This window comes from Pangasianodon hypophthalmus, chromosome 19, assembly GCF_027358585.1.
Source record: "Pangasianodon hypophthalmus isolate fPanHyp1 chromosome 19, fPanHyp1.pri, whole genome shotgun sequence".
NCBI lineage: Eukaryota > Metazoa > Chordata > Actinopteri > Siluriformes > Pangasiidae > Pangasianodon > Pangasianodon hypophthalmus.
This window is the reverse complement of record NC_069728.1, coordinates 14,102,724-14,246,902: the sequence shown is the minus strand read 5'-3', so window position 1 is coordinate 14,246,902 and position 144,179 is coordinate 14,102,724. Positions and strand designations below refer to the sequence as shown.

General features: G+C 38.1%; 5 protein-coding genes across 6 annotated transcripts; 2 read left to right on the top strand and 3 right to left on the bottom strand.

Moving 5' to 3' along the window:
* Window positions 1-24,826: 24,826 nt before the first annotated feature.
* On the bottom strand, window positions 24,827-30,056 carry insm1a (insulinoma-associated 1a). Its single transcript, XM_026922736.3, has one exon. The coding sequence runs from the start codon at window positions 29,858-29,860 to the stop codon at window positions 28,556-28,558; it is 1,305 nt and encodes a 434-aa protein (XP_026778537.2). The 5' UTR covers window positions 29,861-30,056; the 3' UTR covers window positions 24,827-28,555.
* Window positions 30,057-31,086: 1,030 nt separating this feature from the next.
* On the bottom strand, window positions 31,087-74,541 carry cfap61 (cilia and flagella associated protein 61). The gene is made up of 24 exons (XM_026923405.3): window positions 74,393-74,541; window positions 72,242-72,392; window positions 72,059-72,135; window positions 71,658-71,725; window positions 70,699-70,816; window positions 69,567-69,696; window positions 67,064-67,273; window positions 65,297-65,409; window positions 63,634-63,673; window positions 62,908-63,041; window positions 60,814-60,925; window positions 60,650-60,718; window positions 59,607-59,813; window positions 59,053-59,181; window positions 52,203-52,330; window positions 45,611-45,703; window positions 44,750-44,918; window positions 44,149-44,323; window positions 41,851-42,143; window positions 40,843-41,170; window positions 37,744-37,832; window positions 35,856-36,061; window positions 33,407-33,494; window positions 31,087-32,187 (listed from the first exon to the last, which is right to left on the bottom strand). The coding sequence occupies exons 1-24, from the start codon at window positions 74,533-74,535 to the stop codon at window positions 32,005-32,007; spliced, it is 3,453 nt and encodes a 1,150-aa protein (XP_026779206.3). The 5' UTR covers window positions 74,536-74,541; the 3' UTR covers window positions 31,087-32,004.
* A 425-nt stretch (window positions 74,542-74,966) lies between these two features.
* On the top strand, window positions 74,967-82,382 carry crnkl1 (crooked neck pre-mRNA splicing factor 1). The gene is made up of 14 exons (XM_026923343.3): window positions 74,967-75,191; window positions 75,986-76,138; window positions 76,224-76,315; window positions 76,406-76,564; window positions 76,664-76,830; window positions 77,998-78,176; window positions 78,414-78,584; window positions 79,038-79,229; window positions 79,336-79,395; window positions 79,753-79,833; window positions 79,916-80,155; window positions 80,245-80,346; window positions 81,335-81,583; window positions 81,897-82,382. Exons 1-14 carry the CDS (start codon window positions 75,144-75,146, stop codon window positions 82,260-82,262), a joined length of 2,259 nt encoding a protein of 752 aa, XP_026779144.1. The 5' UTR covers window positions 74,967-75,143; the 3' UTR covers window positions 82,263-82,382.
* Window positions 82,383-83,088: 706 nt separating this feature from the next.
* naa20 (N-alpha-acetyltransferase 20, NatB catalytic subunit) lies at window positions 83,089-86,240 on the bottom strand. Its single transcript, XM_026923344.3, has 6 exons — window positions 86,089-86,240; window positions 85,403-85,427; window positions 85,210-85,300; window positions 84,418-84,553; window positions 83,516-83,661; window positions 83,089-83,386 (listed from the first exon to the last, which is right to left on the bottom strand). Exons 1-6 carry the CDS (start codon window positions 86,139-86,141, stop codon window positions 83,301-83,303), a joined length of 537 nt encoding a protein of 178 aa, XP_026779145.1. The 5' UTR covers window positions 86,142-86,240; the 3' UTR covers window positions 83,089-83,300.
* A 733-nt stretch (window positions 86,241-86,973) lies between these two features.
* cd109 (CD109 molecule) lies at window positions 86,974-133,043 on the top strand. 2 transcript variants are annotated; one of them, XM_026923386.3, is made up of 33 exons: window positions 86,974-87,112; window positions 87,347-87,519; window positions 87,709-87,737; window positions 88,893-89,129; window positions 89,228-89,353; window positions 90,384-90,423; window positions 90,523-90,604; window positions 91,197-91,290; window positions 92,084-92,228; window positions 92,529-92,638; window positions 93,765-94,049; window positions 94,494-94,592; window positions 95,880-95,942; window positions 96,077-96,253; window positions 97,448-97,600; window positions 98,556-98,639; window positions 98,727-98,796; window positions 100,350-100,455; window positions 101,106-101,220; window positions 102,153-102,266; window positions 103,740-103,958; window positions 104,637-104,778; window positions 106,930-107,106; window positions 108,245-108,326; window positions 108,910-109,138; window positions 109,574-109,745; window positions 112,374-112,564; window positions 115,538-115,690; window positions 115,772-115,837; window positions 117,358-117,491; window positions 120,073-120,229; window positions 121,954-122,056; window positions 122,170-133,043. In XM_026923386.3, the coding sequence occupies exons 1-33, from the start codon at window positions 87,042-87,044 to the stop codon at window positions 122,364-122,366; spliced, it is 4,395 nt and encodes a 1,464-aa protein (XP_026779187.3). In that variant the 5' UTR covers window positions 86,974-87,041; the 3' UTR covers window positions 122,367-133,043. The 2 variants fall into 2 exon arrangements, with proteins under 2 accessions (XP_026779187.3, XP_026779186.3); XM_026923385.3 differs by having other exon boundaries at window positions 100,347-100,455.
* The last annotated feature ends 11,136 nt before the right edge of the window (window positions 133,044-144,179 follow it).

Genomic DNA, 144,179 nt, shown 5'->3' with positions numbered 1-144,179 from the left:
CCAGAAATTGTTTGATCCTTCTTCCATGGTTTCATCAAGGGTTTCAGAGTAATATTACTAATATAAACCTTTAATCTGGCTGCAACCTGCTATTGCTCAAATGCAGTGCTATAAAGAGCAAAGAAATATGGAAAGTGCTGATGAGCAGCGAGATAAGGGAGAAACAGGAGTGTCGAGAGCACCACTCGACAAAATGCAGCTCACACATAAATATATTTTATTTATCGCGCCCACTACTTTTTCTCTTCTATTCATACTTCAGTGAAATGCAAGACCTTCAGTCACCCTAGTGCACACATTCAGCATGCAAGAATGATGTCAGACACCTATGTGTCTACCCGTGCATGATGCCCTTACGTGCTTACAAATACACAAACGCAGGAAAAACTGTTTTAATAACGTTCAAAAACAGAATTCTTGAACTTTGAACATCTTTCAGTCTTGACTATATCTTGGGCTGAAAATCTATTTGTGCCACGGGGTTTCAGAAGTTCGTAATCGTGATGGAAACTGGCACATAGAAGTGTATATACTGTACATGGATGTATGAGGGCCAATCAGATTCAACATTCTGAAGCTTGTGGCCAGAAAAGTGTGCAAAAGATATAAGCGAGAGTACAATGTGTGTGTAAAAGAGAGAGAGAGAGAGAGAGAGAGAGAGAGAGAGAGAGATGATCAGTGTTTGACATCTTTTACATTGCAAACATGATTTTTTTGAACACTTGGTGTTTTTTTTTTAAATGTTTTATTACAGTTTTAAAAATTAACTACTAACTAAAATACATACTATATAATATATATCCTGTAAAGTAGAGCAGCACAATTAATCAAATATTAATTAACATTTAATATAGTTAAGATTATTGCAATTTGCTAATCATGAATTCATGATTAAAGCAAATATCCTGATTATCATGCTCATGTAAATAACAGTTAATGTTCACAAATTGCATTGAATGCTGTGTTGAGTGTGTATGGTGTGTCTGTATGTAGAATCGCGTCTCAGCCTGTTATTAACTATGAAAATCTCAAATCCTTATGTGACTGTGTGTTTTATTAAAGGCAGGAACACTTTTAGGATAAACCAGTAAAGTGCATAGAGCCACTAAACGAATGTAGCTAAGAAATAAATAAAGCTTATTGACTCCAATTTAGCATCAATTAAACTGCATGTCTAAACATCAGACACTCGCCTCAAGTGGTTCTGTGTCTCAAACTCATTTAATTATGATACATTATTAAAAAAATCTTAAAGTATCATACGTTGCTCAACAAGCTGCACTGTTGTGCTGATTAAACATTAGCTCAACTAATAATAACTTGTTCAGTCAACACTACCTCAGAACCGTCTTATTGGCATAAATAAGAAATATACTTTTGTCAGATGTCTAAACTGCTTGTTCAGTTGATGAATATAATTATATTGTGCAAACTCAAAAGGTCTATAGTAATCAGATACTGGAGAAATTTTAATCCCAAGAGAAAAATGTCCCATTTTTAACAAAAGGGCAATGGGTTTAACAGAAAGGGGCTTTTATTCCTTTACTAAAGCTTAGGAAACATAGCAAAATAATTTCTTTACCCAACAATAGTGTAGTGATATAACAATTAGACTGTTGTTTATATAGAGAACCTATATAAAAAAAAAAAGACCAAAGTGCAACTTCAACAACAATTTGTTAAAAAGATACTAACAAAATCTGTTTTGTTTTTTTTTTCTGTAAAAGTTCACAAAAATATGAATGTGTAAATAAAGTATGTTAAAATAAACCCACAACTCAATTACACAGGTAAACAGGTGAAGAATCTAAAATGGACGAGAGAAATATGAGAATGTTAACATGTAAAACAATTAACTTAAAAGGCAACCATTCGAATATTCTGACTGGCTATTTCTGAAGAAAAAGAATTAAATAAAATTGTAATTCTATATAAGATTCCATCAGGACAGTTTTTTCCCAAATGCTATCAGGACTATAAATTCACAAATGCACTAAACGTAAAATGTCAATGTACAATACTACCTCTGATCACTGTGTCCAACTCCAGTGACTTATTTCAACAATCTCTACTTTTGTCTACACTTGCTGTTTATATCATATGTAGAATGTCAATGTGCAATACTGCACACTTTATCAGGCCTCTAACTCTCATTGCACTAAATGTAGAATGTAAATGTCGCTTACCCAACTACGGTCACTTATTCCATTTCAATCTGTACTCTGTGTGTTTATACTAAACTGTTTACACCAATGCAGAGGGTAATGTGCAATACTATCACTGGTCACTTTTCAGAATGTTCTGAATGTTCAATGTGCAATATTATGACTTAGTCACCTGCTGTATATACTTATACTGTATACTTGTTGTACATACATACCTACTTTTATACTATATGGTATACTCACTTTATAGTCTATTTATTGTCTAATGTTATATGTTTGTTTTTTATAACACCAGTCAGAAGCAGTGCTCCTAAGTTCGTTGTATACAGAGATATACAATGACAATAAAGGCTTTCATTTCATTTCATTTCATCTGATTTACCAGCATTCAAGCGTGAGGTACGTCTAGTGCACATGGGAACTATGTGCCGATTTGGTGGCTGTTCTCTAGTTAGCCTGCTCTAGCTGGGTTGAACTAGCTGGTGTTAGAAAAGATGTGTTTAAACTCTGTTAATTTCTCTGTTTCTTTACAAGAATGAGTAATAAAATCATTTTAGGCAGTAAACTGACATAATTAATCAAACTGAATTCGCTGGCTTGTGAAGGCTGGCTGATTCTATAGGGTACAGTTGTGTTTCCAAAACATGGACACAACACTCTATCCTCACAACAGACTAATCTTTATTCATAGAATTGAAAATGTCACATTTAATTATAAAAGTAATCAAGAATTAACACCAGTTCCACCCCATGTTTGTACCAAAATGTGTCAGAAAATTTTGGTATAAACATAATGTAAAACAGATATATTTACACTTGCCAAACTATTGCTTAGTTGTATTTTTTTTTACGGTGTATCTATAAAACTGGACAAGAGGACATCAGAGAACTCAAAACAGTAGCCATAATCATTTTCTTCCCCACGCATAGTTTGGTGTTAATCCTCTCAGACTCAGGTGTGGCCCAAAGTTTGGAATGACAGCTTAGCAATGCAATATGGTTCCAATTTGACTTGTATGCTAAATTTTTTAAAATAAAGACTCATTTTACTATTTTAAAAAACATGCATGTTTGGTGTTCAGTGGTGTTAGTGAGTCAGACCTAATAATCTTATAACCTTTCTTTACTGATCAACTACATTTTAGATTAGGGATAAATTGGGTATATATAATAGTTGTCTACATATAGTGTCGTGTGTGTGTGTGTGTGTGTGTGTGTGTGTGTATATATATATATATATACACACATTTTGCACACACATATATAAAATAAATGCAAAATGTTGTTGTTGTTGTTGTTTTATATATTTAACTCATTTTTAAATTATAATTTTATTTGTGATGCCAGTAAAACAAACACAAGTGAGAGAGTGTGAGACGAGTGAGAGGTGTGAGTGTGAGCAGCAGAGAGGGAGCTGTTTTCAGCACCAGAGCTCGCTCATGATTCTTCACTACATCTCACACACACACACACACACACACACACGCAGTACACTGGAACTCTTATTTATTTTCCACTGTGTATGCAGTGTTGGTATGTGTGTGTCAGAATCGTTAGTTAGGGCTTAGAAGCAGTCTACCAACTGCAAAATCTCCAGCTGACAGCGACCAGTTGTCGAGGATGATTATTGTACAGTGTGGATGGAAAAAGATGAGCTATAGTGTGTATCACCTACACCTACATTATTGCATAATAAAAATATTTAATATTAAAGGTGCAGACAACTATTATATTTGCCCAATTTATCCCTAATCTAAAATGTAGTTGATTAGTAAAGAAAGGCACATTTACGTTTTCTACAATATACACAGTGTAGCTTCATGTCAGCTTGTGGATGTTCACTGTTCATATAGTCAGTTATTGTTTCACTGTGTACATACTGCATCAGCACATACTGAACTGTATACAGTACACAATAGCACATTACACTGTATACAATAGCAGTATATATATATATATATATAATTTATTTATATGAAATAGTCATGAAAAAATACATAGATAAAGAACACAGCTTTGTTATTCTATTAATCTCTTTCATTTACATGGCCAATATAATAAAGTATAAAGTCTAAATATAATGAAATCAATCTTATCAAAAATCATATCTCATATATGTTAACAGTTCCAAATCCAGTTGCAATCTTTTCCATTTATTAGAGGATCAGACTGAATTTGTTTGTATTTGCTCTGATATGCGATTTTTAATGACATAAAACAGCTAATACCTGCACACAGTGTGACGTTCAGTGTGACTTTATTATTATTAGATGTTTGCTTTATATATAGATGATTTATTGCATTAAAATCATGTATAGTGTGTGTTATTTGAAATTGTTCTGGTGGTTAAGTGGTTGTCTGTAAATGTTTGCAGAGTGTGTGTATGTAGTGGTTGCTTTCCGCTTGTCTCATGCAGTCAGTGTCTGCTAGTTGCATTAGAGGACCATCTGTAGCTTTAGTGTGTGTGTGTGTGTTTGTGTGTGTGTGTGTGTGTGTGTGTGTGTGTGTGTGTGTGTGTGTGTGTGTGTGTGTGAGGGCCAGGGCAGGCTCAGTGCAGTAATGTTCCAGGAGGCTGTCTGGACCCAGTCAAGGCTTTATGCAAGAACGATTGCACCCCTACCCCCACCCAACCCCCCTTCTTGCTCTCTTTCTCTGCTGCCTTCACACACTCTGCCAGAACACACCCGATAAAACAGAGCTCCTCCTGGCCACCGGAGACACCGTTAAACTCTACAGAGGCATGAGTCATCCTCCCTTCTGCTACCGCGGCTCCTAATAACACACTCCTAATGTTTCCGCGCGGCCTGCTTAATTTGTCCGCCATTTTGCTTAACGCATCTGATCCCATAGCGAGAATGCAAGTTGAAAAAAAGCCCTTTGTCGGTGTGCTAATGTGAATATGGCTTGGATGGAGGGAGGTAGCAAGTGAGGGGGAGGGAGGGAGTAAGGGAATAAGGGAGAGCCCCATATGGTCCACAGGCACAGCTCGATCTGTGCTGTTTGTTGTTGTTATTTATTTACCAGAGTGACAGAACGAATGGAGTGCCAGCAGAGCAGGCAGAGCGGGCCGACACTCTGGCACTGACAAACGCTAACGTCCAACAACCAGACACCCCCACCCATTCTGTGCGTGTGTGTATACCATCTGTGAGACAGCCTTGCTGGTGCTTATCTGTTGCCTCGCTGTGACCCCACGGGCATCGGGCCATGCTCCCTGGGGGCATCTACTGACATCACCGGGTAACTGTCATGACACAGACGTGCCACTCCAGCAGGGGCTCCATCACGGCTGCTCTAGCCTGGAAGTCAAGCCTGTTACAATTATCTCTGCGTTCCTCCCTTCCCATCGCATACCATCTCTCCTGACTAACATTTGGTAACAGATGTGGTCTTCCCCTTCTTCGCCTTTTTAAACATATGGGGTTGTTTTTTCATCTCTATGTCTCACCTGAACACTGTCTTTCCATTCTTCTCTTTCCCTCTTTCTCTTATCTTTTTTTTAATGGTTTTTCTTCAGATGATTTAGCACTTTTGGCACAAGTTCTCAAAACATTAAAAGCAAGTATCACAGCCATTTACACTGTGAATAAAACTCTGTCTTACATGCAAAAGGCGATATCTCATTCGAAAACCTTCACTTATTTTTTTTTCTAAATTAAATAAATTCATGAATGCATCTCTCTCACCAAAACACTTATCCTTTGAGTCATTGCATTACCCAAGACAGTCAAAAGCTTTAAAAAAATGGTCAAAGACAGCAAATATGAATTTGTGTGTCTTTATTTCATTTCTCCTCTCAAACCTTTACAATGAGGTCTAATATTCTCTGTAGACAACAAAATGGGATTTTTCAAAAATCATCATCCAATTTTACAGTAACAAAGTATTTATCTACACTTTTCTTCAGCATGTTCCCTTATATGTACTGTATCTGCATTATATGCATGGAAGGTACAGCAGCCATAATGTCCAAAAATACAAAAAGATATAGAAAATTACTGAAATGTAAATCAGGGACTCAGCCGGAGAAAGAAGGAGGCAAAAAAAGGAATATGATCTCACTGAGTATCCAAACACATCTGTCTTTCTGGTCATAGCATTATGTTTTCCTGAACTCTACATAGAACTCTTTCTCCTCTAAAGTCATGTAAATGTGCATGACATCTGATAGGTGATGAGCTGTAACCAGTAAACTAGTAAACTGGACACTATCTCTTATCGGTTGCAATACAGTGTGAGAATGACAAAATGACTAATTGGTTTTACAGTAAATAACACATTGTTTTGAGATATATTATTGTCATTTGACTATTGTGCCAAAGCAACTGAGAAAAACTGTCACAGTCTTTCCGTTCTCAATTGCGTACATATCATACTTTGTATGAAAGTGTCTTTGCTTTTGAAGAACCTTAGAACTATACAGACATTTTGCAAAACATTTTTACATACTGCGAGCTCCAAACCCAAGAGTCTTATTAAAATGTACTATTTACATGAAAATACCACATACCACAAAAATACCAAGTACAATCACTGAAACTTAATGACTTACAGGGAAGCCAGAGTGCTCCCATACACCAAAACGTCACGATATAAGGGAATCTTCCAGGTCCAGCTAGCTGTTGACCAAAGCCATTGCTGTTTTTCTCAAGCTAATACACTAGTACACTAGTAAGATTTAGATATATATTTTAAACTCTCTTAGCCTCACTACTTTTTCAGAGGAAGGAGTGTGGGCTTGTTTCCATCTGATTGGTATCAGTTATATGAATGAGAATTATATATGAATGAGAATATGACTGACTGCAGAACTGTTTATTATTATTACTATTTATTATAGCAGACAAAACCAATAAAATTAGTTTGTCTCATTAGTTAGTTTGTCTACCCTCTATCTCTTCTTGTGCCACCTTTCTTTCTATCCCTGTGCGTTTTTTTTTTTTTTTTTTTAATCTCCAGCATTCTCTATTGGACAACAGTTAGCAACTTTACTGTTTTTATTCATGTGTGTACTGATGTTCAGGTGTAGTGAGTATAACAGTGTAGTGAGTATAACAGTGTCATATCATTTGATCCAAGGATCTTGATTCGATGCCTGCATATCAAACAGCACATTTAACAGACTGTTTAATAAAGTAGGCTATTCGGAATAAAATACTGCTTATATCACTCCCTCTGCTGAAAAACTAACCTCTTCTTTATTTTTAAACGGAAGAAGCATAGCATATATTAAAGTGTATTAGCTTGAGAAAAATACATTTTTATAGGGAGTTTGAAAATGGAAACCTAAGGCACATATTTAGGCAATGTTTATTTTTAGTGTATTGAAAATGTATCATAATGAGATGTATCATAACGAATTAGTAATTTTGTATACCACTACACCCCATTACATGTCCTTTTCCCATTTTCTCCTCTTTTTTTTAAACTGTTTTACAGCTTGTCCTGTAAGTGTGATATCTCTTTTTTTTCCCCTCTCTTTTTCTTCTCTGTAACATGGGGTTTGATCTCTTCTCCTTTTCTCTTATAAATGTAGTCTTTTGCACTCTTCCTTTCTTTCTGAAAAGGTCATTGTGTTCTTCTCTTCTTTTGATGTGGTATTTGTGGTGTTCTACTTATTTTTAACACACTCTTTGTGCCCCTTTCCTTCATTTCTCAACAACACAGTCTTTGCACTCTTCTATTTGTGACATGACCCTTGTGTTCCTCTTGTCTTTTTCTTATCTAAACATGATCTTTGCCTTTTTCTCCTCTTCATTTGCTTTATGTTCTTCTGTTCGTCTTGTCTAAACTTGAAATGTATGTTCTTTTCTTTTTACCTTTTATTATTTGTGCCAAACACTTCTTCTTTCCTCCCTCTGAAATTAGTTATTTCACTACTCTCTTTCTGTTTGCATTCTGCTCCTTTTAATGTGCTCTTTTCATTTTTCTACTCTGTGGTCTTTCACATGTCCTTTTCATTTTTTCCTCCTTAAAAAGTGGTATTTGCCTCTTTGTCATCTTTAGAGCTCTTCTCGTTTTTCTTAAAAAGTTGTCTTTTTACTTCCGTCCTTTTTTCTGTTTTAAACAAGTACCTGCCATTCTTTTCCTCTTTTCACGACAGCCATGCTTTTTTTTTTTTTTTTTTTTTTTTGGAGCCTTTCAGGATAGGCTCTGGATCCACTGCAACCTTGACCATGATAAAGCAGTTACTGAGGATGAATGAATGTGATTCTCCTTTTCTTGCTCATTTCAGGGCTTTAAATATGACATAGACATGACACTCCTCGAGTAGCTGACATCATCATTTCAGAGTCGATGCTTTGAGTAGTAGTAGACACACGGTGCTTCATCATGGTTCCAGGAAGTGAAATAAGTCCTTACTGTAAGCGAATACCCCATAGGCTCAATTAGCCCTTTGCCGCGGGACCTCTCCCTGTGTTAATTGGATGAGCATTGAGGCTGTTGCTGTGAGACTGGGGACATCGCTGCCGCTGTTTTCTCCAAACCGGTAATGATGACCTGGCTGTTTTCTGCTTTCTCTGAATATTTGTCAGTGATGCGGCTTGATCTTGAGCTCTGTAAACACGGACCTATCAAATTGGACTCATCTGGGCTGTAGGATGTGGAGAGGAATGATGTTAATGAAACAGAGTGGGTGTATCTCTGGAGTGCCTGGATAGAGAGGAAGTGCCTGATGCTTACACGCCATTGAGAAACAAAGCAGATACTCAGAGACAAGCTTATTAAGGAGAAGGATGTTATAATGGACTTGAAGACATCATTCAATACAATTTCATATATTAAAAATTCTTTGCAATACTAAATATCTATAACTTTCATAGATATACAAGCAAATCTATAAATTTAAGTATAATCAGATATTAAAACTACAAATTTAGCTTATCAGAAGTGTGGATATGACAGAATATATAATGATTGGCAGTAGAGAAAATGGTGGAAAACTGGGTAATATTTTCATTATTTTACTTTGAAAACTTTGTCATTTTTCTTCATATGAATTTTATTCATGTGAATATAAACATGACAATTCCTAATGCCAACTATAATGCATATAGTCACACACACATTAATTCATAAAGAATAAAACAGGCAGAAAACTATTTCATAATTCTCTCCACTGAAAAGTTCTAAATAGTAAATTAATCACAGAAACTACAGCTAATAGTAAGAAGGTAATTATGAAAATACATTGGCAGAGGATTCAATCTTTTCCTACACTGCAGACACAATATATTGTCAGTTGGAATCCTCCTGTTAGTCAGAAGACGCTCTGACTGACTGAGCTGATAAAATACCCCTGCAGTTTTCACACTTCTCTGTAAAGCATTCTTATTAGCTTGTGGTCCAACCTATTAGAGACAAAATATTCAAATACATGTCTAAATCATCACTTTGTGCATCACATACAAAGATGGTGGATGGAAATTGATCTATACACAATCCATACAGTGAACTACAAACTATTCATAATATTGCTAATGAAATGTATGAGCAAATATTTAGTCCAGACTATTACTACAGGAAGATGTGTGGATTTTCCGTCGATCTTTTTTGCCTGAAATTCCATTCCCAATCTGCTCATACTGTAGATGTGAAAACAACGTTTGCTTTGTGGTAATAGTATGTATAGTTTGTAGCCAGGTTTATATGTAATGTTGTTTTTTATGGATGTGGAAAAGATTACAGTTGTAGTAATATGCAAGATATTAAACTTAATATGGACTTAAAAAAAGAAATATATTTAGGGGTGAGATCAAGGTGGACTTGACCTCAGACCTTTTCCCCAAAGCATGATTGTCATTTACACACCACTAAATGCTTCAAACAATTTTTCAATAACGTAAAAAAAAAAAAAAAAAAAGAGATTCCCGTGAACTTTTCTCTGTCCAGTTACTATATCTTGCTCCAAAAGGCTCTTTCTGATGCAATGTCAGAGTTTAATTTCTGCACAGAAGTGTATGGGCAGGGAGAGCTAATCAGATTACAACCTTCAAGATTCTGAAATTTGTGGCCAGAAAAGTGTACAACACATACCAGATAGATAGATAGATAGATAGATAGATAGATAGATAGATAGATAGATAGATAGATATTTTCTTTATTGATCCCAAGGGAAATTGCAGATGCTCTGTATCCTATTTCTGATGACAGCACCATTATGTTTGGTTGGTGGATGGTTTCTCAACCCAGCAGTGGAACTGACATGGTTAAACTCTCAGTAAGATGGCTGTACCTGCTGTACACTTGTACTGACCATGTTCAGGTCAGTTGTACCTTCTGTTCCATTGATGGATGGGGTAGCGGAGCCCTGACCCAATGCACATAGCAACAAATGGGCTACAGTCAGTAATTATATACCTACAAAGTGACCTATATGTTAGGAGGACCTCACAAAAAATAGCTAATAAATTTCATAAAATAGTCCTCCAAATGAATGAATATGATCAGTGAAATGCTGGATTTGGATGGAGGATTTGATCCAAACGTTATGAAATATACTCATTGTAAAGGCTTCACTTATGGGCTGAGTTTAACGGGTCCTTTCTAGTCTGGAGTATTTACATGTTGTTAGTTCAGAACACAGAGTGTTCAGTTCTAATATAATCACCTCTAATCGAAGTGCTTGTGAGTAAGCATACTTTATTGGTATTTGTACTACGCAGAAGCTTCATCTTGCTGATGTGCTGTGGATTCTGTCCAGCAGAATCATTTGCACCGTAATCAAGCGGCATCAGGGCGATAACAGCGCTCTCATTTACAAGGTCCTGAGATGCATCTGAAAATTTAATCAGGCCACTTATTTTCAGTAATGGAGCTGGAATTGGATTATGCTTTCTGTCTGATCCCGGGTGCCACGAGAAGCCTGACGCACTTCTCCTCATGCTTTTAGCTCCTCGTTAAGACGCAGGAGCTGATGAGGTTAATTGGATGTTTTAGCTGCAGTGTAATGACTCGGAAGAATGAGTTTTCTGCTGCAGGCATGCGCCGTTTGACTGCGAGCAGCTGCTGTCCGTCCTGGCCTCGTGATGAAGCAATTACGATCATGAGCTGAACTTGTCCTGGTCACTGATCTCAGAGGGAGGGCAGCTCGATCTGCGGAGGTTAATTACCTGACCTCAGATGACAGGAAGCTACTGTACTACTGAGGCCTGCCATGCTCAAATATCCAAAAAACCTGCTGTTAACCGCTGTCGTGATCTGCAGTGAACACACATGTGGAGCCGGTCAGTCAGAGTCTGTTTATTCAGGCATCTGTCACGTTTCAGGATTCCCATAAAGCATACCACTGGGGCCATTACTAATACTAATGTCTGGAACAAACAACATCACAGTGTGTAAGGGGAAAATGAGTGGTTAAAGGAATAGCTCAGCCATAAATTTACACAAATTTACACTATATCCCATTATACCTAATGCAGGCATTCAGAAAAGGTATGACTGATCTTTCTATTTGTTTCCTTACATTGTATTGGAGCTATATGGATAATGTAACTAACAAGTAAAGGAAGTTTCTCACCAAAATCTTTTTTGTAATGCTGTATTCGAGTCAAACTTTTAATTTGCCACTTACCAGTAAAAACTGGAAATTTCATCTCGTCAACTTGGGGTAGTCTTCTCAACAGCCAGTTCTCTCCTTGTTTACAGAGTGACATCAAATCAACATAGCCACGCACACTGTGAACAGTGTAAAGTCCTCTTTCTATATTTTAAATTAGTTTATAGCAGTATTGGTTTTAGATCAGTTAATATACACACACTTGATTAAATCTATAACACTGACCATACTAATTACTGTTTTGGGAAGGCAATCATCAACATTAGAGTAATCACTAGCAATAGGTGGCTAGCTTGTTAACACTGCACACTATTGTCCACTGGCTAGCTTGTTGTTAACACTGCACACTATTATCCACTGGCTAGCTTGTTGTTAACACTGCACACTATTATCCACTGGCTAGCTTGTTGTTAACACTGCACACTATTGTCCACTGGCTAGCTTGTTGTTAACACTGCACACTATTATCCACTGGCTAGCTTGTTGTTAACACTGCACACTATTGTCCACTGGCTAGCTTGTTGTTAACACTGCACACTATTATTCACTGGCTAGCTTGTTGTTAACACTGCACACTATTGTCCACTGGCTAGCTTGTTGTTAACACTGCACACTATTATTCACTGGCTAGCTTGTTGTTAACACTGCACACTATTGTCTGCTGGCTAGCTTGTTGTTAACACTGCACACTATTGTCCACTAACTAGCTTGTTGTTAACACTGCACACTATTGTCCACTGGCTAGCTTGTTGTTAACACCTCACACTATTGTCTGCTGGCTAGCTTGTTGCCATTGCTGCTTGCTATGGTTCGCTGGCTAGCTTGTTGCTAATGCTAATGCTGCAATTTCAGTCCAAAATATTGCATGAATGTTTGAAGTTCACTACAGTATAACAGAACCATTAGCCCCTCAGGCCTATAACTGTAAAAGTGATGTCAAAGTAGTAGTAGTTTTTTATGAGCTTTACGTGCTCTAACAGAGCAAACAAAAGACAAGCTTTCATGGACGCATTCATTTTTTTTTTTTTCACTTCACACATCGAACATGTCGAGATCGAAGATGACGTTATTACAACTTGCAAATTACAACTTACAAGGCAGCATGAACACAGAATCAGTATGTGGCAGCCCGCCACACGTTCATATTTTGACATTTTCTACTATGTACTGTAGTTCTGAAAACTGAAGACTTTCCTGAACTGAAATATGTTTCTCTTTCTCAATCACAAAGTTCTAGCATTTTAAAATCTCCCAAAAGTGAAAATGGAGAAATTTAAAGAATTAATTCCTATTCCACTGCAAGATGCTCCGCCTACCTCTCATAACCTTATCTTCTGACAATGAGTGTTAAATTAAATTAAGTTTAATTAAAGAATTATAAGTTTACAATGAGTTCTCATTTGAATTATCAACATCAGCCACATCAGTCTCTGTCTCATCACCTGAGTCTCATTGTCTTTTCTTCACACGACTGATCTCTGTTCACACTAACATCGGTAGGGAAATAATAACTTTATCTACTGTCATTTGTACAAATATTGTTCCTTTTATTTATTCATTTATTTATTTATTTTTACAGACCGTAACCTTATGGTTCAAGTGTGAGAGTGACTGGAAGGTTCCCATGACCGTTAGAGATCCACAGTAGGGCCCATGAGGATTGATAGATAAGGGATAGATGTTTTATTGATCTGTGTTTAATACTCCTAGAGGAAAGCGATCAATTACAGCCATAATGGGAGGCAATTCCCAAAACAGAGATAATGTTCATCACATTGATTATTCCACACATAACAGTAAGCACATAGCTGGACAGTTATATGACAAATGACTATACATATGTGTTACATTCCTCTCACATATCTACATCAGTGTTCTTTTGTAGCATGACACTGCAGCCTGCAAAAATGTAGCTCCCGAAATCAAGCAAATAAATTAACAAATGAAATACTAATTGGCTTCTTTGTGAGGCTGAGAGCCTTTTCATTCGAGCACAAAGCGCAATTTGGGATGAATACAGCAGTATTGAGGAAGTGACCCGTGCTGTGAAACGCTGTGTTGCTATGGCAGCTCACGCGGTGGCCCTCTCGCTCTTAGCCGTAATGGCGTACGGCGAGCTTTTAATGGAGTTACTTCAGGTAGGAGGTCCGTCCTCCACCTCTGCTTTGTATGAATGTGTTTGGTGAATGTGCGGATATTCTGCTGCACTTAAAAACTCTCTCCAAATGTACAAACAGTCCAGCTGTGTGTGGGCGAGGGGTTTGCATGTCTGTTGTTGTGAGTGTCAAAGTCTGACCTTTGACCTTTACTCAGGTAGGTTTGAGTACCTAGTAAGCGCAGGACGTTTGTTAAAAGTTTAATGAAGGTAAATGCGTAGAGATGCTCCTAGGACTTATTTGAATAAATGAACATTCTATTATTCTACACAGTTTATTTCTAATGGTTTCAGTCTTAGGTCCAGGGGTACTTTAAAATGTCAGATTAATTATGTTTGACTATTTAAATAAATTTTCAAAGAAACTCTGAACTTCCTTCCACTGATGAGGGACAAAATAGCAAAAGTTGAGCCTATATGCTGGAAACCCTAGAGTTATACAATCACATTAGCTCACACCATATTCATTAAGATATTAACCACAACAGGGGCATGCTACTATAGATAAATAATCCATATCCTATATACTATAGCAATTTGCAATGCTAACACACACACACACACACACACACACATATATATATATATATATATATATATATTTAACAAAGAATGACACATAATGCTTTTTGTCCTCTTATAGTTACATTTAATGTTATGGAATTAACATTTGTGAAACAAGTTCCTGTTCTCACTTATGTATATGCAATTGTTTCCTACTGTGGTAACAAAAATTATTATTGCTTATTATTTAGATTGTGTGACACGTTCACTAAAAAAGTCCTTGTGAATGAGTTGTTAATGAAAAACAATAATATATTAGAATGAGTGCATTCATATAAACCTGGTAATGAATAATAGAGGCCGGTCCACTAAAGCTTACAGTGATGTAGAGCCATTCTGTTCTTCACAACATGAACGATGATCCTAAGAGTTATAAAGTATAGGACCCTCGTGTCTATATAATACTAGCGCAAACCAATCTGGCCATTTTCCTCTAACCTCTCTTATCAACAAGCCGTTCCCACCCACAGAACTGTCACTCACTCAGCGTTTTCTTGTTTTTCGCTACATTCTGTGTAAACTCTAGAATGTTGTGTGTGAAAATCTCAGGACATCAGCAGTTTCTGAAATACTCAAACCAGCCCATCTGGTACCATTATCCATGCCACGACCCAAGTCAGAGATTCCCCATTCTGATGTCTGATGTGAACAGTAACTAAAGCTCTTCACCTGTATCTGTATGATTTCATGCATTGTGCTGCTGTCAAATGATTGGCTGATTAGATGACGCCATGAAAGTGCAGGTGTACACGTGTTCCTAATAAAGTGGACGGTGAGTGTGTATCATCCTCATGAGGATTTGGCTAGTTGGTATGTAGTCTTATATAGACACAACACAAAGGCAGAATGACAGCAAACAAGACTAAATTACTGGGAACATCAACATTAACCTCAAATGTGTCAGTACGAGTAAAATTATACGGTGGTTCCGCAAAGAACGCTAAACCAAATTCGAAGGGTTCTGCTGTGCTGAGACATCACTGTGTAAAAAATGTGTGAATTTAAAGCTGACAGATTATTTCAGAAGCAGTAAATTGCACAAAAGTTTGCCTTTTAAGTGGAATCTTCGTAGTACACGCATCATGTTTGTGTGTAGCATGTTGTATGTGAAGGACTGGGGATGGGTCGTCTTTTTATATCTTGGTGAGGATCAAATGTTTCCTCAAGAATAGAAATATCTATTTATTGTGTGTGTGTGTGTGTGTGTGTGTGTGTGCGTGAGTACTCTCGGCAGGCTCAGCTGTGAGCTGTTGCTTTGCTCAGATGGACTCTTTCACTGATTGGTCACGCCTCTGCCGCTCCTGATGCCCCTACACATGCCAGCTTAGCACTTAGCGCCCAGTGCTAACTCACCGTGTGCCAGACACCCTCTGCACCATGCCTCGCTGCAGACCCACAATGCACCACACCACACCAAGCCTTAGCCAGAATGCACACACGGGCCCGAAGGGCATGCAGGAGCCCCACGGGACACAGACACACACACACACATACACACAAACCCCCACCTCACAGCACTGCAGGCTATTCATTAGCTGGAGTCATCAGGAGTTCAGAAGGGTAAAACATTCACGCTTGCTCACTTTTAATACGCTATGTTTTTAAGACGAGACCCTGCTTACAATTAAAGATCGCTGCAGAATAAAGCATTACAGTTAATACTGATGATAAAGCATGAGCTGATACACAACTGCTATGATACTGATATGAATTTCGCTGGTATTAAGTAAAAGATAATGCCCAATAAAGCATCCCACGATCAGAAAATAATAGACAAGGCGGAGGCAACCCCTGCGTTCACACTAGCAAGCGACAAAGCAACAGTCAGAGATTAATTTCCTGTCTAAGTTCATGACACAGAGCTGTGATTTCAGAGACAGGCACAGGATATGCAAATTAGTTATTAGTTAATTTGCATTTATGCAAATTTGTAAAGTGATGTATTAAAATAATTGGCTCCAGTAAATTCCTCAGATCAACTTTGTTTCTGAAATGATACATTAAATGTGCAATTTTTTAAATTCTTTACTTGTACAAATAATCTGGAGGATATGTAGAACATGAATTAAAAAAATAATACAATAAAAACAGATTAAGCTGTGGCCTTAGCAAAAGTTTATTAAGACGGTGAGTAAACCCGTTTGGAAAACTGACCACCAATCCGGAATGCTTGTTTGTGTTTGGATGTGCCTCCTGTTAGTCACTTTATATACACTATGCTCTACAGGAGGCGGAGCTTCATGAGTGTGGGCGGGAATGAGGGAGTGCGCTCAAGGAGTAAAGAAAAAATCATTCAAATGTCGAACCCATCTAACTGCTATATGGATGATATTTTTAGTTATGGATAAACATAATGACATAATGAATTACAGGATGCAAATCATAATTAGGGTTTATATTTACCATAAAAAAAATTGAAATCCAAGTCATAGATGAGTGAGTTTAAGTCGTGTTACGCCAAATCATAACAATCATGACTTAGGTTAGACTTAAGTTCAAGTGTAGGACTCGAGAAGTAAATCACTAATGAGAAGACTGATCAAACTGAACCATGAAATGAAAATTCCTTATTTAAAATATGACTCATTGAAGATAAAATGTGTGTGTGTGTGTGTGTAGTGGGTGAGGCCAGCTGTTTGGCCTCTAAGTTTGCGTATCTGTCTTACTTTGTCAGTCTTATTTTTTCTGTCTTTCACCAGCAGCATAGTGGATTACACAGCAGACTGTGTGTATTCACACACACACACACACACACACACACACACACACACACATGGATCTCTGTATATGCTTAAACATTTGTATCTGTAACTGTGTGTGTATATGTATGAGTATGTATTTGTATGTATGCACATATGTTAGTGTGTGTGTGTGTGTGTGCATGCTTGCAGGCTGCAGGAGGCGGGCTTCAACAGCTCATTTGCATAATTATGCCCCGTTTCCTGGGGTGCCATTGATGATCACCACGGCGACCTCCTCCGACCTTTAGGCACAACCAATGGCGCGGAGCCACAGAGCTGCACTGCATGCAATTATCCAATCTGTGTGTGTGTGTGTGATGGAGTTTACAACACAATGTCCAGAAGTTAAACTTTTATTATTTTATTATTTTATTATTTTTATCCTGTATGTGTGTGCACATTTTTTCCTTAACCAGAAAAGAACAAAAAAAATAAATCTTAATACTTCTCTCTCTCTCTCTCTCTCTCTCTCTCTCTCTCTCTCTCTGGCATTCTACCTATATATCTCTCAGTCTCTCTTTTATCTCTGTGTCTCTCTCTCTCTTCCTTTATGCCTTTTCTCTTTTTCTTTCTTTCTCTCTCTGTCTCACATTAGGAATTCATTTTGAACAGCTTGTTATTATCTTGGCCCTCGGAATCGTTGAATAGATTTACAAGTATTAGAGCCGGCCCATTGTATGAGGCGTGTGTGGAGGAGGTCCGGCCCTTTTGTCCCGGCCGCGTGCACAATCAGCTGTCCTCCAACCCCCCTGTCTCTGCCCCCCCAAACACACACGCACACACACACACAAAGAAAGCCGTCTGCTAGCCACAGAGAAATATGGTGTGGGGCCCCGACCCTGAACAATGGACGTGTGCCAGCTTTAAGACACTGTCACTCCAGAGCAGCAAGTGCAAACACACCCCACACACACACACAAACACACACAAACACACACTGCTTAATATGCCGCTGGTACTGTGCCATTTTAGGTCAATGAGACTTTTTTTTTGTGTGTGTAAAAATGTTATCTTTCTGAAATTCAGCTCACACAAATACCAGAGTTTAAAAGAGAATTCTAGAAAATGTGTGATGGTTTGGGAAAACCCTTCACATGATGAAATTCTTACATTTTCTACAATATGTATATGTATATGTATATATATATATATATATATATATATATATATATATATATATATATATATATATATATATACACACTCGCCAAGCACTTTATTAGTAAAACTATACTAATACTGGGATAATAGAAGATCTGGTGTCTGGGAAGGCCACTGAAGAACACTAAACTCATTGTCATGTTCATGAAACCAGTTTGAGATGACTTTTGCTTTGTGACATGCTGGAAGTAGCCATTAGAAGATGGGTAAATTGTCGCCATGGGAAACACATGGTCAGCAACAATATTCAAATAGGCTGTGGCATGCAAGCGATGATTGATTGGTGTTAACGGGCCCAAAGTGTGCCGAGAAAACATTCCCCACACCATTACACCACCTCCACCAGCCTGGACTGTTGACACAAGGCCGGTTGGGTCCATGGATTCATGCTGTTGGTGCTGAATTCTGATCCTACCATCTGCAGCAGAACTCAAGATCAGACCAGGCTGCGTTTTTCCAGTCTTCAACTGTCCGGTTTTGGTGAGCCTGTGCCCACTGCTCTGATGTGGTATTCTGCTGTTGTAGCCGATCCACATCAAGGTTCAACATGTTTTGCATTCTGAGACACTGCTCACCACAATTGCTAGTAGTAACCACTAACCACAAAAATAGTAGTAATGTGAGTTACTGTAGCCTTTCTGTCAGCTCGAACCAGTCTGGCCATTCTTCATTGACCTCTCTCATCAACAAGACGTTTCTGTCTGCAGAACTACTGCTTACTGGATGTTTTGTCTTTAGGCATCATTCTGAGTAAACTCTAGAGACTGTTGTGCATGAAAGTCCCAGGAGATCAGCAGTTACAGAAATACTTAAACCAGCCCGTCCGGCATCAACAATCATGCCACGGTCAAAATCACTGAGATCACATTCTGATGGTTGATGTGAACATTACCCGAAGCTTCTGGCCCGTACCTGCATGACTTTATGCACTGCACTGCTGCCACATGTTTGGCTGATTAGATAATTGTATGAATAAGTAGGTGTACAGGTGTTCCTAATAAAGTGTTAAGCAAGATGTTTGTTTCGCAAGACATAATCTATCCAGCAACTTGATCAAATCGAGACATTCACTGTGTGAGGAAATCACACTTAGTTAGCAAGGTTTAAGTCCTCTTTAGCCAGACTAACTGCTAACAGTTTTTACCACCATGATTGTTTGCAGGAAGATAAAAGAGTAAATAAAAACATTTCATTTTGTCATTTAGGTAAAATCTGTTGATAGTTTCTTAAAGTTGACATGTCAGAGTAAGTTACAGACAGAAATCTAGATTTTGACCAAAATCTGATTTTTCATATTTTTTGGCTAAAAGCTTAGCTAAACAATACTACTATACTACACAATATTTGTATATTTATATATTCAGTTTTAGAGGATCAGCTTACATTTCAAAATTCTTTCAAAATATCACAAAATGAAACGGCGTTAGCTCACCAGTCGAGGATCTGAAGGTTGTGAGTTCCAGACCAGAGCCACTGTTGGATTCATGAGCACTGAGATTGGATTCAGGTTAACTTTGATTGGATAAAAGGTATGTCAAAAACAAATATGAGCCAAGCAACAGTTCACATTTACCTATAAACTGGTTTCTTTACAGTGCATTACAGCGATTTTCTTGCCATGTTATAGAATACTGCCTCATGTTACTGGTTTTGTTTGATACTGATGGAAAAAGTAGTAAAAAAGTAAAAATCATTCAAATACAAGTAGAAGCAATGAGTATACTTAAGTAAAAGTTAAAAAGTCAAATGTAGTTTTACAATTATTTAAAAGTAAGAAGGATATATAATGTTAAGTAAAATTAGAAGTTAGAACTTTCATAATAATTTGTTTATGATTATTCTCAGATGAAGTACAAATCCCATGAAATGATTCTCAGGTATAGTAATGAAGTACAATTTCTTAAGTACAGTATATGTCACCTCTGAATGTCACTTATTATTTCTTTCCATATTTCCAATATTCAGTGGCTATTTATTATTCACTAATTTCTTACAATGTGATGACGAGTCGTGTTAAACGCAGTGTTGACATCAGGTACAAACATTTGTGTTCACTGTAAATAACGTTTGTCATTCCTTCACTGGCTTGGAATTTGCAATGCAGATTTTTAACAACGTTTTAGCATCTAAATTGCACGCGTATGCTTTTATCCCATTGGTGTTATGACATTTTATCTTTCTAAACCCTACAATTAGGTAAGGAGAGAAGTGACACTAATTACTAAGATTAAGAATTACAGCCACTTTTAACCAAAAAGATTTGTCCAACTCACATCCTTCCAGTTAACAGGGCAGACATTTACTCTTTTTAAAACTTAAAGGCTTTTGTATAATTTTATTGTTTAATATATAGCATTTCCCTTATAGATGCCCAAACGTATCGATGAATTTGTTTTTTTTTTCTCTTTATATATTTACTGAAAAACAGATGATTGAGGTGGAAAAACTGAGAGATGTAAATATTGTGAATAAAATGAGGACAAACAAAACACTCCAAATTATTAAAATGTAAATGGAAAAATTATTTCAATCATCCTCCCAAAATAAATTCTGTTTCTGTCATTTTTAAATTTTATTTAAAAACCACCTCTTATTTTTCCTCTCTTATTTATACATTGCAATTTTAATGAATTCCCTCTTTCTGTGGTGTGTGCATGTACGCCTGTGCCTATTCTACCTTTTCCTCTTGACTTTTTTCTCTCTCTCTGTGTGTGTGTGTGTGTGTGTGTGTGTGTGTGTGTGTGTGTGTAAAAGCTCCTGCCAGTAACACCTGGCGTACTGGAAAATGCCGTGAGGTGTGTTTGTGTTTGCTGTGCCGTGGGCAGCGTTGTGTCTGAAAGAGCTGCTGTTTACTCGCCTCTTCTCTCTCTCCGTCTCTCTCTTCTGCTCTGTCTCTTTATCTCTCGATCTCTCTCTGTCCCTGTGCAGCCACACACACCTCCACTCCTCTGTCTGTCTGTCTCTCTCTCACTCACTCACTCACTCACTCACATACACACACACACTTATTTTCTCATCTCTAACTTTCATTGTCTAAGACTTTCTCTCTTACATACTTTCATAATCTCTCCCTCTCTCTCTCTCTTTCTCTGTCTCTATGAATTTCTCTCCTTTTAACTCATCTCCTTTTCCTATGCTTCCTTTTTTCACTCTTTTGCTCTCTTACACACTTTCTTGCTCTCTCCCTCATAATGCTTTCTATCTCTTTACCCCTTTCTTCCTCTCTCATTCTATCTCTCTCAGCCGTTAACTCTCTCTCTCTCTCTCTGTCTCTCTCTCTCTAATATTATTTATAAAGAATAAATAAAGGTCACTGTTAGGTACAGGATTGGTGTTTCTTATGACTTCACTTGTATGAAATAATACAAAATCCAACCACATCACCAAACACCGTAGTGTAAATGTAAACAGAGGGCAGGTGTGTGTGTGTGTGTGTGTGTGTGTGTGTGTGTGTGTGTGTGTGAGTGTGAAATTTGACGCATTATAAGTCTGGGCTTGTTTTGTTAACAAAGCAAATTCATGGAACACTGGCATTTCTGGTATTCAATAAACACACACACACACACAAACTTATCCCACAACATACCACACCATTTTGAAGATGATTGGTGTGATGAAATGGCTCTGAGTCTGTGAGTGTCCTAGATACACATACACACACACACATTGCAGTTATACATTCACCATCACACTTACTGGAGCTGAAGTGATTCTGATTGATTACTATAAGGACAGAGAGTGTGTGTGTGTGTGTGTGTGTGTGTGTGAGTGTGTGTGTGTGTGGTTATCTGCTGTTATCTCTGGCTCGCCTTGCAGCTGCACTCCACCTGTCACTCAAACAGGGAGTGGTGTGTGTGTGTGGGCTTAGTCTCTGTATTTACGTGCGTGTGTGTGTGTGTGTGTGTGTGTATATGCGTGTGTGTCCGCACACGTGTGTTATACTGTAAGTAAAAAAAGTGCACTAAAGGAATGTGTGTTAAAGTGAATGGTATATATCGCAAGACAATAAATGTACACTGCATCATTAGAGCTAAATGTAGCTCTGCATCCGTCCCAGATGCGCTCTGGATCTACGTCACAGCCCAGACCTGGCCTAATGAACGGATACTGAAACTTTACGCATTCAGAAGCTGCTATCTGAGGACTTGTTTACAGATGTCATGATGTGTATCATATGCAGACAGGAGACAAATTAAAGGAAAAATCTACAAAAAGAGTCTTAGGTGTTGGGCCGCCATGAGCCATCAAAACAGCTTCATCTCACCTTGTCACATAACTTGCTTTTTTATAATATGGCCTAGTCCTGACAGCCCAGATGTTAAATAATGGCAAGTATTGCTTCAGTTTCCTCCCTGTAGCTCCACACAGTTAGCTAACACATCTCTAGCTAGCACATCGTTCAAGGTTTAATATCATTTATATTCAAGGGCGTACTTGAATACTTAAGCAATTTTACTTCATTACTGTACTTAAGTAATATTTTGTCATATTTCTACTTTACTTGAGTAGTATTGAAATTGAATGCTTGTACTCTTACTTCAATACATTTCTAAGAAAAAAAAACAACTTACTTTTATGCTTACATTTTTATTTAATACAGTGTACGTAGTGCTAGAGTTATCCATGTGCTTCTGAATATGGAAAGCCACCAGACTGAAGTGTGGACCTTGAGCTTGAGTGCCCCTGAGCCTACCTCAGTAGGGCCAGACAAATATTCTGGAGTAAGCAAAGACTCGTATAAAATGAAGCACTTCCTTCACCTCCCTAGATGGAATCTAATTTGAAAAAGCATGTTGAAGTTAGTTGCGTTCATTAGTTAACGTTAACTGGCTTTATTTAATTAAGTTAGCCTGTTTTCATTGCTAATGCCAGGGTAGACTAGCATCAATTCCAGTAGCTAGCATAATCGGCTAGGCGAAGAGAAATTCTAGACTAATGCTAAATATTGGTTATTTACTTCTATGAGATTTTATTTCTGGTTAATTCATAGGTAAACTATGTACCATTTGTCATGCATATGACCAATAACCTTACAGAGATTGAATGATGTTTTTTAGGTGAAATGGCCTAGTAATGAAAGTTAATTTTCACATGAAAATAAAATACATTAAATCCTTAGTTACAAACATTTATTTTAAACTTTTTACATTTATAAGTAACATTTTTTACTTTCACTTTTCACACATTTTTGGCTTGTAACTTTAATTGACTAAACTTTTGACCCACTATCTATTTTCACTTAATTATAAGATCTCAGTACTTTCCCACCCCTCTTTAGATTACTGTTTCTATAGTAACTGCTCATTCGCAGGGGCTTGTATGTCTGACACTGCACATAATCTACAACTAACAATAAGTAGATTTTAACCATGTGTGGTTATTCAACAAAGTAAAATGTGTATTCCTTGATCTGGTGATGTTTTCAGTGAGGAAACATTTATTTGGCATTTTTGGAAGGAGTCTCCAGTGTCAGGGCTTTGTAAAAATCAGAGGTAAATCTTTAAGTCACTTAAAATCTTTAGGACAGAGAACTTTACACATTGTGGTTTCACTGTAACATGAAAAGTTGTTTTTTTTTTTCTGCCATATTAACTTCAAGAGAAAGAGAAAATAAAGGGATGTTGTTAATGGAACAACTGTTTATAACATAAGTGATAACAGGAACTAACATGTTCGATGGACATTGAAATTAACTATATGTCATGGTAGCGCTGATATGGCGATGGACTACATCACCCATCAGCCATTGCATGTCACATGACCACAAGTGCCTGAATCACATAGTTGTCTTATTATCACTGATATTTAAGTCACGTATTGTTTAGCACTCTTTGTTGGTCTTTAGCCGTTGTCATCTTGATTCATATCATGTTCGTGTTGTCTAGCCTTGCTATTTCTCATTCATTTTTCATAATTTTTAAGTTTCATATATTTCACTGTAACTTCTTCCTGCACTTGCATCCATCTCTACAACACATTCCTACAAAACATTTTCAGCATTGGCAAATTGCTGCGGTATAAGAGGAATAAAACACATCATGAAATACTGTTGTAGTAAAATAATCAACTTCCTGGTGGTAAGGATAACTCTGCTTCGTGTCACGCTGCATCACACCACCCCATTATCTTCCTATAACAGCATGCCATGAAGTGTTTGGTTTATATACAGAATTTTGTTATATGATCATTTAATTAAAGTCCTATTTCGCTGTTGTTCTGTGCACCATCCTCCCACTGCATCCACCCCCAACTACCCGTCTACAGGAACGCTGACCCCTCCCTTAAGCTCTAAAAGAAGCCAGGGAATACCCTGTAAAATACATTAAATATTAAACAGCTAATGATGTTTAATGTCAGAGTGCCCTTATAATTCAGAAAGCTTTGATCGGTGTGATTCCACTCTCTCTCTCTCTCTCTCTCTCAGTGTGTGTCTGAGCAACCTGATCTCATGAAAAATGCAGGCGATGTGAATTTCATATGAGTAAAGTCATAAGAAAAGGTTTGACTGTAAACCCCGCCCATAACTCTACCCCTACAAACAAGAATCAAGAAAATTGCTAAAACTTGCAAATGTAAGATTTTGTTATTCTGATGTGAGGTTAACCATTAAAACATTGTCTCACTCTCCTCTCCAGGCTGTTTTTCTTTTTTAAATTTTTTTGATGGTGGTGTGTGTTTTTATAGTAGATCTGGAGGCTTTCGGTCTGCTTGAACACCAGGGTGTTGCTGTCTTGTTGTGCAGCTCCTGTTGCTCCTCTATCATGGGAGTTGGTTGCCAGGGTGAAGCAGGTGTTACCCAGGTGTGTGACTTGCAGAGAGCTTTCGCTAACACCGTATAGCCATGTGCACATGCATGCACGCACTCGAGATCACTTTCTAGATGACTCGGTTTAAGGTAACGTGTGTTTTTCGAATACACGTTCAAGTACATGGAAGGAGAAAACACCATAAGTGACCTCAGCTGTTTCGAAAATATCTGAAATGCGAAAAAAAAAAGAATGCAAAAAATCATATCTTACCAAGTGAATATATCTTGAATAAGGAAAAATTTTATGGAATATTTCTTATGCAGTTTAGTTTGCAGTTATAGGTATTTGCATTTACTCTCATTCATTCTCAAGATGCTTTCATTTAATGAGACTTAAAAGCAGGGCAGGATGACCAATTCCTCATTATACAGGTAACAGACATGCAGCATTTCCTTGTGATCAAAGTCCGACTGGAAGATTCACAGTTTAGCAGGGAATTAGCATTTTAGTCATGGCTAGTCACATCAGAGAAGTGTATTGTGGTCTCTGTTTCTACTCTGGAGCAGGACAAAGAGGGTTATTAAGGTGAAAAGTTTGTGAGCTTATTTTCTTTGTTTTCCAGCCTGTCTAATTTGGTTGTTAGCAAGCTAGTGAGCCATATACAGTACATGCAGTGAAAAACAGAACAATAAAACATACAGTAGTTATAGCATCAAATCCAACTGTCCAATCCACTGGATACCATGATGCCTGATACCATGATACCATTTTCCCTTTAGTTTTTAAAAATAATTTATGGTCAGATTGTGAGGTGTTATATAAAATCTCATCCACAGTGCTAAAATTAGCTTTTCCCCCATTTTGGATCTTTCTCATTTTTTAGAGGTCAACACAGCCAAAGCAGTTGTGCTGGTGCTAAATTTCACCCAGCTTGAAGCTGATTATTTTCCAATAACAGCATGTGCCAGAGCATGCTATTCCTCTTGTACCACAATTTGCCAACTATCACACTTCTCCATTTATTAATGAATGACACACCATTGCTTTTTAGCCATTTATAGCTACATTTAACCAGAAAGCTGTCTTGAAGACTCTCCCATGGTGGAAAATATACAGACACTGTACACTGGAGACTCTTAAATAAACTTCTCCTTCAAGAAAGCTTCACCATATCAATGATTATACACTTTGTTAAAATCCACTTGTTATTAGCCTTAGATTATGTTGCTATAGAAATGGTAGCATTAAAACAAGCATATTAATATAAACCTGTGATTTGAATTTGAGTCGGCACTACTGTCAGAGCTGCCATTATAGAAAATTAATCAACACCTTCAGAGTTCAGCACTAGAGCGATATAAGATGATCGTTTTCCATTATATATCATTTATTATTATTATTATTATTATTATTATTATTATTATTAAGTGGATGGTTCTTTAACTGTTTGTGGAATGAACAAAAACAAAAGCCATCAATAGGTTCTTCAGTGAATTAAAAAGGGTTCTTCTATGAAAAAAGAACCCTTCTGCAACCCTAATTTTAAGAGCACCCCCCATTTCACACACAGACACCGCAGCCATAATACAACTCGAGTGAATTCTGTTTAAGGTTTTTTTGGATTTGTTTTATTGTCATCATCGTTATTTGGACACATAGCAATACTGCAGAAACACACAAGCACTGACGGAATGATTCCCCAAAACTAATCGGCCTATAGGGAATAGGCTAATTATTGTAAGGCTACCTAAAAATGGTGGGAAAACGGTCTTGTGACCCCTAGGCTACTTTTTTGCCTTCTTATCGTTGCATTGATTGAATCAATTAAATTAAACATTTGGCCGTTTCAAAGTGTCTAGCCTAATTCGGACATTGAAATAATTTAAATAAAACATTTGCAATAAATAAATACATAGATAAATAAAGCCAGTGTGAATGTACACACACATTGGAATGATATAAAAATAAGAAGCGTACCATTTAAAGGATAAATAAGACATTCAGTCACCCCACATTTACACGATTAAGGCAGTTTTACAGCAGAATGTGTGTGAGCTATTTCAAGGCATTTCTGGCTACACTAGAAGGCTAAAACCCTTTTATCATTATCATTATTATTATTATTAAGGTCTGAGAACAAAAGCTACAGTCCAAAGTCCACAGATCCACAAGCTAGATTAAAGCTAAAGTCATATAGGTAGATTTCCATTCCTGTGAATTAGAAGGCATTTTCAGTAACGGCACAGCCAGGATTATCAGTTTCTTAGGTCTAGATGAGCTAACACAGTACAGAACTTGTGCAGAGATTCTAGAAAAATAATTTAACAGTCTAAGAGCGCACAGCGAAAACCATTGCGTTGAATCAACACTGACCAGAGACGGTTGTGAGGAGAGGGAGGCGGGGTGTCAGGCGAGGTTTCACTGCCCGTGTTTACGACTATACCTGACCTTTCTCTGTTGAGGAATCTGAAATGACGAATCACTTTTTTTTTTTTTTTTTTTTTGCAACCGCACAACACAAAAAAATTGCCTGTTGTGATCAGTTGTGTTTACTATAAGCCAAACCTGAAGGTTATGACAATATAACCCTTCTACTGTAAAGACTTTGGATGTGAGTCAATTAGTGATACCAAGAGATAAAAAATAAATAAATAAATAAAAGAAATCCACAGCCAGAAATAAGACTGTAGAAAATACGAATCTCCTAATCAGTGTTTAATTTGGATCCGAAAGCATTTTTAGCTGTTTCTTGGTTGTTTTTGTTATTTATTTATCTGTTTTATTGTGATTTTTGAGTTAGTTTTGAGTTGTAGCTTTCATATACTTTCTTCTTTTTACTGCACTCACATTCATGTCTTGGTTGGTTTTACATTGTAGATTTACTGTTTAGTATCATAGAAAATTCCCTTCTGACGAGTCGAATAAATAAATAAATAAATAAATAAATAAGTTTAGTTGAGTTAAATCTCAAATTTAGTTCAGCTGAGTGAAATCTCCACCTTCTCCCAGGCCATGACCCCCTGCAGTGTTTCGTTATCTCTCAGTGACCTGAGCCACTGGTGTAGTAACTAACACTGCTGCATTAATCAGACCCTGTTCTCATGCACAGTGAGTCACAAGTCGGACGATTTCGTAGCATTTAATACGAATGACGTCATAAGAAAACCCTAGCCTTGTAACTTTCTTACGAGTCAGCATGCGCGAGACCTTGATGATTAAGTGACAGTGTTAAATAAAGTCTTCAGATGTTCACTGTGTCTGTGTGTGTGTTAATTCCGCACTGTACTTCAGCCTGTGTTAACTGAACACCTGCTATTTTCGCTGTGCACTTCATTCTGATAAACTACGATCATGTCGATTTCAAGAGCGAGGCTCTAGAGCTGTGTTGTTTCCTCTGCACGCGAGTTTTTTCCTTCCTTTTTTTTTGTTTTTCCTGTAATGTTTAAAGGCACGCGGGCTCTTCAGCAGGCGGGCCGCACGGGCACCTGCAGCAGAATCACCTGCCTGTTTTCTGACGGGTGGCACTTGTTGATGTGGCGCGTGAGCGCAGGGGAGCTGTAGAAAGCGGCTGGACAGTGCTTGCACGGGTACACGTGAGACGCGTGCTGCACGCGGACGTGCCTCTCCTGCGCCACGCGACTTGGGAAAGTCTCCCCGCACACGGGACACGCGCTCAAGTCCAGCGGCGCCTGCACCGGCACCTGCGCATGCTCCAGCCGTTTGGCCTCGGTTTCCTGTGACGGCGCGTGACTTGCACTCAGCGGAGCGTGGTGTGTCAGGACGTGCTTCTTCAAATAAGCCTGGCGTTTGAACTTCCTCGCGCAGCGCTGGCACTCGTACATGCCGTCTGAGTCGGAGCCTGAACCCGACTCGGAGGCTCCGGGGCTGGGCGTGTCGCGCTCTCGCTCGAGCTCACCTTGCACGTCCTTATTCGTGTCGTCCGGCGCGCGAGGTTTCTTGTCGGTGCCATCGTTTGCCGTCGCGTTCAGCTGCTTGGGTTTGTGCCAGCGCCGGTGCGAGGCTAGATTGGCGGGGCAGCTGAAGGCCTTGTCGCACTCGGGGCACCTGTACTCGACGCGCACGATGCGCGAGCACCTGTGCTGCGCGAGGGCGAAGGGGTCCGCGTACGCCTCCCCGCACAGGCGGCACACGAACTCACCAAGCGGCTTGTCCACGCCGGAGCGCGCGCTCGGCTTCTGCTCAACCGGACCCTCTTTGATCCTCAGCCCGAGAACCGGTGAGGTCGTGACCTCGTCCTCGAACTGCAACTTCCTGATCGCTTTGGTTTTCTTGGGCGCCGGTTTGCTCTTGCGCTCGGGCTCAGGCGCTGCTCGTTTGCTCGCGATCCGGTTGCTGTCGCTCGTGCCGATCTTTAGGTCCACGGGAGCGCACGCGAGGTGCTGCTGAGCTTCGAAGCCGTTGAGCGTCGGGAAAGACTCCGCCGAGACGGGCGAGCCGAGGTCGAAACGGCGCTCGAGGGACACGCGCTCGTGCTCTCGGCTCACAGGGCGCGTGGGGCTGTACATCGACTGGCACACCGTCTCTGGATTTCCGAAACGCACCGGTTTGGGAGCGTGGCTCAGACTGTCCGCGCGCGGCGGTGCTGATGCAGCTAACGCTAACGATGCAGATGCAGATGCTGATTGAGGCGCATCGCTCGGTCGCTGCATCTGCTCGCGCTCCTGTTCCTCCTCGTGCTCCGCGCGGATCCGGTACGACACGGGCGTCGCTTTCCTGTTTCTCTTGACTAAAAATCCTCTGGGCATCTTCGCAAACAGAAGGAAGGCACTTCTTTCAGATGGACAGATGGCACTGAACTCGTCTCAGTGCGCGCGGGATATTTTTGTTTTAGGCGTTTCCGTTCTGCACTGAGCGCTCCCCACCCTCCGCCTTTATTTCCGCGAGCTGCCTCTTTTCATCACCAAGGCATAGCTGCACTGTTTTTAAGCCGAAACGATGAAAGCGACGTCCCCCTCCCAGCCAATCAGATGGAGCACGAGGTCCCTGCGGATCGGTGAGTGGGAGGGGAGGAGTGAGGGAGGGAGGGAGAGAGAGAGAGAGAGAGAGGCGCTTCGGGAGCTTTAGAGGAGCTGCAGATTGCCACGCAGATGTACCTGAGAGCTTTTCATTATAAGAGGATGCTTCTTTTTTTCTCGGTCTGATGGCTTTCTATAGACACGCACGCGCGCTGTGGGGTGGGGGTCCGATCATTCCAGCATTTGAAACTGGGAGTGCAAGAAGAGGGTCAAAATAGCAGCGGAGCACATTCGGTCCTGTTGAGATGCTGGAGGAATGAGATGCTGGAGTGAAGAGATGCTGGAGAAATGAGATGCTGGAGTGAAGAGATGCTGGAGGGATGAGATGTTGGATGAATGAGATGCTGTAGGGATGAGATGCTGGAGGAATGAGATGTTGGAGGACTGAGATGCTGGAGGAATGAGATGTTGGAGGACTGAGATGCTGGAGGAATGAGATGTTGGAGGACTGAGATGCTGGAGGAATGAGATGTTGGAGGACTGAGATGCTGGAGGAATGAGATGCTGGAGGAATGAGATGTTGGAGGAATGAGATGTTGGAGGACTGAGATGCTGGAGGGATGAGATGCTGGAGGAATGAGATGTTGGAGGAATGAGATCCTGGAGGACTGAGATGCTGGAGGGATGAGATGTTGGAGGAATGACATGCTGGAGGAATGAGATGCTGGAGGACTGAGATGCTGGAGGACTGAGATGCTGGAGGGATGAAATGCTGGAGGAATGAGATGCTGGAGGGATGAGATGTTGGAGGAATGACATGCTGGAGGAATACACAGTGTGCATGAGTGTGTTCATGCGTCTGCTTAAAGACTTCATCCTCATTCAGTAGCACAGTGCACAGCGCTACATAAACACCTGCAGCGTTAATACACAAACAGCTGAACAAATAAACACAGTGACATGGAGCTACTCTCTTCTCTGTTTCTTTACACTGAAAGTATCACACACTGACTGTCTTCTCATCCTTTCTTTCTTTCTTTCTTTCTTTCTTGTGTAAAACATGCAGTCAGTTTAAATATGAATAGTTTAATATCGAAACATTATAGTATATGGAAATTTATTAGTAGAAATAAAAATCCATGTTTGTCTCAATGCACCAGGACACACTTTTGTAGAAACCTTACATACTGTGTATGATTTTTTTCTTTATCCTTGATACAGTACAGTATTTGCTGTGATGCTGTTTGCTGTTTGTGTTTCAGATGATGAGGTTAATATAGGAGGTGATGCTAACTGAACTACCTGACATTTAAAAGCATGTTCTGTAATTTAGTGAAGTGTCTGTGAAAAGTGTCTTACTGGTGATGTCAGAAAAACCATGTTTGCTGTTATCTGTGAAATGATGGATCACATGGATACAGACGTGTGTGTGTGTGTGTGCGTGTGCATGTGTGCGTATGTGTGCGTGCATGTGTACACACGTACACGCGCGAGTTGAACGCACTGGAGCTTTGCGTCACATTACCATACAGCTGGCAGTGACTCTCTAAAGCTCTGCAAATCCACCCTGGCCTTTTGTGGTCATGTGGAGGAGTCACACTGCGCTTTCCAGCCCTACCTTAAATAATTCCACTGTAATTAACGTCTCGGCAAATAAAAGCTAAAGAGATGCATTTGATTAGGAATTAGTTTTGCCTTTCCATCATTAATTAGCCTATATTAAGTAATTATGTCACTATTTACATTAGTAATTTTCTACCAAGTGTTAGATCCATGAGTGATAAATCAACAGCAGGAATCTTTTTAATTTTCAAATTAGATTAAATTTTAATTTAACAATATATTCGCAATATATTAATGAAAACAGCTTCATTCTAAGCTGTGCTTATCAGTTTATTCTAATCCTCAATTAAACATGAACTTATTATAATAAGTTATAGTGGTCCAGGCTGTGCATACATGGGTAGATGGTACTGATTGAACTGTAGGTACTGTAGGACGCTTTCCTTCACTTTGGCCAGCGCTTCCCTTTGTCCACTCTGATCTTCAGACATCTCCAGTGTGCCATCTGTGACCATCTCCAAGAATTTTGGGGCGGACACTGAGTCAGTGTCAAGCTGACAATAAAACAAATGCATGAAATCAGTGCAGCTGTTTTAGCATTTAATGCAAAGACCAAAACATATAGCTGAAGCAACACTTAAACTTAGGCTATAGAGTTTCACCTTTGATATGATACTGATACTAAAACACAACTGATTATCAGTCCATACCTGACACTGACACTGTTTTTCACTTCAATATCTGTTTAAAAGGTGCTTGTTTGAGTACATTCTGTTTGCTCTTATTGTGTTTCAGGCAGTAATGAGGCACTTAAAGAAAAACTTCCTCCTGAACACACATTAAATATGTCTTTATATTGAACTATTAGTGATGTACGCAGTGATTCCAGCGTGCATCACTAACCACAGCGTTGGCTGGTGCTGTATGTTCTTCATTCCTGTGTGAAGTTAGCGGTTGTGTGCCATACTGATATAATGGAAAGAAATTTGAACAATCTCAAACACAAAGGATAATGGCTGGGTTTTGCTGTATCAGCATGAAAGCTGAAGCTTTGGAAGCTGATCTGTTTGAGCACAGTGTACAGATGAGGAGATTGAGAAAGTTGGACAGACTAAAAGACTAAAGCACTGCTGCATCTCTTTCTATAGATAGAGATGAAGAAAGTGCTAGAGCAGACAGTACCACACGTAGTCCCATGGCATTGTGGGTAATTTAGGAAAATGTCAAAGAAAGTGAAAATTAGACAAACATATCAATGAAAGAAGTTTACACTAAGTTTAAACATGGAATATCATTAAAAAATAAATCTTGGATGCCAGTGAAGATCACATGTTAATTAAAAACATCACTCAGGGTGGAGTTTTCCGTTAAGATGGAAACAACCTTGCACTTTTTGCCCTACTTTTTTCAGTGTTAATAATAATAATAATAATAATACTAGATTTTATGAATAACTATTAATAATTATAACTTAATCATGAAATCATATAAAACATACTTTTAGCTATACTACTTGCATAACATATAAATCATGTATAAGAATTGTGTACTACAAAAAACATTATTTTACTTTACTATTATGCACTCTATATTCCCCTCTATATAATATCTCTTATAGTTACATTAGTCATAATTCCCTTTTTATTTATTCTGTTTATATGAAACAGGTCACTGTCATTCAAAATGCAATCCAAGTTGATTTTCCATTTAGGAATTTTTTTTTAAAACTTTTTTTGTTTATTTAGTTATTTTTAACAAGCAGCTTGTGCTAACCTCGGCTGTCATGATCTGGTGAACTTCCTGTTGGAAATCAGCAAAGCGATCATGAAATATAGCCATGCACCAGCTCTCTCTGAAATAGCTGCAGAACAACAACAACAACAAAATATAATCTGAATCTTCATTCTTGTTCATCTAATAGCATCTGTGTAACAACATGGTCAATCAATTATCATAACAGTTCTGGAGGTGCAGCGAGTTTCAGTAATGACATTCAGAGCAGCTTCTTTTCAGGCGAGTGAAGGATCCAGATTTAATAAGTGGCCGAGCGGCTGATGAGCGCGGCTGGCCGGATGATCAGCCTTTGTCTCCTGGCCATGCAGCCAAGCAGATTGGACACCTGCATAAACAGATTAGAGCTGGGAAACAATAGCACTGATGCTCCAGGGTCACCGGTGTTAAAATATTAGAACAGAGGTCACGCTGTCAGACACGCAGCGACACACAGCAGCTCTCCACAGGGACAATGATAATATGATTTAAGACGGTCAGCTCATAAAACAGGCATACCTAAAAGACATGGTCTCTGGTCTCAAAAAGCATTACTGATATAATACTAACAAAAGCTTACTTGTAAATAGACAGTGGTCAATGATTCTTGGAAGAAGGTTAATCTTAATCTGGGATTAAACTAAGATTAAGTTTAGCCTTGGACTGGGAAACCGTTTGACTCGACACTGAAAGGTTTTACACAGTATTAGACTTGATCAAGAAATGAATTTGATTGTAACACCTCTCTCTCGTTCTCTATCTCTCTCTCAGACACATATGCGCGCTCACACACACACACACAGAATTGCCAGTTTATTAGGTGCGCAAATTCCTAATAAATTGGCAACTGTAATACCAACACTGGCAGGATAATCAAATGTGTATAGATAATAAGTGTATAGAGAATATAAATCGAGAGAGAAAAAAAAAACAAGATTGATGACACTGGCCTAATCTTAATCTGGGATTAAATGAAGATTAATTTTAGCCCTTGCTTCTAAATATGTAAAGAAACTCCCTAAGAAGGTGCATGATATTGTCACAGCTATAACTTGGCATTTTTTTTGAAGGAATAGTATCTCAAAACTTTAAACTTTAAAATTTACACAACAGTACACTTAAGTGTGTGTAACGATTGTGAAGTGTGTGTAGAACCTGTAACGCTTGTGAAGTGTGTGTATAGAACCTGTAATGCTTGTGAAGTGTGTGTGGAACATGCAGTGATTGTGATGTGTGTGTGTGTGTGTGTGTGTGTGTGGAACATGTAATGCTTGTGAAGTGTGTATGGAACATGTAATGCTTGTGAATTGTGTGTATAGAACCTGTAATGCTTGTGAATTGTGTGTATAGAACCTGTAATGCTTGTGAAGTGTGTGTAGAAACTGTAATGCTTGTGAAGTGTGTGTAGAACATGGAATGTTTGTGAAGTGTGTGTATAGAACCTATAATGCTTGTGAAGTGTGTGTGGAACATGTAGTGATTGTGAAGTGTGTGTGTAGAACCTGTAGTGCTTATGAAGTGTGTGTATAGAACCTGTAATGCTTGTGAAGTATGTGTGGAACCTGTAATGCTTGTGAAGTGTGTGTATAGAACCTGTAATGCTTGTGAAGTGTGTGTGGAACATGTAGTGATTGTGAAGTGTGTGTGTAGAACCTGTAGTGCTTATGAAGTGTGTGTATAGAACCTGTAATGCTTGTGAAGTGTGTATAGAACCTGTAATGGTTGTGAAGTGTGTGTGGAACCTGTAATGCTTGTGAAGTGTGTGTGGAACATGTAATGCTTGTGAAGTGTGTGTATAGAACCTGTAATGCTTGTGAAGTGTGTGTGGAACATGTAATGCTTGTGAAGTGTGTATAGAAACTGTAATGCTTGTGAAGTGTGTATAGAACCTGTAATGCTTGTGAAGTGTGTGTGGAACCTGTAATGCTTGTGAAGTGTGTGTGGAACCTGTAATGCTTGTGAAGTGTGTGTATAGAAACTGTAATGCTTGTGAAGTGTGTGAGTGTAGAACCTGTAATGCTTGTGAAGTGTGTGTGGAACCTGTAATGCTTGTGAAGTGTGTGTGGAACATGTAATGCTTATGAAGTGTGTGTATAGAACCTGTAATGCTTGTGAAGCATGTATAGAACCTGTAATGCTTGTGAAGTGTGTGTAGAACCTGTAATGCTTGTGAAGTGTGTATAGAACCTGTAATACTTGTGGAGTGTGTGTAGAACTTGTAATGCTTGTGAAGTATGTGTATAGAACTTGTGATGCTTGTGAAGTGTGTGTAGAACATGTAATACTTGTGAAGTGTGTGTGGAACATGTAGTGCTTATGAAGTGTGTGTGTAGAGTCTGTAATGCTTGTGAAGTGTGTATAGAACCTGTAACGCATGTGAAGTGTGTGTAGAACCTGTAATGCTTGTGAAGTGTGTATAGAACCTGTAACGTATGTGAAGTGTGTGTAGAACCTGTAGAGGTCGTGGATCAGATCTTCGTCGAAGCGTGTATACAGCCGGTTGAGCAGCAGCTGGTGTTTGCCGTACAGACAGAGATAGTTCGAGACAGGAAGTGGGTTAAAGGACAAACAGGTGATGCTTTCCACCATACTATGCTGACTGAACCTCAGCTGGAAGTAGTTTCCTGTCTCCACACTGCCTGTCACAATGCAGCGGCCCTGTAGGACACACAAGAGCAAACATGATCCTTAACCCAGCATTCACACCAGCAAGTGACAGAGCAGTATTCATTTTCTATGCACATGCACGACACAGGGCCACAATTTCAGCTACAAAGCGACATTTGAATTTTGATTTTTGATTTTTTGAATTGAGATTTTCTCAGTTCTATGCAAATTAGATATGACATATTGAGTGTTGCCCACTTCATGCTTAAACTGTGCTTTTCAATACAGATTTTGATTAGGCTTACTGATGGCTCGTGAAACTTCTCCTCTTCTCTGCAAACACAATCAGGATTTCAAGTCATGTGATAACACGGTACGGTAAAGTGGGTATTTTCAAAATGCAGATAGTTTTTAGGCTGTAAATTTTTAGGCTACTGATAATACATAGATTTCCCATGTTTTGAAACTACTCACATTGCATACTACATTAGAGGAGAGGAGAAGCGGAGAATTTCCATGGGCCCAGTAAGTCTAATCATATGTCTTGAAAAGCACAAATTTTATGCATGAAGTGGGCAATGCTCAATATGTTTAAAAACAAGGTAAAATTATTCATTACATATCAGTCTTATTCAAATAGCATAGTGGTAGAGGCTTCGTTAAATCATGTTGGTGCATTTGAGTGAAAGTTTAACACGTTTTTATGCAACATGCTGTATGCTTGTGCCAGCACATTGATATTCAACATATAGAAGGTGCTGCAGATACGTTGCACGTGAACGTTTGAGAGTGAGACTGGGTTCATGGAAGATGCGGTCCAACTTTTCTTTAGTTTCTGACTCACAACTTTAGTTCCTACCTGCAATAATTTCCCATTCCCAAAAATGGAAGAATTTTATCCATTCAGATATAGTTTGACTTCTCAATAAATGTGTGTAGAGACATGACGAAGAAAAAGAATTAGTAGAACTTGTTGGTGCCTCAGCTAGCTTTGCTAAATTTGTCAGTGAAGCTAATACGAAGCCATGCACATAACATTTAAATCAAACAACCAATTTTCACACAATTATTAGTTTGTAATTATAGTTATTTTATACACTGCCTGGCCAAAAAAAGGTCGCTGTTTGGGTTTAAATAAGCAAATACTTAAGAGCCCATGATTGGATCCTTACTGCAGTGATTAATATGGAAAAGATGTTACTGAAGGGGAAAATTGTTGGCCTGCATCAAGCAAAGAAAACAACTAAGGAGATTGCTGAAATCACTGGAACTAGGTTATGAAATGTCCAGTGCATTATTAAAGCCTGGAAGGATAGTGGTGAACCGTCAACTTTACAGCAGAAATGTAGTCGGAAAAAATCTTGAATGATCGTGTTCAGAGATCTTTAAAACGCTTGGTGATGTCACATCGTAAAAACATCAACAGGAGAGCTCACGGCTATGTTTAATAGTGAAAGTAAGAGCATTTCCACACGCACAATGTGATGAGGACTTACAGGATTTGGACTAAACAGCTGTGTGGCCACAAGAAAGCCATTTGTTAGTGAGGCTAATCAGAAAAAATGACTTCAATTTGCTAGGGAGCATAAAGACTGGACTGTGGAGCAATGGAAAAAGGTCATGTGGTTTGCTGGTGTGACTACAGTGTAAGTGTGATGGGATTAAAGGTTATTGTTAAAGACGACTACAGGATACACAGCTCAGTATCCACTTATCCTGAAAATGAAACATACCTTTGCGCTGCTAACTGATGGAGATATGTCGGTGTAGCCTGAGGGTTTTGTGACATGGAGATAATGGTATCCACCTGGTAGCTTTCCACCTGTGAATAAAAAGCACAATGAGGGAAGGTGAATGATCCATATTTGGTTTTGTGACACATTTCACAGCTGCTATGAACGTTTCTTAGGCACACGTGGATCTAACATCAATTTAATGATAATGATATTGTTATAAGCAAGGAATAAACAATGATGCAGAATGCTGTTACGGGAAAATAATCAATGATGGGATGGTACAATTGTATGATGTATGACGTATGTATGATGGATGCTCCACATAAAAAGATAAAAAAAAAATCTTTTCTGTGAGGAGATGTTTATTTCGCATTTTTTGGAAGGAGTTTTCAGTGTCAGCGCTTTGTAACAGTCAAAATTATAGCTGTACATTTTCAGAGATGGAGAGCTTTGTGGATTTTCAGAAGCACAACAAGCTAAATTCTTTTGTCTTACTTACCTCAATAGAGAGAAAAAAGAGAAAAGGTGCTACTATAATGTAAGTGATAAAAGGAATGAACTTGTTTTGCAGATGTTCCACAATGTTAAGCGTAACTATAAATGGATAAAATGTATTGTGTCATTGGTTAATAAATAAAGATTGTTAGCATTGCCAAATTGCTATGGTATAAGAGGAAAAAATACTTTGGGACGTAATGTTATAGGAAAATAATCAACTTTGATGTGGTAACTGCAACTCCATATGTGCAAGGCCATCATGTTTTCCAATAACAGAGGTTAAGGCTCTGGGTTACTGATCAGAAGGTCGGGGGTTCAAGCCCCAGCATTGTCAAGCTGCTGCTGTTGGGCACTTGAGCAAGGCCCTTAACCACATCTGCTCCAGGGGCACCGTATCAATGGCTGACCTTCCTAGCAAGCTGGGATATGCCAAAAACTACATTTCATTGGCTCTGTACTCGTACTCTGCACAATGACAATAAAGTTGAATCTTAATCTTATATTTTTTAAAAAAAACATGGATATATTGCCAGACCATATTTACATATATACATCCCACTTAACAATTTCCATACAATAGCATTTAGCTTCCTCACTGACATTAAAGCATGTGGCCTCTTGCTGTAAGTACGATATAATACGTTTAACAACCCAGCCTGAATAACTCAAGGTAACTCCACCTATTGATGCATGGCAAATGTGAGTGCCTTCTTTGTCAGTAATCCTCTTCCAATGACCTTGTTTACTAACGGACTAAGCAAACACACCGCAGTACACAGCTTTGTTGGGATCATCTGTGCTCACAGCTCAACTCTGTAAAGAAATGAACAGCTGAATATCTCTCAGATTCCACCACAGGGAGGGAAAAAAGAAGCAAATACACAGAAATCTGAGTCCACTCGTTTACGCTCAGCTGCGAGTGTATCGGTATTTAAAGTACTTAAACAGAGACTAAATAACGTCTGGCTTTGTGAAAATGAATTTAAATAAATATTGAATTTAAATAAATAGTCTGGTCATGCTTATAAACTTCCTTATTTGCAACCTAGATAGGTGATTACAATTTAAATGTTGTGGTGAGACATTTTATATGGAAGTGTATAAAATATTGTCAGTTTAAAAATAACTAGTGTGCATGTAGTGTCTAGCTTTACTCAGAAAAATCATGAGCTTAATTAGATAGCCAGTTTTGTCTGTAAATGTTAGCTAGCTATGTTTGCTTGCTAGACTAACTACACTGTTCATTTGATGGATGAAGTCAGCAAACTCATAGAGTATTAATTAAGAGACAAAACCCTTGGCAGCATGCTGTTTTAGGAAAATAATCAACAGTGGGGTGGTGTGATATGGCCTGACATAAAGCAGAGTTACTGTTACCACCCTGAAATTTCTTATTTTCCTATAATAGAAAGTGATTTATTCCAATTATACCACAGCAATTCGCCACTGATTACAAGTGTAGTATTTATGAAAGAACAACACTTCATATATTTTCCCATTTATTGTTACATTTAAGTTAGTTCCTGTTATAGTCACTCCCTCACCAGCATCTATTTTTTCCCCCAGTATGCATTATTTTTATATAATCACATGGCCTGTTGTGTGTTATTGCTTACCTGTAATTTGCCTTGCAGTGGCACTAACCTCTGAGCTACTGTTATAGAAAATTAATCAATACCTTCTGACAAGATCTGAGAATTCAACAGTGCACTGTAGTACACTGTAAAAAAAAAAATCTAAATTTTTCAGTAATGTACTGTACAGTTAAAGTAAAAAATTGTAAAACATATACAACAGTAAGGTATTGTCATATATTTAGAGATAATTATGCTACATTTTATAGTATATGTCTGTATATTTAGAGTAATATACTGTACATTTAAAGTAATTTACAACCAAGCATGGCATCCATGGCAGTGCTGGGATCTGAACTCACAAGCTTCTGAGATCTGTAGCTCAAAGCCTTAACCACCACATTCGTCACTGAATCAGTCATCTCTACCAGTGAACTAACTCGCACTAAATGAAATTTCAATGCTTCACCAAACTGAAATTGTACCAGCATATAAAGTTACAGTCAAAAAGTGTTCATGTTTGGCTGAAATAGTCGCTAAACTGAATGACACAAAAACGATCCACTTTTCAGATGTTGATGCAGAGAGAATCTTTACCATGCTCACTCCCATCTAAAACATTATGCATCACACTATGCATTGTGTTTTCTGGTATTGTACTGTAAACCCATATACTGCTTTAATCATCCAAGTGTTTACAGTATAGACCTGTGATATAATAAAACAGTATTTTGCTGTAAAAAATAATGTAAATTTACAACAATTTTTAGTGTATAAATTAGTTTTAATGAAGTGTATAAGAAACAAAACAATGTATTATAAACTCAGATGTTAACGTGAAGTGAAACTGCATTATGATTATTAAGAAAAATCAGATGTTCTCTGCAAAAAATCTTTTCTGATCTTTCTATCAATGCTTGTGTACTTTATGCTTCATCTATGTTCACACATGATTTGTTTTACTTTTTCTAATGGCCACATATTATTAATTCATTTTGCTAAAACTAGCTCCTAAAGGACTTGCCTGTTATCTTAGGCTGCGTGTAGATGGGTAGGAGACGATCAGCATCTGGTGCAGGTTTGGCTGGCGGCTCCAGTGTCGGGTCAAATAAATGCAGCAACATGGCCGCTAGCTCCTGACCCACTTCCCTGGAGTTAAAGTAAGAGTGGGACCACTGATCAGCGTAGAAGCAGCGAGATAACTTTGTTAAAGGTCCGGCAGCATGGATTTTGCAGTCGTTTGTGTGGTAGGTGGAGTCGATAACCAGGCGCCCATCGAACAACAGATAGGAGCTATTTATGGCCTTGAAGGAGTCATAGTCCACACCTTTACAGGAGAAGTTAAAGAAGACCTGAAAAGGTAAAGTTTTCATATGAGAAGCATTTAAGGGAAAAAAAATAGTTGTCCATGCCTGTTGACCAAGAAGTGTCACAGGCCAGTATAGCACACTCAGAGGAAAGCGCTATCTACCCTCTTCCGCATACATGAGCTAACAGATGCCCAAGATTGGCTCGAGTCAGTGTGATTCACTGGGGAGAAGAGTGAACCATGCCTCCCATCCAGAAAGCAAGGCTAATTTTGCAAATTCAGAATTTGCATGAATGCTTCCGTGTTGCGCCACTCTGTCCGCATTTTCTATCCCCGATGATTTTTCAGGTTTAAAGGCAAGTGCTTGCGTTTAAAGGTGGTGGTCTACACAAGCCCTGTTTCAGACTCTTTAACTCAAGAAAAGTCTGGCAAATATGCAGAGGTGTGAACTACATGCAGCTGATTTGCATAATCTGAATGAGGTGCTCAGAAAATCAACTTAAGAAGGTGCATAGTCCATCTCTGAACACAAAAAAACCCTTTCCCATGTTAATATTGACATAACTTCTGGACGTATTTCTTAATTTTGAAAACTGAACTACCAACCCCAACATGAACACTATTAGAAAATCATTTTGTGTAAATGTACAGTGATGACATTAGAAGAGAAAGAAAGAAAGAAAGAAAGAAAGGAAGAAAGGAAATACAAGACCCATCACTCACTGCACACTCCAATCTGAGGGGCGGGCCATATGTGGTAAATGAGACAGATGTGAGTGGCTCAGGATGCTGTCCATCATTCATCTGAGCCAGCAAGCAGTTGTGATGGACATGAACATCCTGATTCTCCAGAGCCATCCTCACTGCCTGGTCCATGTTGAGGCTCTGGAAACAGGATGAGGATCCAGCTGCATTCTGGTGGACCACATGGATTCGGGAGCCTGTTACACCTAATCGGAGCAGTGTTTCCACACAGGTGTAGACATCTATGGTGTCTCCGTATACCACAGCATTACCTTCGGAATGAGAATGTACAAGCTCAACTTTACCTCCACCCACAAACATGGCTACAACAAACCAGCAATTCATATCAGCATCTCTTTTAATCGAAAGCTTTGACCGGCTGCACATGCTGCATCACAGGGCAGTGTAACACACTCGGAGGAAAGGGCTATCTGCCCTCTTCCACATACATGAGCTCACAGAAGCCCACGATTTGCTAGTGTCACTGTGATTGACAGAAGAGAGAGTATGCTAACCCTTCCACCACAAGAGCATGGCCAGTTTTGCTTTCTTGACTCCTTGCCACAGATAGCTGAGTCGGCTTAGTTTTATTATCAGCTAAGTAAAATGTTGTATTAGGTATAAATATGTGTTGAAATAAGAACAACTCTCTCTATTGAATTGTACTGCAGAGTGAACTTTGGACCAGTCAGTAGTTAAGGGTGCTGGATCTCTGTCCAGGGTGCTGAAACAGTGACAGATTAGTGGTAGTGGCCTAACTATCGGGCAAGTCAGAATGATGCATTGATTTAAAAGACAATGATTAAAATGAATAGAGGCAATGGTCATAAATAGATTCATATTGATTACAACTGAAAATAAAGCAATTATAATGATTATGCATGGATTATTATTGAAAAAGGATAGACAACTGGTGTGTAAAAAATAATTCATATTTTTAAACTTTGTGAGTTTAAAAATATTTTTAGCTGTGTAAATCAACTAGCAAGGTGATTTGCCCATAATATTTGACACAGTCCTTCTCTATGTCATCATCATTCAGGTTGGTAAGATATCAACTGATCAGAATTATTAATCAAAATTGTATTGTACTGGAGCAGATTCAAAACATTGCCTTAAAAATCGAAAGCGGATTGCATGGTATGGAAGCCTGAGGTTTACACCCCTAATTAGTGGTACAGTTGATATGTTGTAATTCGTACCTTGAAAGCATGTTGTGATTTGTAATTATATTTTTATTGTATATGGATTGTGAGCACCAATGATTACTACATCATCACTCCATTTTGGAGGATCATGGTTATTGTTAAGTTGTTTGGTTAGAGAGTTCGGGAAGCTGATTATATTTCGTTTGATCAGGGTACAGTCCTTTTTGTTTGGAATTGCCTGGGCAAGGCATGATGGTGAAACCTGTGAATCTATTGAAATACACCTGTTGAAATGAAATACATAATAACATATCTATTTGTGAAACAGGCCACCTGGGGTATTTTATATATTATTTATTTATTTATTTATTTATTTATCTATCTTAAAGTCTATGTTTATAAGGGGTTAATTTATACACCCATAAAGCTTTCATCTACATCACCATACATCTATTTTGTTCTAGCCCAAAACTCTTGACTAGAGAATAGCACATCCCCTAAAGGACCAAGAAAAGTCCTATTGCTTTTTTCCCCCACCTGTGGATGACTTAAATTATGCATATTCCACTGCTCTGTGATGAAATTAAATAAATATATATGTATATATAAAATTTAATTGGAACAAATAACTCAACAGCAGTGTCTGACAGCACAAATGCAAATTTCCATCAGGCCAAGCTGATATTGTATGCATTTGGACGGCATAATTTGCACTCACTCATAATTGTGCTACTTCCCAGATTATTAGAGGAGCCTGTAATTAGTAAATATAATAGGCCTAATCAGACATGTATCACTGGCTCTCTCTTCGCTCCCTTCAGAGACCAAGATTAATTCTAAAGCCCTCCTGATATTAATATCATCCCCTAAATAGATGAAGGAGGCCGACCCGCATCTGACAGATGAAAGATTTCACTCTGACTAATTAGCTCGTCGTTACAGCCTGGCGGTTGAAGCAGGAGTCCATGTAGGTGTAATGGAGCCTTCTTAAATCAGAGGCACAATTCGCTCGCCTTTCACTGATCCTGAATCAGCTTCAACGACATAGATCTTAGGATACGTTTTCAGACTGAGAACCTCTCTGACACACAGGAAGGCTATGGATTAGAGCCACAGACTCTACACTCACCTTCTTGCTGGACAAAATTCTCCATAAGCCAGTGGTAGGCCTGAGTGCAGTCCTGCTGGTCATTCAGAGTGAAGAGGTTGGAGGGGATGTGACCGGTGTATCTTCGGAGGCGCTGCTTTGGCACTGAGCTGGTCGAGGACCATGTACTGATGTCTATTCCAGTAGGGCAAAGCATCTGACAAAGATATATACATAATTCCTCTAGAATTTGGATAATTAATTTGTTTAATACAAAGCCACTCTGCTGCTTTATGAAGCTCAGGTATTACTAATCCAAATCTTTTCATAAATAATTCTTAATGTATTGATCACTGATTTAAGTTGAATTATACTTTATTTTCTGTAACAGCCACTCTGACAGTAGTTCTGGCTATAAAATAAATTATGGGTTTATATTAAAGCACTAATATGTTATCAATCTTAAACAACTCATTCACAGGGACATGTATGGCATGAACATGTATTTATAAGCAACATTGTCATTTTGTTGTCTTTCAGTGCCCAGACTGGGACATTTAATTGGCATGAGGTATTGTTGCAAACTGCCATTTGTGTTAACACTCTGTGATTACAATACAGTCATCTTCTCTGTCTCTCTCACCTGATATTGCTGTCCAGTGCAGAGGATGAGATGATCGTAGGGAATGTGGTGATCTCCGTCGACTTGTACACATGTCATTCTCCTGTCTATGCCTGTCATCTTTCCCTTCACCACATTGACCCACGAGCGCAGCGAGAGCTGAGCGTGATCCCACTCGCTGTAGCAATGACTGTAGAGAAGTCAAAACTGAGCATTTCAGAGAGTCTCCTTATATATGCTTATGCATGGGTAGTCAAATTCCTAAGTCAGGCAAACAAAGTGAATCTATTATCATATCCAAAAGGACAGGCTGACAACCAAAAAATTTGGGATCTGGGAATCAGGAAATGTAGCAACACTAGAAACATTATATATACCATCCATCCATTTTCTGTACTGCTTATCCTACACAGGGTCGCAGAGAGCCTGGAGACTATCCCAGGGGACTCGGGGCACAAGGCAGGAGACACCATGGACAGGGTGGCAACCCATCGCACAATCGCACACACACTCACTCACTACGGACAATTTAGAGATGCAAATCAACCTACAACGCATGTCTTTGGCCTGGGGGAGGAAACTGGAGTAGACATTACATATCCAAAAAAGTTAAAGAATTCAAGACTAAGGTCCTGAAATCTGGAAATACAACACTGACTGAAAATTTATTTAAGGGAGCTCAGCAATAAAAAGTCATTACATCGCCTCTGACCACTGCGTCTCTCCTCTAAACTATATAGAAATATATACATATTTTTTTAAATAAAAAAATTATTACATGCTGAAATAAGATGATGAAATAATAAAAATCTCATCCCAGAAAGTCAAGACATTTTTGATAAGCTTGTCATATGTAATTCTGCTCTAGCTAATTGAACTTACCTTGTGGCTAAAAAGCTCATGTTGTCAGTGCTGAGGTGTTCAGGTAAGCCATGAGTAGAGATGAGAGTCAGGTTGTTGAACTGTAGGTGCGGGCTGCGAAGAGGAACAGGAACTCATTTTCTAAACATTTTCAAAAAAACACTGTCTAAAGTTTTGAGCTCATGAATATTTTAATGTTTAACAATACCTCAGCCACAAATTTTCATGAATGTAGCTCAAATCATATAGTTTAACTACATAATCTCATTCATTCATCTTACAGTAAGCGCTTTATTCTGTGCGGTGTCACGGTGTGAGGTGGGAATACACCCTGGATGGGACGCCAGTCCATAGTAGGGCAGCATGTGCATGCACATTCACACCTAGGAGTAATTTATAGTAGCTAATCCACCTATAGGTACATTTTTGGGAGGTAGGAAGAAACCAGAGAACCTCTTGGAATCTCTTTTCTGTAAATATCTGTCCTAAACCACATCAGTAAATCTGTTTCATATCACTGAAGAACTGGATGTGGTTTAGGGCAGATATTTACAGAAAAGAGATTCCATTACTGTATTATTGTTAGCTGACTTATTACATTTGTTTTCCAGCTCCAAAAAAAAAAGAAGAAGGAAACATTGTATGCCAAACATATGGACTACATTTGGGGTAAAGGGGACATTGTGTAGATGTGATTTTTATTCTTTTAACTTAAATTAAATTAATTAATATTTAAATTAATATTCTTTTAACTAACAGCTTACTCTATAATTATTTGCAAGGCCGTATTTCTTAAAATCACACTGGAATTTAAAAAAATTATGTTATTAACTGGTGAAGCACTTTTTAAAACAACGTTTTCTGTCAGGAACAATTTAGAGTGATTTTGTTCATGTTTCTGATTAAGTCCAATAAAAAATTAATTCCTTTTCATTTTTCGTTTTTGTTCCCTGTAACTTTTCTAATTCCTGCTTGTAATTGACTTGTCAGTAATTTACTGTAAAATCTAAAGGAAATGATTCACAGTGCTAAATCGATCACATACTGTCTTTATATAGGATTAATGAGATAACATTAATTATACTTAATGACTTACAACGACAACATACGTGACCTGTAATGTAAAGCATTACCTTTTTTAACTTTGTTTGCATTTTCAACAGGGCACAGATCTTTTTTTGTTTCTAAAATACCATCTGTTTTCACTGTGAAAGAATAAAAAAGAAGGCCTGACCCTGCACTGGGCTTTGTTGAATATAATGCTTTCATATAGACGCCTCCTAAATGAAGATGTATTTGTAAAGTGGATTTTGCCCATTTACGATAATCAGCCTTTCTGTGGTTTTTTTTTTTTTTTTTTTTTTTTTTTTTTTTTTTTTTTTGGGCATTCTCCATGAAGAATGCCACTGAAAGCAGGGACATGAGCGTGAGGACAGCAGTGATAACCGCACACCATTAGAGGTGGAACAAAAGGCTGTGGGGTGTGTGGGGTTATTCTGTGAATGCTAGACGGGCAGATGCAGTCCACTACTGACATCCCTCTATTTCCCTTGCTGCATTGGCATACATTAAAGTGCTTTCTTCTCCAAGCATCACGGTAAAAGCCCTTCCTTTGTTTTCTCTTTTTTTTAACCCTCTGCTGCGTGTTTAGTCCCCCTCCCCAGGGCCGCGTTTACCCTCAGGAGTGTAAAAAGGTCCCTTGTCATGTAAATGGCCTGTTATGTGTGCACGAGAGTGACATTATCGCAGTGTGTGTGCGGCTCTGCAGGCCTGGAGATCGTCAGTGCTGAACTGAAGCACAAAAACTGGACACAGGAACACACTGCTCTCAGACCTCTGCTCTGGATTAGAGGCTTTCTGAGCGATTGGGACAGACAGGAAGACAGCACACCAGCACCATACTGTTATTTGATGTATGAGGGCAACGTCCATCAAAACATACAGTTATTGTGTCTGGCAATACATCATGCCATTTTGATGTTGATCTTGTTCATTACAAAGCTTTGTACTTGGTGCTTCAAAGTAATAACAAACCCAAAGTCTATGTTAAACAGCTCTGTTTATTGTCTAGTAGTAGGTATGTTTTCTGTTCCTTCTGGAGAATAAGGCCCACATTATGTCTGCTCACAGAATAACACAAAATATATACCACTTTGTTTTATAAAGGTTTTTTTTTGTTGTATGTTTGTTTTGTTTTTTTTTACCTGCACACGGTACTGGAACTTTTGGCACCCCTATTACTGAAGCTGTACTTTTTCCATCTGTCTCCAGTCTAGGACTAAAGGTATCTCAATGGTTTTGATCAGGAGTATTTAACTAAAGTTCCTAAAGGTCCAGTTACATAAAATTCCTTTCTTATACAGGTCCAGATAAGCAATCAGCATAACTGAATGACGACAGTTAGCTTTTTGCTGAACATCAATTTAAAGTGGTTTATCATTTATGACTAAAACCATGAACAGATGAGATGTCTGCTTTGAACCTTTAAACATAGTTTTCATCATTGACTTTTTTTTTTAAATTAACAAACTATGCTGTCATTTCGCTAATCAGACCAGCGAAGGTAAATGAAGTAAAATATCTATGAAAGTCTGAACACTCCTTCCTTTCTCGATGACCTGCTTTCATGTAAATAATTTACATAAATGCATCAACTGTTGATCTGCTACAGAAACTGCAATAGTTGATATTTTAAAAAAGCTGGAGAACTACGTTTGGTTTTTTTAATATGTTGATTGCTTCTGTTACAGCGTTTTTTTGAGTGTTTGGGTTGATTTGTGGAAACACTGTTTGCTGTGTTTGTTTCCAGGCTGCGCTCTGCTGGTTTACTGTATATATGCTCAAGATATACTTCAACAGAAACTAATGATACTCAGGGGCAAACAAACAAACAAAAATGAAATATTCTTCTATATTTACCTACATGGTAGAGAAAAGACAGACTTCTTGAGCCATCCTTTCCTCTCTTATTTCGTGCATACCTTTCATGTCATTTTTAGATACCGAAAAGAACATGCCTGTCACCCGGATTTCTGTAAAGCTACTTTGTGATGATAAGCTCTATACATATAAATAAAATTTCATTAAACATCTTTTTCACTCAAATGTCATTTTACTTCTTTCTTTCCTTTCTTCTCATATCTTGGATGACTGCCAGCATAATCCTTTTCTTTCACAACATCAAAATTAATTTTATGTATTCGAGGATAATATGAGGTGTATATGAACGCAAATTGGGGTGATTATGTACAGTGATGACATCATTATGGGAAGAAATAATGATGCCACTGACTATTCACTTGTCTGTCAAAGTGGAAGAAAATGAACTGGACCTGTAACCTGGTGTTCCACTGTGTTTTTCTGAGGTTTTTTTAATGAATAGTGGAGAAACAACCTCAGTTGTTAATGTACCAGCTGTGTTTGGCAGTTACAGATTACATGTAGGATTACAGATTATATGTAATCTGGATTATATAATCTAATTACAAAAGTCAAGTACTTGTAATCAGAGAAGCACATGTTGAAATGTATTTAGTCAGATTAGTTACTTATAGATTATATTTTTGACATGAGTGAATCCTATTTTATTAATATGTAATTTACTAAGTGCAGCATAAACTGCATAGAGAATGAGATTACTCGGTATTCTCTGTTACTTACACTATATCTCAATCTTATTTGTGAGTCTCTGTGATTTTAACTAGGTCAGCTTTCATCTTTCCTTGCAGTAGATCAGGGTGTCCAATATTATTTGCAAAGTGTGGGCGTGGGTTTTCAATCTAACCAAGGAGGAGCCTCACCTGATTCCACCTGTTTAATCAGTTGATCTTAAGTTTAAATGGACTATCAGGTATGGCTCCTGCTTGGTTGAAATGAAAATCTGCACCCATACCATTCTTTTGCGGATAAGATCGGACACGCCTGCAGAAGATATGCTTCTCCCAGCTAACTGTTAAACGCTACACTTTTATGGGACTGTTAGGTAAATGTAGGGCTGTAGTCAAGAACGCCATTGTCAAGTCCAAGATAAGTCAAAGACCAGGAGTAGCTGAGAGCAGGTCTTAAGGGGGTCGAGGACAAGTCAAGATGGAGTCCAATTGAAAGCAAGATCAATTTTCAAGATCAATACCGAAAACATCAGCCAAGCCTTTAATTCAATGAACTGGCTTCATTCATGCACTGAGACAATGATTAGACTATGCTGTGTAAAAGAAGGAGTTACTTCTTATCAAACTTTGTGCAAGAAAAAATGCCAATAAGTCCAAGATAAGTTCAGATCAACACAGAAAACTTGATTTGAGTCTTGTGAAATTTACAGCATTGCCTCATGCTTAAATAAATAATACATCAATTAAACAAACAATAATAAGAACAAAAAACAAAAACCATGTTTCTGATGGAAAAACGGTCTGCCATGTTTTATAAGTGACATAAAACTGATCCCCAGTTTATGACCAAACCTACAAGTCAAGAATTTATGCTGGGCTTTGAGTCTTTAGGCCAAGTGTGAGGAAAAGTCAAGGTCAGTGGACTTCGGTAATAATCCTGAACATGTTTCTCCGCGCAGGCGGAATGGTGGTGCAGCAGGTAGTGCTCCTGCCTCACAGCTCCAGGATCCTGGGGTTGATCCTGAGCATGTTCTTCACATGTCTGTGTGGGTTTCATCCAAGTGTCCAAAAACATGTGGACTGCTTTGCCTAGGTGTGAATGAGTTTGTGAATATTTGTGTGCATGGCGCCCTGAACTAGAAGGGTGTCTCATCACAAGATGTATTCCTCCTTTGTGTTCCAGGCTCTGGATCCACCACAAGTGGTTAATGAAAATGTGAGGAATTTATAAGTATTTAAAAAAAAAAAAATTAAACGAAGTCACCTTGACATACAGCTTGACATTTCAAAATGACTTGGATGACGAAAAACTTTAATTGACACTCAGCTGGTTCATTTTTTAAAATCATATTAATGTGTCAATCCTCCTTCAATAGCAGAAAATGAAAAAACACCAAAAGTTCAAAAAATGAGCAATGGCTTTGCTGTGTTAATCTCAGTTCTGGCTGAAGGGCAGAAGCATTACAGTCACTGCTCCTCAGCACAATACCATCCTGTGGCTTTTTTCCATCTTATCAGTGACACACAGGCCACCATTGTGGCCGAGCTCAGACCTCCGGCGCTCAGAGGACAAGCGGGGGAACCCATGAATCTTTATCTGTCCCTGCTGCTACTGCTCATGACCCTTTCGTAGTGACTGATGGAGAGGAGGGGACAAGGGGGAGTGTGGGGGATGGAGCTTTGGGTTTAGGAGATAAGAGCACGGCCTGCCCCCTCGCTTACACGTCCTGAGCCGCCATCACTTTTAGTGGACACTAACTGCCTCATTAGTCAAGTCATTAGTGACAGCAAACACCGATCGCCTGACAGGAGAACAGTGGCGCGGCTAATTAAAGGGCTAGCGCCTGTGCGAAAGCTGCCAACCTCGAGCAGCTGCATGCCCACTGAGCCTGCCAATGCCGCAAGAGTTAATGTGAACACACACACACACACACACACACACACACACACACACACACACATAGAGACACACACATTCATGCTGACCTCTGGTTGCCAGGTAGTTATCAGCTTTTGGGGAAATGATAACAGCACTAAAATGCACCTTTTGTTTGGCTGAACGTTGTGTGCAAACATGAAGCATTTATATGACTCTCCTATAAAAATTTCCCTAGATTGGAATCTTTCAATAAATAGACAATAAACAGCATACATTGTCATTGCTGTGCAATATGAACAGTCGAAGCTATGAAAAAAATTAATCACAGGCTTTGAGCATACAATCACGGGCTTTGAAGTACAAATACAACTCAATCTCAGGGCATGACAGAGGTACTAATTGCCTCGGTGAAAAAGCCATGTTGAGATGAGTATTAGCGTATAAGCCTCTAAGCTCATATTTCAGGCAATCAATGTCTGTCCCAAATCCCTGGAGTCACTTCCACTAATTATAATCACCCCAAAGATGACATCCTATGCTGTTTTCTCTCCTCTCACAAAACAAAAACCTTGCTGTTAGTCTTTCTGATGAAAATAATGAATGCTCTTGAGGGCTTTTTCATTATTTGTTGCTTTTGATTGAAGTGGGACGTCTGCTTAAAGTGACAGTTCAGGCTAAAAAAAAAAAGAAAAGAAAAAAAAAAGCCTGATTTAAATTTATGACATGTTTGGTGTCTGGAGCTATGAGGTTAGTGTTGCTAACAAGTAAAGGTTTAGCAACATGCAACACAGACTTGCCTCAAAGCCCTTTTTTGAGCTTTTAAGTATCTCAAGCAGACTTGTTGATGACGTATCTGACACTGTTGTCTATTAAAAATGGCTAAAAGTACATAACAGAGCTTAAAATAGCAAAATGTAGCAAATGCGTATTTATAACTCTTTGGAGTTTCAGTTTTCTGTATAGTATTGCTGTGTCTTTCAAGACAAATCTGGTTTATATTTAGGTGCTTTGCATGACGTTAAACTGACAGCTATGAACTTCCCTTAAAATTTTTTGACCCAGTGCAAAACTAAAGAGCCTCAGTCATCAAACATGCGTCATCTGATGCACTATTGACCATCCTTACCTGAATGCTAGAGCTTCCAGAAAGGCCAAGCTGGTATCCGAAGCACCTACCACCACAATCTTGGCATTGATGTTAACTTTGGACTCCATCGTGAGCTTCCGGTTAATGTGATTCAGTGCGTAGGGGACCTGGGGAAGACAGTCGGGAGTAAGAAACAGCGTACATGTGTGACAGCTCTATTAAGGCACACATGCATAACAAGGCCAGCTAAATTGCCACAACGGACCATCTTTCACTTAACCAACAAATTCCAGCTAACGGAAATTACTGCATTCTTAAAAGCTATACTGATTACCTGCACACATTTTGTAAGAGTCTCCCAGTCCCTAACGATAATAGTCTAATGGAATGGACCAGACCATACTGTGCATTTCACAAAGCACTTACACACCAAAAAAAAAGTAAGAAGCTGTCAAATGTAATATATTGAAATTCCCTAATGTTTCAAAGGTCCACTCTGTAATAAAAATGGAGCAAAAATTGTTAAGCTTTGCTGATGTAGACTCCTCACCAACCTCCAACCTTTCTGCTTTTCTTGTAACACAGTGCAATGATTTATAAAGATGTAACATGTTGAATATGCCAGTGGTATTTGAATCCATTCAAAACCATAAAACCCTCCCAATCATTTCCAGCCCTAATCTCCAGCTCTAATTGGTCCTTAAGCAAGGATAATTTGATGGATTGCTCCTGTAGTACACCTTGTCTGATTGAGCATGGGTGCAGAGAAAAGAGAGAAAAGTACTAAAAGAGACGACGCAATTTATCATCACAACATAAGGCAATGTAACTGATTGCACACTCGTCAGTATTTGACCCTCTTATTCCTGTGCAAAATCCCATAATCAATGGCTGAGTTTTGAGGGCTTTTTGAAAGGCCTAATTGAAGTGACTTGTGGAGCCTAAAAGCCTGAACGAGAATTGAAAAAACAAAAACCACAAGGTTAGTTTCACTTCAAAATCAATTTCCTGATCATCTGCTAGGAATTTAAACATTGCAAACAGGCTCACTGTCTACATTATATACAGTACATCAATATTTTCTCCTACAAAAGATTCACCTTTTTATATTTTTGTATCAGTTTTATTTATTGCGGAAAATGTCATTACAGTTAGTCATAAATGTTCAGTAGAGGGGTGAATTATTTTTTTTAGTTTTAGGCTAATAACTTTTAGGCTAATGGCTGCTCATAATAAAGAAATTGCTTATGAAAATAAATTGTTGAACCTATCCTTCATGTCAGTGCCGGAACTACCCGATCTGTGCGGTTATACAGACAGAATGCAGACCTTCTGCCCAATCAGATTCAAGAATTTAACCATGCTGTGGTATAACCAATAATAAACTGATTAAGAAAACATGTTGTTATTTAACAACGACAAATGCTTCATCATTAATATGGTGAGGTTTTCTGTCAGGAAAGGTTAATTTAACATTTATGGAAGGAGTCTCCAGTGTCAGTGCTTTTAAATGATTAGTAAGTTTTGCAACACAGAAAAGTCAGATAACTTTGTGCTTTCCTGTTTCTCAGTAACACGACAAGCTGCATTTTTTTGCCTAATTAACTTGAAGACAGAGAAAAATAGAGGTTGGGGAAGGAATAACTCTTTATAGCTGCTATATCATAAGCAATTACCTATCTTGCAGACGTTCCATAACATTAAACGTAACTGTAAATGGATAAAAAGTGTGATGTGTCGTTCACTAATAAATGAAAATTGTAACTGATGGCAAACGGCTGTGGTGTAAGAGGAATAAAGCACTAGGAATGTGCAGTCATATAAAAATAATCCACTTCGGGGTGGTAATGGCCATATAGCCAAATAGTCTGTCTTTACTCTTTCCAAATATGCCTGTACATCTACTGTTAGATTATCTACTGCATGGATTTATAAAGATTTAAATTTAAAATCCCTTAAAGGTCATTCATCTTGACTTAACCTGGTTGACATGGAACTGTACGTGTTCTGCAGGTACAGAGAGAAGCAGGTGTTGCAGCCCGCCCTTCGTCCCCTCATGGACATGTAGGAGCAGCGTGGGGCATAATGGCAAACCGTAACACGATCTGCTGTTGACAAAGAAAGTGAACAGGTGTTTTAAACCTGATTAATCCATGTGCGTGCGGGACGCAGGGCTTTACTGAACGCTAAGCCAGCAGGCGTGCTCTTATCTCGGCCGCTGCCTGGACACCACGGTTGCTGCGCTACCAAATGGAGCTTTCTAATGGAGATGGAGTGTGGAAGAGCAGCGGCAGCTTGTTTGGAGCTGCTAATGCACCATGTCATTGCACGCACACACACATACATGCAGGGATATCACACCTGGTCATAACCTGCCTCCGAGATCTTATATAACCGTACTTTGGAATTTATGCTCAAACTGTCACTACTCTCTACACACTTTTTTTTAAAGGAACATTACAGTCCAAAAAAATGTACACAAGTACATTTGTTTAGTTTTTAATGCTTGCTTCTTTACTTTTGAAGTGGACCTGTGATGCTCATGTTGCTAACAGATAAGGAAAGCTTATAGCCTCCAGTTTAGCACTGTGCAGAGTGCATTGCTAAATCACACTCTTGGATCAAACGGTTCAGTATCAATTCAATAAGTCTATATTAAAGATTAAATAAATACAAATCTGATCCGAACATTGTCACTGACGTACAATTCTGCCTTCAAACCTCGTGCCTGAGTCTGATGACTGCAGAGTAATACAAACTATATGCTCAACTGGAGGCTATAAACTTTCTTTTCTTGCTTGCCTCATTAGCCTTGTAACTCCTGTGCAAAACTAAAGATGCCAAACATATCCTGACCGATGGATGTTGGGTAAAAAATAAATTAATTTAAGCAAATTTATTTCTTTTTGGCTAAATGATTCCTTTAAACAATCTGCAAAGTGAAATTCCAAATCAAATCTGGCTTTAAAACCATCTTAACATGCTAACTTCTGTCATATGTTTGTGCTAGTTTTAAATTAATTTAAACTTTTATCATAAAAAAATTAATAAAGTTTGCTTTAAAGCTAGCTAGTTGATGTTGGATAGTTTTAAATAAGCTAGGTTTAAAAAGGAACTTCAGTTCCATACTAAAAGTAAGGCATTATATATAAGCAGGGTTGTCATATGCATGTCATACTGTCATAAGGGTATTTTCAGTAGGTATTTTTAAATGTCATACTTCAGCAACTGCAAAGTGAAATTTGAATTTCGCTTTAAAGCAGGGTGGAAATTTGGGAGATAGTAGCACTGATAAGGAGCTGTGTAGCTGTTTAACGTAAATTTTACATATATAATATATATGTTGTGTATATATATATATATATACACGTATAGATAGATAGATAGATGTATATATATATATATATATATATATATATATATATATATATATATATATATATATACGACAGGTTGCTGTTGGGTCAGGCAGGTAAACATGCACAGGTGGAGCAGCTGATGCAGCATGGATAAGAACGCTGCTTTACCTGTTAAACACCAGCGGTAAACATTTCCCACTTCCATCTGTCGCTGAGGCCATCTGCTCCATTAACCTGCACCATTAAATAACCCCTGGCAAAACGGCTTCCCGAATACGGTTATAAGCAGGCATGAAACAGTATGAAAAATTCATACTATAATAACTGTACAACACAATGTGACAGTTTTCACTATGTTGGGACTTAACAATAACAGCTAATGACAATCATACTTATAATCATCATAACACGCAACATTGCAGTTTGTGAAATCTGCCACTTTTATTGCACTTTAAGGTTTTATCACTTTAAATCAACAGAATGAACAGGTATTTTAAGTACATTTTAAGTAAATATAAGCCTACATTCCTAACTACATAAATAAATAAGCCACCAGTTATAGGCGTTGTGTACCTCCTCTAATGTTCATTAGCCTTGCCTCTGTGCTTAATACTGTACAACATATAGGCAGGGGTCGTTGATTTTACTATTTTAATATTTTTGACATATCTACTAACAAAAAATATGTAATATACTGGATGTTAAATGTATTTAACAGTTATTAATTTTAGCCATTATAAACATCATTTACTGCTCACTTAAAGGAATTAAATGTTTTTTTTTTTCAAAAGAGGAAACATAAATAATATTAAATTAATTCTAACTGCAATTTTAATACAACTGGGCGAATTGGTCTTAATATTGATACAAAGCATTTCCACGCTTTATTTTTACATTGTGTCTGATTTGGGTTTGTGAAAAGCTCAGGAATAAAACGCTCCAAAACGCTTCTTCAACAAATAAATGTGCTTAATGTCTGAATAGCTTGTTCGTAAAAAGAAAATCTGTGCTGTGAATGTATGGGAGAGCTCCTGGTTTAGATGCTCCATGTATGAAATCTCAGCATGTTTGGGAAGCAGAGAATGGAATGTGGTCAGCGTGTGCTGTGATTGGTCAGCCAGTTAAAGCACTAATTGGTTAAAAAGGGTTGATTAATTTTCCATAACTGCAGCTCTGACAATAGTGCCAGCTGCAACTCAAATCACAGATTTATATTAATGCACTCATTATCGTTTCTTTGCAGGGGTAACCGTAACTCCACACCATGCCATCGTTGATTATATCTGAATGAACAGCATACCCCCATGTAATTTATTCCCTACATACCGAACAATATCCAATTCACTTTGCAGTCAATTGTACTTAATTAGTTCAGGGAAAATGTTGACTGAAAATATATTTAATTGTGTAGCGCTACAGTACATCACGGTATCTTTTTACAAATTAGACAACAAATGGATGGTGAGATTGAAATGGCGACAATGTGAGGTTTGAATTATTCAGTTTGGGAAACTTTATTAAAAACAGTTTAGCCTTCAGTAGAAATGCACAGATGCTTTTTTTTTTTTACGTCATTATCATCTATTATTTAACCAAAGACCAATGAGTGAATTAAAGCATAAATTGACCAAACTGTACAGACATTTTGGAGCACGAGGGCTTTCCCATCTTAGTGGTGTTTTCTGAAGAACTGTTCGAAAATATGGAACATCTGATTGCTCAACAGCGCCCTCTGCTGACCTGGGAAAGGTGCAATTTCTCGCTTTAAAGTTTGTGGCGCCCCCTTTACAGGCTGCTGCTGCTGCATTATATTGCCTAAACCTGAAGATTTTTATTATTATTTTTTTCCTCATCACTTCCTGGCCTTGTAGGTAGAAGTTCACACTTACGTATCAGAGACTCTTTCACTGTTTTCATTTGGAGAGGTTTTGAGTTAACCATGTGGCTGTAAATCGATATAAGAAAGCATAAGGCTATAATAATAAGAAGAAAGTTATATAGCTTTACATATTGTAGGCTAAAATGTTTGTTGGATTCCAGCAGCAATCACCTTTATTACAGTTATACTGTGTTGTGTTATGCTTTGCAAATAGAAAATGAAAAAGCCCCCTTTCAACATTTTTACATTTGGTTGTATCAGGTTCAGTAAACTTCATGGATTTAAATGGGACTTTTTTCCTGACAACACAGCATACCATATGAATGCATTCTAACTTGAAAAAAAAAAGAGAGAATTTAATTGACAGAACAAAAATTTCCTAATTTTCCTAAATTTCCTAAATTAATACTACAGCTACCAGTCTTTTAGGGTAGGTCTCTAAAAGTTTGGCACACCTGGATTTGGAGATCTTCCCCTGTTCCTCTTTACAGAACTGCTCAAGCAGGGAGAGGTTAGCTGGTTTTTGCTGATGGACAGCAACCTTCAAATCATTCCATAGATTTTCAATTGGTCAGAGCTTTGACTAGGCCACTCTAGAACATCCACCTTGCTCCTAGCAAGCCATAGTAGTTTTGACTTTGTGTTTGGGCTCATTGTCCTGTTAGAATATGAATTCCCATCCCATTTTCTGACAGTTTACAGATTTCATTAGGTTCTTCCTTGGAATCCCCCTCTACTACATCCATCCATCTATTTTCTATACCATTTATCCTACAGGGTCATGGGGGAGCCTGGAGCCTATCCCAGGGAACTCGGGGCACAAGGTGGAGGAGAGCCTGGATGGGGTGCCAATTGTACTACTTCATTTTATCTATTATTTCAATTTTCTCTTATTGAATTATATTATACTTTTAGCTTGCTTGCCCCTATTTCCTATTTAGCCATATCTTATGATTTCTGCAATAGTATGTTATGACTAATCAAGAATGAGGAATGGACGTGTGGCACTTCTTTCATGCACTTTGCTTTTTTAACTAGAATCTAAACTGTAACTAGAATCTAAACTAAGTGCACACTGCTCTTCACACTGACCTTCAGTCAAACTAATCTTGAGTTGTACTGCTCCTCATTATTTCCCTTCAATTGTACTGCTCTTCCTCCATATTGCTCTTCAGCCCTTTTGTCGTACAGCCCTTCATTCATGCTGCTATTCATTTCTGCTGACTTTGTTTATCTCTTCATTTGAACTACTCCTCATTCATAATTTGTTCAGTTGTTTTGCTCTTTCTGTTTGCTTATCTATCTATCTATCTATCTATCCATCCATCCATCCATCCATCCATCCATCCATTCATCCTTCTATCTATCTATCTATCTATCTATCTATCTATCTATCTATCTATCTATCTATCTATCCTGTACTGCTGTGACAAAACAACTTCCCTTAGGGACCAATTAAGTACTCTATCTAGTACTCTATCTATCTACCCATTAATCATCCATCCTTCAATCCATCCATCAGAATTTGAAAAACTAACCCTGAGTAGCTTGTGAAAAGCTCAGTCCTGTGTGTACATTGTTCCTGTTTGACCTCCATCAGGCATTACTGTTATAAGAGCTATCTTGTGGCTGTGCTGTAGCTGTATCTGACCTGCTCCATGGTGATGAGAGTGGATGGTGCATTGATGCCCAAATCCTCCAGTGGGTAGATGATCTGGCGTCGTGGATGCACTGGCACCGTACAGCTCAGCACTGCTGTCAGGGAGTGGGCACTGACACTCTGCAAAAAGCAAAAAGCACCCTGCTCTCAGTGAAACAGTAGCTTAGGTATAGTGAAATAGTGATGGCAGAAAATTTCACAAAATTGTCTTGAAGGAAGAGCATGTGAAAGGATTTATGCCCTGTTGAATACTGTAATACCAGGAGCTGGCATGCTCTTATCCCTTTTCATTTTCTCTCTTTTTCCCTGTTAGTTTACTATAATTCTATTTATGCCTCAACATCCCTCAATCTGGCTTGTCTGTGTCTGGATTAAATAGGAGAAAAGAGTGAGAGCGAAGACCTCTAGAACTCAACATTGCATTAGAGGAGAGCAGGGCCATCAACACCTGATTTCTGACCACTGAGAGAGTGAGTGAAAAGAGAGAGAGAGAGAGAGAGAGATGGAGAGCGACAGATGCTTAAGGAAAACAGCACTGAACCAACCCTGTCATTGTGGTAAGATGGGTAGACACGGTAGTACAGGCAAGATTTGTGAGCGAGACGCAGTGCCTCCTTGAGGAAGTGCTTGGCATAATGATGGAAGATGGGATTCAGGGCAAACTGGCACAGCCGGCCGTGTTCTTCACGCTGGTGATGACTGAAGTACACAAAGTTCTCAATGTCATAGTTGGCTCGGATGTACTCGATGTCCTGAGGGAAAGAGCGATGGAGAGAGGATGGTGAGTACCTTTACAGGACACTTTGACCAAAGTAAATACGTAACACCTGTTGAAAGCTTGCCTGTAAATTTCTTGGTATTGGCGTGAGGGTAAATAACCAATTATAATGTAACATATTGTTTTCCCATTTTCTACCCAATTTGGTCACCTGCCAGTTCCCACCCACAGCCAGCTCTCCCCTCCTCCCCATAATACAACAGATACTTACTGGGAAGGGTGAAGGCTAATATACTTGCTTCCATCAAGAAACATGAAGCCAGTCAACTGCATGTTTTCAAACTGCTACTCATGCTGCACCACAGCATAGACAAAAGCACTATCTGCCCTCTTCCACATACATGAGTTTGCAGACACCCACGATTGGTTAGTGTCATTGTGATTGACAGGGGGAGAGAGAGACTATGATCCTAAAACCCACAGGAGGACAATTTTGTTCTCAATTCAGATGGCTGTGCCAGGGATTTGCAATCTCCTGAACACTTTTTAGTTGCGCTACTTGGGAGCCTAAAGCACATCTTTTTTTTTACTGCTAAAGTATGTAGCTACAAGTGGATTTGCAGTTTTGATGCTTTCCCCCATTAATTCTACGTCTCTACGACATGAGTAAGACAGATGTACTCATGGGTAAGACAAAATTTACAGACTTTTAAAGGTTAAATCCATCAACAAAACTAAGTGTGATTTCTGAGAGGTGCAATATTGCACTATAGAATCCCACATAATATAATCGCTAACATTAACTGATAATCCTTAGAATTGGTCAGTATAACCAACTGAATTAGATTTTTCCAGGGCAACTATAATTACCTGCTCATTTTTAATGACCAATACACCGATTATCTGTCCTTCGACCTGTGCTACAAATGCCTGAACGTCCTGTGGAAGAAAAAAATAAAAGCTTTCATAGATATTGTGTTGCATTGTACAGTCTCATTTTTTCATAATGTGTGCACATGTGAGTCAAGACTGACTGGGTCTCGGTGGAAGAATAGCTCCAGATCCTCCATCAGGGCTTCATGCTGAGGAACCAGTCCCTGAATCGCAGATTTATCTTCAGAAACCGCAACACGCACCTCTAGCGTCCTATCAAAACAGCAACATTTTGTCAATGTTGACTTGAATTTCCATTTTGTTATGGTTGTGTTTGAATCCTTTATAACTCTCATTACAATTACAATAAAAAATATCCCTGGAATGTACAGTTAAATGAACTGAACTGTGTTCTGTCTGACTTGTATGTAAAAGTGGATACATGGAAATGTGTATTGTTTTTCTTGAAGAAGAGTCAGCACTGTGAGTGTATACTGTGTGTTCTGCATTTATAAGTTGTCTGCACATACATATACATTAATGGTACATGATCACTGATCTTTTGCCACACATTAAACATGCACAATCAAGTCCATATGTATTTGGACAGTGACACAGTTTTCAGCTTTTTGCCTCTATACATCACCACAATGGATTTGAAATGAGGCAAGATGTGATTGAAGTGTAGATTTCAACTTTAATTCAAGGGGTTTAACAAAAATATTACATTAATATTGTATTCCATTTTTTGCATAGTCCCTCCATTTTCACAGGCCCAAAGGTAATTGGACAATTGACTGATAAGCTTTTTAATGGTCAGGTGTGGCCTGTTTCCTCACTATTTCATAACAGATCAAGGAGATAAAAAGTCTGGAGTTGATTCTAAGCATTGAATTTGCATTGGGTAGCTCTCAATATGCAGTCCAAAGAGATGTCAATGCAAGTGAAGGACAACATCTTTAGGCCGAAAAAAATTAACAGACCTATCAGAGAGATAGCAGAAACATTAGGAGTGGTCAAATCAACAATTTGGGGCATGCTTTAAAAGGAATTCAATGGTGACTGAACTCAGCAATATCAAAAGGCCTGGAAGATCACAAAGACATAAAGTGGATGAACGCAGAATTCATTCCTTGTTGAAGAAAAACCCCTTCACAACATCTAGCCAAGTCAGGAACACTCTGGAGGAGGTAGGCATATCATTGTCAAAGTCTACAATCGAGAGACTCCTTCATGAATGTGAATACAGAGGGTTTACCTTGAGATAAAACACCAGTGGTTTTGATTACCTCAAAAGCACTGGTAACACTCAAGAACAGAAAGGCCAGATTAGAGTTGCTAAACACCTCTAAATAAAGCCTGACCAGTTCTGATGCAAGATTAACTTGTCTCAGAATGATAGGAAGAGAAGAATATGGAAAAGGAAAAGAAGGGCTCATGATCCAAAGCATACCACATCATCTGTCAACAAACATGTGGAGGAAGTGTTATGGCATGGGCATGTATGGCTGCCAATGGAAATGGGTCACTGGTGTTTATTGATGATGTCACTGCTAATTGAAGAAGCAGGTTGAATTCTGAAGTGTACAGAGCTACATTTTCTGCTCAGAGTCAGTGAAATGCTGTAAAACTGATAGAACGGTGATTCACGTTACAGATAATGACCCAAAGTGTACCGCGAAAGCAACCCAAGAGCTTCTTAAGGCAAAGAAATTAAATGTTCTTAAATGTCCAATGACCTCAGCCCACCTGACCTCAACCCATGCTTTTCACTTACTGAAGACAAAATCTGAAGGCAGAAAGATCCACAAACAAGCAGCAACTGAAGGCGGCTGTAGTAAAGGCCTGGCAAAGCATTTCAAGGGAGGAAACTCAGCATTTGGTGATGGGCTCCAGATTTCAGGCAGTCATTGACTGCAAAGGATTTGCATCCAAGTATTAAAAATAATCCTAATATTTATGATTATATTAGTTTGTCCAATTAAAAGCCTGTAAAAATGTGAAAATGGAGGGACTATAAAAAACAGTTAATGCAGTATTTTTGTTTAACCCCTTGAATTAATGCTGAAAGTCTACAATTCAGTCACATCTTGATTGCTTCATTTCAAATCCACTGTGGTGGTGTACAGAGGCAAAATTTCAAAACCTGTGTCACTGTCCAAATACATATGGACCTGATTGTATATACAATAGAGAGCATGACAATAACCATCTACTATCCTTAATTTCTTCTAAGAGTAATTGTGGATGTTTACTTGAGAAGGCCTGAGCGGTGGAGGATGTAAAGATCACGGTGTCTGCAGTCACGTGGCATGGCTCTGACGAAGGTCTGGCGTAGAGGGGAATCTGGATCCAGCGTATGCACCAATATGATGCAGAAATCCCGCTCCTGATTCCCCAGACCAAACAGAAACATTCCATAAAACAGCTTTACCTACACTGATGAGCTATACATATAATTTACCCAGTGTTTAAGGAGCATGAAATATTTTACTTCACAGTGACCTAAGCACAATTAATCCACATATCGCTTATTAATATCGGCACTTACACAATAGGAAATAACAAATGCAACAATTTGTGCTGGCTCTGTTAGTTCAGCCAGAGTGTGTATGGGTGTCTCTTTGTGGAATTTTATGGGGTTCATTACACCCACAATTACCGCAGATCATGTGTTACACGTGTCAGTGAAGCAGGCTAAAAAAAAATCAGCCCAAATGGAAATCAAATCTAGAAGGCATTTCACGCTGTGTAAACACTTGACCTGACTGTCACTGATAGGCTGCATGAATCTACAGTCTGGGCTAGAAAGAAGTCAGCCCCAGTCTCGCTTCGTCATATCATTCTGTGTATTTTTCTTACGAATATTGGTGGTGCTGTTGCACTTTGTTCTACCAAAATCCAAAAATAATCTTGGCTGATCAGCTCTGTCTTTTACATTAAGTAGGAACATGTTTTACTGCTTGGAAGTGAGTACTCACCGGGAAAAGTTGAAAAACATAAGGCAAGCAATCAACGGCCCTGTGAGGGAATGAATAATAAAATCATGAGGGGAAAAAAAGAGCAGAAAGTTGTACTGCACAGCGTCTCTTTGTTGAGAGCAGAGTGAAAATTTGCCATGTTGGACGCTAACTACGGCGTCTGTGGCCAGCCAATCTGTGCGCTCAACCCCTCTCCTCTCGCCTCGCTGTCACTTTAAGCATTCGGCTCATTAATTACATGCTCACTCTCAGCGGGGAGCAAGCGGACTCCATATTCCGCAACAGCTGGGGAGTAAAGCGGCAGAAAGCTGTGCCCAGCAGGAGCCAACGAGCAATCAGACTCCCCCCAGTTTACACCATAACAGATCTTAAGCAAAAGCCACTGGAGCAGAGCCAAAGGGAGGAAAGTTTCCATCCATATACACTACATCACCAAAGGAAATACTCACCACCCCTTATGCTCTGTTCAGGTCACAGTGACCTACTTTATTTTGTAGTAATACTAAAATGATTATTTTTTTCCTACATGAACTTTTATGTGCTTGGCTTGCTTATTCTGTTGATGATGTTCAGGTCATATTGACACTCATGGTAACCAGATCGAATAAAGGTGTTAAAAAGATAGTTAACTGTAAATCTGAACCACAACTCTGGCTGGCTTGTTCTTTCATTTCCTTCAATATTGTTAATACTGCTAATAAAATAGGCTAAAATACTTTACAGGCATACATAAAGTATATATCCCTATAAAGTAAGGAATAAAACATAAGGCATGCTTATGGGAAAATAACAGTTAATGACGAAGTGGTGTAATGAGGCCAAACGTGAAGTGTGTTTCCATAAAGCACATCACAATGTCTTTAAATCCTCTTATACCACAGTAATTTGCCATCATTTAACATTTTTATTCATTACAGAACAACACATAATACTTTTTCTCCTTTTGTAGGTATATTTAATGCTGCAGAACATCCATGGAACAAGTTCGGTCCTGTTAACATTTATAACAGCGATAAGCAGCATCTCTCGCCCACTCATCCACCCCCAAAATAAGAAAAAATAATAATTTTTAAAAATGCAGCTTGTCATGTTACTGAGAAACCGCAAAGTAAAAATATGTCATTTCTCATGTTGGACACTGTACAGACTGTTACAAAGCACAGACACTGGAGACTCCTTCCAAAACTTCTCACAGAGAACATCTTCTCACAGAAAACTTTACCAATTACTTGTTTTTCTTTTTAATCCGCTTATTATTAGGCTTAGATTATGTGGACCATCTGCTAGATAAGTCCCTGTGAATTTGCTGTGACTATTGAAACGATAACATTTGATTTGATCCAGTGCAGTCCAGTCTGAGCCGTGCCAATATCTTCTGACCAATCAGAATCACAAATTCAACAGTGTTGTGGTATAAAATAATGTTTCATTTCATTCTTAAGATTTCAGACTTGTAAAAACAGTTCGTGTCTTCATCAACCCTGTAATCACCCATTGAAATTATTCTGAAAGATCTACTTTATCAGAATGTGACATCATGTTAGAAACTTCACGACCAAACACAACAAGGCAACAGCTCCGACAGTTAAAGTTAGTTAACAGTAGATTTAGCTTAGCAAAGCTTAATTTGGTAGAGTGATAAGTAATATGTGATTGAACTTACCTCGTTTCAAACCTCTTATCAATTCGTATTTGGATCAAGAAAGCATTATGTTCTGCTTCTGAGGCTGCGCTGTTTCCGCTGCTGTCTGTTGTATGAGCTCTAATGGGCTCGGCCTGATTTAAAGGCACACAAAATGGCAATAATTTAAAATAGAAGTGTTAGTGACAGTTGTATGGCTGCACAGGAATAGCTGTCTTCACATATCCTGATGTTTCTTCTGACAGAAAGTAATATGCACGGTCTGAGCACAGGCCTCTTGGGTGCCTCTGCATCATTTAGGGTTTAAAGGTCTTGCTCAAGGATCAGCTGTAGCACTGACAAGACAGTAGCACTGGTATGCATTCAGTGTATTTCTTTTATCTACCTCTGCCAGTCCTGGGTCTCAAACTGACAAACGTCTCATCACAGACCCAGGTTATAAGACACTTAAGTAGCAGATTATCCTGGCTTTTGGAGTTCTGGTCAGGGCTGATTTTTGTTCCCAGCAAAAATAAGCATGTGACCTAACACTGCAACCTTACTGTTTAATTTGTCTCATTTGTAAAGAAATTTAGCTTGTCAGTCTTCCAGATGTGCAAATTTTCTGACCAGAGCTTTACTGAAACCAGACATTGTAATTTTAAAAGCAAGTGGTGCAATTATGATGGATTCTGCTCACCGATAATTGTACTATACCATGGGATTTTGTGGTAAAATTCTGTTTTTATTTCATGAATCCTGCTAGTTTTTTCTTGTGGCAGCTGTGGTTGTTAGTCAGGTATTAGTTTGGCAGGCTTACATCCATTGCTCTATGGCATATAGCTGTCCAACAAGGGTCCCTGGAGGACTAGTGGTTAGGCCTCGGCACTCTCACCACCACGGCCTGGGTTTGAATCCTGGCTAGGGAACCAACTAGGTTGCACAAGACAGTGCACTCCAGTGCCAGTCTCAAGCCCAGATGAAAACTGGGGAGGGGGAGGGCATATAGCTCATTACTTTGGTGAAACATTTTTATAGTTTCTGAAAGTTAGAGGTGTTAAAATACGTTTTGACAGATAACTCCAATTTTGGCCCAAACATTGTTTTGGACTGAAAATACAACTGACACAAATAGCTCTGTCCCTGGGTGGGAGGATTGATAAGTGGTTCTTAACAGACCTACCATGCTGTCCTGATTGTAAATATTGAATAGGTTTTAAAGATGACAGCTGCAGTAGTAAAGAAGACATCAAAAAAGGGGACTGTATGTTTAGAGATCAAGTTGGAGTAGCACAGACCAGTCCAGCATGGACTTAAATGGCCCAGTAATGTCTTTTAATGAGCTGATAACAGTTAAGCCAGGTTTGTGTGTTAGTTGTGGCCACTAACTGACATCCACAGAAATCTTTTGTCAGTCAAAGCAAAAGCAGGGCAAAGGTGCTTTGAAAAACAATTCTTGAATACTTTCAGAATGTTTGATAGTGATAGTTTAGTGCTTGGTTAAGGTTGTGTGGTAAGGAGTGGAAGGTTGTAAGTTCAGATCCCAGGACTGCTTAAGAGCCAAGGTTGAACTGCTGAGCTCTCTGTTTGGATTGGATTCTACCTTAGCTATAAGTCGCTTTGGATGAAATACAAATATGTCATGCCTATGTCTAATAAGTGTGCACTAATCTGCATTAGGGTTCTGTAAGATCTTAATGATGAAATGAAGTGGATAATGTCATTTAATAACGAAGCACTGGCTGAATTCTGAACTCTGACTAACGCCAATAACAATCTGAGCTGAACTGTGACTCTAGCGTGACACACCTCTTTGACTTCAGTCTCTGTGTTGGATTTTTGAGGATCAGTGATGTCGTCTGTGGACTCAGCATGCTGAGATTGGTCCAAATCCTCACTCCGCTCCTCTGCTTTCTTCCTTTTCAATCCATCAAAGGGCCCAAGCTCATACTCCGCATTCAGCAGCAGCAGGTTAAATTTACCGGAGACAATGATGAAGCCAACAGCAAGGCCATCGTTCTGAATAAACATGTGCACACACACACACACACACACACAAGAAAGTGTACTTTTCATCTTTTTTGTCCCTCGTTTAATTTCTTTTCTTTCTAACACTTTGTTCTGAATTATTTTTCTCATTCTGTCTTTTGAGCTTTACACTTCCTTCATTGTTTCCTTCGTTCTTTCCTTCCTTTATTTAGATATTTATTTATTTGTTTGTTTGTTTGTTTATTTATGACATTAACTGTTGACCAACTGATGGTTGTTTTTCCTTTTTCTTTCTTTTGAATTCTTTCTCTTTTTTTCATAAAATAGTAACATACATTTGTTATAAAAGATATAAATAGAGATGATCAATTAAATTCCCCCTTTTAAATGTAAAGTTTACTTTGAACTTTTTATTTACTTTTAATGCTGGTCCTCTCATAAAAAAAGGAACAGTATGTTCTTTGCAGTTGGAATGGAATAAAATATTTAAAAAGCCTTAGCGTGGAAAAACAACAAAAAGCCCTGTGAATAATTTATGACATTCTCTGGAGTGTCACTTTCATAACAGTGCTAGGCGATGTGGAGCAGATTGCTGTGTGCACAGAGAGAGAGAGAGAGAGAGAGAGAGGCGACATGCAAACACAAAACTGCAGAAATGCTACAGATGTCTGGCCTCGGCGTGCTGAGTGCGAGCATGTCTTGGCTGGCCGTTCACTCTCATCTGCCATATGCTGCTATGAACACATGTCAGTATGAAAGGAGGGGGACATCGTGGTGTTCCTGAGGGAAGAGCCCCCCCACCACAAATTCATCTAGATTTAAGCAAAAGCATCTGTAGCCTCGAGTGCACCTACTGCTGTGCAATTCAAACCTCCAGCAAGGGTTTTAATTCCATGGACATTTATAAAAGGAGCATCTGATTACACCCTGACTGCATACATTTTATTTGAAGTAATTTAAAAAAACACCTTAAAGCATAGTTTGTGATCACACAGTTTGTTATAAATATTTAAATACTATATAAATGTATATATTAATTAAAAATTGTATATAACCACATGGCTCAGAAAGTAGTTCCATGAATGATATGTTTATATTGCATATTAATGTGAACATTCTAACACATTGTTGTTTCTATATTAACAGCTTATACACATGGACTTGTACAGCAGATGCTCCATGTGATCTAAGACTAATAATAAGTGGATTTTTTTTAAGTGTTGTTATTGAAAAAGAAAATGTACCATTGTTAATGTGGGGAAGTTTTTTGTTAGGAGACGTTTATTTAACATGTATGGAAGGATTTTTGGTGTCAGCACTTTGTAACAATGACGGGGCTTTGTAAAGTTTCCCAGCATGTGAAAGTGTTTGGGACAGAGGAGTTTGTAAAATGACAGGCTGTGCTTTTTGGAGAGAGAGAGAGAGAGAGAGAGGGAGAGAAAACGAAGAACATGCTGGAGTTAGTTTTAAATAAGTGATAAGAGAAACTAACTTGTTTTTCAGATGTTCCACATCATGAACTTTAATTATAAGCCATTAAAAAGTGGTTCGTGTTGTTTGTTGTTAGTAAATTAAACATAGTAATCATTGGGAAATCAGTGTGTTATGAGTGGAATAACACACTCCAGACCATGGTTCCACACCACCACAGCGTGGATTACTATCGTATAACTACACGCATTATGACCAGGGCCAATTTTGCTCTCTTGGCTCCCGCCCACTGACGGCTGTGACATCATTGGTTAAAATTCAAATCTGCAATCTCCCGATAATAGGGTTTTTCTGGTTTGCCACTCAGGAGCCTTCTTAAAACTGAAACATTAATATTCTCAAATATTTTGTAAATGTTAAATGTCTGAGGTATATATATATATATATTTTACTTCGGCTGCTCTGGTTAGGGGTCGCCACGGCAGATCATTGTTCTGCATATGTGATTTGGCACAGTTTTTATGCTGGATGCCCTTCCTGAAGCAACTCTTCCCAATTTTATCCAGGCTTGGGACCGGCACTGGAATTGCACTATTGTGTGCAACCCCAGGGGCTAGGGTTCGGTTCCCTGGCCGGGAATCAATGCCGTGCCGTGCCGTGCCAGTGAGAGCGTTGAGGCCTAACCACTAGTTCTCCGGGGGCCCAATTAGTATATTTTTGTTCTTGTTTATATATATATAAAATATATATATTTTTTTGTTTTGTTTTGTTTTGTTTGCAGATTATGTAAAATATATTGAGCTCATTTTAAATTAATTTTAAATAACATTATGTAAATGCATTTTATCATCTTTTTTTTTTTGGTGATATACTATTGGCAGGCAAGACTAACCTCAAACACAGCCACATGATTCATCTCACCCTCAACCTCGATCTTCTCAGCCAGGGTGTCCTGCACAGGCCAGCAATCGCTCAGAGTCTTCATCTGCTCTAAGTATGTGAGGTCAATGAGATCTTCTACCCTGCATCACATCAAATCACATCAAATCACATCATATTCCACACTATCTGACTAAACTAGCATTGTAAAGCAGCTCAGATGCTCTTTTCCCAAAAAAAAAAAAAAAAAAAAACATTTTTAAAAATTAAGCATTTGTCACACTAACTAGAAAGTTTAGAAGTGTCTTGAGGAAGAGGACTTACAGTATAGCCATGTAAACCATTAATGATGTTTCACTTCACATATGTGTGAATAATACTAGACAAATAAAGCCAGTTATTCAATATTGCATGAGCAAGAGTAACTCTCACAACTCTTGTTTGTGTGATATTGCTTAATTATAGCACAGAACCTTTGAATTCTAGAATCTGATTGGTCAGAAGATGTTGATTCATTTTCCATAACAGGAGCTCTGACAATAGTGCAGGCTACAAAGTAAACCACAGGTTCCTATTAATGAGCTCATTGTAATATGTTATCATTTCTATAGTAACAACACGTTCATAGGGTTTATACATAATCTACGGCTAATAATACGCAGATTTTAAAAATATGCTGGTGTTTAATAAAGAAAAGCGAATAAACTTAGATAAACTTTTTCTATAAAAAGACATTTATTTAACAATTATGGAAGGAGTCTCCAGTGGCAGAGGGCTGTACCAGTGAGTAAGTTTTCTGTTGCAGAAAGTCTTGAGGACAGAGAAGTTTGATCATCACTAGCAAGCGGAGTTAGTCAGTGTGGATCATTAGAAATTGACATGTATGTATGTCCCACCATGTGCTGCACTGCTCACTATGTCTTTATTTGGAATGCTGGGAAATATTGGCACTTTAGCAACCTCAGAGTGTCTTATTGTTCAGGAGTGTGAAAACTGCATATGCACTTTATCTTCTAAGTCTTCGAACGAACAGGAGGAAATCTCTCAGGTTATTTCTGTTTGCAGCCTGCACAAGGGTTAATGTAATGAAAGGGTTAAACGTGTGTGCGTGTGTGTGTGTGTGTGTGTGTGTGTGGTCTAAGCACCTGGCTCTGCGCACATGCAGTCTTGGACAGTAGTTGTGTCTGTGGCACACAAACGCACCACACTGGACTTCCTCTGTAACGCAGGGCATGGGCTCAAAAATGTCCAACAGAGCTGGCTCTAAAGAAAAACAATGCAGCTGAGTATAAACGCTGGCTCTGTGTGGCTGCTCTCATCAAGTTCTTTTTCTATTGTATGAGCACTTTTGACCACATCTGGCCAAATCTGGAACTGTTCAACACTTTCAGAGCCAGCTCTTGGCCAGCAAAGTTGGTACATGTTCAGCACTGAAATTCTGCCGGTCCAGAACTACGGAGCGGTTTCATCAGGCGCTTTATCACCATGACAACAACTTGAGCATAATTACATGAATGACATTAAAATAAGATAGTAACAGTGGGGAATGTTTAAAAAGAAATAACAGCTGAAAAACAGCAAAGGAAATATTGCATATATTACTGTCTGTATTGAGTTTTGCATGTTCTCCCTGTGTCCGTGTGGGTTTCCTCTGCTTTCCTCCCACCTCCCAAAACCGTACCGAATGGGTGACTGGCTACTCTAAATTACTCCTAGGTGTGAATGAGTGTGGTGCTCCATCCATGATGTATTCCCACCTCATGCCCAGTGTTCCCGGGATAGGCTCTGGATCCACCGTGACCCAGACCAGGATATAATGCTTACTGAAGATGAATGATATTGCAAGTGTAAATCAGTGGTCCAGATAATGAAGATAACGAATGTGTTCTGTTTGTTGAAAGTTCAGAAATAAAAGCTCATAGTCTCAATTAATAGTCAAAATATTACTGTACACATTTAAACTTTTTTTTTTTTTTACAGTAAAACAAGTCCCTGGCTACAAAAAGCCTTGCAAAAAACCACTAGCTTCAATCCAAACATCTTTGGATAAAAGTAGGGTAATGTAGAGAATGTCCTGAAGTTGAGTACTGCGTGGTTTTCTTACCGAGGCTGCTGCTGTAGGGGGTGACGAGGCAGATGTATTCCAGCTCTGTGATGGCATTGAACACAGTCCTGGTTGCGATGAAGAAGACAGACATCATGCTTCATGTCTGCTTTGCGTAAACCCTTTTAAGCTCACAATGTAAAATCTAACTTTATCTGATTGCAGAATTCAATGTAAAGGCTCTGAATGGAAACAGGAAGACATTGCCATGGTGGAAATGTAATTTTCGCTGCCCCAAACAAGATTTAAACCGGCCTTAACTGGATGACTATAGAGAAGTCTGGCTTATTCAAGTCTAAATACATAAAAGCATGACAGGCAAAACAAATCAAAATAATGCTGTGTCTTTTTCAGAAATGTAAAAGTTGTCTAAAATCCTGTATTACATTTTCAGTTTTTACCTGATAATCTCTTTAGCACTGGAAATAGAAAAGCCGGGCTGGGCCACAAATAGATGCAGGAAAATTGTGTTTAATGGCTATAGAGATTAAAAAACAAAACAAAAAAAAACCTTGAGCATGAGGCAGATCACAACAGAAAGTTTTATCATTACTGAATCATAGAAACTACATCATTTTGCCTACTGTGAACTTTGTGGTGTTAAAATGGGTTTGAAGTAGCTGCTCCCATGAAGCCTGATCCACCAGGTCACCAATGGGATGGTCCACCAACGCAGCGTGGGCCAGGACTTCATTTGTTGCTGTGCTTATAGTAACTGCCAGATTAGCTTTTTCCCTGAGAATGAAGCAAACAAAAGAATAGAAAATGAATGTGCACAAAAATAATTCAAACCAAATTAGGAATGTATATTTAGGATACATAATGTAATGTATACTAAATATAAATATAACATATCATATCAGCACTGTAATGGTGGATTGGGCATGTTTTTAAATTGATCCACTAACATATTTTTGTCTATGAAAGCCTCTGAAGTTCAATGACTGAACACAGTTCTATACTTTATATATATGCAGCAAAACCCAGCAGCTTTCATTATGTTTTTTTTTGTTTAAAAAGTGGTCTCTTACGTAATCTGCTGCTTTCTTTACTGACATACAAACATTTTTCTGTAATATTTAATTTTGTGCTGGAAAACTAATGTTTGGAAATCTAAAATGTTTTTGTACTGAATCAATAAAAATCTACAACAAAGTTTGTACTAAAAAAAAATAGGGTGCCTAAGACATATATATGTGTGTGTGTGTGTGTGTGTAATATATATATATATATATATATATATATATATATATATATATATATATATATATATATAAATAATATATATAAAACAGAGCATATATTTACTTAATATATAATATATTTAATATATAATATAATATAATATATTTACTTAATAATATATTGTACTTAATGGGTATCCACCATATCCGCCACTATCAGGATGGTTATTGAGCAATAATAAGAGTTGTGATATTAGTAGTGAGGGTGAAAATGAAAAAAGCATTTGTGCATCTCTACACACAGAAGGCTGCTTCTCTGACTAAAACCCTCCTCACTGGGTCACTGACGTTTTGGTGGACGGCCTTCTCTAAATGTCACGGGCAGTTACGAACACAAATAAAAATGGATTTTAAAAAGTCCTGCTCACAGCTGTTGCTGAGACTAATTATGAACTTGACTGATGTAGCTGAGGTTGAGGAACTGTCACAGCCAGTATTAACAGACCATGCTGACAAGGGGCCTCATTTATAGAGCTGGATATGAACGGATTTATTTGTAAATCATTCGTACAAGCGTTTACACAAGAAATTTAGTATTAATGAAAATGCCTTAACTTCGAGAATTTTTTTTTATAATACTTTTATTGAGAGCGTTTTGAGTTTTTCATTTTTATGTTGGTTTTCATCACTTTATCTAAAGAATAAGAATCACCTCCAGACCATAGTTAAGACTTGTTCAAAAATGATTGGTATGCCACTGCAGAGCCTAAGTGAATTTTATGAGCAACAAGTGATAAGGAAAGCTCGGAGTATCATGAATGATGACACGCATCCAGAAGCTATTCGTATTTGTAACCTGAATTGTAGTAATGAGTACTGACGAGTATTAATGGTTCTTAATTTGTCCTGCACTATTTTTTTTTAGATCTTACTTGTGGTTATCGCAACAGAGGACCGGCCTTAATTACTTAATTATCACTTATTATGATTAATATTATATGTTATTAAATATTTTATTGGCATTAAAGTGAGTCAAAATAACTTCCATTAATGTCTTTCAGCCTTAATGCAAACATTTACACACAACTTTTACCAAAAGATTGATAAATGATGCAGTGTTGGCATTTCTATCTGTTTTTTTTTTTAAATCCAGTGTCTTTCAGTGTTTCTGCTGACCATGTCATCCTCAGGTTTAAATCTGGATACAGATACAGATCTGTTTAGATCACTAAAGAGATACAGATAGTGGTATTGCATAAGACCTCTAATATGGACAAAATTCTACTGAAATCAACATTGTGGTTGTGATGTCTTACAATATATGAATATATTAATAAACGTAGGGAATGTTTAGGCAGTGACATTAATTAGGAAAATCTAAATTTACACCCATGCTGATTTGTGATGCACTGTAATCCATACTGAAGGAACGAGTCTGCAGGTTATGAAGAAATATTGTTATATGTTATATGATATGTGATTGCTGTGTAAGTATATTGTGCCACTGAACCTGTCCCTGCATGAATGTGAATTATCCTCAGCAGCACTCACAGCAGGTGGATCACATTCACTCTGCCAAACACTGCTGCAGTGGCTGGGCTGATCAGCTCAGTGATCTTGAGAGCATCACAGGACTCTGTCCTTCTCACAGTTACAGATTTCTTTTCCCCAGTGGATGAAGTAATGGTCGTCATGTTCTCCTGGAGGAAGAAAGAAATACACAAACGCCATTATCACTCATCTGCATTAAAACTACATTAACACTGTACTACAGTTATTCCTAAGGCTCGATAGTCAACCAACATGGTGTCAAAAAATAAATAAATTGCTACCATTCATGCGCCCGTCTCATTAATCCTTCCCGTTAATCTGTATACTGTATCTCAAACTGTATGTGGCCTGAGCGTCTCGTTGCCATGGTTATAAAACGTCATGACGTCTGCGACGTAAAACGTTACCGTGCATGGGCTACGTTCGACGTTCGTTCGTTCATCTTTTCGCTTTTCCCACCTGTATTCATACACTTCCTGTCCGCCTGCGCTACCACTCCTCCGTCTGATTGGCTATTACATCATACCGACAGCTTTCTATTGCACAACCTTTTTTGAGCAGCCAATCATAGCGAAGAAGGCAGGACTTGACGTAATACGGGTGGGGAAAATGCCCCATGGAGCAAAGTTATGGCGGAAACTTGGTTTTGATAGCATAGCGTTGAGAGTTTTGTATTTAAGTTATAAAATTGAATGCTAAAAACTCGTTTTCTCTTTTTTTTGTTTTTGGGGTAAGTTAATATTTTGGAGTCATGGCGTCCACCGCGGCAGGGAAGCAGAGAATACCGAAAGTGGCAAAGGTAAGACAAATGGGCTCGTGCAAGGAGCTCAGTGTATGTAGCTAGCTAGGTGGCTAAGCTAGCTAGTTATTTTAATTAGAATTACAATAACTGTTATTACTGATGTACTATGAAATAATATATCGTTTTACTGCAGTATAGTTAGTATATAGTTACATGTAGTTACACTCGGGCATATTAGCTATAATTCCGTTGTAATAATCTTAGCATTTTTCAGAAATGCTATGCTGTTAGCTCTAGCTAAGCTACAAACTGTTAGCCTTTGCCAGGTTAATTAATTAATTAAACAATTTATTAATTAATAGGGCTTGCAAGTAACGGGAAATGACATTAATAAACAATAAAGGGGGAAAAAGAAGTAAATGGAAAATAAGTCAAGTCAAGCAAAGGCATTGCACACCTTCAATAATTTTAGGGTATATTTTCTATTTCCAAAAAAAAAAAAATAGAGAGAGAGAGAGAAATTCTGCATTCTAAGTACACAGTACATTACAATAGTACATTTATCCTAAGTTTACATTTGTGAATTAAGAGCTTAGCTGTGAGCCATTTAATATCCTCAAATTGAAATGCAGGTAAACATTGTAGGGGAAAAAAATGTAGAAAGACAGTCTTTGACTTTCTGTTTAAATAGTTTTAGAGACACTGGAAGTTTAAGCTGGAAGTCTGAGGTCACACAGCTAATCGTGACCTGCATCCTTTTGCAGAATGCTTTATAAGCAGTTGTTTAAGGAAAGGTTGTCCTGCCAGCTGTGATGGTTAACACACACTCTGCTATGCCTTTCCTGTACCAGGTGAAGAATAAAGCCCCGGCTGAGGTGCAGATCACGGCCGAGCAGCTGCTCCGAGAAGCCAAGGAACGAGAACTCGAGCTACTCCCCCCTCCACCCAAACAGAAGATCACTGATGAAGAGGAATTAAACGATTACAAATTACGAAAACGCAAGGTAAGATGACCAAACCCGGGGTTTTACAGGGGTGTCTGATTTCCTTCATTATCCTCATGTTCAACGTCAGTGATCTGCTCTGCAGGGGTTTGAAGACAATATCAGAAAGAACAGGACTGTCATAAGCAACTGGATCAAGTACGCACAATGGGAGGAGAGTCTGAAGGAAGTACAGAGGTATGACACTCTGGATATACATTAATCATAACGCTGAGTTAAATGAATTCAGGTTAAATATTTTTTACATTTCTGCTGCCTTGTTTAAAGAGCTCGGTCTATCTACGAGCGAGCGTTGGACGTGGATCACCGGAATGTCACGCTGTGGCTGAAATACGCCGAGATGGAGATGAAGAACCGACAGGTCAATCACGCCCGCAACATCTGGGACCGAGCCATAACCATCCTGCCCCGAGTCAACCAGTTCTGGTAATCCTTACACTTCACTTCCTGTAGTTTAACTTCACTGCTTACTGATCTTCTGTGTGTAATGGGATGGACCTGGTGCTTGTCTGGATGTGTTCTCAGGTACAAGTACAGCTACATGGAGGAGATGCTGGGGAACATAGCAGGCTGCAGGCAGGTGTTTGAGCGCTGGATGGAGTGGGAGCCGGAAGAGCAGGCCTGGCACTCTTACATCAACTTTGAGCTGCGCTATAAGGAGGTGGAGAAAGCCCGCTGCATTTATGAGAGATATATCCTTACCAGAGTGCTCCTGCTGGGATGTAGAAATGGTGCTTGCTTTTAGAGTGAATATAAACAGCTGGGTTATTTTCACTACAGAGACCTTGTCAGGACCTCAGGACCTTTCCACATGGTTTTAGTTTCTGGGCTGTAGGAACTAGGAGCTGCATGACTATTCATTTTTACTGGTCAACCAAGAAACATAGTCGATGAATCGGCTATTCTGTAAATAAAGCATGAAAAAAGATTCAGTTCACTTATACCAAGCTGGAGGAGATCAGATCAAACACGGGGGGGGAGAAAAAGGTTAATGAGGGGAACACTTTTAACGTGACCTATGAAAGTGTGACCGAAAAGGTAAACTAAAGATCGAGCTGTGGTCTCTTTCTATTTATTTGGAAACAAAAAAAAAAAGCTAAAACCATTGAATTTTATTGTAGAGACTGGTCATGCACGTTGTCTAATGAAACTGACTGATCGGTTTCCAGATTGAAAATTACTGTTCTGTTCTAGGACTGCACAAAAATTGCATGATCTCATCATTCACTGGGACCAGTGACCATACTCATTCTGCTACACTTGTTCTCACGCATGTACCTTAACACGCTCTGAAGTCTACTGAAGAAAAAGGGAAGAAGTGTCTGAAATCTGTGATGTGAATGAATTTTAAAATGACCCAAATGCATGCTTTCAGTGATAAGAAACAAAATTTGTCCATTGCAGCTAAACAAATATGTAATATTTTGTATTGATTAATAAATACCCAATTAAATTAATTAAATTACAAGAGGCTTAACAGTTGCTGTTTAACCAGGTGATATTGTTGCTTTCTTTTCAGTTTTGGAAATACACATTTTGCTCATGGCACCCTGATATTTAGTATAAAACTTTATTAATTACAGCTAATTTTGCTCAGGATTTCAGCTAATGCAGACAAGCTGTCCCTCACAAACATCTGCTAGGACTTTGTAGCTACGCTGCTCTGCCAGAGTCATGTAAGAATTTAGTAATTTAGTATACATATTGTTCCTTACAAACCTGGAGTCAAAGAAATGTGTGTGAACTCGATTCTAAACCAAAATATTGTGATTCTCAATAAGCCATATACTATCGTGTTATTAGTTACTATTATTGGTTTTTGAACTCATATCAGTTTTAAGTCCTTAACTCCCCTGCACTTGTGATAGTCCACCCTGTAGTGAAGAACTGGATCAAATATGCCCGCTTCGAAGATAAACACGGTTACATTGCTCACGCGAGAAAAGTGTACGAGAGGGCTGTGGAGTTCTTCGGCGAGGAATACATCGACGAAAACCTCTTCGTGGCTTTTGCTAAATTCGAGGAGAAACAGAAAGAGGTAATTTCTTCCACAAATCTCCATGCACAAAGTCAATTCTGGCATCCATCAGAAACCTTGTTTCAACTCTGGTGATGTTTTTAAGTTGGACATTGAAGCATAATTGTCTTGTATTTGTGAATGTTTGCCTTTTATAGTTCTCACTGAAATCAGTGAGATATCAAAATATCTTTATTACGTCGTCGTGCAGATTCTGTTACCCATTTTCAGACATGTTGTGTGTGTGTGTGTTTTCAGTTTGAGCGTGTACGGGTGATCTATAAGTACGCCCTGGACAGAATCCCCAAACAGCAGGCCCAGGAGCTTTTCAAGAACTACACAGTGTTTGAGAAGAAGTTCGGAGACAGGAGAGGAATCGAGGACGTCATCGTCAGCAAGAGGAGATTTCAGTATGAGGAGGAGGTTAAGGTAAAATATCACTAAATATTCTATGAAAACTTTAAACATGAGAGATGATATGGCAGTTCGTTGTATACATATACGCATTGCACTTGAATAGTCAGGGGTACTCAGCTAAAACCTGTAAAGGCCCAGTTACATAAAAGTCCTTGCTAGTCAGAGGTTCAGATAAGCAGCTAACATGACTGAATGCTAACAACAGTTACCTGTTAATGCTTAACCATTTGGGATTACTTCATGGCTATAAGTCTGTTTAAAGTGGTTATGTCCCTGGTCTAGTTTACAGAATCAGAAATACACATTATTAAACACAACTACAGTATTACATGGCATTTAAATTGTTCTCTTTAAAGCTGTGATATTTCATATTGTTTCTAATCCTCACCTAAATGAAACTGTTTAAAATAGTAAGAGTACAGTGTGGGATATTAAGTTATCTTTTGGCTCTGTGTCTTATTTCAGGCAAACCCACACAACTACGACGCCTGGTTCGATTACCTGCGGCTGGTGGAGAGCGACGCAGACGCCGACACGGTCCGAGAAGTGTACGAACGAGCCATCGCCAATGTTCCCCCCATCACGGAGAAGAGACACTGGAAACGCTACATTTACCTGTGGATCAACTACGCTCTCTATGAGGAGCTGGAGGTCAAGGTCAGACCCGACACCTGGCACTGAACTAACGTTAATGTTCAGTGGGCTTTTAATATGTGTTGTGCAGTTAAAGTCTTCATCACATGCTGGTTTGGTTCTGTGACAGGACCCTGAAAGAACGAGACAGGTGTACCAGGCATGTCTGGAGCTCATCCCTCACAAAAAGGTACGCATCACACTGTGGTGGATAAATTATTGTTATTATGATAATTATAAATAAGACAATTTTGTTAAACACCAGACAGCAGTAGTATGTTTTAAAGTCATATTAAACAAAGTGTTATTCCATGTATACCATAGAATTCGCCTATGCTAATAGTTTTTAGTTAATAGAGAATGACGTCGTAGTTTTTATCCATTTATAGTCATGTTTACTGTTGTGGAATGTCTGTGAAACAATTTTTTAATTATTTTTTTTTTAATCCCTTGCATTATAGCAGCTATTAACAGTCATAATCCAAGTATTACAGTTCAGAAATTGTTAGAGATTTATTTATTTGTATTATTTCAATCTTGTTCATAGTTTTCATTCGCTAAGATCTGGTTGCTCTACGCCCAGTTTGAAGTCCGCCAGAAGAACCTGCCGAGCGCCAGACGAGGCCTGGTAAATTTCGACAATCTTTAGGATTACAGGATTAAACTTATTGAAACTGCAGTCTGATGCCTTGTTCACTTTGTAACCACAGGGCACAGGCATTGGGAAATGCCCAAAGAACAAGCTGTTTAAGGGCTACATCGAGCTGGAGCTGCAGCTCAGAGAGTTTGACCGCTGCAGGAAGCTCTACGAGAAGTACCTGGAGTTCAGCCCGGAGAACTGCACCACCTGGATCAAGTTTGCTGAGCTGGAGACGATCCTCGGAGACGTAGAAAGAGCGCGGGCCATATTCGAGCTGGCCATCAGTCAGCCTCGCCTCGACATGCCAGAGGTATTGCCCACATGTTGCCCGCTGTTTTAAGCACTGCTTTGAATTTGACCTGGAATTTCCTGTGTTCCTAATTCGATGTTTCTCTGCAGGTGCTCTGGAAGTCTTACATCGACTTTGAAATCGAGCAGGAGGAGTATGAGAACACGCGTGGACTTTATAAAAGGCTCTTACAGCGCACACAGCATGTCAAAGTAGGGTTCTTCTCTTAACATTCCTAACATAAGGGCTCTGAACACATTCCAGGGGTGTCATCATTTATCTCCATAATGACACAGAGTTTGATCCACATCATTTAGGACTTAAAAATAATAATAATAATAATTCCTGACTTTGGGCTGTTTGAGCCCTGAGTTTGTTATGACTGATGAAGTGTGAAAGCCGTGTTTGACCCCTGGAGCTGGGATTCGCGTTAACCAGACCACAGCACACTTCGCATCAGGTGTAGTGTGAGCCCTTGCACTGAAAGTATCGTGAAGCTACTAGATCAGCTCCCTGTTGCATGCCTTGCATCCAAAACACATTTTTCTTTGCTGCATGAGTTTGAGTACCCCAGAAAAGTAATAATAATAATTAAAAAAAAAAAAATAGATCATTTAGTAAGCTAAATATGTGCATAAAAATGATGTATGGAATTGCTCAGTTGAGCCACAATTAGAAGAAATTGTTCTATGTCCAAACCAGCCTAGAATTAGTCCTCAGTGCAGACGTGAGTATTCGGACACCTTTAGTATATATGAGGTGCTCAAGCAGGCTACACCTCAGATGATCATATCTGCGTACTTTAAAGTGTTTTGAGTTGTCGATTTTTTTTTTAAAGCAGCAGAGATGTCATTAGTTCTGGCTGATAACGGTTTCGACTCTAATCACATCAATGTCATGCCGCAGCCTGTCACGTCACTGTCAGCTGCAATAGCTGACAAACAAGGAAATTATAAATACTGATGTTACTGGAAAAAAAATATCACTAATTTTCCTCCACTTTAACTCAACATACCTGCACTACAGAGATATTTATTTTATGATTGTTTAGTTTATTCTTTTATCAAATAACTCAAGCTGTAATTTAATGGCTATAGAGAAGTATGATAATGTCATGTCAGTTTTTGTTCGACGCTGCCCCTGGAAGATCTGCTCATTTGCACACAGGTAAGACTGTCTGTTCATGTCTGTTGTGTGCAGGTATGGATCAGTTACGCACAGTTTGAGCTGTCGATTGAAGGTGAGGAGCGACTGCAGCGATGCAGGCAGGTCTATGAGGAAGCTAACCGTAGCCTGCGCACGTGTGAGGAGAAGGAGGAGAGGCTCATGCTGCTCGAGGCCTGGAAGGATTTCGAGCAGGAGTTCGGCACCGTGGCCAACAAGGACAGAGTGAGGAAGCTCATGCCCGAGAAGGTGAAGAAGAGGAGGAAGCTCACGGCAGAGGACGGGGTGAGTAGGAGGAAACAGAGACTGCAGTGTATCATCTCATAGTGCAGAGTTTGCAATGTTAATGTCAGAGATTTTCATATCACAAAGATCAAACTGTTCAGTTTGTAATTCATTTAGTTGTTAATGTAATCATGGACTGTCACATAAGCTTTTTTTTTTTTTTTTTTTTTTGGAACCTCTGATACTGTGCATGTGGACAATACCATTTTATTTGTGTAGCACTTTTAACAGTAGACACTGTAGGCATGTAATGTGAACGTTGTTAGTGGGTTTGCAACTCTAACTCTTAATGGTGTTATGTTTTGTTCTCCAGTCGGATGCAGGATGGGAAGAATATTACGACTACATCTTCCCAGAAGACGCTGCCAATCAGCCCAACCTCAAACTCCTGGCCATGGCCAAGATGTGGAAGAAGCAGCAACAGCAGGACGAGCCTCAGGAAGAACAAGAGACAGAAAAGGACGAGAGCACCGAACAAGAGACAGAAAAGGACGAGAGCACCGAATCCACACAGCCAAGAGACGAGCAGGAGCATAGAGAAGAAACCCAGGAGACTAAAGAGAGTGTGTGTGACGATCGGGACGACAGCGACAGCAGCAGTGAGAGTGAGAGTGAAAGTGATGAGGAGAAGACTGAAAACAAAACAGAGGAAAAGACAAATCCTGCAGAGGAGGACTAAACTGAAAATGATTTTTTTTTTCCTTTATTCAATATCAGGATAAACTGGACTGATGGGGCTTCCATCACCTCACAAACTGTTCTCACTATTCTTTTATAACAAAATAAAAAGGAAAAATAAGTGCAGTGTACTTCTTTGTATTTATAAAATGAGTTGTGTTGAAACTGTTACAAGACTGAATATTTAAACATCTTTAATAAGTAATTAATTTAGTTAAAGGAATTGTTTGGCCAAAAAAAAAAAAAAAGGTGAATAATTTCTCCCTCTTACTGTAAATTCAGCCAAGAGCAGGAGCTCCAAGGCTAACGTAGCTCCCAGCTCTTTAGAGCTACCAGATTAGCATTGACATTCAAAAAATTCAAAACATCCAAAAATCAGTACAGTAGGTAATTTTTGACCAACAGCAGAAGTCACAAAACAGAAATCTCTTGTTATAAATACATGCTAAGATGCAGAACATTGTGTTTGGCCAGTGGTTTCTGCTGATGGCACACTGTTTCAGTTATGAGACACACAAAAGATATTAATCTTTGCTAGTGTCCTTATTTTCTCTCAATATATTTAACTGAGAGGTGACTGAAAGTAGTAAGCAGACAGCTGGAATTCATTTTCATCAGTGTTTCCATGTAATGCTAATTATTCTGTCTAGTAAATCTTGTGCCAACATTTAAACATAGCTGCACACCAAACCAAAGTGCAGAGCAGTTATTTTCTTTCTCTTGTTTGTCTGCTTGCCACCTACAAATTAAAAAACTAATAGTCCAGACACCAGGTTTACTGATTTGTCAACTTCTGCTCAGTCGAATGATCTGACTGACATTCAGAATGAGGGTAATATTGTGTTTTATTTCATTTTTGGACAAAATGGTGCAGAAATAGTGGAACAAGTAAAGCTTTTGATAAATAACATTTACAAAGCAGTGACCCTCTGATAATTAATTTGCGATTGGATAAGAAGTAAACTAAACTTGACAGGTCTTGCATCTTTATTTTCCCAATATGGGGTAAGAGAGCGAGTCAGAGAGCCACTGTTCAGTGTTATTCTATGTCTTCAGGTCGGACAGGGTGCGGGAGCGGAATTATGGACTTCTTCTCTGTGTCTCTCGATAACGCCTTCCTCATATCTGTGTAGAAATGAAAGCAGTCACAGTGATGAAGTTTACACTAAGTTACCATTGATTAACATATATAAAGGAGTCATTATGATAGTAAGCTGCTTATAAGGTGAGACTTAAAAAAAAGCAGGATTTTACCGTAGGCATCTTCGTCTGGTTCTCCGTTGCTGGCTGAGTAATATTCGATCACGGTTCTGTAGACGCTGTAGCCCAGCTGTTTGTACATGTTCACAGCCACTTGGTTGGAGACGCGGACAAAGAGGTCGACGAAGAAGCCTCCTTTCCTACAAAATAGAAACACACAGATCTGTCATCTATTAACACTGAGCAAAGTCATGCAGGCTTCACCAATTTGTTTGAATATACTGCATACATATTGAACATATGTGTTGCAATATAATCAAATGCCAAATGCCATAAATGTAAAAATAATCAAAATATGCTATTTTCATGAATCCCAGACAAGAAAAATATAAGAATAGTTTTCAACACATTATTCTGAATTGGCCTGTACCCTATCACAAACATTTAAGTAAGGAATTATTTTCCAGTAAGAGCATATCCTGTAGTGTTTTTCTTTTTTTCCCTGTAATACCACAGCTGGTGATGGTGACCTCTGCTGGCGGGGAGGGAAAGTGTCCAGATTTCTCATTACACTGAGATTACAAAGTTGTAGAACGTCTGTGAAACATTTTCACTCGTTATCGTTTACGTTACAGCAGCTATAAACACTTGTTCCCTCACCAGCCTCTTCTCTTTCTCTCTTTTGCAGTTGAGATGATAAAAAAATGCAGATTGTCAGATTACCAAGGAACTGTCCTAAAGACATTCTTCCTGTCGGTTACAAAGCTCTGACTCCCGAGACTCCTTCCATTAGTGTTAAATAAACATCATCTTACGAAAAACTTCACCACATCACTGATTATATGATGACAAAGCTTAGGTTATATGGAGTGCTTGCCATACAAGTCCCTGTTTAAGTTGTTACTAGACTACAGAAACAATAACGTATGGCCCCCGATCCCAAAGAAGGACTGCACCTTTCCGAGATCTCCTCCAGCATGTCCATGAGTTTGGCAGCCAAACCCAGCCGTCTGAACTCGGGAGCCACTGACAGAGCCGTGACGTGGCCGTGCCACTCCTCCCGCGCCACAGAGCCCTCGGCCTTCCCCATGACTGCAGAGACACACAGAAATCACACACGTGAGCCAGTCATTTAAAGCACTGGTTCTCAGAGTGAGCTCTGTGATTTATCATTTATCATTTTGTTACAGTGGAGAAAATCACAGCCATTACTAAAGCTCTTACATTGAATGAGACAGGCTTAGAGTTATTATCCTGTTTGAACAGTCAATTGAATTGAGAATGGGTTTAATCCAAACATTAATAACTCAAAAACAAGTCAGTCTGTAAATAACATCAACTTGGACCTAATATGTCCTGTTCAGGAAGAAAAAGCTCTATGGTTCCAATAAATAGGCAAAATATTATTGTACATTTTTGTACATTTTATATATTCTGTATATTTTATTGTCCAGGAACTCCAGAAAGAACTTTTTTCTGTGGCTCTGCATCTAAACTGAAACCAAACAGTTTAAAAGACAACAGGATTGTAAGATGTTAATATTCACAATTTTTTATTTATTAATGACCAAGACATTGCACTTTTAACGGTTTATAGTTATGTTTAACTGTAAACATCCAGCAACACTACTTAACAGCCATATGCCCGATAATCTTATCCAATCAGAACAGTACTTTTTAACTGTTAGTACTTTAAACTGAACCCGTTTGCCTCTAGTTCATCTTTAAGGTGCAATGAAGTGACTCACTGTAGCCCATCAGCTCGCCACCCGGTGCCTCTGCCACGATGAAATACTCCGGCCAGTGTGCCAGATACTGTAAATAAAAGGGAATGCCATACTGTAAAGCACACGGTTAAGGAAGGAGACTGGACAGACACGCACATCATATACACATCACCATTATCACTCAACAGTGGGCATTTATGAGTGAAAAGGATACAGTCTCTGTTAAAGGGTCCAAATTTCTGCAAGAAAAGGGAAGGAAATGTCAGATCAATCCCAAATGGCTGAACACACACACACACAGCGTATATAGGCTATATTTGTTCTGCATGCAGTGGAATTAATTAACACACACACACACACACACACACACACACACACACACACACACAGTGTCTGTTTCCCCCATTCAATGTAATTCATACATTTCAGGTATTCCTTGGTCGGTAATTAAATGGACATGTAGTGCACTAAATAGGGTGTATGAGCCATTATTTATTTACACCTAAGTAGGGCACCTATATACCTAATATAAATACATTTAGGATTTAGGCGAAATCTAACCTTTATTTCACAAAAAGGAGCTGGAAATATATATATAAACTGTTTACTGACAACAGGAAAGCTAAAGGTAAAAGGCCTCATGGCTATTTGCATTAACAAGCCTCACTCCCAAATGACTCCCTCTTGAACACAAATAATTCCTCTTGAATACAAATATGTTATACGCACAAAGCATTATTATACAGCCTATATAGTGCACTTTACTAAGCCTTTTAGGATTCAGCCATAGCAAGACAGAGTTAGCATTAGCCGCGGTGGTGGTACACTAACACTACCTCGCAGCTGCAGAATAATAACGCTTCATATCTGACTCAACGCCATAAATAAAGTCCTACTCACATGTTATTAAATTTGAAAAGGTCGTCACAATTAAAAGCACGTAATGTCGTCATCTTTGTCCTTTAAAACTGGAGAAATAATAACAAAACCAAAAAAAATCGCAGAACCGAGTTTGACCCCTGACCTCTTCTTACGTCACACAAAAGGAAGTCGTTTCCGAAAGAGCGCCATCTGGAGAAAAGTGTGAAGAAAGACTTTTATTATTATTATTATTATTATTATTATTATTATTATTATTATTATTATTATTATTGTTGTTGTTGTTGTTGTTGTTATTTAATGCTTTTAACAATAAACATTGTCACAAAGCAGCTTTACATAAATCCAGATATAGATTTAAATCCCTGGTTTAATCTCTGATGAGTAAACCAGAGGTAACAGTGGCAAAGAAAAATCTCCCTGAGGCAACATGAGGAAGAAACTGGACAGGAACCAGGCTCAAAAGATAACCCATCCTCTTCTGGGTGACACTGGATAGTGTGATAATTAACCCATTACTCTTCTACAACTCTGTGCTATAAAGTCAACAGAACTACATGTCTTGAAAAGATGTTCGGTTTGAGCAGATTGTGAATAAGAGTCCTGATGTGACACGTAATCTTTTTGGGTTAAAATCTTCATCCTTTTTTTCTCTTTCTGTCACTGAAAAAGCCATTTTTGACGCTTCCAGGTGGTATCATGCTGTTAAAGGCACAAGCTAAAGAAAAAATAATAAAAATAGCACCTATATAAATCGGAGGCAATACCCACCCCACATGCCACCCACCCCACAGGGGGCGGTCCTGTTAAGTAAGCTATACTTGTGTACTATATTCATTGAGATCCCAGTGGTGGTGTTGTTTAAAAGGACAGCCCTTTTCCCAAAGATCAGGTGTCAATGCTTTATTTAAAACAAGAATACTTCCTGAATTCTTCATAACCACAGAGAATTGACATGAGCCTAAGACTTAGAAATGGGGCAGCTTCACATTGTCATAATGATTGGATTTTTCACAGTGATTGGTGGAGCACAAAACCCAACAAGGTATGCAAACATTTGGTTCCGCTTTGGTTAAATACACACATTATAATAACGTTTCTCTTATTTGTAGCTACAATCCAGGCTCCATTTTATGTTGACGTCTTTGCACTTAATCACCTTATAAAGGCCACTAAATTACACTGTGATGGTTGTGTAACCTGATGTGCAAAAACAGTTTAAAGCTTTTGTTTGGTTGTTCTCATCATTTCATCCTTGCTGTGTTTCTGTAATTCCCAGTCCAGCTCCACTTCAGAGCCCTTCCTATCTGATCTCAGTCTCCAGAGTGCTACGTTCTGGTGTTCCAACTAAAGTATCCATCACCATCCTTGCCAAATCATCAGTTTTAGTTATCTCTGAGATAATGCAAGGCAACAACAGCCTGGGCCGCGCTCAGACCACTGTCGAAGGAGGTAAATGACATAAAAAGAAGGAAAGCAGGAACAATTTGCAATGTTTCCAAAAGCAGACTGGGTATAATAATAATAGTAATAATAGTAATAATAGTAGTAGTAATAATAATAATAATAATAATAATAATAATTATAATAATAATAATACTACTAATAATAATAATCTCTTTCTGTGCATTTTGTTCTAAGGATCCACTAAACTGCAAGTGCTGCCTCCTGTGAGTATGATATTTATTTCATTATTTCTTTAGATAAACCCATCTGAGCTGACATACTCAAAAAAAAAAAAAAAATCAAAAAGAAAAAAAGGTAACATTGCACTTGATTGATCCCTGTCAAGAAGCTGATTTTATAGCAGCTTGGATTAAAATAACGATGACACAAAACAGAAGTATAGATATAAAACACAGGTGGAATAGGAGTTATGTATGTAAAAAAAACTACTGTGATCATTAACGTTAGTTTTGTTAAATAACAAAACTGAAATATTAGCAGCCTTGCTCAGAAACATCCAGAATATTAAATAAAATGCAATTGTAAGATTTCTCTTTATTAAAAGAAACTAGACTAGACTGTTTCTAGTTTGTCAGTCCCACTGGAACAATGCTGAATGGGGTCCCACAAGGTTTGGTTTTAGGCCCATTATATTTCTTTTATTTTTATGCTGATAATATAGAATTACACGTATCAGTTCAGTCAGATTCAGCAGCAAAGTTCCCCCAAAACTGAAGACTAAAAGTCAGCAGCAGGCTTCATATAATAACTGTAATAATGTTTAATTATACCATAGCACTGCTAAATCCTCAAATCTGATTGGTCAGATAGTGTAACATGCAGAAACATGGCTGCAAGCCAAATAACAGTTTTATATTAATGCTCTAGTAACATATTAATATGTTATTGTTTCTATACTAACAGCTCATGCACATTCCTAATGTACTGTAAGTCTAACAATAACAATCCATTAAAAGTAAGGAAAATTTCAATAAGGAAAAATGTATAATCATTACTATGGTGAAGTGTTCTGGAAATAGACATTTCTTTTGGAAATGACATTTCTGGAAGGAGTCTCCAGTGTCAGATGTACAGCTGTTTAAGTTTGAAGTTTTCCACATTGGTTTCTTGGTAACAAGCTGCATTTGTTAACAAGTATGCCATGTCATTTGTTTGCAATTTGCTGTAGTATAAGTTGAATAAAAGATTATGGGATCTGCTGTTATTGAAAAATATGTAACTGCTGGGTCACAATGCTGTGTGCTTCAGGTCACACCACCACCATTGATTATTTTCCTATAACAGCATGCCCTGTCAAGTTTTATACATTACACAATGCAATGCAATTTTATTCATTATTCTTCACTCTCTCTCTCTAGATCCCTGAGAATGATTCCAGCTACTGGTACCCCTATAAGCTGATTGTAAATGGTTACATTGGACAGACTTTGGTCTTCTCTAATTCTACCATGCTGCAGTACAGCCCCAGGAGTGTGTCTATCCTGCTACAGACTGACAAACCCAAATACAAACCAGGCCAAGCCGTAAAAATCCGGGCTCTGGTCATAACCCCTGATGGCAAACCATGCAACAAACAGATAGACATCATCATAATGGTGAGTACGAGTGGCTCAGATGTTGTGGATGTACAGTAGTATCTCTGATGCAAGTGTACATCAGAAATTAGATTAATCGAATCTCGTTCTTGAATCAGGATCCACGGGAGAATCTGATCCGTCAGTGGCTGGCTGTAGACACTTTCCTCGGAGAGACGGCTAATGAGTTTCAGCTCTCTCAGAACCCTCCTCTCGGGACGTGGAAAATCATAGCTACAGTGAACGTGAGTTGATTTAGTGAGTTGGCAGACGTTGATTTCGTCTAACTAATCTGCTTAGCTTCTGTCTAATCTGTTACTTCATTAAACTTTTATTTAATGGTCAAGTGCTGCTAAAAAGAGAAATGTTTTTTCACATGTTTTTTCTCATCTCATATGAAGCATATGCAGCTGTAAGGATAATAAGTGAGGGAAGTGTATATGTAGCTATCAGTTTAGCATGCTTAAATAATCACACACTCTGTTCAGCTGTTCAGTAGCTCAGATTTGCTTATGTGGTTTCTGACACCATAGCATACATTGTTATCTACAAAAATGGATAAAAGTATGTTGCAGAGCTAAAAACAGCAAGTTAGAAGGTCAGAATCTCCTTCTTGCTCAGCAAGTAGTTTGGTGTCCTTCTGTCCAAGCATCAGACTCATGTAACTAATTGGAAGAAAGATCAGCTTCTTTTGAGGTGATTGTGCTAAACTAGAGTGCTAAACTAGAGGCTATAAGCTTCTATTACTAGTTAGCTACATTAGCCTTGTAGCTCCAGTGCAGAACTAAAGGAAACAGACCTCAGGCACTTGGCTGAACTGTTGCTTTAACTGCTCTATATTTGTCGGTAACTAATTAATTGGATTGAAATGCTATCTATTTTTGGGGGGCACGGTGGCTTAGTGGTTAGCATGTTTGCCTCGCACCTCCAGGACTGGGGGTTAGATTCCTGATTCCACCCTCTGAGTTTGCATGTTCTCCCCGTGCTTCAGGGGTTTCCTCTGGGTAATCCTGTTTCCTCCCCAAGTCCAAAGATATGCATTGTAGGCTGATTGGAATCTATAAATTGTCTGTAGTGTGTGAGTGTGTGTGATTGTGCCCTGCGATGGGGTGGAACCCGTCCAGGGTGTCCCCCACCTTGTGCCCCGATTCCCCTGAGAGAAGCTCCAGGCTCTCTGTGACCCTGTGTAGGATAAGAGGTACAGAAGAAGCATGGATGCTGTATATTTTTCAACACAGTAATAAGAGGGAAAAAATGACTTTGTCTTGTTTCCAGGAAGTCACTCAGGAAAAAATCTTCACTGTCAGTCATTACGGTAAGAGTTTATGATAATGAAATGATTATGAAAATGTAAATATAGTGCACTGAAAATACCTTGTGTGTTGATTTTGTGTTGGTTGGTGTGTGGCTGCAGTGTTGCCTAAATTTGAGGTTCTGCTCGACACTCCTGATGTTCTTTACTGTGAAGAGAACCTGACATACACTGTTACTGCACAGTGAGTCCCCTATTCATCACTATCAGACCTTTTCGAAACATTTCCAGACTTTTCAAAAAGTCACGAACTGGTTTATTAGAAAGGAAAAGGTTAGGCATGGTGGTGCAGCAGGTAGCGTTGCCGTCTCTCAGTTTGAGGGTCTGGGTTTGATCAACAGATTATTGTCTGTGCAGAATTAACCCTGTTCTGCATGTGTGTGTAGGTTTCCTCCCAAAAATATACTCATAGATAGATTGACTACTCGAAAGTGTCCAGGGTGTATGCACAGTATTCCCAGGAGAGTCTCCAGATTCACTCAAATCCTGACCAGAATAAAGTAGTTACTGAAGATGAAATCAAAAAAGGTGAAACAATAAATGTGTTTAGTGTAGAAATATATAATGCATTGAAAACCTTAGTGGCTTGGGTCTTACATTGACAACAAAACATCCATATTATATTCTGAAATGTTCTCTGATGCAGTTCTGGAAATTTCAAATTCCCTACTTTAACAGATCTTAAAGACCAAGAACCTTGAATGAGTGTTTATTGTCATTTCAAAAGTTCAGGACAAAACTAAGAAAACATGCATGTTTCTTTTGTTCAATTGCAGATATCTTTATGGAAAGCCAGTTGCTGGGAAAATGTCAGTAGTATATGTTCATAGCTTCCATGGTATAACATCATCTCATGAAGATTGGAAAATGGTAGGCATCTGCTTCAAATGCAATGTTGTTTGTGTCAGTGTATGTGTAGGAATGTGTAAAGAAATGCTGTAAAGTAAAGATGCTCTCAAAATAATGAAAGTAAATGTTTTCTACAAAAAAACCTGTAAACAGCACTAAAATAAACAAAGTCAGTATTTATTTATCTTTAGAAATCAGCATCAGTAGTCTCAGGTACACTTTGTGCAGTTTTATAAGGGAATTAGCTGGTAAGTTTTTGAGCATCTTGGAGAATCTGCCACGGGTGTCTCACACTTGCATCTGTTTTTGCATTTGTCTTAGTTTTTTTTTTTCTTTACATACCCAATAATGCAGAATTCATAAAATAAACATCCAGGACAAAGAATGTCAAAGGGTGTCTAAGGCTTTTGCATAGTACTGTATTATATACTGTGGGGTCCAAAAGTCTGAGTCCACATTGAAAAATCTGGAAAAAAACAGAAAGTTTTAGAATTATGAAAATTCTAAAACAAAAAACTATTCAGTATTTAAGATGTTGCACAATTTCCAGGTCACTATTTCTGATTATGTAAGAAAATTTGTGATATTGACCATATTAACTCCTTTGTACAAAAGGTCAGACTTTCTTAAAGTCTTATCTATCTATCTATCTATCTATATATATATATATATATATATATATATATATATATATATATATATGTATGTATACACACACACACAGTATGTATTCATTCACAGTATGTATTCAGTATGTATGTACACAGTATGTGTGTGTGTGTGTGTGTGTGTGTGATGTATGTCTTTCTCACAGATTGACGGAAAAGCTGAATTAAGCTTTGACGTTCCTTCGCTGTATCAGAAGAAGAAGTCAGCTGACTATATGTCTCCTTTTTATGAAGAATTTGACACCAGTGACTACATCGACATTAACGTGCAGGTCACAGAACTGCTGACTGGTAAATATCATCATTTACACTATTCTATTACATGTATATATATATATATATATATATAGATAGATAGATAGATAGATAGATATTTATGCATGTAAATATATAGATATTTCAGTATGTACTCACATGGCTAGTCATTTTTTTAAATCTGTATTTCTATGTTTAATTATGCCACAAATAAGATTACATAGTCTAGCTTTATAAAGATCATCAACTATTCGTTCCCCATCATTTTTTTAAAAATGCAAGTCTTTCAGTTTGCTGTGAAGCGCTTCGGGCTAATGTTGTTGTGTATTTCTATAGGTGTCACATACAACAGCTCTGCTCGGGTTTCTGTTGCGATGTATAGATATAATCTGGAGTTTCAGCAGTATCCGTCCACCATAAAGCCGTCTCTGAAATTCTCTGCCCAGGTTAGTGCAAGATAAAATCAACTGAGCATTTTAAATGAAAGGGACTCTTTTACCTTCACTTCCTGGGCATACAGATCTATAATTAATCTTGAATCTATAATTAAGTTACAATAAAATTGGCCAATTTAATAGGAACACTTGAAAATATCCAATCATGTGGCAGCAGCGCGATGCATAAAATCCTGCAGATGCAGGACAAGAGCTTCAGTTAATGTTCACATCAAACATCAGAATTGAGGAAAAATTGAGTGATTTTTAACCGTGGCATGGTTGTTGGTGCCAAATGTATCAGTATTTCAGAAACTGCCAATTCTTCGATTTTCATGCACAACACAGACTGGTGTGAAAAGTAAACAAAAAAACATCCAGTGGACAGAAACACTTGAATAGAAACACCTTGTTGAATGGAGAGGTCAGAGGAGAATGGACATACTAAGCACTCTTTACAACCATGCTGAGCAGAAAAGCATCTCAGAACACACAACGTGTCAAACTTTGCGGTGTAGTGTAACAGCAGAAGACCACATCGGGTTCCACTCCTGTCAGCCATTAACAGGAAATTAAGGTTACAGTGAACACAACTGACTGTTACTCCTTTAAAAATAAATAAATAAGTATACAAATAAATAAATAAAGTTTGACATTGTAACTGAGAGATTTGGTAACTTCAGAAGAAGTCTTTTGACTAACCACGTGCTCCACAATGATATATGATATGTTTGTTATAGTAGCAAAGGAACATCATATATTATATATATATATATATATATATATATATATATATATATATATATATATATATTAACTAGCCCACCAAAGCAGACCACAGTTTGAAGTGATAATAAAAAATGGATCGAATGGAACACCACTTATATCACCTCACATAATCCAGATTTACAAAAGCTTTCTTATTCAATTAAATTTTGTTTTTAATCCTTCTTTACCTTTATTTGTTTTTTTATCCTTTATATTGTCCCTGCCATTCTCAGGATAAACATGACTTTATGTCTTTTATGTTGGATTTGTATTTTCCACTTTTAGAAAAAACTTTTTTTTGGTCATTTGGATCTGAACAGAACATAATGGTTGATTTTAACGTCTTTAATTATATGGTTCCATGTTGCAGCTAAAATTGTCCACCTATAACCGCGGTCCGCTGACAGCAGAGGACCAGAGTCGGAGTGTGACTCTCACTGTGAGTCAAGAGCATCTCACTCCATGGACGCTGGAATGGGAAAATTCGGCAAATTTCAAAACCCGGAATTCCTCTCATTTGGAATTTATAGCCTCGACTTTCATTTACCCTAATGGAAATATTTCAGTGAAGAGCTTACAACTTCCTGTCCCTGCTGATGGAGTCATCCCCTTCCAGATCGAGCTCTCTGAAAACGTGGCTATGCTAAAAATAGAGGTAATGAGAGACAAGTGTGATTCCTGACACCTGTACTACATCTCCACTTTCTGCTTTGCTCTACTTTCTCAATGGATCTTTTCAATGGGCTTTTCATAGTAAATTGTCAGAATGCCAATACACATCCTTTAGATTATGTTATTATAAATCATTAAGATCAATTAAAGTCATTATTGTTTGAAACTAACTCATGGCTTTAAAAGCAGATTAAGGGGGGAAGAGGTTAAAGAGGTTCAAATATAACAGACACTTGTATAAAGTAAGAAAGTCACACAATGCTTTTTTGCTGTATGCCAAAAAGAAGCCATTATGCATCCCATAAACACTCAGGAATTTAGTTAACACTCAGTACATACTGCCATGCTAATGCCAACTAGGTCCTCACAGAGAATGTCAGTTATTGTCAGGAGATTGTGCCATGCTGCCATCTGCTGTATGTTTTAGGCCCAATATGAAGACATTCAAAAGAGTCTACAGCTGTACAGAAGATACTCGTCTCCTTCTGGAACGTATATACAGCTGAGAAGCAGAAGTTCTCCACAGGCAAGGCTGATTCTCATTTGTATTTTTCTCATGCATTATACATTTTTATCATTAACAGTTTGTCCTGCTGGTACCCCTATAAGCTGATTGTTTGTTTGTCCTGCAAGTGCTGTCAATATACTAAACATATTTTGTCATTTAAGCTAGTAAGCTTGACCAAACCTTCAGACTTCCTGGCACCCTTCACGACAATGATCAGACACTTTTATACAGTTGCTCCTTTAAATGTTCTTCGGTTTTCACACATGGTCTGACCTTTTCAAATCACACTATAGGTATTCAGTAGGATTTAAACTCAGAGATCATTGCAAAACTTTGATTTTGTGTCCTGATTTTGTGGGTTGGGGGTCAACATCTTGTTGGAATATAAATATACAGTCGTTTCCCCCATTTTGGTCACCTGCCAATTCCCACCCACCTACTAGCTCTCTCCTCTCATACGTCAGCTACCAGTTGGGGAAGATGAGGACTAACACATGCTTGCTCTGAGATATGCGAAGCTAGTCACTGCATATTTCTGAACTGTGCATAGCACATCCAAAGGAAAGAGCTATCTGCCCTCTTCCACATACATGAGCTCATATACACTCACGATTGGTGAGTGTTGCTGTGATTGAGAGGGGAGAGAGAGTATAGCATCCCTGCCACCCAGATTTTATTCCCTTGTGATTGTGGCATCATTGAGATTTGAATTCACTATTTCCTGATTATGGGACAAACACTTTGCTGTTGCACCACTTGGGAGACTTAGAGCCAGTATTTTAGTATCCTCTTGCTTAGTAAATTTCCATATTATGCCATCAATCTTCACAAGAGCCCTGTACCACTAGCCAGGCCATTGGCCAAAGAAGTTTGATTGTTGCACTCATCTGATCACAAAGCATGAATCCGCTGCTCTCAGGAATGGCTTAATAGTATTTTTAACTTTTTTTGGTAAAAACATTAATGGTAATGGTATATTTGTCTTTCTTTTTTTGTACCCATTACCTTACTTGTGTGGGTCAAAAAAACAAAAACAACAATTTCTGTCTTTAGTGATGACAAAGGATTTTACATGTGTACCAGCTCACAATTAAACCAGAGGGGGAAAGCTTGTTAAAAATCTTATGAGAATGATCAGAGGATTAGAGGATCTTTTTTAATGCAAAAATGTTAATAATGCAATGTTTTGTTCATACAATCGCTGTCCCATTCTCTAGATGGGTGCCAATAATCCTGGACTGCAGTTTGTGTGAGAATAATTTATAATTTATTTTAGGATATTTACATTTTCTGTGACCCTTTCAGATTGGGCAATCCCTCTACATGACTGTGGAAAGCAATTTCCCCCTAACTGAATTCCACTACATGGTAAGTTTAATTTCAGAAGAAAATGTGCTTCAATTATAATAAATCTATATTTTCAGTAGACAGAATGGTTTTTTTTGCCTTCTAAATACAGTAAGCAGCAGAAGTTTTCTGTGTGTATTTATGTGTGTGTGTAGGTGATATCACGAGGCCAGGTGGTGGCTGCTGGGAATGTGACTTCCTCATACTTCTCTCTGTCTCCTGATCCGTCATGGGTTCCACTGGCGAATGTGCTAGTGTACTGCGTCCTCCCTGATGGCGAGATTGTCAATGATGTGATGGACGTTTCCTTCACAAAAATGCTGCGAAACAATGTAAATGTTAAATTCATAAATTCTCATTCACAAGAACTTGTATGGCAGATGCTCCACCTAATCTAATACTAATATATTGAAGTGTTCTGTATTTAACATTTTTGGACAGAGTTTCCAGTACCAGTAACAAACTGTTTTTTTTTTCTGTATTAAATTCAAGAGGAAGTTAGGGATTGACTATTTATAGGTGATTAACTTATTCAACAGTAAATGTATCTATAAATGGTTAAAAAGTTCATGTTGTTCATTAATTAAAAAATAGCTGTGGTATAAGGGGAATAAAATACTTCAGAATGTGCTGTTATAACTTCAGGGTAGTAAGAGTAACTCCTCTTAACTCTGCATAATAGTACCTCACCATTGATTATTTTCTTATAAACGCGCGGCCTGATCTGTTTTATTTCTGATAAATCTTAGGTAAACATTGAACTTTTCGAGCGTTTGTTGACTTCACATTTTGATATTTTGATGTTTTTTTCAAACAAGACTTGCATTGAATTTAAGAACTGACTTCTAGTCTTTCATGAAACCAGATCATCATGGCTCTAATTCCAGATCAATTTTCAGGTCAAATGCCTGGATTATGTGGGATCTTTTTTCTAGGCTTTACCCTTACAATAATGTGCTGATATGCTGATACACAAAACAAGGCCCTCTTACAGCGAACCATTATGTTTTTTTGTTTTTGTGCGTGTGTGCGTTTGTGTGTGCGTGCAAGTGTGCGCAAGTGTTCGCACATGTACTGGTTTTCACACCCTGGCCAAAGTATACAGGTCTGACCTGAATAATTGTAGATGAGATCTGAGAGCTAAATCCTGTCCTTGTTTGTGTTGTAACAAAAGAAGAATTATTAGAATAAATAAGAGGACTTACCTGTAGTGGATAATGTAAAGTTGCAGCTTTACCAGTGACTGTTACAAAGCACTGGAGACTCCTTACAATAAATGCTAAATAAATCACCTCACAGAAATATTCACCCTTTTAGCCTGCATGATAGTGTCTTGCATCATGTGCTATGATACATGCAGTGAGTAAGGGGGGCAGAGCCAGCATGAATTTGGAGATATCAAGATGCTTTGTAATTTGCTTGCCCATAAAGCCTGATTCGTGTTCTCTTAGGCTTGTTTTGATAGGCTTGTCACTCATTTAAGACTAATTTAAAAGTTGATAATTAATAAGCACTTCTGACTGCAGGTGTCTGTAAGCTGGGCAAAAGAGCATGCAGAGCCAGCAGAGAACGTGTCTCTGTCCATCTCCGTAGCTGAGCCCAGATCACTGGTGGGAATCCTGGTAGTAGACAAAGCAGGCCAGGACTCAGACCGGAGCAACGATTTCACAGAAAAGAGGGTACTGCATTCACACGATACTGAAAACACATTCAGGGTACATGAGACCCATGGTGAGGCATTGCAAAGACAAAGGTAGGGGGTGTTGTTTTCTCAGCATTATTGCTTTACCTTACTCTGGCTTTTATACTCTCTTGAGAACAACAGTAAATCAACACCCATGGGGAGTTCCCATTCTCAGTCTTCGATTTTGTTTTATATTCCCACATTGTCTTTGTAATAATAGATCCTATCCACCATAACACCTATGTAACCCAATGCCCAGCATGCACCCACGTCTCTGTTTAGTGTTTCACTTTTCGCACAGTTTACAAAAACCTGTTTCAGGTCTGCTCTACTGGCTTCATGCCGTGTTTCCCCCAAAGACCAAACATAATAAACAGAAAAGTTCTGTCATCTGACCTTTTCTGTATTGTTGTACTTTTATTGAACAATATGTGCTGAGTCTATTTATGGTCAGTTTCTGCTCCAAACTCCAAAGGTATTTGGGGGTTAAAAGGATGATAGAGTAAATTTCATTACACCCATGACTGTATTTCATGTGCACCTTCTCAGTTGTTGCTGATGACGTTATGACTGCGTCAGTGGAAAAAAAATATCTGGGCAGAAAAATATCACTCCATTATGAAGATCAAATCTAGAGCTGCATGAATCTACAGTCTGGGCTAGAAGGAAATCAGGCCAGCTTCGCTTCTTCATACTTTTATGTGTATTTTTTTAAGGTGATGTTGTTGCACTTGGTTCCACAAAAATTCAAAATAATCCACTTTAAAACATTTGTTCACAGCAACAATTCTGATGTAGATGCCAAAAAATAAAACCTTATATTGATCTTGGTTTATCCACCTGAAACACAGAGGGACATATCCCTGCTAGTCCATTTATACCAACTTGTTTCACATCCTGGTTTTAATCTAAAAACACAGATTATCTGAATGGCCGTGTCTCTTTTACAGGTGATAGAGGAACTGGCTACTTACACTACGGATGTGACTCTGATGGACGGAATGGAAATTAGTGACCCACACTCTGTATTCATGGTAGCAAAAAGGCGTGAGGGTTCATGGTTATGACTCATATTTTCATTATTTTTGAAGTGAGCTAACAGTGTGGATTTCCCTCTCTAGGTGAGTGGCATCACAGTCCTCACTGATGCGAGCCTAAATGCAGAAAACAGCTACGCCAGGCCTGAATTACGTAAGTCTAATTATTGTGATGAAATCTAATTATTTAAGTAATAAAATACATAACACAAAATAATACAAAATCCATATATACAAAATGAAAAGAGTGCTAAAGAGCATCACTTTTTGTCAAGAGACAAGTGATCATAATAGCATTATCTTGTATTAATCAAACATGAATCATCATGTACAATGGATGAAAAAAAAAAAATTGGAAAAAAAATTAATAAAAAAATTAATCATGATACAGAATCAAACATATTTAGATCTTTCTTTTATCATATTGCTCACAGCCTAAAAAAAGTGACTACAAATATTCTGTTTATATGTATATATATATATATATATATATATATATATATATATATATATATATATATATATATATATAGTACTGTGCAAAAGTATTAGGCACCCTATTTTTTTTAGTACAAACTTTGTTTAAATTTTTATTTTATGACTTCTACACTATTGAGTCAGTACAAAAACATTTTAGATTTCAAAACATTAGTTTTCCAGGACGAAAATAAATGTTACAGAAAAATGTTTGTATGTCAGTGAAGAAAGCAGCAGGTTACATAAAAGACCACTTTTCAGACAAAAAAAAAAAAAAATGAAGGCTGCTCGAATTTCCTGCAAAAATAAGAAGCAAGTGTGACAGTCAAAGTTTCCAGAAGAACTGTGGCTGTTTCTGAAAGATGCTCAGTAAAACATACAGCTAATTTCCTTATAAAACTACACACATTGTACCGGAGACTACTATTTTTTTTAAAGCAAAGGGTCATCACACCAAATATTGACTTTGTTTCATTTATTAATGCTTACTGCTCTTTATAGTATTTTTTTAAAATGTAGAAACATTTAATTTCATTTTTTTGATGGCATCTTTGCTCTACAGCATTTCTTTGCATGTGCTTAAGACTTTTGCACAGAACTCTATATATATGTGTGTGCAGTCTATAGTTTTATTTAGTAAGGCCTCATTAATAATTGTGTGTTCCTCACTAAACCTCTATCAACAAACAAATAACGTCAGGTGACAACAAAAAAACATAACAGATTTCAATAAGTGGTCATTTTTCCCAAAAAGTAAATCAACATTCAGAAATCAAGTGGAAAAAAATATTATCAGCCAGGTGTTACTAATGAAATGTAATGAAAGATTAATTAATGATCTAGAAGTGTTACTACCTCTATAAAAGCAGAATTTTTGGCAATGTGGTGTTCTGGAGCCCTCAGGTGTGTGTCTACATCATGCCAAGAAGAAAGGACATCAGCCATGACATCAGAGAAGCAACTGTTGCTACTCATCAACCTGGGAAGGTTTATAAGGGTTATAAGGCCATCTCCAAACCACTGAAATTCACAATTCTACAGTGAGAAGGAATGTTTACAAATGGAGAGTCTTCAAGACAGAAGAAATCAAATAATCTCTAGATAGTAATTCGCAAGCAAATCTCACAAGGAACATGTAGAAAGTCAGTCAGTTTAGAAATTTAGAAACTGAGTATGCCTGTCAGGAGAAACATTTGATAATTGATCTGACCCTGATATCTTCCACAGCAGGAGAGGGATTTCCAATGCTGCTGACTTGGAAAGAGCAGGCAGACCAGGAACCCCGTCAGCGTCGGAATTTCCCTGAGACCTGGCTTTGGCTCGACACCACCATGGGGTAGAAGAAAGAAATGTCTCTGTCTTCCTGTTCCTTTCAAATTCTCACTCAGGATCACTGAGTCTCTTTGTCTAGCATTAATGTGCTTTTGAGCTTTTTGTCCAATAAACTGTGTTGTGACGTTACAAACAACTGATGCATTTTACTAGGATAGAAGTGGTGGTGAAAATTACTAGAAAATGATGTTTTTATTTTAAAGACATTTATGGGTCCAATCAAGTTAAATCCTGATATTAAATTCCAACTCTCCATTAAATAAACATAAGTCAGGGTCTAAGAATGCTGAATTTCATGTGAATAACCACATTATTCACTTGTCACACTTAAGATTTCTCACCTGATTCAATTATTATTGAATATTTTATTCATGAGAAATTTATTTAAAATGTTCATTTTCATTTCAGGACATCTGGTTTCATTTTTCAGACATCATTTTCCTCACACGATTATATTAGTTTCCCAAATACTCCAATATTGTTCACATGATGTCACGTTTGTTGACGTGCAATTGCATAATCACATTTGAAATCAATGTGATTTTGACCATAAGCACTGTTAGTGAGGTGATAGTTTTAAATGCATGATTACATTCTTTAAAATACCACCCCCACATATACACACATCACAAGGCAGTGTTTTTTGTGTTCCAGTGAATCTACAACAGCAGCTTTCACACTCACTGTACCAGACAGCATGACCTCATGGGTGGCCACAGCCTTCGTGATATCAGAGAATCTGGGGTTGGGACTCAGCGCGCCTGCAGAGGTAACTGCAAATGTAAATTCAGTGTATATAGCATGGTTGTTGGTGCCAGAAACTGCTGATCTCCTGGAATTTTCACATACAGCAGTCTCTAGAGTTTACACAGAATGGTGCAAAAACAAAAACCATCCAGTAAGCAACAGTTCTGCGAGCAGAAAAACACCCTGATGATGAGAAAAGCATCTCAGAAAGTTTGACACGTCGACCCTTGAGGTGGATGGGCTACGACAGCAGAAAACCAGATTGGGTTCCAATCCTGTAAGCCAAAAATAGGAATCTGAGGCTACAGTGGGCACAGGTTCACCAAAACTGGACAGCTGAAGATTAGAAAAAACATTGTCTAGTCTTTGTCCAGTTTCAGTCTGGCACCAACAACCCTGCCCCAAAGTCAAAGTCACTGGCATCACATATTTTCCCCCATTCTGATGTGTGATGCGAATATTAAGTGAAGACCTTGACCTGTATCTGCATGATTTTATGCAGATTTATTTACTTTTTGTTGTAGTTTCAGAAACCTGCAATAAAATATATATATTAAATAATAATTTTAATTCATTGCACTTTGGTAATGATTCAAAGACATCGTATTAAATGGCGTTCTATTATATTTTATTTACAGATATTTCCTGATCTGTACCTCAAAAGACAAACCACTCACTCAACTATTCTTATTCTGATGACTGGAAATGTTTTCAATTTTAAACTCAAGATTTCAAAAGATTGACATTATTTGCACCCTTAATAGAGTTCATAAAACAAAACATTATTATCAGAACATAAGTGCAGTCCTAAGTCTTTATGAATGCAGACTTTGTCTTTTTGTTTTTAGTGTTAATTTTTTGTTGCGACTGTACAGCACATCCATTTGTGTAAAATTTAACAGTTTTTAATACGAATCTGCTTGTTAATAATCCTAACCTGATTCTCTCTCACAGCTGCGTGTATCTAAAGACTTCTTTGTGTCGTTGAATCTCCCTGCGTATCTGGTCCGAGGTGAGCTGCTGCTGCTGGAGATCAGCCTTTTCAACTACATGGATCTGGACCTGGAGGTGGGCTTTCTGTCTTCCTCATCAGCCTATGTAATATATCACTGCGGCCTGGTTTTATGATTGTAAATTCATATGAATTCACTCAGGTCACAAGGAACTTGTGGTCCAGGCTGGAGAGACATGCTGATTGTTAGGGAGTGATCTCTGGATTTTTTTTTTCACCTGGTTTTTTTCACCTGGTTATTTTTACCAAGGTTAAGGAATAAATGACCTGCCTGTTGTATTGATATAACATGCTAATTGTGGAATAAAACATGACATAGCGTGATGTTACAGGAAAATAATCAAAGACGGTGGTGTAAAGCAGCTGGACACAAAGTGGAGTTACTGTTACCACCCTGAAGTTGATTATTTTCCAATTACAGCATGTCCTGAATTGTTTTATTCCTCTTATACCACATCAATTTCACAACTTTAATCAGTTTATCAGTTTATCAGTCCTTCATACAAGACCCTGTGTAAGTTGTTACTATAGAAACGATAATGAAATAGAATGAGTACATTAATATAAACCTTGCAGCTGAACTATTGTCAGAGTTGATGTTATAGAAAATTAATTAACACCTTCTGACCAGTTTGATACCCTTAGGACAAAATGAGAAAAGGACAAGTAGAGAAAGAAATCTAATATATAGCAACAGGACATTCAGTGTCTTGGGTTGCACAGAATAAAAATGGTAAAAATGATTATGCTAAAATATTGTTTTTGAAAAGAAAATCTTGAATGTTTGCATCTCCTTTTCTCAAAGTGATATAAATGTTTTCTAATAACTTGTATGCCAATCCTTTGTCTTTGCTTCCAGTGTCTTTCATATCCTAAAAGCAGCTTTTGTATCCTCTCAGGTCCGTCCGTAAATCTTATACTACATTCGATTACCTCTGACGTGGAAATTTCTGAATGTGGAATTAAGTACTTTTCAAGCTCTGCACATTCAAGCTAAAAATAAATAAATAAATCCCCAGCTTCTTTATGAAAGTATGTGTTTTGTTAGCAACAACCAGCCAGCTAACATTATTGATTTATAGTAGATATAGTATTTACTTTCCCAAAGCAGAAAACTGTATGGCCAATATGACAGATTTAACCAACTAATGTGTCTATGTAGATTGAGCTAAAGTAAATACTAGTATAAAATAATTAAATGTAATGAAGCGATATTTTATTGTTGACAGTATTGTTGAAGTGAAGCGTTATTGTTAATGTTGACGGTGTGAGTGGCTATGTAGACTTGATGTAATATGCTGAACTACCGAGTAGGTATTCCATGTTGAGGATGCATTTCTTTGGTTTGTCCTAGTCGGAGGTCGGAAACTGAGAATCTCCGAGTTTGAGTTGAAGGCAGCATTGCATCATAGCCTTATGAAATGTGGTAGATGAAACACTACTCTTGAAGTACATACTGAAAGGTGTTCACACAAGAACTATTCTATTATTTCTCTGTATATTTCTCCATGTTTCTCTTTTTTTTTCAGGTGCTCGTGACAGTGAATGAGAGCAGTATGTTTGAGTTTGTGACCTCAGGTGGTGACGAGTCTCTGTTAGCAGGCATGCGTCATGTGTCTGTATGGAGGCAGAAGAGCGCCATGGTGTTGTTCGCCATCAGAGCCACCCAGCTCGGTCAGATGCCCATCTCCGTCAAGGCCATGAGCTTCTACGCCTCAGATTTGGTCTCTCAGACAATCTTGGTTAAGGTGACTCCCCTCTACAGTCACTTTACGTAAATATAAATTTACACTGGTCACTCACCATTCCAAAATAAAAAAAGCTAGATAGTTAATATTAGCTATTCAGTGAAACACTTACTTTGCCTTTGAAATCATGCCAGGATCACTTACTATCACCTGATCACCTTGCTCTTCCCAGATGAGTTGTAGGAGAATTTGCAAAATAATAGAAATTATAAAGGAACTGTGGATTTAACTATAGACCCAGATTATCCAGATTACCCAGATTAAGATAAACAGAAATTAAAGATTGAAAATTTCTTATTTTAGTGTACCATCATACCTGTATATTACAGTATAACCCCCAACATATAGTACTTTACCAAATAAATCTTAATAAAATGCAGGCTTTGAAGCAAATCTTTCTATGAAACAGCTGTATCTCTCATCTGCTGTGAAGAATAACATGTTATTCAATTTGCAAATGAAGACCAGTTCTCCACTTTATTCTCACTGGGCTTCTCATGTCACTTCAATAAATTTGTCGGCTTTTTATTTGACCACATGAAACAGGTCCGAAGCCTCACCATAAAGATTTACTGTGTGTCTTAATCTCTTGGTATGCGTACAAACCAAAGCAGTCCGTCTGATGAACACAAGGTCGCTAAAGGCCTAATGGAATCGGTTATGTTTTTGTGTTTTCAGCCAGAGGGGAGGCAGCAGTCGTTCACTCAGACACTCTTTCTGGAGTTTGATGCAATGACAACGTCTCTGTCCAGAGAGGTGGAGTTTCATTTCCCTTCAGCAGCTGTGCCAGGCAGTCTGAGTGCCCAGGTCACTGCGGTCGGTATGTCGGCTCCATACACTCTGTTCTCCTGATGAGGTGCTCAACCCTGGCATGATTTTACTGGCAAAATCAAAAACAGTTTTTTTCGCATACAAAATACAAGTGCACACCAGAGGTTGAGTGAAGCAAAAATTCTTAAATGGGCCCTTGTTTTCAATTTTGTTTTGCATTTTATTTATTTTAATATTTCTTTGTTGCTTGCAGCTGAGCGCAAGATGAACAGAGCAGTAAAGTGGCTGCCAAAATGGGCTTTTTCTGTCTATAACATAGAAACCATCAACATGTTTCACCAAAACAATGTTGCCATGTTTTTATTAACTTTTAATCTTACCTAGGTTATCTTCCGGCAAACGTCACGTTAGCTAATTGGAGGCAGCTTAATAAATGCAGTGATAAAGTCAGTCCATCTAAAAAATTGCAAGTTAAGTGTGATTTCCCGTGTTAATTGAACGTCATGCTTGGATCATGTTGTTGGATAGCTATGTGCCATAGCGAAATAGACATAATCAATTCAATATGTGGTGAGATTCCGGCTGTTAAAATATCATTGATGCTCCTGCACTACAGTTGGAATGGACTCTTTAAATGTCATTTTCTTTCATTTTGGCTTCAAGAATATTGCTTGTGATTGAGTTGCATTTAAAAGAGAAACATTTTACCACTTCAGGAAAGTCTGTAGTTTTCAGAACTATACAGTATATAATAGACAGTAGTGGCTGTTATTTTTAAATAGTGGAAGCAAAGGTGTCTGTTGTTGAAATATATACAGTATCTATATATCTATGTGTTTTGTTTTCAGGTAGACAACAAGTAGTGTCTGCTATTCCGTGCTAAAAATCAGGTACCTAAGCTAACTAAATTTCACTGAAGAAGGTAGTGACAGCTAGCTAGGCCTATAAACAAATGAAGAAATGAATAACTATATTCTCACAAATGACGTATTAAAAGCTTCTTTCCAATGAGTGTTAATCTTTGCTCCCATTAAAACACAGTATACTTGAATCAATCATAAAATCCCAGTGAAACCGTACGATAGTGGAGTGTTGTCCACTGAAAACAGTTTGCGTTAGATGAACAAACGAAATTACAGTGATATATTTGATAAATAGCTAAAATATTGAATTTCACCAAGATTGATAAATAATATAGACACATTGGTAAACATTTTATTGCTGCATTTTAATGAAATGTTTGGAGAGGTGGTCCTTCACATGTAGTCTTAAAGTAATCACCTGTGGTAGTAGAAAATATCAAAATTTCACTATCTGAAGAGTAGCTGTGGTAGAGTGTAAAGTATAACCCAGCTTTAGAGATAATCAGAGACCTTGAAAGGCCCCCTGCCACCACTTTACACAGCACTGATGCTTTTAACCCCTTATAGTTCTGGCTTATTATTCTGTCATTCCCATAAAAGTGAATTGTTCAGTAAATACTATGAATTACTCAGTAACTAAAGTGGTATGTAGTAATGAGAGTGAGGAATGTAAGTCAGTTAACTCACATTATTTGTCTAATAAAAATGAGCTTTTGGTGGAAACGCTGACATACTCTGAGGCACAGAGAGCAGTAGGGTGTTTTTTGGCTCTGCTTCAGTCTAGTGGAGGTTTTTTTATGGGTAGCAGCTGTGTCAGGGTGTTTCTGGCCCTCGGCATGTGATGCTGTGAAATGTCTGGCCTTCTGTCACAGTACAACACTCACAATGTTCTGAACATTTCTGTGTTGCTGATTATAAATAGACAAACAGAAAGTTTTTTTTTGTTTTTTTTAACCTTCTTATAACTATGAACATGTTTTAGATATGTTTTAGATATTTTAGGTGTTGAGATTTGTTCTTTGTCAATTAATACCTACTTACTACATCTGTATTTCACTATGCACTTAAAAAAAGTTGGTTTGAGCATGGAAAGCTTAAGGAACCTCTGTGGGTGTGCTATTGAGAGCATTTTGTGACAGTCTGGTATATTAACCTGCACAAGATTGTCCAAAGTGATGGGATGTAGAATGATAGTAAATAATGGGATGGTGTGAAGAGTTACAGAGTTACAGTGGACTTTCTGAATCCTGCTACACAGAGGATGCACCACTAAACTTCTATTCTCTCTCTCTCTCTCTCTGTCTGTCTGTGTGTGTGTGTGTGTGTGTGTGTAAAAGGTGACATTTTGGGGCCATCCATTAGTGGTCTGGACTCTCTGATTCAGATGCCGTACGGCTGTGGTGAGCAGAACATGATCCACTTTGCACCGAATGTTTACGTACTGCAGTATCTGAGCAGGTCGGGTCACACGGATGAGGAAACGCGTGCTAAAGCACTGAGCTACATGACACAAGGTATTGTTCAGTATTGTCTTTATACACTGCCAGTATAAAGAATAAAATGGTACCGAAAGTGAGTGATGTAAGTCAAAGGATTTTGAACAGCCTATTATAGCAGGTATGTTTAAATATGCTTGAAAATGTGAAAATCCAAACCAAAGAAACAGGCATAATGAATTGGAGCAATGTTTATTATTAAAAGTTTAGTTTAATTGAAAAATGTTAGAAATGAGTATTTATTTGGAACAATCTAGATCTAATGTAATCAGAGGCAGAAAACCATCTATCTATCACTCTAATTAGGCACTTTAGGCACACCACTAATTTTGTTTTACGCCTAATGTTAGCATCGTAGCAGTCTTTTATCTGCAGTTTTAATGTCATTACCGTCCAATTGCGTCTGCCTGTAATGAAACACTCATTTATAGTTGCATTAATATCTGAGAGCTTTTCCTGTTCTGTATAAATAAGCTCAGTAGGCTAGCAGTCATCAGCATTTTTTCATTCTTTCAACCAGAAAAAGAAAAAAAAAAAAACACTGCTTGGTGTTGACTTTTGCAAAACTAAAAAAAAAAAATTATCTGCCATTTATATTTAAAGAATCACCTCAAATAATTTTGAACCCAACCACCTGCTACACCATACACATCGGCTTTTGCAGATTAGTAGGCAGATTAGTTAGCATCCACAGATAATAGATGGCCTTTTCAGAATCAGAAGCATGCGTGTGTGGAAAAAGTGACAAAACTGGTAAAATAAGCTGATTATGTCATTATATAACTCTTCTGCTAGCACAGTGCATGCAGTTAGACCCCTTTTGTGTCAGCAACATTACGCTACTTGGTTATAATCTGACTGAAGAATCTGTCGAGAATTTTATTTAGGAATCGGATTGACATTAGTTAAAATGTTATCCACTTATTATTATGAACTACCACTAAAAGACTGGGAGCGCTTTCAAAAGGCGTAACTCTAGAAGACCGTCATGGCTTGGCACTCTGTCAGTGGTTAAATGATCCTAAGCGGTGGTTTAGCCTGCAGTGGCTGGACATACAACATGCAAATCTGTTTACACAGGAGCTATTATGTTATGAATAGGCTATGAGTATGAGTTTTCTGACAGTGAATGGGTTTTTTGTCTGTCTATAAATAGGCTATGAGCGTGAGTTGTCGTATCAGAGGATGGACGGCTCTTTCAGTGCTTTTGGAGACAGTGACCCTTCTGGCAGTACGTGGTGAGAAGCCATTCATTTATCTCACTAAATACAGACCCTAAATACACTTGGGTCTGAAAACTGTAGTCCAGAGAATGGAAGTGTTCATTTATTTAGTTTAATATGACTTTAATACAATTTTTTATTAAAACAAAATCCTTTTCTTCTTATTTAACATAAAAAAAACCCAAAATATAAAGTCAAAACACACTCTACTTACTACATAGTCCACTAGAGTTTTGTCATTTTATAATAATACTGTACATCTGAAAAGATGGTGGCACAACAGACGGTGGAGCATGGGTTACTGTTTAAACGATCTGGACTAGAATGCGTGCGGAACACTCATAATGGACTTTGCTTTGAGTAGGGAATAAGGAGTAGATTGAAATTACAGACACAGGGACACAGAAGTATGCTAACATTGGTGTTAGTCCTTAAACAATGACAACTATTAGCATTGTATTTGTAAGAGATGTTCAGCTACATTTTTATTTTCATATCAATTTTGCAAACACAAACAGTCTTAATTTTTTGATAATATGCAATTCTCAAATGAATCAAATATTCTACATGCTTTTATTTTCCTTTCTTCTACTACTAGGTTATCAGCGTTTGTGCTGAGGTGTTTCCTCCAGGCTCAACAGTTCATCTTCATCGACACAGCGATCCTGCTCAGGACGACGAACTGGCTGCGGGCCCAGCAGAGGGCTGACGGATCCTTCGCAGAGCCTGGACGGGTTATACACACTGAGCTGCAAGGAGGACTGGACGGCCCAGTGTCCCTCACTGCTTATGTCCTTATGGCTCTTCTCGAGGACGTGAAATACAAGGTAAGTACACTGGGTTGGGTTAGAGCCTTCTAGACAAAGTGGAAAATTGTCACTGTAGCAGCTAAGTCTATGCTTATTTTTTCTAGTTTTTGATACTTTATAATGTAATAACACTGTTTAACTTCAATTAAATGGGATTAATCCAAACCTCAATAACTGAAAAACCAAGTATGCTCACAAATAAAGCCAACTTGGTTAGTGGAAAGTTCAAGAACAAAAGCTCTCCAGCTCTAATAAATAGTCAAGATATGTATTATTGTACACATTTAAATAATGGGTCTCGTTGGATTATAGTCTAATTTTATAGTTAAAGGGGTCCCTGGATGCAAAAAAAACTCTAATATAGACAATATTTCAAGCTCTGCCTAAATAAAGATCTGCAACACATTATAGAGGAAAATATTCCATTAATCATGATGTGTTTTTATTTCTTAGCATATGTATGACAGTGAGGTATCTGCTGCCATGAGCTATCTGACCTCCAAACTGAACCAAGGTATCTCCAGTAACTACAGCCTGTGTCTGGTGACTTACACACTGACTCTGGCCAAAAGTCCATCAGCTGCCATCGCTCTGACTAAGCTGATGAGCAGAGCCCAGATGCATGGTGGGTAAAAACCTAAACACACACAAAAAAAACAGATATATACTGCTGAGGTCAATTAAAATTCAGCACAGAGAAAAATCACACAAACATACACTCTAGTTTCTTTATTTGGTTTATTATTTATTAGGAAGAGGTGCCAACATCTACAGTTTAATAGCTGCTGGAAAAAACAGCGAGAAAGACAGAAAAAAAAGCAGTCTTAATTGTGTGTGACTAGATAAAGCGATATTCTATAGTCAACTACACATGATGTAAGACTGCACTGGAAAAGTACATTTTTTTCTTTTCTTTTTAAAACTTTGATATAACTTTGTATATGAAGTGTGCTGAACTCTGTTTGGCTTTGAATATGGAAAAGATGATTATTCAACTACTTTTTTTTTTTAAGTTAAAATCAGTAGGCCAGCCTGGTCATGTGATGCATCTCTCAAGTCAGGTCCAGTTTCCAGACTGATATAATAAGAATGAAGAGATTTAAAGGGGAACAAAAAAATTGGTGGATTTGATGGACTTTATTTTACTCATCAGATTTGTTACTTCTAAGCTTAGCAGACTGAATTAGGAGAAGACTCAGGGCTGAGAGATTTTGTGCTTCCATTTCTGCCTCGGCTTGCTGTAGTTTTCTGTAGACCGTTTTTTTTCTCCATATCTCACTTTTATTTTGCAGTACATTGAAACTGAACTGCATTACAATGTAATTCCATCCTCAGACAGCCACTGTAAAAGTTAAAACAGACTGTATTTAATAGACATCTTACGAGCCACTTCCTCTTTCACCATACAAGCCTCCTCCTCCACCTTACGAACCTCCTCCTCCACCACCTTATGAGCCGCCTCCTCCACCACCTTATGAGCCGCCTCCTCCACCTTACAACCCTCCTCCTCCACCTTACAACCCTCCTCTAAATTAGAAACCTCCTCCTCCACTACGTTACGACAATCCTCTAACTTACAACCCTCCTCTAACTTAGAAACCTCCTCCTCCACCACGTTACGACCCTCCTCTAACTTATAAGCCTCCTCGTCCTCCACCTTACAACCCTCCTCTAACTTAGAAACCTCCTCCTCCACCACGTTACGACCCTCCTCTAACTTATAAGCCTCCTCCTCCTCCACCTTACAACCCTCCTCTAACTTATAAGCCTCCTCCTCCTCCACCTTACAACCCTCCTCTAACTTATAAGCCTCCTCCTCCTCCACCTTACAACCCTCCTCTAACTTAGAAACCTCCTCCTCCACCACCTTACGACCCTCCTCTAACTTAGAAACCTCCTCCTCCACCACCTTACGACCCTCCTCTAACTTACAAGCCTTTTCCTCCACCACAATATGAGCCTCCTCTTTCTCTAGTTCATGCTTTAACTTAGCTTCACCCCTACTGGATTTTGTCTTATTAACTTGAAGAGACAGAAAAAAGAGAGGCTGGTGAGGGAATGAGTGTCAATTTGTCAAATTTGTCAAGAGGAATAAAACACTTCAGAATGTGCACTTATGTGCTCACTCATCAAACCACTCCATTGTTCTTTACTTTCCTATAACAGCAAGATGCCAAGTGTTTTATTCGTTCCTTTTTTAGTGAAGTTTTGTTGGCAAACATGCAGGTGTCCGTGTTTTTGAGTGGCTGCGTGAGAAACTTCCACCATGAATGTTATGATTATGTGGAAGGAACTTACATGTGGAAAATGACTACAGAAACAACAAAATATGAGTAAATAATGGGTAAAGAAAAAGAAATGGATCTCTCCTGTAGGCAGCCAAAAATGGCTTTATAGGGAAGTAAAACATTGTTTTTCAATGTCATCATTATTTTTAAGAGAATGTCATGTGAAGAGTTTTCCCAGGCACAATTTTTTTTTTTACATGCACACTTTCTTTGTTCCTATTCTAGGGAAAAAAGATGAGAGATTTTATTTCACATTAATCAAGTCAAAACGTCTTACCTTGACAGAAAGCAATGTCAGTTTTTTAAAAGCAGGAAATTTGAATAAAAACAAAAGCATGAGCCAAAAGATTACTAATGTAAAACAGGGGAAAGGGCAGGGCTTCCAGGGTGTCAGTTAATATGGGAGAAGACACAAATGTCAATCATTCCAGATTTAAATGGCTCATCTGTCATCTGTTGGGGGAAAAAGAAGATGTAAAAGAAGAAGTATTTTTGAGTGATAACTCTTCGAATCCTACACTGATGTTAAAATGCGGAAGCCCGATATGAAATGCATGCAGGGTGGCAGGGTTGAAATTTTTCAAAATTCTAACCCTTTCTGTTTATTTCCAGTTTTTAAATTAAAAAAAACTCCTCAGATTTTCAGCTTGGTCTCAGGCTTTGGACTGCACTGTATACTGACTGCACTGTAGTATGAAAGGTTAATATTCAATAGTTAATGCATTATGCATATAGCTTTGTAAAGTGATGGATTGCATTTTCCAGGTCAACAAAAAAATAGCTTTTGAGTGTTGTTACTGAAATGAAAATCGTATGCTGGTTGGCTTTCTTTACCCAGCTGTCTCGCTGTGTTTTTTAATACGCTGGGTTATAAAAGTGGCAGATGCAGTGCAGGTGTTCAGGGCAACGTATTCAACAAAACTGATACAAGACACCTGGGTTCTGTTTATCAACTCTTTGTTTAGATGGCGTGCCCATGTGGAGCACTGGTGGAAGCGGCGTGTCGGAATCGTGGCAACCGCGCTCAGCTGATATTGAGATGGCGTCCTACGCTCTGCTCTCTCTGTACATGCTGGGCAGTGTGGAGCAAGCCCTCAGCCTCATGAAGTGGCTCAGCCAGCAGAGGAACCACCTCGGAGGATACGGCTCCACACAGGCAATCACACACACACACACATACACACACACTATATTCAGTATCTGTTTTAGATTCCAAACAATAACTTGGTGTTCGATGATACATCAGTTAATAGTCTCGCCTTAACATCAGTGAAGGGGGCGTGGCCTATGCAGCTATCAGTTATAGTTAAGGAGGTGTGGGCTCTGTGTCCATCAGTCTCAGTGATGAAGGTGTGGCCTCTGTATCTGTCAGTCTCAGTGATGAAGGTGTGGCCTCTGTATCTGTCAGTCTCAATAAAGAAAACATGGCCTTTGTTCCTGTCAGTCTCAGTGAAGAAGACAAGGCCTTTCTTTCTTTCTTTCCTTTCTGTCTGTCAAACTCGGTGAAGGAGGCGTGGCCTCCATGTCTGTCAGTCACAATGAAGAAGACATGACCACTGTATCAGTCTCAGTGAAGAAGACAGGGCTTCTGTGTCTGTCAATCTCGATAAAGGAGGCGTTGCCTCTGTGTCTGTCAATCTTTGTGAAGAAGACATGGCCACTGTATCAGTCTCAGTGAAGAAGACATAGCCTCTGTGTCTGTCAATCTCGGTGAAGGAGGCGTGGCCTCTGTGTCTGTCAATCTTAGTGAAGAAGATGTGGCCTCTGTGTCTGTCAATCTTAGTGAAGAAGATGTGGCCTCTGTATCTGTCAATCTCAGTGGAGGCGTGGCCTCTGTGATGAAGGAAGCATAGTGAAAAGACTGGTTAGGTTCAGCCTCACATGGAATATGGAGCATCCGATATCTTTTGTACACATTTCTGTCCACAACCTTCAGAATGTTTAAGGATGCAATCTGATTGGCTGTCTGCATTTGCAGGTGCTAGTTTTCAGCAAAAAACAAACTTTTGATCATTGAGACATACTGACCTTTTCAAATTATGATTCACTGCAGTAAAAATGTTTCCAAAATAGGATCTTTAAAAGGTATTAAAGAGTTTTGTGTGAAGCACTAAGTGGTGAGTAAATGAGATAATCGTGTGTGTTTGCTGTAGGCGGTTCTGGGCTGCATTTATTTATGAAACATACGAGATCCTTGTGAAAATAATGGCTTGTGAAACTAATCTTTGGCATACTATACATTAGCTTAAACAAGTGAATTCATTGTAAACTTTAAGATTGATGATTTGTTTAAGTAAGTGCATTGGACATTATAGGAGTAATAGAGGAGCTGGTGTCTAGTATAGACAGCTGCAAATACAAAAAAGTCTACTTAAAATAAAAACATAAAGTATTCCATCCTGTGGTTCTGCAAATTGCTATCTTTCAGTTATATAGCTTTAAATAACAGTCTTGCTATTAAAATTCTGATTAAAAAGTTAGATTTAACCCTCTCCATGGTTCCTCAGCAACTAAAATCCAGGAGACGGCAACCTGGAACATTTCAGGAGCAAAAGGCCAGCTGATATGCATCTTATCATAGAGAGTATGTGGCTTGCTCCTATCTTCTGATGGTCCTCAGTGTCTGTTTTCTATCTGTGTGTAAATAGCTGGCAGGTCATAAAGCGTTATAAACCCTGGAGCTGTTTGTGGTCACCTGCTACACAAACGATGCCAAGTCAAGCCATATAAAACTTCAACCTCATCACAAATGTCCCACAAATACAAGACAAACTAAGGACCCAATTGCTAATGAAAGAAACTAACCCATATTTTATAAGAATAATTTCACTATATGTACAGATATTTAGTTTTAATTGGCATATTTATGGGTCTAGATTCTGTTCTAATCTGTTTTATTCAATTCACTCACTACATCTTTCATTAAATGCTGTTTTATTATGATTCTAACCTGAATTTAAAGGAGTTACAACATCTGTTAGTGATTTTATGAACAAAGTTGTAAGAAAAATGGTGACAGCTGAATTGCTAGCCTTAAGTTTAACTGTTTCTTGGTTTCTTGTGCGTTGTACTATTCATTATGAATTGGTATGCAGTTAGTATGAATTGGATTCATTTTTTATTCAGTTTGTATCAATTCATATGTTATTGGCATGATTTTTAAATAATGAAGCAAAAGCCGAAGAAATACAGAATCATTCATTAAGTCATATTCACATCAGGGTTGCAGTGGATCAGGAGTCTATCCGAGGATAGACTTCTCCATCAAAATCAGATTTTTTTCCATGACTCCAAAAATAAATAACAAAACCATGTGTAAATCAAGCGTTCACCCTTTCATCCAGAGATTGTGAGTTTGAATCCTGATGATGCCACAGCCGTCACTGGTGGGGAGCCCAAGAGAGCTGAATTGGCCATGCTCTCAGGGAGAGAAGGATGGCATACTCTCTCCCCTATCAATCACAGCAACACTAGCCAATCATGGGTGACAGTGAGCTCATGCATGCAAAAGGGGGTGGATAGCGCTTTCCTCCGAGTGTGTTACACCGTCTCTATGAGCAGCAGTTATAAGATGCAGTCGGCTGGATTGACGTGCCTCTGAGGAAGCACGTGATAGCCTTTGCCCTTCGTGGTTGATAGCTGTTTTGCGATAGTGGAGAGCTGCCTAATGGGTGGGAATTGACTAAAATAGGGAGAAATTCAGGGGAAACAAATCATGCCAAAACTTGTACAGTGTTAGCCAGGTTTTAGCACTGACCTCTAATGCAACTATAATGGGCTCCAGAAACATCAGTGTTGTTTCACATCTGATCTGTCAGAACAAAAAAGACTGTTGAAGAGTTGAGAGTGGGCCATTCCTGTGAAATCTTTTTGTAAACACATCACTCAGGCCTCCTTTGAATGAAGCAATATATATCTAAAATACATATTAACAGTCAGCATTATGAACTCACCATATAGATGAATTTGGTAGGTATTTAACATTAATAATAGCTTGCCTATAACTATGCACTTTACAAATCTGTAAACACAAAATGCACATTCATGGGAAGTGTACCAAATAAACTGTATAATGAGAGATCAGATCATTGCTATGACTGTTGGCCTGTATGTTCTTCTATGTGTTCAGGACACGGTGATCGCGCTGCAGGCTCTATCGGCCTTTGCCTTGCTGAGCAGCACAGAGCAGATCAACCTCAACATCACAGTGTCGACGCAGACGGCCACAGTGGCTACGTTCAGCATAGACCGAACTAACTACCTGCTCTACCAGAGCCAAGAGGTTACCATCTGTACACGAAAGCCTTCACTCTGTAGACACTCTGTGTTGATGTGGTGAGTTACTGTGATTTTATTTCAACAGATTGAAGCTGAAAAGCATCTTCAGTTCCAAGTGACAGCTGTAGGAAGAGGATTTGCGCTGTTCCAGGTTCAGTGTCTCCTTTAAGTTTCTTTAAAAAAAAGTCAAGTCTGATGTAATTTGCATAAATATTAGGGACTCTACAGAAAGTATACAATAAGTCTGCTTACAGAAAAAATCATTATATTTGTTGTTTCATTGTATCAATACATAATGCCTCGGGTGTGCTGTTATTGGAAAATAATCAACATCAAGGCACTGCGATATGTAAAGGACACATTATACATTTAATGGTGTGGAATGTCTATGAAACAAGAGTTCCTGTTATCAATTATGTTTTGGCAGCTATAAACAGTTGGTCCATCACCAGCCTTTCTTTTGCTTTCTTGATATGAATAAAACAGAAAATGGTACAGAGAAACCAGAAAGCACAAGGTCCTCCATCCTGAAGAGTTTTCCAGTAGCAGAAAAGTAAAATAAAAGCTTTACCTCTTGACTGTTACAAAACACTGACCATAGAGACTCCTTCCAAAATGCTAAATAAATGTTTCCTTACAGAAAACTTCACTATATCAATAATTACACAACATTTCGTATCTGTTTATATGGTACATCCACCATACAAGCCCTTTCTTAACGTGGTACTCAAGAAATGGTAATATATTAGAATGAATATAAATATGTGATTTGCCTAGAAGCCAAAAAAAATTGTCCAAGCTGCTGTTATAGAAATTTAATCTCAACTTCTGACTGATCAGATCTGAGAATTTAACAACCCTGTGGAATAAATTGATTATCTTATCTTATCTTATCTTATCTGTTATACTCAACTGTTAGAAAACTGATAACTTTTTTACATAACTAGTCAAAAGTTTGGACACACTTGATTAAATAAAAAAAATTATTTGATGTTTGCTAATCCCAAATTCAAGGTATGTCGTGACCGTTTCAGACTGTTTTCCATATTAGTTCCTTGAAGTTATGAAAGGTTTTGATCCTGTTTTGCTGCCATAGTTTCTGCCAGTCTTAACAGGTCAAAGTCACACATGTTCCCATAATGCAATAGCTCATGCATCTTCTATGGAGAACTCGAGTGTGTTTGACGCTGGAATTTCAGCTGTGTCTTTAAGGCAGAATGACTTCATGCTCTGGCAGTTGGAGATCTCCTCTCAAAGCCTGGGAGAATCCAGTTTACAAGGTGTTACACCTGAAAGTACTAGAAGCGAGCGATAAACTGTAAGAAGGTGTTCACTGGAACTGTGACAGTAAAAAAAAAAGAGTGTAACTAGAAAAATCTTCCAATGCTGTTGGTGTGCAGAATCTCACTCACACCCATGAGCTATTATAGATACCCATGACGTCAGTTCAGTCCCTTCAGTGACATAATAGCAACATCTTGAGTCCCTTTACTAGCTTTCGGGGAAAAAGTCCAAACACTTGGAAGCATTGAGGCTAGAATTCCAGGGGAAAAGGAAGAAATGGTTTATATCACATCTTCAGCTTGCTGCAAGGTAAAGTTCAGAGATTTCTGGATTTCAAGGCAATTATTTATGTTAATTTGTTTGTTCTTTCCATCACTGACTCTACAGCTTACAACATTCTACAATGTAGAGACTCAAGAGCTGTCACGCAGACGTCGTGCTCACACCTGTGAGGCCTTTGACTTGTACATACATGTTATGGACAAAGACATGTACAATGTCAACGTTTATATATGTTTCCGGTAAGAGACTTCAACAAATACCTGAATATTGTCTTTCAAAAACGTGCAAAGTTCTACAAACTTACTGGGTTCTATCAGAATGACTTGCAGTACTTACAGTGCAAAACTCTTATAATAAATGAAATTAAATGTTAAAGAGAAAATTTTGTATCATAGTAACTAATAGACCAGTATTCAGATCTTGATTACTTTGTGTGCTCAGAACAAACTACCAGCTGATTTCTTCATAAAACTGCACAGTGTATCTAAGCAAACACCAAATATTGATTTGATTCAGATTTTACTCTTCACTGCTCTTTATAATACATTTTTTACTCTAAACAGAGGTGCCAACATCTACAGTTTAGCTGCAGCATTTCCAATTTTGTACCCCTTTGCTATGGTAATATGGGAGACACTTGAAAACTAGGTTGTTCTTCTTTTCTTAGATAAAGCAGTGGTCAGATACAGAACAACTACAGTTCGCCCAGCGGAAAAACCAAGAAAGAAAGGGAGAGGATGCGGGATGTGAAAAACGCATTTACGGTTTTCACTTTGCACAGACTTTATGTAGATGAACTTTGACCTTTGAAATCACTGTGAGATTGTGGGCTCTTTTATCTGTTAAAAACAAACAAACAAACAAACAAACAAAAAAAAACATTAATTAGCAGGCTTTTGTCTCACTCGTTGTTTTCTTACAATTTCTTGGTGCATATCTAGGTAACAAAATAGCCATCTTGTCCAACTACAAATGCAAGGGCTTTCTGTGGTAAAATTCTGTTTTTATCTCTGTGCCTGCTAGCAATGTTGCCACTTCTGTATAAAGAAACCTTTCCTTTTAGATTGTAAGATCTAAAGTGTCTCTTAGGTGGAGAAAGGTGCTTTTAAGTGCTTTTCAAAGCCTTCTATTAAACTGGCCCGTGAATGAATTTGTATAGTGCTGTGCATCAAAGACCATCAGGTTCAGCACTCTCACCCTTGCACAGTAATGAATTAGTTCATATAAAAAGTGGTATGATTTGTGATACAGGATTAACCGGCATTTTGGAATACTGGCACACTGTGGTTTCTGTAAATGTTTATTTTCTTCATCTTCATTCTTTATCAAGTGTGATAAAATTACGACTCCAAAGGATTGTGTTATGAAAAAAATCCTTAAATTGCCACCTAGGTCACCTTATAGATAAAGTGGCTTTCAGAGAACTCTTTTAGTATCAGCAGGACCCATGCCTTAGCAATTCCAGAGAAACCAATCTCTAAAATTGCTATAAGTATGCTATAATTTATAATAGAAAGAAAGAAATAGAAATGTTTAAAAGATTTATTTAGAAACATGTTTTCTTCTCAGATCGCACAGATGGCCTCAGGATCCTTGTGTGATATATAAACATGTAAAGCTAAAAGAGTAACTATAGAGCAGGGTTTCCCAAACTCTTTGGGCAAACAAGCCCTAATGCAACCCCAAGCCTTGACCACCTAGATTTTTTTACTTCCAGATTTGTAATTTAGCAGTACTGTACTGTAATTTAGCAGTACTTGTCCAATCAGATTAGTGAATCAGAACTAACTGTTGCGTAAAGGAAAATAAGCCACACCGGGGTGGTGTGATATGGCCCGACCCGAAGCAGAGAGGTCTGGTTTATACTTGATGCATGACTCTGCATGTGCATGTAGAAGCAGCGTCTTCAGGAGCGTCATTGTGCACATGTTCACCTGCTTAGTTTCTTCTGTACATCTGGAAGATTGAAAGCGACATTCACTAGATGGCACGTCAGAGCCAAAACATCCCCGTCTGTCAGGTTTCTCAGTGGACCTGTAAAACGTTTAGCAATTTCATGTACAGCGACTTTAAAACTAACCACCATCACCTTAACTGTTGTCATGAGCTGTGTCTCAAATCCAAAACTCTGACCTTACATTCAAACGTTTTTACTAATCTAGAAAATCCAGAAAACTGGTACACATAACAAACCTTAGTATAGGTTTTAGGACTACTTGAGAGTTTTTTTTAAATTCAAACACTAACTATAAATGGTCTAGAATAGTATATACCTATGTAATTTCAGACACAATGCTCATTTGTTTAGCAGATAGATGGACGGGGAAATGTATCTGTATCTATTGATGATTTCCTATTTAGAAGAGTGTGTCGCGATAGTGAAAAAAATGAAAATAGTATGTACACTTGTCATTTAAAATAGTAGCACACCAAAATCCATCTTCATAGTTAAAGCAATATTTCTATTAATTAATTTGTAAATTAAAAAAAAAAAGAGGAGATTTTCTCACGAGCCCATTTGTAAATGAAGCGACCCACCGTGGGGTCACAACCCCTAGTTTGGGAACCCCTGTTATAGAGTTAAAATTAGCATAGGTGTGGTTTAATCTACAACTTTCACAAAATTAGTCTAACAAATAGTTTTTAACAACTGTTTTCTCTCTGTTAGCATTTAAATGCTGCTACATTTTAAAATGAAACATGTGAGTTCCAGCTGGATTATTTTCCTTGTAAGACTGTAAGACTGTTTAAGGCCAAAAATCACTTTGCATTTTAAATTGTTTAAGTGCTTTTCAAAGATCATTTCTTCATTATTTTCAGGTTGTGTGAGAACCAGGAGCTGAATCAGACAGGAATGGCAATTCTGGATGTTGGCCTACTCACTGGCTTCAGTTTGGCTCAAAGTGGCGTCCCAATAAACGAGCAGGTTAGAAGAGTGGAGACGTCCCCAGGAAAAGTCATCCTGTACTTAGACTCGGTGAGCTACGGATGGCATTTTGTTCTCATTTTCAGGTAGTTTATAACTGCCTGAAGAATTGATAACTGACCTCCATCTGAAGACTCCATCTGAAGACTCCAGACAATGATATAGATTAATGCTAGATTGAAAGAGAGTTTTATTTCCAGTTAAATGCCAGGTTCATCTTTTACTTCACATCTACAGAGAAGAACTAAGGTTTGTTGAAGTTTTTTGGGTTTTGGTTGGTTTCTGTTCAACTGTTTATAGGGCCTCTTATGTTATTTATATCAGAGTATTTTCTAAAAAGTTTCAGTTCATTTATCTAGATTGTTATATGTAACCAATGAAGCATGACAGGGCATGTTTTTATAGGAGAATAATCACAGTCAGGTTGGTGTGGTGCAGCCTGATGTGCAGTAGAATTACTCTTACCACCCTAAAGTTGATTATTTTCCTATCACAGCATGTCCTGAAGTGTTTTATTCCTCTTATACAACAGCAATTTGCTGACAATTACAATTTTTAATTCATTAAAGAATGACACATTGTACTTTTTATCCATTTATAGTTACATTTATCACTGTGGTACTTCCTTAGCAGCTATAAACTGACATTCTCTTATCAGTGCCTCTTTTTTCTATCTTTTCAAGTTAATAAGACAAAAAAAACCACAGTTTGTCATGCTTTTCTATCCTGAAGAATTTCTTGTGGCAGAGTGCTGACACTGGAGACTCATTCCATAATTTTTAATAAATGTCTCCTTACAGAAAAGATCACCAAATCACCAAACAAATAGATGTTATTCTTTGATAAATAACAACACATTTTAAAATCCGTTTATTACTAGGCTTAGATTATATACATAGATTGTCTACCATAAAAATCTCAGTAAATTACTACAGTTACTATACTGTAGACACAATAACATATTAGAACAAGTGCATTACACTATATGGCCAATAGTTTCTGGACACCTGACCAACAACACCCATATGGGCTTGTTGAACATCCCATTCCAGATTTGCTGTTAATAATAACTTCCACTCTTCTGGGAAGGCTTTCCACTAGATTTTGGAATGTGGCTATGGGGATTTGTCCATTCAGCCACAAGAGCATTAGTGAGGTCAGGCACTGATGTTGGGTGAGAAGGCAGGGGAGAAGGGGTGCAGTCACCATTCCATTTCCAGTGGGGTTGAGGTCAGAGTTCTGTGCAGGCCACTCAAGTTCTTCCACTCCAACCTTGCAAACCATGTCTTCATGGAGTTCACTTTGTGCAAAACCATTGTCATGCTGGGAAAGTTTGGGTCTCTTAGTTCCGGTGAAGTGAAATTGTAAAGCTGCAACATATAAAAACATCCTATACAATTGTGTGCTTCCAACTTTATATCAATAGTTTGAGGAAGAACTACATATGGCTGTTATGGTCAGGTGTCCACATACTTTTGGCCATATAGTGCAGATAAACCTCTGGTTTGAATTACAGATTGCACACCTCTCAGTGCTGCTGTTATAGAAAAATAATCAACACCTCATGTGCAATCACATGTGATAATTTAACTCGAGGTAACTCGAGATGGATTTTACACACTTTTCTTTGAAAAAAAAAACAAAACAACAACACTAAATAGTGTTAGAACGGAAAAGCCGTAACACCTCAACAAATAAATAAACCTAAAAAAATTTCCCTTTCATGTTCACTGTGTACAGCAGAATCAAGCTCCTTCCTCTGTCCTTCTCCTCAGGTAACCAAAGCTGAAACCTGTGTTGAGATCCCAGCTACACTGGAGTTTAAAGTAACTGATGTTCATGATGCAGTGGTCACTATTTATGACTACTATGAGCCAAGTAAGCTCTTCAGACTCTTCTTCTTTCCATTTAGAACAGCACTCGCACTACTACACTTACCTTAGATTTGAGTGTCAGCTCTTTGCATCCTCACATTTCCTTTCACTCGGCAGGGAGGAGGGCGGTGGGGACGTACACATCCGAGACCAGAAGAGACATGCCGTTTTGTTTTTTCTGTGGGGAAGACTGCTCTCAGTGTGCCGATTTGGGGATCTCAGTGTTTGACGGCATTATTTCCTCACACCTTCAGCAGGGTTTGGTTCAGAGCCTGGCTTTGCTGCTCCTCATCACCTTCTCACTCTGCTTCTAGAGAAGAGGTGGCTGAAACCTCTTTTTGTATTAATAGATATTAAAAAAACATTTCTGTAGTGTAGTAAGGACTAGGAAACCCCTATGTGAAATAACAATTCAGGACTGTAAGGTTAATTTGCACTAAGTGAGTACTTTGATGCAGAATATCTGCAGTCATTGAAGATAATCATGTAAATTAACTTTAACTTTAAAAAAATGAAGCCTTCTAATAGCAAAAATAATTCATGAAAAACATCAGCACACAAAACAGTGTGTTACTGTTATTATCAGATTTCAAAGTTATACCAAGCTTACTTACCATGATTTAAAAACAGACGCTTTGTATATATATTTCTTTACTAATTACTGAATGACAGTAAAAAAAAAGTCATTTTATATAGTTTACATTTTTAGTGCATTATTAGTACGCTCTATAGATGGTTGTCTCACACTTTTCTTGTTGCATTTGAATAGAAAATTTACACTCATTGTAGGCAATAATTCCTTTATATATAAATGAAACTGTTAGTTTAATTGCTACTTTAATAGTTAGAGGTAATGAAGCATATGAAGAGTATCCACCTAGCCTAAACTGCTATTTATACTCCTTGTATGAAGTATGTAAGTATGAGGAGCACTGATTCAGAATTCTAATACAAATTTTGACAGCCAATCAGAAATTAGTATTTTGTGGTATGAACTGTAATTACCTACAAACTGTAATTATTTACAATAATACACATCATAATGAAGGACTATTGCCTGAATATGTGATGTTATTTCTACATTCTATAATAACGCCCATGTAAGTACATGTAAGTAGTTACACAGGAGTGGACAAAGCAATAGCCCAGACACACAGGACAACAGATTTCATGTGCAGGCTATTTAATAAAAAACTATATAATTGGTTGGTTCAACAAGCAGATAAAGAAAGAACACTTGATAATAATGGTTTTATTTGCAGTGTAGGTGTGTTTAAATGCTGCTGTAACTATAGCATGCGCTACTCGTTCTGAATCCCACCACCTGCTGCACTACACACATTGGCTGAGGCGTGATCTGGATGTCAGTAGGCGGATAATTAGATTGCACAGATGACAGAAGATCGTTTCAGAATCAGTAACATGCAGGTATGTGGAAATACTGACGAAACAGGGCAAAATAAAGTGTAGTGAAATAAACGTCATACTGCTATAAGTAACACTCATTGAGAGAAAATAAAACAAAATAAGAAGATAAAAATGATAAAAGCCAGATTCGAATAATATGTTTTACATCTGATGGAAGGTCATCTCACAGTCAAAAACTCTGACCAACGACTTACTGAATTTTTGTTGAGGGAGTAAATCCGTTGTGCTACGTTAGAAACTGTGTTAGAAGAAGATAATGAACGTTTGCTTCCTCCAATCTGTGTTGCACTTAACTAACTAACTAGCTCACAACACTTTATTACACTGTGTTAGCTACCATTTTTCAGTCTTGTCAACTAGGTTTCCAGGCAGCTAGAACTCGGGACTGGGCACTGAAGCATTTACTTGCGTGGTGGGCTAAGGAATAAATTTATGATTTGTCCACCCCTGATTAGAGAAAGTTTTATGATTCTTCAGCTGAGTGTCCCCTGGCTCTTTTGAAGTGCCCCAAAGATGCTGTGAACACAAATATCAAAAGATGTGCTCCACATGGTGACTTCCTGACTGGGAATGAATCACTTTAATGTCCAGGCTTCCTGAGACATGTTTATAGCCAGACACTGAGAAAGAGAACTATCTAGAATGAAAGAGGAAGTCAAGGGCAAAGACTAGCAAGACATTTTAGTTTGCTTCAGAATTCTACGCACATACATGTGATTGTGGTCCAAGCTGATGTGTCGCACCATATGGTTGAGACAGGAGTGTGTCTGCAATGAGAGAAACAGTCTGCAATGTGACTTTGTAGCTTTTCTTGCGATGCTGTGCTCGAAGTGCTTGAAAGAGGCCATTACCTAATGGATCACTAGCCTCTTGTGGATGATGGAGTAAGCTCGGCCTAAAGGAAAACATGTTCCCGGGTTCCTCATTCATTCTTTCAAATAAACACTTATGTCCACGAGCAAGCTCAGTAATCACTTAAACTTTACAGCATGCCATTTAAAGCTTAGGAGGATTTTTCAACAGCTCTCAAGACTCTCTTAGAGTCAGACCTGTGTTCTTGGTTAAATCCACATGTTCTCGAAGTGAGGTTAAAGTCATGCAACGCCATGGTGTTATAATACACACAAGATGTGCCGTGAGTCATTAGCAAAGAGACATCAGTACTTTGTCAACTTTATTAAACACAGACCATTTTTTACAAGGATAACTTCTGGAACAAATGCACTGAAATTAGCTAACACGTAGACTCTGCTATGCTACTTCATTAGCATCACATTTTGTGGTTTGGGATAAAAACAATACAATGCAGGAATCCAAGATTCCAGCATAACCCACAGTACGTCGCTTAGTTCCATTAAGTCATCAATGTGGTTGCAATCGTGTGCTTATAACCACAAGCTTTGGGAAATAATGAAATGTGAATGCATGGAACCTATTGAGTGGAACAGAGCTGAAGCTTGTAACATAGGCACTACTGTGTAGGAGATAAAGCCTGTGGTGCTTTAATATTGGGGTTCATCCAGCAGTTCTGTCTTAACTGAACTTCCTCTGTCTGCCTCCGTTTCCTTAAAGTGGGATCAGACACAGATGACAAAGTGATATATAAACGTAAGTCCTACTGACACACAATCCAGAGAAAGCTTAAATATTTATTTCTATGTTGTAAAATATAAGGAAAGATGATTGATATGCGCTATTAGCAGGCTGATGGATGGGTACTGCCTACTGACAAAATACTGGAGCGAGATTTACTATCAATTTCCAAGCATAGTATCAATTTCCACACATGAAATCTTACTAAATTTAACTTAAGCATATTCTAAGTAAGGTTTATCAAGGATTATTCTCATAAAATCTGTAAATAAATATTACCTAGCATTTTTATAAGTAACTCAAATGTGAGTTAAATTGTACAAATAAAGTAAATCAAACTTGTTTGTTGTAAGAAAATTCTACTTATCTACTTTATGCAAGAGAGCTTAAATGGATAAATAAATCTTAACGCTGTAAAAAGTACACTGCAAACTCTGCTCTCTTCCAGATGAAGACAATAGCTGTTTATTTTCCAGGAAGTAGCAGAGGGCTGCTTAGCAGGCTGAGGGTGAGGCAAGCTCTGGACAGTAAGGATAAATTGCTCATTTGCAAATCTAAATCTATATCCAGATACAGGTGGGTCCAAAAGTGTGAGACCACATTGAAATTTCTTTCCATTTCAAATTGGAAATAAACAGTTTTTAGAATTTTGAAATATTTAAAACAAAGAAAGTAAATTTTCAGTATCTTGAATATTAAATTATATTAAGTAATTAGTGATACTGACCATGATAACTGCTTTGTACAAAAGGTCAGATTTTTCCTCATGTCTAATCTCTTCTATTGAAGCATGTGTTCAGACGACACTCCGATGGATTCGATCTAAAATGGATCAGTAGGTTTTGCATAAACATGTGGAGTCCATGCCAGCTCGAGTGCATACTGTCATTAAAGCAAAAAGGGGACATACTAAATAATAAGAAACTCTGAAATTCATGTAAATATTTCAAATATTCTACTTTTCACTCAAGTTGTTGTCAGTAATATAACTTGTAATGAAAACTGTTGCATTCAAATAGAAAAGAAAATAGAAGCATTTTCACTAGTGCTCTCAGACTTTTGGACCCCACTGTATCTGTAAAGTTGCTTTGTGACAATGTTCAGTGCGAGTAAGATAGGGGTGATGTGGTCAGATCTTCTGGTTCTAATAAGGACTCTGGCTGCTACATTTCGTAATACAACAGCCTTAGGTCTTAAAGCCAACACAACACAGGAAATATTGAAAATATTTGTTCTCATCTATAATGCTCAATTAAATCAGTTAAAGTTCTGAATTGGATGTTCTGACAAAATCGGACACCTAATCTGACACAATGTCAAATGCAAATAGAAGTACATCTGCATTATGAAGCTGAATTTCCAGATGTTTAGCAATCAGTGTGTTAGAAGATCAAAAATAAATAAATAAATACATTGTCATACACAAAACTGGAGGGCTGTAAGTCTTTCAGTAAAACTAACCTCTAATCTTTCCAACATTTTTTGACAAAAGTCTATCGTCTCACTTTGTACCACATTCAGAAAGTGTTGATTCCTTTTCTACAACAGCAGCTCTGACAGTGTAGTGCCATCTGTAATTCAAATCACATCATTATATTCTAATACATTATCGTTTCCATAGTAACAGCTCAATCACAAGGACTTGTATGACAAATACATCACATAATCTAAGGCTAATAATGCACAGATTTTTTTAAAAAATGTATTATTTAACAAAGAAAAATGTATAATCATTGATATGGTGATGTTTTCTGTAAGGAGACGTTTATTTATCACTTATGGAAGGAGTCTCTGGTGTCAGCACTTTGTAATGGTCATTAAATTTTCCATCACGGAAAAGTCTTCAGGACAGAGGAGTTTATGGTTCCTTGGTAATGTAACAAGTTGTATTTTATCATGTTATTAACTTATTAATATCGAGAGAGAAAAAAGAGAGGTTGTTGAGGAAAGGTCTGTTTATAACCCGTATGATGTAAGTTATAAGAGGAATTAAACTATAACAGGAATTGTCTTGCAGATGATGAAACACAACAACATTAGAGGCAATAAATAGTTAAAATGTATGAAGTGACGTTCTTTAATAAAATTAAAAATTGCAATAGTTTGGCAAATTGATGTGAAAGGGGAATAAAACACTGTTATAGGAAAATAATGAAATGAAATAATGATAACTGTAACTCCACTTCACGCTGTGCCATTTCATGCCATAGTACTTAAATCAAATTGTCTAGAGCAGCTCCAGAAGGTGTTGTCATTGTCCTCAACTGCTGATGATTAACATCCAATAATTGCTTGTGTGAAAGCAAGAGGTTGACTGCATCACTAGCTGGCGCAGTTGAGAGCCTTTTATAAACATAAAATCTATTGATCCCCAGATGCCACATTCCTATTAAGTGAGCTGTGGATTTGATCTTTTAATAAATCACCCTGGAAACGTGTTTGCATCAAAACACAGCAGCTTGCGTAAACACGACACTGAGCTAACCTCTGTAGTGAGCTCGAAGTCATGGGAACGTAAACATGAAGTCCTGTGGAAAACATGCTGCTTATAGCGTAAGCCTTTCTCTCAAATCAAACACTTCTCCTCTGACTAATTTCTGATGTGAATGTGTGCTGAGCATTCAGAGCAATCAAGTCAAAAGTTACTGTACACAAAGCACAGTATCTAAGCTCCACTACAGAAAAAACTGCCCTTATCCATCCCCGAGCTGCCAAACACAATCATATGACAGACCTCGGATCTGATTCAAATAGACCAAATGTTTGGAAGCAATGGGGCAAGGCTTGTCATCATCTGACTCCTGGCAATGCTAGAACCATTCAAGCAAAATTCAGAAACTGAGTCTTATTAACAGCTCATAACGGAACAGGTTTGAAACAAAACTGCACGCAGACATTTCAAGGCTTCGGGACTGCAGATTCTGGCTTCATTTCTGACAACTCATGGAGGCAGAAGGAAACTTTAGAAGAGCACACCTTCTGTTCCTCCCCAGAGGCAATGAGGAAATGAGTCACAATTCAGCATTTGTCTTTAATTCAGACATCATGAACCCTGGCAATAGCTTGGCCACTCTCTACTAAACCTGATCTGCCACTAGGTGGTAGACTTGGTCAAGCCAAATTTGCATGACATTGCAGACTACCAAGCAGACATTATGACCTCTGGTTATGTCTCTGCTTAAGACCATTTTATAGAGAGTAAGAGAGTTGAGGATTTCATGGTTCAGCAATGCCTACTGACCACGAGTTTACCCAGTGCCAAAGAAAACTGTTATTAAAAAAATATACTGTGTTCAGATTCCAGTCTGACAAGAACTAACCTTGGGGATATGAAGTCCTTCAGTCCTTTAGACAATTAAATAGAACGGAGTCTATCAAAAATGAAAATTTTAGTTGCTTTTGAGAAGGTTTACTAATTAAAACAGCTTCATTTCTTCTCAAAAGCACTTTTAAAAGGTGAAGCCACAGTTGTAATGAAGGCTTTAAATGAGTTCAGTAACTTTAGATTTTAGCCTCTAGCTAATTTTGCTTGTCCAGTGGAACAAATAAATCGTCAGCTCACTGGGCATGGACTTGGCTTTTAACGTGATGTATAAGTAAAATGTGATAAGTCAAGTATTTAAGTTACATCAATACAGCACTTTTTCATGACCTCATGAAAAAGAAGCAGATGCTGCTGAAGTGGGTGCAGCTCACTTCACCGCATAAAAGAGCATTCCTCAGTGCACCAGGAAGAGACATAGCCAGGCTGAGAATGCACTCATTTTTGCTGAAGAAGATCATGGAAACAACATGCACAGACATGTGGAGCTTCCCTAGACATGGGGGGATGTTCTGGCTGACCCAAATCATTGTGGTGTTACTAGCTTAGCCAGCAGTAAACAGCAAGGTTGTGGGTGATATACATGATTGATTAGCTTTCCAGCTCCATCCATAACCCTCAGGGTTCAGCCTGGTTAGTGTTTCAGGTCTTGTCTCAACCCTCACCACCTCTGCTGTAATATTATTATGATGTATATGATGTAATGAATGCGTGCTGGCTGAAGGTTGGGGAGAAATGGCTGAGACAGACCATTGCAGTAGCATTACCACATTCTCCCACATTTGTAATACTAGAGGTTTAAGTAGCCACAGAAGCGCTGTGATGATGGAAACTTCTCTTGCTCATTTTCTAACTCTGTCGTTCCTTCTCGCTTACCCTCATCTACTGACACTGTAATTGTTGAAGCTTAAGGAACAGCAGAGCACTGGCTACACTCACATTACATTTGGTTGGAAGCTATTTTTTTCTGCAAGAGAGGTGATTTATCAAAGCCAGAGGCCAGGTGTACAGAAATGCTTTCCACATTACAAAATCTTTAATGCTCATCAGTGTAACCTGAGATATAACGAACATGTCTTCCTTAAAACTAATCCAAGTATGATTGTTTTTCAGATTTAAGAGTCATTGAATTATGTTCCATTTTCTTCATTGGTTTTCTTGCTGTCTTGACTAAGACTGAGAACTTCACCTCCTATAATAAGTCAAGAGTTCTAACAAAGTTCTACCAAAGATCATAATCAGGCGACAAATTAAAGGAAGAGGCGACAAATTAAAGGAAGAGGCGACAAATTAAAGGAAAACTCCATCCTGAAATTACTGTGTTGCTGCGCTTAGTGATTCTGTTGCTAATTTGTTCGTATTTTTTCATATTTCCATAAGAAGTTAGTGGTTGTGGGCTATGCTGAGGTCACCTTCCTAGCACAGTTACAGTGGAGTTTGCTAGGAGAAACAAATGCAATGGCATTGATGGACAAATGATTTGATGAGGATGAATATGGTGTAAATAATATGCTATGGCCTTTTACATTCACCAGATCTCAACACCTATGGGACATTTAGACACTGTGTTAGACATTGCACAACAATCATCAAAACACCAACTGAGAGAAAAATATATTGGAGTGAAGGTGTTTAATCACCCAGTACAGTTCCAAAGACGTGTAGAATCTCTAACAAGGCACATTAAAGCTGTGCTAATGGCCCAACACCTTACTGAGTTATTTTATGTTAATGTCACCCATCTGTATATGCAGATATATAAAATTAGCTGTGCTGTCTGAATAGAAGCCCATTAGACTGAGAAAACCCTTCTGAATTATCTGAATATAAGCATTTAGCTTTCCACATTTATCAAGTTTTTGATTGGATCTAGGCAAATTCATAGTTTTTTTTCCCCCAGATCACTGGATATTATTACGCAGCACAGGTAAAGCTCAAACATTTGTTATTTTGCTGCACTCATAATGCAAAACATCTCATAAACTTTCCATGACTGTAATGAACAAATCAAAGCACCCATGATATCATTTCCTATTTTTGATCATTTTTTTTCCAAACCAAAATCTCAATCTCAGGATGTTGACTTGGAATAGAATTAGACTTAGAGAAGCAGGTTGTACTCCATTAAAATCAAAAAACCACATTCAATTTTGTTTCTTTTAATGTTTCTGGTGTTTCTCTTGTACCATTGGGCTTAAGTTCTTGCGCAATCGGAGACGACAACCGCATTTTACTGCAAAAGACGTGTGTGCAAAGGTTCAGAATGAACAAAGCATTCTTGATGAGAATAATTACGCATGTAAATGAAGCGAACCAAATGCTTCCCATATTTCATAGTTTATAAGGCTTGTTTTGGCCACGCAGGGCGTAGAAAACAGCTGCAGCTCTCTGCATCTCGGCTTCTTATGAATTGCGATTGTTTTTTTAATGGAGTACTATTGAGTTATTGTTGAATGATCTTTAATATTTGCTCAGTGAGTAGTCAGCTCTCCCTTCTTTGGCAGCAAGTCAAGATGATGTAATTTGTCGGTAAAGCCTGTAGGAAAATTCTCATTTAACTCTGGCACAAAACCAAAGATGACCTTGTTCTGGACCATTGTGATGTTTTGTGTTTCTATCACAAGTATCCCTCTCATCAGAGTCATGAAAATCTTGTCTTGGACAGTCGTTCACCAGCCGAGATAAAACGATGCAGTAGCATTACCACATTCTCCCACATTTGTAATACTAGCGTTTCTACAGAAGTGGTGTGATGATGGAAACTGTTTTTCTCACTTTTTCTCACTCTTCCCTTCTTTCTCCCTCACACTCATTTAACTGACACTGTAATTACTGGAACTAAAGGAACAGCAGAGTTCGGGTTACACTCATGTTACATTTCAAATTCAGTGCATGGCTAATGATTTTCTTCTTGACACCACACAAAAGACGCTGCAGCATTTCGTCACTTAAGAAAGATAGGTGATTTATCAAGGCCAAGTCTATTGAAATGTTTTCCACATCATAATGTCTTTAATGATGATCAGTGTTACAGAAGCCATAGAGAACATTACGTCTTTCTTAAAACTAATTCCAAAGGCATCTGTTTTTCAACTTTTAAGATCCCTTTTGTTGTGTGCAGTAACAGCTGGTTGTGCTATTAGATGGGAGGGCTAAAATCTAATATCTATCAATAGACACTGAAACTATTAGGATTGAGCAATGCATGATATCACTAGGTCTCATCGATGCCATAATAAGAATGATATGTGGCAAACTATTACACACACACACAAAAGCAGCTGCGTTCATAATTTGTGTGCTTCAAGTCTGTAATGACCCAGTGGGTTCATGTCATGTTTCCTCCGAATACCAAACATGTTTTTACAGAAAGAACTAATTCATTTTTATCTTGACTGAACAATGTATGCTTAGTCTACCTATTTTGGTCAAACTAGTTTTCATCTACTTTTGTCCAATGAATGATCAAGTAAATAATTCACCTCATGTTCATTACACGTGAGTATATTTCACATGTGCCTTCTCAATCAATGCTGATGACAACTGATAGCTGATAGCCCCAGTCTGGATTCTTCACATCATTCTGTGTATTTTTCCCCAAGACCATTGGTGGCTACACAACAGTCAATCCACTTTAAGACATTTGTCTTTGAAAGATGCCATCTATACCACTTGCCTCTGATCATAGGCTATTTTGTTCTTGTGACCTGCTATCTTGACTGAGACTAAGAGCTTTCCTTACTATTATATACTGTATGTTCATTGACATTAATAACAGAATAGTATTAATTAGAATATTAGGAGCAGATTCATATTCATTATCTACATACACTATATTATTTTAAGATGCTGCAACATGACTGATTAGTGAGGTTATCGGGATCCATGTGAAGTTTATTGTGAAGAGACAGGGCAGTGATGACGCAATGGTTGAGGCTTTGGGTTACTGATCAGAAGGTCAGGCTCCAGCACTGCCAAGCTGCCACTGTGGGGCCCTTGAGCAAGACTCTTAACCTTCATGACTGACCCTGCACTCTGACCCCAACTTCCTAACAAGCTGGGATATGCAAAGAAAAGAATTTCACTGTGTTGTAATGTATATGTGACAAATAAAGCCTTCTTCTTTTTTAGTGAAATCATTATGTTTCATGCCAACAGAGTCAAAATCACAGTTCAAGTACAACATCCAGAAACGTCCCAAAGATCATACACAAAAAGGTTAAGGCAGGCAAAGGCAAATGGGTAATCCAGAAAACTTGACTGCCTTTCTACAGAAGGCATAAGCTGCATTTTTCCTTGTTTTAGGAACTGTTCTCCAGCATGGTCAAGGAATAACCATGCAAAACTGATAACAGGTCCAATTGAGGGAGGTCCAATTTTAAGAAAATGCTTAAACGGCATTATTTCTAGTTGTCTTGGCACATGATCATTGTTAGGCATGAGACACCATCAGTTTTACATGTTCAGTCCTAGTCAGAATGGATGCAAATTTTCTTCTGTGACAGGAATGACTCATTGGGGTTGTGAGGAACTTCAGTAAACAGAGGGATATTGTTGTAAGATGGCGTGACAGATGCCTTTCTAACTAACCTGCTAAAACTCTTTCAGGATTATTCAGATATGAACATGTGGATTATACATGAAAGCATTTTCTCAATAATTGAGGATTTCTGGCATGATTCTATAACACTTTAAAAGCCATTTAACATTTGCTGTATTGCTGTAATAAAGAAGTCATTCAAAAACTTGTAAAGTAGTTTCCGTGAGGACTGAAGGCAAATGAACTAATAAAAACATGGCTATATCTGGATGTAATTTATATCCTGAACCAAAAATCTCATTCTTTCTCTTCAGGTCTGAAGGATTTGACATGAATTTGGATCAGACTGAATATCCTACCAAAGCAGTAAATTGAAGTTTATTTGAAACAATGAATTACATATTGATAATTATTGGTGTCCTTCTTGATGCTGCTGATGACTCCATTGCAGAACAATTAAGCTGTTGTGCAATTAGAAAAGACAATGATTTCACTGCATAAGGAAAGCACACAGAACAAACAAATAATTATTGATGAGAATTATTATCTGCGTAAATGGAGCAGAACAAATGCTCTCAGTGTTTAATGGTTTATAATGCTTGTTTGGGTATTTCCATTTTAATTACGTTTTGGCTGAACAATGGACTGGAGAACAGCTGTAACTCTTACTCCAACCCAGTTTCTCATGGATTGTGAGACTAAGAGTATTTTCCACTCGGAGATTAATGACATATCACTTAATGATCTTTAATATAACCATTTACGAACTTAGTTCCCTTTTATTTGGCAGCAGTTCAAAATGCTATTCATCTGCATAGCCTGTAGGATAGTTTTCATTTAACTCAGACAAAGAACCAGACGTGGCCTTGCCCCTGGCTGTAATGGTGTTTGTGTTTCTAGCATGACTAGCCCCAGTCATCATGGAAAGTCATGAAAACATTGACTGAGGCCATCATCCCACACAGGGATTTTATGTAAATAAGCACAATCACTGTATCTGTGATCTGTTCAAAGGCTGAGGGGATATACAGGAAATATTACGTTATTCTACTAAAATGTAGCATTAAAATGATTCCCTAGCTAGATAGATGTCATCCAAAGTGAATATCAAGGTTACATGACACAACTGCTCTAACGATAGTTTGCATTAGATTCAAGCAACCAGTACACAAATCAGCATTATACTCTTGTGTACCAATAACAGAAAAAAATGCCTTAACTCTTTCTGCTCTGTAAGACTTTACAGGCAGATTAAATGTCGTCTTTAACCATTACAACATGAAGATAATGAGTTTTGCCTCAGAGGTGAAATCAAAGCAAGAAAATGCAATCATTCTTAACAGGTCCAGACACTGTCTCCACTTCAGAGATTAAAAATCTCGGCGAGAACAAGGAGTCAAGTTTCAGACAGCTTTGACCTCCACCCTAGCTATCAGCTAACTATTAGACAGAAGACTGACAGGCTAGACTTCCCAAAACATGCTAAATAAAGAGGAATTAACAGCCCACACATGGTGGGCTTATGCTTTGCTTTTCTAAAATGACTTTTACTTTAAAAAAAAAAGGTAATTCAGAATCTCTTACGCAAAAACGATCTAGCAAGAGTGAGAGTAGACAGAGGGATACAGCAGACAACCATAAGAGTTGTGAGTACAAAAAGGCATTAAAATTTTTCCAGGACATTTTTGAGACATAATGTACAAGGTAAATCAGTAAACATGCATTTAAAGGCATGGAGTCACATGAGGTGACTATAATCAGGCTCGGCTTCAATTGAATGCCATCCACAGAAGGTTTCAATACACTTTATTGTGCATTGCTCTAAGATATACCAGGTTTTTCTTTTTTTTCTCTCTACTTGCACTTAAAGATCAAAGTTGCTCATCTAAACGCTAACAGATCTGTGCTTAATTATGACAGTATATACTCTTAGCCAATACAAGTATGTAGGTGACCTTAAGATGAGAAATATTTTCACATGACATGCTTCCTCTGAGGTAGGCTTTGGATTTTAGATATGTTAATCATTTCCTTGTCCCAGACACGTTCGGTGGTCTCGACTCCTACAGTAGCCTGGGTGGTCCTGTAATAATCATTAGTTCTGCAAGAATTATCTTAATAAATGGACTGAATAAATACAGCCAAAATAGGTTTACATAAATGAATAAATATATTACCTTATGCAGAAAATTGTATTTCTGAATACAAAAATACAAAAATACATAAGCCTTTTCTGACAAGGAAACACTTCTATAGGTTCAACACAGAATCTTTCCCCAAAAGGACAAACTAAAAAAACCTTAAATCTTCCAGATTGACCCTTTTTTTAAGAGTGCAGAACCTTAAAGGGTTCTCTGGGTTTGTCTCTCTGAGGAAATCCATACACCCTACAATGGAGGGATTTCCTTTTAGACAAGGTTTAAAGTAAAAACCCCTTTAGAAAGTTATAACTGTTAACCATCCAAAGAATTCACGAGGAAGCCTATTTTTTTTTTGCGAGTGAGCTACACTCATTTTGAAAAATTGTGAGTAAATTAAAACTCACTAAGACAAATATACTTGGACTGCCTTATAAAAAGCCAACAAACAATTAACAACAAATATTAGCTAGACTCGACATACTATAATGATACTGTCCACAGGTCCACTTTTTTTTCTAGCTGATGTCAGCAAAAATCTGATGTCAGTTAACTCCCACATCCACCTAGAAATACTTTTCCCAGAATACACCATGGCCTACAAACATGGCCACCTAGGACTACACTCCCCAAAAGCCACTGACTTTGTCATGTTCACAGTCACCTGATTACTAATCTCACACCTGAGCACAATCATTACCACACTATATAAATGACTCACAAACACTTACTCAAAGTATTGTTCAGTGTTTAACTGGCTGTTTTTTTAACTCCGGTTCTTGATCTTGTTTCGGTTTCCTGGTTCGTATATTTTGATTATCCCTGTTACCGTGGTTTGTAGATCGCCCAACTTCTGCTTGTTTCCAGTTTTTGACTCTGATTCACATTTTGGATTTGTCTGCCTGCCCTTTAATAAAACACGTTTTACTACATTTGCATCTGTCTCAACTCTCCACTCTCCACTATAACAGCTGAGCTTTGAGCTTTGTGACTTATTGGCTCTTAAAGCCAGTTGACCAAACAGTCAGTTGTTGCTGAAGTTGTATGTTGATGCAATGATAAACTAAACACTAAAGTATTCTAGTCTTGTAAGAGAAATATAGTTTCCCCTCCTTTTCAGCAGCTGCACTCTGATGTCAGTGTATTGTTTTATGCATCAATGATTAAACTTTTAATCTGAATTTACCACACTATTAGCAAGCAACTACACAGCCTTGCATCACTATTTTATGAAGCTTGAAATAGCCGTGGTATTAAATTACTCTCTGGGGAGGTAATGAACTGCTGTTTTGAGTTATTTTGCTGGCAGGCTAATATACTGAATGTCTGGAATATTTGCTTTAAACCTATATATTCTATACAGAACAGAATAATTGAGAGTCCTGAGGGGACAAAGCAGATTTATGTGAATGTAAAAACCATGATGCTTTAAGTCAATATGCTTGAACAATTGATCATATTCAAGGAGGTTAGCATGGTGTTTCAACACACCTACATTCATTTCTAGTAAAGGGATACCCAAAGTATTTTTACTTGTGTAACAAACAGGAGATGGACACAATTTTGTATAAATACCTTGTAATTGAGGTATTTCTAGGTACCAGAGATCAATAGCAGAAGTCACATTACATTCATGCAAAACCAGAAAATGCTTCAAACAAAGGACTAATGGATGGGACCAGAATTGAAGACAGGACTCAGAAACTGTGGTTTGCTAGCATGCGATTAGGAAAGTTCTGTGAAGACTGAGAGCCAGATGAAGGGAAAACATTAGATATCACTTTATCATAATTTAGCCTAATAGTGGAGTTTTAGAAATTTAGTTGAGCAAGTTTGAAAGGTACTAATCAAATAACCATATACTGCTAAATGAACATTTTTATATTATACCTATGAAGAAAAATACAGTGGAGTTCTACATGGTACTGACTTCACTTATCTCCAAATGAAGACATCTGGTCATGGTGGAAAAGGATGAAAAATGTTTTTGTCAGTGTAAAGCTGTTTGTTTTCTGCTCATTTCTCACACAAGTGCTGAAGAGGGGGGAAAAAGGGAAAAAGGATGGTGGTGATTACTTGCTTAGCAAGGCTCTGTGTAAGGATTTAGTAGTAGGTCATATTTGTTTCTATTCACATAAATTACACCATTAATGTCAGGTAGCCAGTGTATGATTGATGTATATGCTGCAAGGGTAAAATGGTCATGGACTGAGGTAGGGAGGCCAAGGTTCCATGTTAGCACAGAACATCCACTTAGGCAGCAAACAATAAATCTTCAGGAGATTTATAGGTCCAGTTAAAGGTTGGTGTGTTGGCTTGTAGTGTTTGCCTTATAGGTTTTACGAGCCTGACACATCCATTTGATATCATGCAACTTCACAGGAACTTTGTCTTCATCTTCATCCTCTTCATCCACCATACTTCCCTGTAAATGCTTTGTAAGCTCTTTGTGGACCATGGCTTCAGCAGTCAGATGAAACCAAGAAGATGTCCTCTATCTTACAAAAAAATCCTACAAAAAAACAGCAGATCTTTAATTTGGGTTTAATCAGAATCACTTCATTGATGATGGGTGTACCACAATTACAATTGAACATGAGCTTGAGTGTGATTGGTTTATTCTGAGCAGGTACCATTATAAAAGGGTGTGCACACATGTGCAACCAGGTTATTATAAGGGGTATTTTTTTCGTATGCTTATCCTTTTTTGCTGGATGTGAGTGTTTGTGACCAGCTAGCTAGGCTGCAGGCTCGGCACCAGATTCACCTCTAAATACATCACTACTTTTGTTGGGAGGTCTTGGCGCAAGAAGGTATCCAGAAGATTTTCACTGTCATTAGTCATTAGTCATTTAATGAGGTGAAATAAAACAATGAAACTAAGCATTTTATTCTTTGTAGATTCCAAATAATTGTAGTGAGACGTACTGCCTGGAACACATAGGGATGAGTGGAATTTTTGGTTGGTGGAGAGAGATGTTTGTCTTCTTAATTTTTGGATTGTCCTAGAGATGCATTTTCTTCATCATACAAATGTATTAATATAACAAAACCAAACATAATAAACATTAACTAAATAAACAGCCAATGGAAGTATACAGCTGGCTCTGGCAGGAAAATAACAAAATTGGAATACTGTTGAGTCCTTTTCAGGCAGAACATCAGACACTCCCACCCTACTCCCCTCATGTTCCTGTCAACAAATATTTGCCTACTTCCCTTCTGTGAAATGCAAAAGAGAGGTTGCCAGATTCAGGAAAAATTACAGTATGTGTTCTGGGGGATTTCCTTTTGATGGCCCCTACATTGAACATCTGAGCTCCACATGAGGATCTCTCAACTGAGTCACAGCTGTCAGACTTTTAAAGCAGACATGTTGAAAAGTGATAGATGCTGTATTAATGCACCCTTTAAACAAGTCTCAAAGTGCTTTGGCTTCGTCACTGTTTACATATCGCATGTTGTTGCATAGATTTATTAATGGATGCCTGGAACCCCAAAGTGTTTAATGAGTCAGACACTTTAAGACACTCAGAGCAAGAATGTAAACAGTGTTGCTTTATCAGATTCTAACCAGGAGGTTAAATCCTGTCAATGAGGCAACGTAGAGAATTTCAGTGGATAGCCGTGACTGATGAGATTCATGCTCCTCCTCTTTTCTTTCACTAGGTTGCTAGCCAGCTGTGTGTAGCCAGACTATCCTCATCTTTTTAAATACTTAGCTACAACACTATTAACGGCAACACAAATAGTTCTAGATCAGAGGAGATGAGGATGGAGAAAGTGACGAGAGAGGAACTCGCCTCAACTCTGGGTCAGGATGAGGGAAGGATTAAAATATTTAAGATCTGCATGTTAATAATGTCAGTGAACTTCTGGACCTTATGTGAAGATCAGTTCTCAGATCTCCAGTCTGTGGTAGCATGTCGTGCCGTGGCTTAATTGTGTTTAATTGGTTTATATCTGCAGGGAGAAGAGCGCAAGTGAGTGATGCAAATGGTTTAGTAAGGTACTGCTGGAACTTGCCTAATGTTATGCATGAGATCTGGAGGTTTCTGAAGCAGGGTCATGTTTCCCAGATGCGGCGTGAGCCTGCAGAATGAGCAGACCAAACAGATGTGACTCATTGCGGTCGTGTTGCTTCCTTTGTACAGCAGAGCACACCAATTTTAGACATGCACATAACTGTGGGTGAAGATTGCTGAAACTGCTACAATGTTCACCATCAGTTATCTGTTTGGACACCAGACACCATTCTCTGCTCCCTACTCTAAAACAGCTCATGAGTCATCAGTGAATTATTAAGCTCTTCAGTGTGCTGGGAACCTTCCTGTTTACTCCAGATCCTGCCCTAGTTTCACCATGTCCATGCACCCTGATCATTTCCTGCACCTGTGGGTATTTTTTCCCACACACCTCTTCATTGTAATTAGTCTCGGTCTTGTTTGTCTATATATACACACTATTGTTTCTCGTATTTCTTTGCTGGACATCTAAGCTTTGGTTTCATGTGTTTCATGGAAAGTTCACACTTAAGAGACTGCCAACCACCTGTTACTCCTCTTTGTTAGGGAGGGAGAAAGACAAAAATGTGATTTGTACTAGACTACATTGGAGAACACACACAGCACTCTCCAGTAAATATGGACCCAAATTCCATAGTTTGATGTCATTCTTACCCATTCACATTAATTTGGCTTTTTGGTTTTTCAGAATTTTGGTGGGGTGCATATGTTTTGAAAGTGGTATGGTCCAGGCTATATATATATATATATATATATATATAGGTAATATATATATATATACTGTGACCTTTTGCCGTTTGTGTGACACCAGCATCACTCCCATGGCAGTGGTAGAAACACTAACTATGCAGCTTTTGCTCGCTAGCTCACTCCATAAAAGTTAGCAACCACTAACTACCAGCTAACCACTAGCTACCAGCCAGATCTTTTAGAAAAAGATACCACTACTTAGTGGTATCTCAACCATTTAACTATTAAGGTTGACCAATAAATTATGTCTGACCTCTTAAATAAACCTCTTTAAAACATTTGTTAACCACAAATAAGATGATATGGATGCCAAATATGAAAACGTCTACTGATTTTTTTTTTAATCTTTGAAAGACAAGGGGAGCTTAGCCCCTCTAGCCCATTGACACCATCTAAGTTTCTCTAGAATTGCCAGTTTGCTTCAAAGCACTCAAAATTCCATTTATTTCTCAATTTTTCTCTGCATGTTGAAATGTTAAGAAATTGGTGGAATTTCCATTTAACTGCTGTCCCTGGCTTGTGAATTATATGATTTAGTATTGTGTATGGCATATATGTGCAATGGATTGCACTACTGACCTGTGTTCAGAAATTTATAGGTTAATGATAAGGCTGCTTATTCTTCTTGATCACGAGTAAAGCGAGATGGAGCTGGAGATAGAGCTGAACTGAGCTCACATCTCTGGCATGGCTATGAGATAACATCATTAAGAGCTTTCGCACTCATTTGCACAGAAGTTTTGCAGTACACTGGTAACCCAATACTACGTCATCCAAACGTATGCTCCTATTCTGTTCTTAATGCTGTCGATTGAAGCCAGTCCAGTGCTGACGTAATGTACCTCTTTGTAAGCTGACCACTAATTTATTGTAGACGTTTTAAGTGAAAAGACGATGTGATAATATGTCGTATGGAAAATGTGCTTGCCCAGACCACTTGATCATTATTAGCACCTGTCTCAGTTTTACTTTAGTGTTGAACCATAAAATACTGCTTCTTGTTTCCAAATTTTTCTAACTTTCTGCTTGTGTTTTGTTCCCTGTGATGGTGTCAGACATCGATTATTTGGGCTCAGCCCAAAGAAGACTTTATGGTAATGTCCAAATGCATTTGGATATCACCATTGTGATCATAACAACATGGTTTCATTACTATGATCATGGCACTTAAAATGTTGTTTGCCCTCCAATGATCCCAGAATTTTAAAGCCTTAGTAAAGCGTGTCCTCTTTCAAGGCATTTTATCAGCCCAGGCAAAGGTGATAAAATCCCTTTCTTCAGAAAAGAACAGTTTTATTTCTCTTCCCAGTGAGTGTTATATAAGGATCCCTGGTTTGCCACATTTTATCTTAATATATTTTTCTTAAGAGCAGGAAAATCCCCAGTGAAATGTAAACAGTTAGGATTTAATTTGACCTTCATTTTACCTTTTATTCAAACACTGGTAGCTCATTGGTTAAGGTTTTGAGATAGGATGTTGGGTGCTTCAGCAAAGCCCTTAACCCTCAGCTGTTTGATTTACTGAATAGGATTGCTTGGACTGCACTCTCAATTGTAAACCACTTTAAATAAAAGTGTTTGCCAAATGAATAAATATAAATGTAATGTAAGCATTGACTTCAATGCCTGGTTTTATTTAGTGCCTCAATCCTCCAGAGAATCTGCATAACGTTTTAAACATTTTTGACCTCATGTTATCTCTCATTTACTTCCACAACTCCTAATAGCTGCATTCACCATATCACAGTTTTTTCATACGCTTTGGTGTATGGCTGTTCCAGTAGCTGGAGGGGTTCTCGAACTTTTTCCAACCACACTACATAAACAAGGCCTGAGGTCCTATTTTCCACTCATTAAATATAAGAGCCTACAGATGGTACTATTGGATAACCATTATGACTGGACTTGTACTAGACATGTTCTTGTGATGCCTGACGGCTCTCTGCCACTGAAGATTTGAATTCCATGATGTGGAAAGATTTATTCCCATATTTAAGGTAAGTTCAATAATATAATGGATTTCAAGTGGGATTTCAATCTACCAGTTTTTTTTTTTTTTTTTTTTACAGAATTTGAAATTGCCTGAATGTAATTTGGTAGTACAATGTTCATTTAGGACATTTCAATGCCTAGGTCAGTGAGAACACAATTTTAGATCAACAGATCCTCGAGTCCTAACCAATGGGTAGGTAAGCTTGGCTGTGTCTACCTACACAACATGGAAAAAATCCTGATTGGATCATTTTCCTTTTGACTTTTCAATGTCAACCTTTTTTATTTTCAATTAAAACAGGTACAGTGAAATAAGACTATTGGAGCATATTACTACAATACTGGCAGAGAGTAAAAACAGCAAGAATAATGATTCTATGAAGATAAAATGGGCTAAAAATTTAGACTTTGTTAGACATTTTAAGAAATCCTTAGAGCTTCTTGTTTTTTTTGCAGCTCTGACAGTAGTGCTGAAAGTAATTCAAATGACAGGTTTATACTGTATTTATGCACTCTCATAATACATTATAATTTCTGTAGTAACTTCTCATTCCCAGGGATGTGTATGGCAGAGACTCCATATAAATTAATCCTAATAAAAAATTAATAAAAAGTGTTCTTTAACAAAATTAACACTATGCTTATTGATATAGTAAAGCTTTCTTTAAGGAGTTCCTGTGTCAGCACTTTGTAACAGTCAGAAAGTTTTCCTCCACGTGGGACTCTTCAGGGTGGAGGACTTTCTGGTTTATCGGTAACATGACAATGTGCTTTTTGTGGTCTAATTAACTTCAAGAGAGCCAAATAGAGGCTGGTGAAGGAAGTACTGTTTATAGCTGCTATAGCATAAGTTAGAACAGGAACTAACTTGTCTCATGGATGGTCCACAACATCAAATGTAACTATAAATGGTTAAATGAACAATTTTATTTGTTGGCAAATTGTTGTAGTATAAGAGGAATTAAACAGTTTGGGATATGCTGCTATTGGAAATTTGTTTTATTCCTTACTTAACACAATAATGCTTCCTGGATGAACAGGCATGTTAGCTTCCTGTGTGAGTCCTGTTTGAGTAAGGTATGAGAGGAATGTCACAATCACTTCCACTCCATGTGCAATTTATGCAAAGAACACTTTTGTGAGGTGCTGTTGAGACAATGTCTGGAGGCTGTCTAGTTTTACCAGCGTCAAAACTCTCCTTCCAGATCTTTCCATCCACACTCGAAAGACTCAAAATAAGGATGAGTGCCACAGGATGACGTAAGAGCTTGTGGGGACTGCAGTAAAATACGAGCCCTCGGATATCTCATTAAGCTATCTACGTCTGCCCAATCTCTCAGTAAATCGTTACCAATCACTATCAGATGGTGGAGGTCTGCATTTGAAGGGATAAAAAGTACTTTAGATCAAGTTATATCTCTCCTCATTTTAGCCAAGACAGAACAAAGCAGGAAAAGAAAAATCACGCAAGTGGAAGGGAAGGAAAACTTGAGATGTCTGGCTGTAGGTGGTCAGTGGTAATAAAGACATCGCTCTCCTTGACTGCTACTACCTCACTACTGGCCAAGGACACTTCATTTTAGTCCAGCAAAACATTTTACACTAACCTTACCCCACCATTCACCCAAATCCTAACACTCTGTGTGAGTGTTTGGTTGTATGGGATTTCCAGGCAAGTGCAGAAGTTTACAAGAGGTTATAGTTAACTCTGGGGTTTTGTTGAGTTGATATAATCAAGCTTTGGTGGAAAACAGTGACTCAAATACTTTCCTGTAAGTTCATTTGGACTGTGGAAATTTCCTAGTAAATACGTCTCAAAGGAAATATGCCCCAGATTTCCTTCTTCACCTGCTGTTAATGTGAATGCAAAGCTTTGTTGTGTGTATGTTGAAGACAAGGGCTGCCAGGCTCCAACTCCAGCTCAGGTTTGGACCCGAGGAATTTTTGCCCTCGAGTCTTAGAGCTTATGTCAGACTAAGTGGTTAAAACTGTGGAGAGCTCTGTAATTTGCAAAAAAAAAAAAAAACGCACTCATTTTAATGTGCTTATGCACTCATAAGGACATTAATCTGACAGGAGCTCAGTGTGTCAGTGTTGTTGGGAGAAACATATCTTAAAATCTCTAAATGTTTTGGTAACTGTAGTAACCGCAGAAAATTAGTGGACCAAACTACTTGTGTTTTTTTTTTTTTTAAGACTGAAAATCCAGGTAGAATCTGCCAAAGCTGTGTAGCTCTGGTCCAGGCTGAGATCGGAGTTTAGATCATATTATTATATGTTTTAGATGTTTTACTGGGTTTATTCATGCTTTGGGGCTTTGATTAATGTCAGTCTTAATA

Coding starts and splice junctions, on each gene's coding strand:
- insm1a (XM_026922736.3), bottom strand. CDS start 29,860: ATGCCCAGAGGATTTTTAGTCAAGAGAAACAGGAAAGCGACGCCCGTG.
- cfap61 (XM_026923405.3), bottom strand. CDS start 74,535: ATGACGACCATTACTTCATCCACTGGGGAAAAGAAATCTGTAACTGTG. Junction 60,926..62,907: donor CACCGCTCAGGCCTTCTCAA/GTAAACATCCAC, acceptor CTGTTTTGATAG/GACGCTAGAGGTGCGTGTTG. Junction 33,495..35,855: donor CTGATCCACGACCTCTACAG/GTTCTACACACA, acceptor GTTGTTCTGCAG/CTATTTCAGAGAGAGCTGGT.
- crnkl1 (XM_026923343.3), top strand. CDS start 75,144: ATGGCGTCCACCGCGGCAGGGAAGCAGAGAATACCGAAAGTGGCAAAG. Junction 79,396..79,752: donor AGCTCATCCCTCACAAAAAG/GTACGCATCACA, acceptor TCTTGTTCATAG/TTTTCATTCGCTAAGATCTG. Junction 81,584..81,896: donor AGCTCACGGCAGAGGACGGG/GTGAGTAGGAGG, acceptor TTTGTTCTCCAG/TCGGATGCAGGATGGGAAGA.
- naa20 (XM_026923344.3), bottom strand. CDS start 86,141: ATGACGACATTACGTGCTTTTAATTGTGACGACCTTTTCAAATTTAAT. Junction 85,301..85,402: donor TGGACCCTTTAACAGAGACT/GTATCCTTTTCA, acceptor TGTGCTTTACAG/TATGGCATTCCCTTTTATTT. Junction 83,662..84,417: donor CTGGAGGAGATCTCGGAAAG/GTGCAGTCCTTC, acceptor TCTATTTTGTAG/GAAAGGAGGCTTCTTCGTCG.
- cd109 (XM_026923385.3), top strand. CDS start 87,042: ATGGGGCAGCTTCACATTGTCATAATGATTGGATTTTTCACAGTGATT. Junction 101,221..102,152: donor GACTCAGCGCGCCTGCAGAG/GTAACTGCAAAT, acceptor TCTCTCTCACAG/CTGCGTGTATCTAAAGACTT. Junction 104,779..106,929: donor TGCCCAGGTCACTGCGGTCG/GTATGTCGGCTC, acceptor TGTGTGTAAAAG/GTGACATTTTGGGGCCATCC.